A 144179-nucleotide genomic window follows, 5' to 3' on the forward strand; every position below is an offset into this window, starting at 1 on the left:
GGCCATTCTGACCTCAGCTGTTAGGAGCTGTTGAGAGCAGTGGTTACATGAGGGTATGGCTATCCAGACACAAGTGGTACTTTTATTACATAACCCTGTCTGCCTGGACTATTTTCAGACACTTAGTAGAAGGAATTTTGGTGTCACAGCATTGACGTCTACGGAGTGGAACCTTATTGTCTTTAGTGACAAATCTAGGTTCTGTTTAGGACCCGACAACAGTCCTGTTCGAGAATGGAGGCCATGTGGTGAGCATGGTGACACACTTCATCAACTACTTTTTTGATGATTTGGAAAGCCATCACATGCAAGCCTGCATGAAGAGCCAGCTTTGGTAGACTACCAGTGTACAGAATTTACAGGCCCAGCTGCAACATCTATGGAACCTGTATGCTTCCATGACCAACCATATCTCATCTTGTATCTGTAATGTCCCAGTACAGGACATGGTCCTACACTACGCTTAGGCCTTGTCAGGTTGAGTCTCTCAGTGACCTGGGGGCTCTCCTGCAGTGTCTCCCCTGATGTTATTATAAGTCTAATTTATGGTCATAGGATTATAGTCAGTGCCCTAATGTATAGCTAGTCTAAAGGACCTGTGAGACGTCTGAAGGACCTGTGGAATGTCACGTTATGTTGTCACATGATGTTACCCACAGAACACCAGCTTAACCTATGACCCGCAGCTTGATCAATTGGCCCTAGTACACTATAAAAAGGGGCGGCCATTACAATTCTCTCTCTTCCACCACTTTACAGAGACCAGCAAACACCAGAGATCTCAGTGCTAGTGACCAGCATCTGGAAGGCCGCAAAGCTACAGTCATTCCAGTAAGTCAAAAGTCTATGTCTGCTGTCACTACAAATAGTCAAGTCCAGCCTATAGTCAAGCCTGAAGTCAAATCTCTAAAGTCTATTACAAGTTTAATCGGTCCCAGCAAGCTGCAAGGTCCTTCTGGGTTCCTGGCCACCTCTCTGGGAATCTGGCCTAGCTGTGAAGATAATTTCATCTGTCTTAACTCAGTAAAGCCTCTGTTAAACCATAACTGGTTGTGGACTCTCCTTTTATTAATTAGCCATTGGAATAGTGGAGATACCGTTCGTGTTCTTCCGGTACCCAAAAACCACTCTGGCGTCATGAACACTAGGGGTTAATAACACCTTTCCCCAGGTGCTAATACCATCTTACCCCACCAACTTCACCGCTACACCCCGTGGTCCCGCCATGCACCGTGGGTCACCACATATCCAAGCTAGAGGTGATATAAAAAGGGTACTAGAGCTTCCTTTGAATTGTAAACTTAGTTTTTCCTTCTAATATTGTATTCACTTATATATATTATTACATTCACACATATAAACTTCAGTTTGATTCTAACATGTACAGTACTCTTTATGATAAAAGGTCATTATAGTTATATTAGAATATGTTGGATTATGTCATAAAATCACTATGCAGAATTAATTAATGCATAGAGTATTGTAAACACAGCCTGCATAGCACAGCCTTAATAAACCTCCCACGGTAAACAGAGCTCAATGTTCGGCACTTGCTTTAATTGTGTTTAAGTGGTGCTCAGCAATCAAAGTAGTTAAATCAGTATGCATTCACCAGTAGCCCTCTAAGAAATGTTATAATCATGGCTGTCGTCATGTCGAACACTGGCTCTTCTTTTTTAAAACACTGGTCACAGATACAAACATACAGGCCCTGTATGTTTGAGACCGAGGAAAGGATTTTAATGAAGAGCCTATGTGGCGGCCACTGGGTGTTAGTAGGACATACCTTGAACACCTTGTGACACCAGGGCACCGTTTATCCAAACCACGGTCCGAAGGTGGGAAGCAGTCTTCCTGGGCCAGACACAGTGAGTCAAGAAACACACCAATGTAAAGTTACGGTTAACTGCTTTTACTGAGCTTGTGGAGTTGGTAAAACACAAACAGCTGGCCTTAGTGTGAGAGTGCAGCGTACCCCTTGCGAGCCTTGTTGCCGTTCTGAGACTTGTGATGCTTTTCACCGGATGGAATTGTAGGATTTGAGGTCCTGGTCCAAGGCACTGTAACTGATTCAGCAGGGAACTTTAGTTCTCCCGTGAGTGACATTTGTAGACTGACTACTCCTCCCCTGAACCTCACTATACCGAAGGAGCTTTTGGGGTTTCATTGGCTCACATGGTCAGAAGGGGGTTGCTGCTCAAAATTTATAAATGCACAGTCATACATAAAATTTACATACATAGAACAATAATCAAATTAATTTGGCCCAACACTATATGCTGCCAGTCTGCCCGAGTCAGTCCTCAACCACAGGACAGCCACCTGTGCTGGGACACCACACACAAATCAAAATTTGTACTAAAAAACCAAATGTTTAATCCCTTCCCGCTCTGCTTCAAGTATAGCAGAGTGGGAAGGTAGATAACTAGCAACGCTGTGTATACATAGCGGTCACGTGGCATGGGCTCAAAGGCGGAACCCATGTGATCCGATATGGGAGGATTCCAGTTACAACTGTCGAGATTGGAGCTAGCTTAGATCCTGTCATTTTAACCCCTAAGATGCTGTGGTCAATAGTAATCACAGCGTGTACTGTAGGTGGTTGACTAGGAGGGGGTTTCCCCTCTACCCCTTCAACTCTTCCTAGATATGATTGCAAATTGCTGATGATTGCTATGGCAGCTCTAGACTGAATTAAGGCCTCCAGGTCTACAATGTACAGATGACAACCAATAGCCATATCTAACATATCTTCCTGTCGGTGTAAAATTGACAGGTATAGTTCACTATAGTACAGAAGTACTGTAGTGTGTTATACCAGTGATCATATGGTTGTATTTTCAAGGGGGGGTAATATTTGGGAAAAAAACTTTTCCCTATAATGTGCTATAGTTAAGGCAGTCGGCTGACATTTCAGAGATTTATAGTAAAAGTATTGATCAAACAGTATTCAGATGATGCACCTTAGCATCCAGCCATAGCTGCAACAAGCCCTTACCCAGTCCTTTGAAGTGGATAACATAATCAGTCTGAAGGTGAAGGGTTCAGATCAGGGTTATGACTCCTAGACATGTAATAGGCTTCAATAGAGCACCTCATTTGTCACATACACCATCCCTGAACATTACTTTATCATGAAACCTATACATCAGCTTTGCCCACAAAAAATGTTGTCAGTCATGATTGAACACTATTTATATGCTGTATAATAGCATATTGCTAAAAAATAGTCATACACCTATCAAATAACATAATTATGCAAATGCAAAAAAAAATTCTATCTGGCCCAACAACCTTGATGACTTCTTTAAGATATGACTAATCTCTGCATAGTTTGCTACCACCCTCAGGGTATGTTCATAAGGGCAAAAAGGCCTCCAAATACGGAAATGGAAAATGTTAAAAACTTTGTCTCAAAAAAACAGTGCCAGATAAAACAGTTTAAAATATTAGTAGTAACACTATTCTGCTTGGATATCACATTGAAATTATTGGGAACTTTAAAAAACACATGAAAAACCATTGCAAATCCGCATCAAAAACAGCCTAGCAGATTAAATGCTGATTTTAAGGTGTTTTAAGAGTAGTTTTTCCCATGTGAACATACCCTTATTGCTTTGAACAGGACATAAGTTACGTGATGTGATGACAGAGTATGCCTTCTTCTGACAAACCACTGCCTTTAAATGCTAAGGGGTGAAATGATTAGGACTACATTTATCTGTGTAAAATATGGCTTGCGAGTGACAGTGCAAACAGCTCTTGTCCCAGCACCAACCATACATTTACATCAGTTTGCAGGAATTACCTACCAGCTATGGTCCTGTCTTTACAACAACTGGAGCTCTCATACATAGCTGAGAAAAATCTACATAAACATTGACTTCAAGGGGCTCTCCAGGACTTTAGAACTGATGGACTATCTTCTGGGATACTGCCAATAAGCACAGTGGAAATTACAGTAATGTGATCAGCCACAGTATCACAAAATGTGGTGATGGATACAGATAGCAGCACAAATATACAGTGAAGCACAAACTGGGTTTTAGGTTTCAGCTCACAGTCAGAGAAAATACTGCTACTGTAGTGATACAGGGAAACACCGTTCTTACCATTAGAAATACAGGTCAAGGGAATGAAGAAAGGAAGGCTCCAGCATTTTTATCCATTTGATGTAAGTATAGAAATGTTTTTTACTTCCCCCATGATGTACAGTACACACCATGTATGGTTACCTGCCTGATATAAAGATGTATTGTTTTCACCTTTCTTCCCTTACCTGACAGGGATATCGATACTGAAGCCTTCCCTTCTTCATTTTCCTCACAAGTAAACACAATTTTTTTTAATTAGTTTTAGGAACAGAACTTTCTTAATTCTGTTTGAATGCAATTACATTATTGTCTTAACTGATTTAGTAATGGCCACACTACTAGACTACAAGTTGTTTTCTTTTATTTCAGAGCGTTGTCCTTACCTGGCCTCTCGCCTCTAAGTTTTGGAAAGTTTCATTTGTTTATAATGTTGATATAATCCCCTATTAAAGCTAGAGTCAATGTTCTATTACCATATATATTTTATCTGCAGCATTTCCAGTGTTGTAAAGTGCAGTCCTACAGCACACTCAATTACCAAAGTTTAATGGTTCCTTTGGCTTTCATCTTCCTTCACACTACGTTTTACTCATATCTGAAAAACATATCTAGAGACCAGTCAAATATATATTCAAACGTTTAGTTCATTTTAGAAAACATGTTTGCATACTAATCCATTCTGAGGTAAGCCAGACATCTTTATTTATATTATGATGTTTCAGATAAATCCTAACGAATAACATTGTAGATAGAGATTTAAATCCTTAAAGTGAACCTGTCAGGTGAATTATACTACCCTATTTGAAAGCAGCATATGATTGATGGAGAGAAGCTGAGCTCTGTGATAATCACAATAACACACTTACAGTTAAATGCAAAGGGCCAACCAGCAGGCAACATAATGCATGGTGGAGTCACAAGAGGCCAAGCATCTCTTACACATGATGATGCCATTGTGTGCCTATAGCAGGAGAGGAAAAAGAAGTGTGGTAGACTGCACACGAGCAGGGGAAGATGAATATGGGTGTTTTGTTTATTTGTTTTTTAGTATTGTCAAGGTAGCAACTATCTACATTGGGGGGTGGGGGGGGGAAGGTATCTACCTACAGGGAGAAAACTATCTACAGTGGAGATCACCTACAGGGAGACCAATCCACAGGGGGAAGTTGCCTACAGTGGGTGGTACCTACAGGGGGAAGATTACATACATACCTACTAGAAAAAACTATGTACAGTGAGAGGGCAGGTTAGATGGGGGCCTACCCACAGCACCTACCTACAGGGAGACCTAGCTACAGGGGAGGAAATACCTAAAGTGGAAACCTAACTTAAGGGGAAAATAATTATTGGAGGATGCTACCTACTATAGACCCACAGCAACAGAAACTACATACCTGGGACACCTACTTATTGGGATGAACAATCTACTGGGGAAGCTACATATTGGAATGATCTACCAACCAAGTGGAGTGACCTGTCTACCTAATGAAGAGACCTGACCAGAGACAGTGCTGGAGCAGATATGGCAGGAGTTACGGGCATAAAGGCATCCAATCAAGATGAGATGTTCTTAAGTATCAGGAACAGCTGATTTTTGTGGCTACACCGCTAAGAATATTCATCAGCCATTATCAGTAGACTAAGAACATCAGTGGGGTCTCTGGCAAATTGTCATTTGGCTTCTTGCAATACAGACTCACTGGATTCCTATGGATTTGGGTTTAGGGATAAATTACAGAGAATAGGCTAATGAATTGTAATTCATCTTTTATAATGCTGGGTTAACACTGCCTTTTGTGTTTACCTTGTAACTGTTTCATCAACTGTTTCATCCATTTCATCAAGTTTAATTTTGCTATAAACAGTAGCACTGTCGACTATGCTATTGTATGTTGCAATACAGTTTTTTGTTTTTTTCATTAAGTAAGTAAATGGAATCCTATTCTGTCTTATTGCATAAAGCAGCATCCATTTTTAGCATATGTTTAATGTAAAAGTTTTATGGTGTTTCAAGAGTATAAAACAAAGATGTTAAACATAAACACAAATGCTGTGTGAACTCAGCCTAACTCCTCTTGGGAGATGTGGACCTTACCTCAGGGTATTTTCAAGTGGCTGCCCTCTAATGTGTAGACCTCAAGCAGTCTAGGTGGGCAGCAGACTAAAGGACATGGTCAGACACGTAGATAATACTATTTTATGTATATTTATAATATACTTTAGTTAAAAAATATATATGTTTTTGGGTGTTTCTGCAGTTTTGGCCCTTGTGTCTCTGTGAGGAAACCCAATAGGGGAAGTGTGGGCGGGACAAGCAGGGTTCTGTGCAAGCTCCTGGCTTGTCAATCAGCCTGCTGTGTGAGCCGGGAGCGTGTCATAGAGCCTATGCGCAGAGCTCTGCTTGTTTCGTCCACACTTTCTGTATTTGGTCTCTTTACAGAGACACACAGTCAATAGCTGCAGGGACAAAAATATATGCATTTTTAGCCAATGTATATTACAGATATACATATCATGGTATTATCTACATTATATAAAATACATTTTTTTGCTAATGACAGATACACTTTAAGGGCGATTACTACTGAAAATTTCAAATAGCTGTAACAACAGCATAGCAAAAAAATGACTACATAAAAACTTACAACAAAACCAAAGAAAACAACATCTATGCCACCACCCCCTAATCCCTTTCACTATACTAAGACTTTGAGGCCACACAAAAAAAGGGCAGTTTTAACCCCTTAAGGACTCAGGGTTTTTCCGTTTTTGCACTTTCGTTTTTTCCTCCTAACCTTTTAAAAATCATAACCCTTTCAATTTTCCACCTAAAAATCCATATTATGGCTTATTTTTTGCGTCGCCAATTCTACTTTGCAGTGACATTAGTCATTTTACCCAAAAATGCACGGCGAAACGAAAAAAAAAATCGAAAAAAAAACGCCATTTTGTAACTTTTGGGGGCTTCCGTTTCTACGCAGTGCATATTTCGGTAAAAATTACACCTTATAAAAATTCTGTAGGTCCATACGGTTAAAATGATACCCTACTTATATAGGTTTGATTTTGTCGCACTTCTGGAAAAAATCATAACTACATGCAGGAAAATTTATACGTTTAAAAATGTCATCTTCTGACCCCTATAACTTTTTTATTTTTCCACGTACGGGGCGGTATGAGGACTCATTTTTTGCGCCGTGATCTCAAGTTTTTATTGGTATGATTTTTGTTTTGATCTGACTTTTTGATCACTTTTTATTCATTTTTTAATGTTATAAAAAGTTACCAAAATACGCTTTTTTGGACTTTGGAATTTTTTTGCGCGTACGCCATTGACCGTACGGCTTAATTAATGATATATTTTTATAGTTCGGACATTTACGCACGCGGCGATACCACATATGTTTATTTATTTTTTTTTTTACACTGTTTTATTTTTCTTATGGGAAAAGGGGGGTGATTCAAACTTTTATTAGGGAAGGGGTTAAATGACCTTTATTAACACTTTTTTTTTACTTTTTTTTTGCAGTGTTATAGGTCCCATAGGGACCTATAACACTGCACACACTGATCGCTCATCCTGATCACAGGCGTGTATTAACACGCCTGTGATCAGCATTATCGGCGCTGGACTGCTCCTGCCTGGATCTCAGGCACGGAGCAGTCATTCGCCGATCGGACACCGAGGAGGCAGGTAAGAGCCCTCCCGGTGTCCGATCAGCTGTTCGGGACGCCGCGATTTCACCGCGGCGGTCCGGAACAGCCCGACTGAGCAGCCGGGATACTTTCAGTTTCACTTTAGAAGCGGCGGTCAGCTTTGACCGCCGCTTCTAAAGGGTTAATACCGCACATCGCCGCGATCGGCGATGTGTGGTATTAGCCGCGGGTCCCGGCCGTTGATTAGCGCCGGGACCCAAGCGATATGATGCGGGATCGCGGCGCGATCCCGCTTCATATCGCGGGAGCCGGCGCAGGACGTAAATATACGTCCTGCGTCGTTAAGGGTTAACTTAGAGGATACAGAGTTAATACTCATCCCATGATATTTAATCCATTCACCGCAAATTTTATAGAATTTAGTCAAGGTATTTCTACAATTGTAGATTCCATATTCTAACTTTTAAACTCTTTCATAATCACTTGGTGCAATGTTAGGGCATTGGACTGCCACTGCATTGTTCCAATTAGTTTACACGCTTAATACAAAACATGCTGAATAGCCAATAGTTTTTCCCTATGCCTCAAGATGCCCTCTACACAACAAGCACACACAACAATGGATTATAATTTAATTGTGGTCTACAGTTGTCTTTCAGAACTGCCGCAGTCTGAGACATCGCCAGAACATATAAATGTGATCGGCCACCTTGGCCCAGATTTATCAAACTGTGTGAGAGAAAAAGTGGATGATCATTCCACAGCAACCAATCAGCGGATCAGCTGCTAAAGGACCGCTGCATGGTGGCTTTACATGTGCCTGCTCGGAGCGGCATTACGCCGCTACAAGCAGACACACTGAAGCGATGTGCAAGTCGCCGCGCATGCAGCCGCTACCCCTGCTCCATGAACTAGGCCACTGTGACTCGCACATCACAGTATGTCTGCTTGTAGATGCGTATTGCCGCTCCGAGCAGGCACATGTAAAGCCACCATGCAGCGGTCCTTCAGCGGCAGATCCTCAGTGTAAAATACGCTGTGGGTCCGCTTGTGTGAACGTACCCTTAAAGTGAAAGCTGAACTGTGATTGGTTGCTGTGGGAAAATCTCTCCACTTTTACTCTCACATAGTTTGATAAGTCTGGACCAAGTTGTCCCCACATCTGATACATTTTGCATCTAAGTTATATAATATTTTTCATAAAAGCAGGAGTTCTATATTCCTTATGTATTAGAAACACTTGTGATGCACTGTGAGATTCATTAGTTCCCAATTTGGGAACACTCACCAGCACTTCTTCCCACTGCTCAGTTGTTAATAAACCAGTATCCTGTTAACACTTTTCTTTACTTACCACTCTATACTTGTCCAGATATCTAGTTAGTACGAATTTGTGTATATGCAAGATGGTACCTGACCTACTCCCTTTGTTTGAAATATAATAGATAAATATTGATCTACAACATTCATGTTTAATACCTGGACTTATGCATTCCTAGCATGTCATAGCTGTAGGTATTGAAAGAGCGTCCAGCAGGTAATCACACATTGAATGGACAGCTGTGGAATTTTTTTTTTAATTGCATTTGTAGAATCTTAATTAAAAGACCCGATCCCCCGCTTTTTCCATCTGTCAAAACCTTGAAGTTTATATAATTCAGTCCAAGGTGTACACACATCTAACCCAGATAGCTGATTTACTTTTGACCAGACTTTCAGAATCAAACCTAAGGTTGGACATTAGTTCACATCCAATCCTACATACAAAAAACAACTTATCCCATATCCCAAACAGGGCCCCGCGTAGCCACTCTATGTTAGCAGCTAATGCGCGTAGCGTCGACCTCTCTGAGGTCGACGATACACCCTTCCCCATACAGTTCTATGGGAGAAGCGGGGAGGCACAAATTCTCCCATAGAACTACATGGAGGAGCATGTTGGCCACGACATGCTGCAACCGGCACGCCTCCTGCATGGGAGAGCTGGGGCAGAGCCATGGCCCCGTGTAGGAGATTTCGGTGCGTTCCAGCGCTCGGACCCCCTGTGATCAAACATCCCCTATCCTGTGGATAGAGGATAAGTTGTTTTTTGCTGCAAAGGACCAAGCCCATTTTGACCTTAAGGACCGGGCCAATTTTATTTTTGTAAAGATGAGTGAACCTGCCCGGGCTGCTTCAACTGCTATCCGGCAGGAGCTTAAGCATTATGCGCTGCCGAATAGCAGTTGATGCATGGTCCCGACATTCGGTATACTGAAAACGAATGCATTCGTTGTTCGTTAACATGCATATTCGTTATGCGTTAGTTAGCGAATGCATTCGTTAACTGTATATTCGTATTCGTATGCTTTTTCGGGATTTTGTGATTTTTTTTTTTTGTGCATTCTTTTCGTAACGAACATCCGAAAACGGGAAAATTTGTTTTGTTCCGTGTTCGTTACGAAACGAATTGCACATGTCTAGTCACTATATGGTCTCCTCTAGCTGCCACCAACTCCAGGCTGTGTCATTCAGCCACTATATGGCCTCCTCTTGCTGCTGCCAACTCCAGGCTGTGCCATTCAGCCACTATATGGTCTTCTCATGATTCCGCCACCTAAAGGCTGTGTCATTCAGCCACTATATGGTCTCCTCTTGCTGCCGCCAACTCCAGGCTGTGCCATTCAGCCACTATATATATGGTCTACTCTTGCTGCTGCCAACTCCAGAAGGTGCCATTCACCACTATATGGTCTACTCATGCTTCCGCCAGCTCCAGGCTGTGTCATTCAGCCACTATATGGTCCCTTCTTGCTGCCATCTACTCCAGGCCATGTCATTCAGCCATTATATGGTCTCCTCATGCTTCTGTCACCTCCAGGCTTTGTCACTTTACCGCCATGTGTTCTGCTCATGCTGCTGGCACAATAAAACTTTTTAGGTTCATGCATGTGAAATCTTCAATTTAAATGTTAAAAAATATCTTTAATCTTTTCAATTGTGAGGCCCTATGGTCTTGTAAGGTTTTTGCCACCTCCAGGCTGGGTCATTCAGCCACTATATGGTCTCCTCATGCTGCCACCTCTCTAATGCTGTGTCTTTCAGGCACTATATGGTCTCCTCATACTGATACCACCTCCAGGCTCATTGTGCTACTCTGCGACAGTGATTCTAATAGCGACGCCTCTAATCTGCATGTCATACTGAATAACAGTATTATTTCACTGACCCAGCACACACCCTATGCGTGTTACAGCAAGGCAAAGTGTTCAACACCCCTCTCTGAAGGCCAGAAATCGCTTTTTTTAATAGAGATTCTCCGCAAATAAATTCGGACCAAACCAAATTTTTCGGGAAATTCGGCAAATCGGCTGAATCAAATTTTTCAAATATTTGCTCATCACTAATGGCAGCCTAATTAATTTTGCAATTGGCTTCATTTAGCAAACTTCTCTGGTTCTGTAGATATCTCTTGTTATCCCTCCTCTTGTTGACAGTCATGGCCTCCGTCCACCAGCTTTGCTTTAAAAGCAGTGGTGATGTCAATGTCTAAGGTGGCTGAATAAACTCCTGAATGCACATGAGAGTCCCTGTTTGGGCTTATCTTAGCTCAGTCATCATGTCATTTGCAGGCATAGTGCTTTAGCTTGAAAGTTGTCAGTCGCAGAAACAAAAAACCTGCTTTTGACCCCAACCTGTCCAATAGCAATCCCGGGAGTGTAAGCTGACAGCAGCAGAGAAAGAGAGGTAGTCAGGAGATATAAGAAAACAAGAAGTCTAAGAAAATATTCTTAAATTATATAAATAGCAAGAAACTTAAAATTTAAAGTATTGGCCCCCTCAAAAATTACCTGAGGATATTGATAGAGGTGGAGGGGGAAAGTGCCAATTAAATGCCTTCTTTATTGTATTTACAAAGGAAAATCTATTGACAGATGACGTTATTGGGAATGATTTTCATTAAACTTTCATAAAATCTCATTTGTATTATCTAGCAAAAATTGCAATGCCCCTTAAAGGGGTACTCCGTCCCTAGACATCTTATCCCCTATCCAAATGATAGGGGATAAGATGTCAGATCGCCGATAAGATGTCAGATTGCCGCTGCTGGGGAGCCCCGGGATTCCCGCTGCGGCACTGTGCTATCATTACAGCACAGAGCGAGTTCACTGTGCACGTAGTGACGCGCAATACAGGGGCCGGAGCATCGTTACGTCATGGCCCCGCCCCTCGTGACGTCACGGCCCGCCCCTTTCAATACAAGTCTATGGGAGGGGGCGCGGCGGTCGTCACGCCTCCTGCCATAGACTTGCATTAAGGGGACGGGCCGTGATGTCACAAGGGGCGGAGCCATGATGTCACGTGGCTCCGTCCCCTGTATTGCTCGTCATTACGCACAGAGCGAACTCGCTCTGTGCTGTAATGATAGCGCAGTGCCGCAGCGGGGATCCCGGGGCTCCCCAGCAGCGGCACCGCGGCGATCTGACATCTTATCCCCTATCCTTTGGATAGGGGATAAGATGTCTAGGGGTGGAGTACCCCTTTAACAACTCATCCTGTTTAGGCTTGAGGACACAGCCAATTTTTTATTTTTCAATTTAGTTTTTTCCTACTTGCCTTCTTAGAACAATAACTCTTTTTCTTCCATCTTTCAGAAAAAGACAAAAAAATGCTAAAAGTACTAATCTAAACTGCGTTTTTAAAGAGGTTAATGGAAATATATTACTTAGAGTGCATTCACACCACATTTTGCCAAAAAGGCAGCCAGTTCTGGCAGGAGAATTTAAAAACCGATTGCTACCATAACCCCACCGGACCTGCACTGCATCCCATTCACCTCAATGAGCCAGACAGAGTCAGCAAGTGACTCTGGTTGACTCATTTTTGGACTGTATCCAGTTTTGTTGCCAGACTGAGAACCGTGGTCTGCCACGGTTTTTAGTCTGGCAACAAAAGTGATATGGATCAAAAATGAGCCAGCCGGAGTCACTTGCTGACTCCGTCTGGCCAAAAACATTGTATGAATGTACCCTTTGATTTTTTTTTATCCTAATCAGAATCAGATAGTGATAGTTTTAGTTATAAATAGATATAAAAAATAAATGAAAAACTGTACCTTATCAATCCACAGTCACTGATTTTTTTATATTCACTTTGAGGGGCATTTACTAATCTTTTACTATGTAGTCTGGTTTTTACCCTGTTTTTTTCTACTTCATTTTTGACTATGTGCGACAAATTTACTAAATTGTTGCACGGCATTAATAAATTTGGCACACATAGACAAAAGTGGGAAATTTACTTCATGTAGTAGAAAAAATAGTCTGTTCCTTCTTCCTGCTGTCTGAAGAGGTTTGGCTGCTAGGTTTCCTTCTGGATCTTTTGTTTTTGAGTTTTTTTTTTTAGCTTTTTCACCACATCTAAATAATTCAATAACTACAGTGGTCCCTCAAGTTACAATATTAATTGGTTCCAGCATGACCATTGTAAGTTGAAACCATTGTATGTTGAGACCATAACTCTATGGAAACGTGGTAATTGGTTCTAAAGGCACCAAAATGTCATCCAAAATAGGAAAAAGTGACAAAGAAAAATAAGTAGATAACTACGGTAACATAGATAAAGCAAATCCTTACATATAAAAGTAATAAAGATCTGCTGGGAGCTGTAAATCACTGTCTATGTCAGTGTTTCCCAAGCAGGGAGCCTCCAGCTGTTGCAAAACTATAACTCCCAGCATGCCTGGACAGCCAAAGGCTGTCCAGGCATGCTGGAAGTTGTAGTTTTGCAAAGGATGGGGCCACTCTGCTTGGGAAACACTTGTCTATGTAGAGGACAGCAGCGTCTTCAGGGGTCCTGTACAGTACAGGCAATGTCCCAAACAAGTAATGGAGTCGCCCTCACCTGGTGTCCAAAAGAGCAGCTAACCCTGATACAGGTAAAGTGTACAGAACATGTAATACCAGACACCAGTCAGTGCATACACTTCAGTAATACAGGGGTTTTACCAGTGAATGCCCATTTTGATTGGTTGGTTCTTCCAGCCATTGACACGTTTCACAGATCTGGACTGTCTGTACATTGTATGTTGAGTCTGGTTTCAACTTACGATGGTCCAGAAAAGACCATTGTATGTTGAAACTATTGTATGTTGAGGCCATTGTAAGTTGAGGGATCATTGTAAATTGTAGTCATGGCTCAGAAGTGGTAAACAGCGTTTAGTGTGTTTGTGTTTATTAAATTTTTTTTAACACAGTTTTTTTCTCCCTAAATGTACTTACACTTTTTTTTTTTTGGTTACTGCTTCTACAGATCTGTGTATCCTGTGGACTCCTTCAGATTCGGTGGACTACTTCGACGACCAGCGTTTTTCTTTGCTTGATGTTAATAAAATGGTTAACGAGGGCTTGTGGGGGGAGTGTTTTTTTGTAATAAATTTTTTTTTTAAACCTGTTGTGTTTTTTTTTATTTTACTTTACTAGACAGGCTTAGTAGTGGAAGCTGTCTTATAGACGGAGTCCATTACTAAGCCGGGCCTAGCGTTAGCCACAAAAACAGCTAGCGCTAACCCCCAATTATTACCCCGGTACCCAACACCACAGGGGTGCCGGGAAGAGCCGGTACCAACAGGCCCGGAGCGTCAGAAATGGCGCTCCTGGGCCTAGGCGGTAACAGGATGGCGTTATTTATGTTGGGGAGGGCCAGTAACAATGGTCCTCGCCCACCCTGGCAACGTCAGGCTGTTACTGTTTGGTTGGTAACCATAGGCTGAGAATAAAAATAGGGGGACCCCATGCGTTTTTTAAATATATTTAATTATTTATTTAAAAAAAAAAAACGCATAGAGTCCCCTCTATTTTCATTCTCAGCCAAATACCAACCAAACAGTAACAGCCTGACGTTCCCAGGGCGGGCGAGGACCATTGTTACTGGCCCTCCCCAGCCTAAATAACGCCAGCCTGTTACCGCCTAGGCCCAGGAGCGCCGTTTTTGACGCTCCAGGCCTGTTGGTACCGGCTCTTCCCGGCACCCCTGTGGCGTTGGGTACCGGGGTAATAATAGGGGGTTAGCGCTAGCTGTTTTTGTGGCTAACGCTAAGCCCAGCTTAGTAATGGACTCCGTCTATAAGACAGCTTCCACTACTAAGCCTGTCTAGTAAAGTAAGGAAAAACACAACAGGTTGGAGTTGTAGTCTTGCAACATCTGGAGGCACCCTGGTTGGGAAACACTGGCCTAAAACAGTGTTTCCCAACCCGGGTGCCTCAAGATGTTGCAAAACTACAACTCCCAGCATGCCTGGACAGCCAAAGGCTGTCCAGGCTTGCTGGGAGTTGTAGTCTTGCAATATCTGGAGGCACCCTGGTTGGGAAGCTTGGGCAACTTACCGGCTTCCGTAGGATCCAGCGCTGCACGACACTGCCGCGCGACGATCTCCGACAGCGATCGTCGCTGGAGCCTCGGAAGGGTAAGTGAACGTCTTCGCCGGTCCCCTTCAGCTGTTTAGTTTTGCAACAGCTGGAGGACTACAGTTTACAGACCACAAACCAGTGGTCTGCAAACTGTGGCCCTCCAGCTGTTGCAAAACTACAACTCTCAGCATGCCTGGACAGCCAATGGCTGTCCAGGTATGCTGGGAGTTGTAGTCTTGCAACATCTGGAGGCACCCTGGTTGGGAAACACTGTTTTACGCCAGTGTTTCCCAACAAGGGTGCCTCCAGCTGTTGCAAAACTACAACTCCCAGCATGCCTGGACAGCCAAAGGGTGTCCAGGCATGCTGGGAGTTGTAGTCTTGCAACATTTGGAGGCACCCTGGTTGGGAAGCTTGGGCAACTTACCGGCTTCCGTAGGATCCAGCGCTGCACGACACTGCCGCGCGACGATCTCCGTCAGCGATCGTCGCTGGAGCCTCGGAAGGGTAAGTGAACGTTTTCGACAATTACCTTCAGCTGTTTAGTTTTGCAACAGCTGGAGGACTACAGTTTACAGACCACACACCAGTGGTCTTCAAACTGTGGCCCTCCAGCTGTTGCATAACAGCAAAACCCAGCATGCCCTGACAGCCAAAGCCTTTGGCTCTCAGGGCAGGAGCCCGGGCTGAGATTACATTGCAGCTGCCCGGGCTCCTCATACGGCCTCCCCGCTACCCCCCCCTTGTCTCCCGCCCAGGCTCCTCATACGGCCTCCCCGTTACCCCCCCCCCTTGTCTCCCGCCCGGGCTCCTCATACGGCTTCAACGCTACCCCCCCTTGTCTCCCGCCCGCGCCGCTCAGCTCCCGCTGCTACAAGACTACAACTCCCAGCGTGTCCTCACTGTAAGGGCATGCTGGGACTTGTAGTCTTGCAACAGCAGACAGATGGGAGTTGTGTGGCGCTGGCAGGTGAGAGGGGTGGGATGTAAATCACTGTAGTGTCCCGGAGCGCAGTGAGGGTAGCGGGGAGAAAGTATGTCGGAGCCCGGGCGGCAGTAGCTTTTCCTACTCCATGTTGGAGCTGGAGTAAATTTAGTCAATTTTTACGGCTGTTGCGACAGTTTATTGCGCAACTGCGACTGTCTCAGTTAATAAATTCCTGACCACTGCAAGTAAAAACTGAAAACTTGCGTAAATTAAGCGGGGAAAAAAATTTGACTTTCTAGTTCTTGCTAGAGAAAGTCGCACAAAAAATAGGGTAGGCGCAATTGCGACAATTTTGCGCCAAAAATAGTCGGTAAAAAATGATTAAACCCCTTAGTAAATGCCCCTCTTAGTCCACACTTATTATCAATTCCTGGTCCTGTTTCAACACACACAAAGTTCCTGGTCACAGCAGTAGTATACTTTTTTGATAGTTCATGTAGTTTTACTATTTGTTAAACCATTTGAAAATGTTGCAACTTTTTAATACGTTCAACAAACAAGTAGCTGTGACCATTCAGAGAAGCATTTATTTTCTAAGTGACTCCTCTGATGACATCTACAAGGATGCCTGGAGCTGGCTAACATTATTTATTTATTTATTTATATAGCGCCTACAGATTCCGCAGCGCTCACAATTATGGGGTACAAACAATTATCACTGAGGAATCTGTGAGACTCATTATTGGGGAAGAGATACATACTCTCTCGGACACCTCTGTTACAAGTTTCACAGTCCTCTCCATTGCCACTGTATAGCATAAGTACTTAGTGAAAGACCACCCTGACACCGTTATCAGGCAGGGGAAGCTGTCTATGAGTTGTGTGTTTGACACATGTTGCAACACAGGAAGGACTGTGATGCTGACAATTGGGTTATAATTTCAGTATAATCCTTTGCTTCAAAATTGAGAGTAGGCCCAATTCAAGGCATATTAATAAAACATGAAGCTTGTAGTGGAGACATAAGGTAGTGGAGACAGGAGATTGTCCTTACGGGTGGGCAACTTTTGCTGGGTATAAGGATTTGATAAAAGAAAAAAGTGGACAAAAATGGGCCAACCTATTTGGAAGCTGGATAAAAGCTGTCCACTCACAGCAGCTTTCATTTTGTTTTATGTGATTGGTTGCCATGGGCAAGAAAGACATGTTATCTTTTAGAAAGATTTTCATGAATCTCCATAATTATGTCAGATTTTCATTTGTGCCACCAGAACACATCTCTACCAGGTTAGTGCCACCCCTATGTGTGAGTGTGAAGGCAGTTCTTTTTTTTTAGAAATGTGCTTATTTTTGCCTTTCCCATTTTTCCCTGTTACTTCTGCATGTTTCAATTCATTTCCCACTATTAGCATCTTTCCTTCTTCATCTGAACATGCGACCACTACACCCATCCTTAGGAATATTTTCCTCAACTCATCCTTCCTGTTTAGATATTATCCCATTTTATTGCTCTCTTTTGCTTCTAAGTCACCAATGACCTAAGTCCCAAAACTGTACAACACTACTCTGTCCTCCACCCCCATTTGATACATTGACCTCCTCTTATTATAAGTTTTCTTATCTCTTGCCATTACACATTTGACCCTCTCCTGGATCTCTTTATACTAGTGGTCTCCAACTAATGGACCTTCAGATGTTGTAAAACTAAAACTCCCAGCATGTTGGCTGTCCAGGCTGCGAAGTACAGTGGGGCAAAAGAGTATTAGTCGGCCACCAATTGTGCAAGTTCTCCGACTTAAAAAGATGAGAGAGGCCTGTCATTTTCATCATAGGTATACCTCAACTATGAAAGACATAATGAGAAAAAAAAAGGCAATGACAGAGGTCAAACATTTTCTGTAAGTCTTCACAAGGTTTTCACACACTGTTGCTGATATTTTAGCCCATTCCTCCATGCAGATCTCCTCTAGAGCAGTGATGTTTTGGGGCTGCCGCTGGGCAACACGACCTTTCAACTCCCTCTAAAGGTTTTCTATGGGGTTGAGATCTGGAGACTGGCTAGGTCACTCCAGGACCTTAAAATACTTCTTACAAAGCCATTCCTTCATTGCTCGAGCGGTGTGTTTGGGATCATTGTCATGCTGAAAGACCCAGCCACGTTTCATCTTCAATGCCCGCACCATGAGGCCGCGGCCAAAACGTCTCCTCCATGTAGTTCTATTAGAGAGGCGGGGATGCAGCATTCGTGTATCCCAACCTCTCCCATAGAACTGTATGGGGGTGGGGATGGAGGGGGCCTACCGTCGATCCTCTGCGATCAAACATTTATACCCTAACCTGTGGATAAGGGATAAGTGTATTTAGGCTGCAGATATCCTTTAAGCAGGGGGACACGTCTGGCACTGCATGATTTGAGTCCCTGGTGGTGTAGTGTGTTACTAATGGTAGCCATTGTTTCTTTGGTCCCAGCTCTCTGCAGGTCATTCACTAGGTCCCCTTATGTGGTTCTGCGATTTGTGCTCACTGTTCTTGTGATCATTTTGACACCACAGGGTGAGATCTTGGAGCCCCAGATCGAGGGAGATTATCCGTGGTCTTGTGTGTTTTCCATTTTCTAATAATTGCTCCCACAGTTGATTTCTTCACACCAAGCTGCTTGCCTATTGCATATTCAGTCTTTCCAGCCTGGCGCAGGTCTACAATTTTGTTTCTGGTATCGTTCGACAGCTCTTTGGTCTTGGCCAAGATGGAGTTTGGAGTGTGACTGTTTGAGGTTGTAGACAGGTGTCATTTACACTGATAACAGTTTCAAACAGGTGCCAAATCCTACAAAGTGATTTCCTGTATTATTTCCCCCAATTCTGTCTCTCATAGTTGAAGTGTAACTATGATGAAAATTACAGGCCTCTCTCATCTTTTAAAGGGGTACTCCGGTTTAAAACTTTTTTTTTTTAATCGAGTGGTGCCAGAAAGTTAAACAGATTTGTAAATTACTTCTATTAAAAAATCTTAATCCTTCTAGTACTTATTAGCTGCTGAATACTACAGAGGAAATTATTTTCTTTTTGGAACACAGAGCTCTCTGCTGACATCATGACCACAGTGCTCTCTGCTGACACCTCTGTCCATTTTAGGAACTGTCCAGAGCAGCATATGTTTGCTATGGGGATTTTCTTCTACTCTGGACAGTTCTCAAGCCCATTTTCACCTTAAAGGGGTACTCCGGTGCTTACACATCTTATCCCCTATCCAAAGGAGGGGATAAGATGCCTGATCACGGGAGTCCTGCAGCTGAGGATGCCCGTGATTATGCACGTGGCACCCCGTTTGTAATCAGTCCCCGGAGCGTGTTCACTCCGAGTCTGATTACGGTCAACCGCAGGGCCCCTGCCCCTCAATGCAAGCCTATGGGAGGGGGCGTGATAGCTATCACGCCCCCTCCCGTAGGCTTGCATTGAGGGGCAGAGCGTGACGTCACACGGGGGCGGGGGCATGATGTCACACGCCTCCGGCCCTGCGGTCGACCGTAATCAGACCCGGAGCAAACACGCTCCGGGGACTGATTACAAACGGGGTGCTGCGTGCATGATCACGGGCGTCCCCAGCTGCGGGACTCCCGCGATCAGGCAACTTATCCCCTATCCTTTGGATGGGGATAAGATGTGTAAGCACCGGAGTACCCCTTTAAGGACCAGGCCAATTTTATTTTTGCGTTTTCGTTTTTTCCTCCTCGCATTCTAAAATCCATAACTCCTTTATATTTCCATCTACAGACCCATATAAGGGCTTGTTTTTTGTGTGACAAATTGTACTTTGTAATGAAACCTCTCATTTTACCTCGCATTTTGGAGGGTATTGTTTTCACACTATACACTTTACAGTAAAAATGTCATGTGTTGTTTATTCTGTGGGTCAATACAATTAAAATGATACCCATGGCTAGATACTTTTATATTTTTGTACCGCTTAAAAAAATCTAAAACTTTTTGTACAAAATCAGTAATCTAAAATCGCCCTATTTTGACCACCTATAACTTTTTCATTTTTCCATATATAGGGCGGTATGAGGGCACATTTTTTTGCGCCGTCATCTGTACTTTTTATCGATACCACATTTGCATATATAAAACTTTTAGATATTTTTTTATTAATTTTATTTTTATTAAATGTGACAAAAAAGCAGCATTTTTGGAATTTAATTTTTTTTAACGTTTACACCATTCACCGTACGGGATAATTAACATTATATTTTGATAGTATGGACATTAACACATGCAGCGATACTTAATATGTTTATTTAAAAAAAATTAAGCTTTTTGGGGGTAAAATGGGAAAAACTGACAATTTTCATTTTTATTGGGAGAGGGGATTTTTCATTTTTTTTTTTACTTTTTATTTTTACATATTTTTACTTTTATTATAAACTTTTTATGTCCCCATAGGGGACTATCTATAGCAATCCTTTGATTGCTAATACTGTTCAGTGCTATGTATAGGACACAGCACCGATCAGTATTATCGGTGATCTTCTGCTCGATCTCAGACCAGAGCAGAAGACCCCGGGAGACGCCCGGAGCCAGGTTAGGGGAACTCTGGCCATCATGCTGGATAATCGGATCACCGCGGCAGGCCTGCGGGCGATCTGATCATCCATTCAAAGTACCGCACTGCCGCAGATGCCGTGATCTGTATTGATCATGGCATCTGAGGGGTTAATGGCGGTTAATGGCGATCGCGGATGTCGGCTATTACTGGCGGGTCCCCGGCGGGTTCCGATGCTCGCGGTCATACACAGGACGTAAATGTACGTCTTGGTGCGTGAAGTCCCGCCAAACCTGGACGTACATTTACGTCTGTGGTGGTTAAGGGGTTAAACTGGACAGAGATGTCAGCAGAGAGCACTGTGGTCATAATGTCAGCAGAGAGCTGTGTATTCCAAAAAGAAACAAATTTCCTCTGTAGTATTTAGCAGCTAATAAGTACTGGAAGGATTAAGATTTTTTAATAGAAGTAATTTAGAAATCTGTTTAACTTTCTGGCATCAGTTGATTTAAAAAAAAAAAAATTAATTCCACCGGAGCACCCCTTTAAAGTGGGAGAACTTGCACAATTGGTGGCTGACTAAATACTTTTTTGCCCCACTATAGTTGTGCAACATCTGGAGATTAATATTTTGGTCACCGCTTTATACCTTACCAACTGCAGACTGTCTCCTACTCCCACATTTACTTGTCCTCTCAATCTCTCTCTGTATATATCCTTAAAGGGGTACTCCGGTGGAAAACTTTTTCTTTTTAAATCAACTGATGCCAGAAAGTTAAACAGATTTCTAAATTACTTCTAGTACTTATTAGCTGCTGAATACTACAGAGGAAATTATTTTCTTTTTGGAACACAGAGCTCTCTGCTGACATCATGACCACAGTGCTCTCTGCTGACACCTCTGTCCATTTTAAGAACTGTCCAGAGTAGAAGAAAATCCCCATAGCAAACATGCTGCTCTGGACAGTTCCTAAAATGGACAGAAATGTCAGCAGAGAGCACTGTGTTCCAAAAAGAAAAGAATTTCCTCTGTAATATTCTGCACATAATAAGTACTAGAAGGATTAAGATTTTTTAATAGAAGTAATTTACAAATATGTTTAACTTTCTGGTAACAGTTGATTTAAAACAAAAAAAAAAAAAAAAAGTTTTACACCGGAGTACCCCTTTAAAGGCTCTATCCTGAGACCCCTGTTCTTCTGTAATTATAATTTTGCCCCTGAGAAACTTATAAAATAACATGGCGTTAAAAACAACTTTTAGAGTATCTTCATGTGGGAAAAAAATGGCTTTTATGGAAAATTAGTTGAGTACCCGACGTTGCCCGGTTTTTCCCTCCTAATCCTTGTTAGGGAGGAAAATAAACAAAGGAGGAAGTTTTTGACTTCATATCCCGTCCTCATATATTGTTGTGATATGCCAACCCCATATCCCATCCTCCTATCCCGACCTCCTATACTGACCTCCTATCCCAACCTCCTATGCCGTCCTCCTATCTTGACCTCCTATCTTGACCTCCTATCTTGACCTCCTATCTCGACCTCCTATACCATCATCCTATCTCAACCTCCTATCTAGACCTCCTATCCTGACCTCCTATCCCATCCTCCTATCCTGTCCTCCTATCCTGTCCTCCTATCCCGTCCTCCTATCTTGACCTCCTATCTCGACCTCCTATCTCGACCTCCTATCCCGTCCTCCTATCTCGACCTCCTATCTCGACCTCCTATCCCGACCTCCTATCCCGACCTCCTATCTCGACCTCCTATCCCGTCCTCCGATCTCAACTTCCTATCTCAACCTCCTATCCCATCCTCCTATCCCATCCTCATTTCTAGACCTCCTATCTCGACCTCCTATCTCGACCTCCTATCCAGACCTCCTATCCCGTCCACCTTTCCCGTCCTCCTATCTCGACCTCCTATCTAGACCTCCTATCCTGACCTCCTATTTCGACCTTCTATCTCGACCTCCTATCTCGACCTCCTATCCCGTCCTCCTATCCCGTCCTCCTACCCCATCCTCCTATCCCGTCCTCCTATCCCGTCCTCCTATCCCGACCTCCTATCTTGACCTCCTATCTCGATCTCCTATCTTGACCCCCTATCTCGACCTCCTATCCCGTCATCCTATCTCAACCTCCTATCTAGACCTCCTATCCCGTCCTCCTATCTCGACCTCCCATCTCGACCTCCTATCTCGACCTCCTATCCCGTCCTCCTATCTCGACCTCCTATCCCGACCTCCTATCTCGACCTCCTATCCCGTCCTCCTATCCTGTCCTCCTATCTCAACTTCCTATCTCAACCTCCTATCCCATCCTCCTATCCTATCCTCATTTCTCGACCTCCTATCTCGACTTCCTATCCCGACCTCCTATCCCGTCCACCTTTCCCATCCTCTTATCTCGACCTCCTATCTAGACCTCCTATCCCGACCTCCTATCTCGATCTCCTATCTCGACCTCCTATCTCGACCTCCTATCCCGTTCTCCTATCTCGACCTCCTATCCCGACCTCCTATCCCGTCCTCCTATCTTGACCTCCTATCCCGATCTCCTATCCTGACCTCCTATCCCTTCATCCTATCTGAACCTCCTATCCAGACCTCCTATCCCATCCTCCTATCCCGTCCTCCTATCCCGACCTCCTATCCTGGCCTCCTATCCCGACCTCCTATCCCGTCCTCCTATCCCATCCTCCTATCTTGGCTTCCTATCTTGACCTCCTATCCTGTCCTCCTATCCCGTCCTCATATCCTGTCCTCATATCTCGACCTATCTCGACCTCCTATCCCGATCTCCTATCCCGTCCACCTATCTCAACCTCCTATCTCGACCTCCTATCCCGACCTCCTCTTCTGACCTCCTATCCCGACCTCCTATCCCATCCTCCTATCTCGACCTCCTATCATGACCTCCTATCCCGACCTCCTATCTCGACCTCCTATCCTGACCTCCAATCCTGTCCTCCTTTTCCCGTCCTCCTATCTCGACCTCCTATCTCGACCTTCTATCCCGACCTCCTATCCCGACCTCCTATCCCTTCCTCCTTTCCCGTCCTCATATCTCGACCTCCTATCTCGACCTTCTATCTTGACCTCCTATCTCGACCTCCTATCCCGACATCCAATCTCGACCTGCTATCCCGACCTCCTATCCCGACCTCCTATCCTGTCCTTCTATTCCGACCTCCTATCCTGACCTGCTATCCCATCCTCCTATCCCGTCCTCCTATCTTGACTTCCTATCCCGACCTCCTATCTTGACCTCCTATCCCGTCCTCATATCCCGTCCTCCTATCCTGACCTCCTATCTCGACCTCCTATCTCGACCTCCTATCCCGACCTCCTGTCCCGACCTCCCATCCCGTCCTCATATCCTGACCTGTAATATGTGTACCAGGTATTGAAATATCTCCAGCTGTACTGAAGTTATGTGGGAACATACATTTCCCATTGATTTGCATGGCACTTTAAACAAAAAGCCCGACCCTCACAAATGGGGGTAGTTAAGGGTTAAATTAAGTATCCTATATTTTAAGTGGACATATAAGTAAGATGTGATCAAGTATTATCGAAATATCTCCAGCCGTTTGGAAGTTATGCAGTAAAATATCATTCCCATTGACTTGTATGGGACTTTAAACAAAAACCCCGACCCTGGCAAATAGGGGTGAGTAAGGGTTAACTCACCTATCCTATGTTTGTTGTTGACATATGAGTATTTAACCCCTTCAGGACCAAGCCCATTTTGGCCTTAAGGACCAGAGCGTTTTTTGCACATCTGACCACTGTCACTTTAAACATTAATAACTCTGGAATGCTTTTAGTTATCATTCTGATTCCGAGATAGTTTTTTCGTGACATATTCTACTTTATGTTAGTGGTAAATTTTATGGTAACTTTCATCCTTTCCTTGTGAAAAATCCTAAAATTTGATGAAAAATTTGAAAATTTTGCATTTTTCTAACTTTGAAACTCTCTGCTTGTAAGGAAAATGTATATTACAAATAAAAAAAAAAATTTATTCACATATACAATATGTCTACTTTATATTTGCATCATAAAAGTGACGAGTTTTTACTTTTGAAAGACACCAGAGGGCTTCAAAGTTCAGCAGCAATTTTCCAATTTTTCACAAAATTTTCAAACTAACTATTTTTCAGGGACCAGTTCAGGTTTGAAGTGGATTTGAAGGGTCTTCATATTAGAAATACCCCACAAAAGACCCCATTATAAAAACTGCACCCCCCAAAGTATTCAAAATGACATTCAGTCAGCGTTTTAACCCTTTAGGGGTTTCACAGGAATAGAAGCAAAGTGAAGGAGAAAATTCACAATCTTCATTTTTTACACTCGCATGTTCTTGTAGACCCAATTTTTGAATTTTTACAAGGGGTAAAAGGAGAAAATGTATATTTATATTTGTAGCCCAATTTCTCTCGAGTAAGCACATACTTCATATGTCTATGTAAAGTGTTCGGCGGGCGCAGTAGAGGGCTCAGAAGGGAAAGAGCGATAAGGGGATTTTGGAGAGTACGTTTTTCTGAAATGGTTTTTGGGGGGCATGTTGCATTTAGGAAGCCCCTATGGTGCCAGAACAGCAAAAAACCCTCACATGGCATACCATTTTGGAAACTAGACCCCTTGAGCCCTTGAGGAACATAACAAGGAATAAAGTGAGCCTTAATACCCCACAGGTGTTTCACGACTTTTGCATATGTAAAAAAAAAAATTTTTTTTCACTAAAATGTGTGTTTCCCCCCAAATTTCACATTTTTCCAAGAGTTAATAGCAGGAAATACCCCCCAATATTTGTAACCCCTTCTCTTCTGAGTATGGAGGTACCCCATAAGTTGACCTGAAGTGCACTATGGGCGAACTACAATGCTCAGAAGAGAAGGAGTCATATTTGGCTTTTTGAGAGCAAATTTTGCTCGGGGGGCATGTCGCATTTAGGAAGCCCCTATGGTGCCAGAACAGCAAAAAAAAAACACATGGCATACCATTTTGGAAACTAAACCCCTTGAGGAATGTAATAAGGAATAAAGTGAGCCTTATTACCCCACAGGTGTTTCACGACTTTTGCATATGTAAAAAAAAATAAAAATTTCCACTAAAATGTTTTTTTCCCCCCAAATTTCACATTTTTGCAAGGGTTAATAGCAGAAAATACCCCCCAAAATTTGTAACCCCATCTCTTCTGAGTATGGAGGTACCCCATAAGTTGACCTGAAGTGCACTATGGGCAAACTACAATGCTCAGAAGAGAAGGAGTCATATTTGGCTTTTTGAGAGCAAATTTTGCTCGGGGAGCATGTCGCATTTAGGAAGCCCCTAAGGTGCCAGAACAGCAAAAAAAAAAAAAAACACATGGCATACCATTTTGGAAACTAGACCCCTTGTGGAACGTAACAAGGTGTACAGTGAGCATTTGCCCCCCACTGGTGTCTGACAGATCTTTGGAACAGTGGGCTGTACAAGTTTTCATTTTCACGGACCACTGTTCCAAAGATCCGTCAAACACCTGTGGGGGGTAAATTCTCACTGCACCCCTCATTACATTCCGTGAGGGGTGTCGTTTCCGAAATGGGGTCACATGTGGTTTTTTTTTTTTTTTTTGCGTTTGTCAAAACCGCTGTAACAATCAGCCACCCCTGTGCAAATCACCTCAAATGTACATGGTGCGCTCTCCCTTCTGGGCCTTGTTGTGCGCCCCCAGAGCTTTTTGCGCTCACATATGGGGTATCTCCGTAGTCGGGAGAAATTGCGTTACAAATTTTGGGGGGCTTTTTTCCCTTTTACCTCTTGTGAAAATGTAAAGTATAGGGCAACACCAGCATGTTAGTGTAAAAATTTTTATTTTTTTACACTAACATTCTGGTGTAGACCCCAACTTTTCCTTTTCATGAAGGGTTAAAGAAGAAAAAGCCCCCCAAACCTTGTAACACAATTTCTCCAGAGTACAGCGATACCCCATATGTGGCCCTAAACTGTTGCCCTGAAATACGACAGGGCTCCAAAGTGAGAGCGCCATGTGCATTTGAGGCCTAAATTAGGGATTTGCATAGGGGTGGACATAGGGGTATTCTACGCCAGTGATTCCCAAACAGGGTGCCTCCAGCTGTTGCAAAACTCCCAGCATGCGTGGACAGTCAACGGCTGTCCGGCAATACTGGGAGTTGTTGTTTTTCAACAGCTGGAGGCTCTGCTTTGGAAACAGTGGTGTACCGGACGTTCTTATTGGGGGAGGGGGGCTGTGTAGGGGTATGTGTATATGTAGTGTTTTTAACTTTTTATTTTATTTTGTGTTAGTGTAGTGTAGTGTAGTGTAGTGTTTTTAGGGTACAGTCACATGGGCAGGGGATTACAGCGAGTTTCCCAACGCAAAATTTGCTGCATCTCAAGATGCGAGAAACCCACTGTAAAAGGCTCGCCCATGTGAATGTACCCTGTACATTCACAGGGGGGGGGGGGGGGGGGGGTTGCACCAGCTGTTGCAAAACCACAACTCCGAGCATGCATGGTCTGTTAGTGCATGCTGGGAGTTATAGTTTTGCAACAGCTGGAGGCACACAGGTTAGGAAACACTGAGTTAGAAACAGACAATGTTTCCCAACCAGTGTGTCTCCAGTTGTTTCAAAACTACAACTCCCAGCATGCCCAGACAGCTGAAGGGCATGCTGGGGCCAGATGTTGCTGAACTAAAACTCCCAGCATGCCTGGACAGTCAGTGCATACTGGGAGTTGTAGTTTTGCAACAGCTGGAAGAGCACAGATTGGAGACCATTATACAATGGTCTCCAAACTGGGGCCCTCCAGATGTTGCAAAACTACAACTCCCAGCATGCATGGTCTGTTAGTGCATGCTGGGAGTTATAGTTTTGCAACAGCTGGAGGCACACAGGTTAGGAAACACTGAGTTAGAAACAATGTTTCCCAACCAGTGTGTCTCCAGTTGTTGCAAAACTACAACTCCCAGCATGCCCAGACAGCCAAAGGCTGTCTAGGCATGCTGGGAGTTGTAGTTTTCAGACTTCTAGAAGCAGCAGTGAAGATCTTCACTGCTGCCTCTGAGGACCACATACTTACCTGCCGGTCCCGTCGCTGCTCGTCCACGTGGCCGGTCCTGCCGCTGCTCCAGGTAAGGCTGCCGGTCCCCTCGTGTTCCCCCCGTGTTCCCCCCCTATGCCGCAGGTCCCTGCGAGCCCCTGCAGCCATCGTCCCCCGTTCTGCCCGACTTCCAGGGGCGGGCAGTGCGGGGGATCTGAACTTTCACCCCAGATCACTGTGATTGGTCCACAGGGACCAATCACAGTGATCGCTGACCAGGACCATCAATGGATGGTCCTGGGGGGTGAAGCAGAAGTTGTCCCCTGCTGGAAACAGCGGGACTTCTGCTGGTTAACCTGTGCGATGCTGCGCATCGCCGGGTTAACTGAATGCCATTTATAAACGCCGGGATGCGCGAACGCACTGCACAACCCGGCGTTTATATTTGCCATTCTGCGGGAAGGGGTTAAACAAGTTTCATGTTAATATCTTTAGCCATTTGGACATGATGCTGGAACATATACACATACATACATACACACACACATTCGCCCTCCTTTACTATTGCAAACGCGGGTTGTATGCCAAATTCTGTCGCAATGTGCCAGAAATTCTGTCTGCGCCAGATTTTGCACCAGAATTTGTGCCAGAATTGAAAAAACCCAACTAACTCTCCATTTTGCTAAGAAAACCCCAAAATGGGGTGTGGCAGCTGGGAAAAGGGGGCGTGGTCTCAGAAAAGTTGCGTGTTCCCGACATTTTCACAAAAAAACAACATATTTACTAAGGTTTCCACATAAAATGTGGTGGATTTGAGCTGAGGAAAACCAGACAGATCAGAGCATGTGTAAAAAAAGCAAAGTGTAGGGAAAGTGGAAAATGTAGGGAAACTTTAGTAAATACCTTGGAAAATAAATACACTCCACTCTTAGTAAATAAGGGCCATTGAGTTTTATATATATATATATATATGTATATATATATATATATATGTATATATATATATAGCAACATTATATATATATATGTATGGGATATATAATATAATATATATGTATGGGATCAGTATTTTCCTCAGGGAGAGGACGCCACTTCTGGCATAGGACGGAGATTTAAGTAGGCCATTTAGCACTCCGCAGGCTCCTGGGTAGAGGGGTGTAGAGCCGAGGTACTTTTGTGCCTCGGGGAGTGGTGACCCTGAGGTGCCGAAACTCACTGGGTGTTAACTCACTGAGTGAACACACTGCACCATACTCTTCACCTTTGGCACTCACCCTTGGTATCCCGGCCTTCTGGCTAGGATCAGGGCAATTTTTATAGATCCGGGCAGTGTATCTGCACTCGTCCACTTATTTATTATTTTTATGTCTTGTCACTGTGCCACGTTTGTGTCCATATTTGTACACAGGATTGTCAGGATGCGGTAGCTCTTCTGGGTGTCCCTCCTGGACATTAGGTTCCTCACCTCCCTGCAACCCCTGGGCATCTTGGCTTTGGTCAAGATGCCACCAGTATACGGCTCCTCGGCTGATACCTTGGCTAACGCCTAGGTTGAAGCCAGGAGCATTTTCGGCCCCTTAGTAGCTTCGGCGAAAAGGGGCATCGTACCTGGATCCTTGCAGGTGCCTTTTGGCCCGGAGGTGAAGGGTAGTTTTGTTGGGGGGCCTCTCTCCTGTTGGAGAAGGGCTTAGCGATAGACTGCATCCTTTGTGCACATTTTTTTAGTGTGACACGTTTGCACTTTTTCATGCACTTTGGGTGATAGAGAGCACTTGCCTAGGCTCTTAAAAAAACAGCTGTCTGCAGATGGGTCCTCTTTCCTTCTGGAGAGAGTTCTGGCTTGGCATAAATCCCAATCAGTTGTGAGACTTCGTAATTGGAGCCTGAGCTGTTTTGCAGGACACACTTCCTGTGCAGGTGGTGTGGTGAGCTAATTTGCAATTTGCATATATATATATATATATATATATATATATATATATATATATATATATATAAAGTTTCAAAGCCCATGTTAAAAACAACATCATAATCACCACCAAATGTTGTGTGTTTTTTTTCATAGAGGTTTTTGCCTGTGTGAACGTAACCCTATGTTTTTGACACTTACATTTACCTTTCTGTCCCTAATACTAGCACCCTACCAAGGGCATAATACTATAGAGGAAGATAATGCAAGTGTAAAAATCGTGGGGAAATACATCTCACTCTATTAATTAATGGCATGCTCCAAACATGTACCCAATTTTCCCTTCCCTTAACCAATCTTACATTTTCTGCTTATTTTCTAAAATATTGGGCAAGATTTCTTAATATTTTTTTTTCACAATCTGGGTCATTAATGATTTTTCTTTACTCTGTGGCATATTTTCAGGTTGTGATTTTTCGCTTTCAACAGAGAGGTAAAAAAAACTTTTTGGCACACTTTAGAAACGTTAATAAAAATTCATTATGAAAAAGGGGAATCATAGTACGTGAGGTTCATAATTTTTAGTTTTCCCAAGATCTTATGCCGTCTGGACCTTCCATTTGCACCAAGATCTTGTTCTTTTATGTAACTCCAGACTTTCTACCACCATTACAACCTGTAAAATCACCCTGATAACCCTGCTCTAAAGGCTTACAACCTACAATAACCCAGTCTCCATTAGAAAAGTGTACGCATCAAATATTGACCAAAATACTGTGTGTAATACCAGCCTCAGATTGTAAATCCTCACAGACAGGAGCCTCTTTCCTTCTGTACCAGTCTATAACTCTCCTCTACTGGTACATGTATAGGTAAACCCCTTATTTATATATTTCATATATGCAGTACTCTGGAAGTAAATAACTAATAATTATATTTTTTATGGTGGCAAGATGCATAAATATGATCTTTTTCTTATTTTACACTGCCCAATTATTATGATAGCCCAGAAATAAGCGAATAGAATTTTATATATGAATTTAACACATCAGGGCTTTTTTGTAAAGAATAATACCCTTCTTCCCTCAGCTCTTGTTCTTTAGAAAAAAACAAATGGACTCTGATTATGGTATGCTGAGGCCATCTTGTGGACATTCTATATAAAGACAAACAATTTGTACTTTTTGTTTTATTCAATTATTATTTAATGATTTTATCTTGTGGATTTTTGAGGTTGACAGTAGCTGATTTTACCTATAAATAAATGTTTTTGTATTCCAGTGTTCCAAAATAAAATCCAGAATCTTTATGGATTATAAAATGTGAATTTAAAAGTATAAGTATTTACCTTTAAATACAACCTGACTGCATAAAACTGGTTTAACACAATGTTAGTGTTCTTCATTGCAACCAAGCTTTAATTTTACAGTTCTATATTGTTGATAACTTTTTGATGGCTAACTAAAGAGATAACAAATACCAAGCTTTCAAGACTGCCTAATTCTCTTCATTGTGCATCAACACCATCTTTTCAGTTAGTCTATCTACTGTCTAACATGGTAGAAAGTTAATTTACTGAAAAAGGAAAAAGCTTATTTGGTAGAAAAATACACACTATCACCAAATATTTCTTAAAGGGATACTCCGATGGATTTTTTTTTTCACATGAAATGGAGCCAGAAAGTTAAACAGATTTGTAAATTACTTCTATTTAAAAATCTTAATCCTACCAGTACTTATAAGCTGCTGTATTCTCCACAGGAAGTAGTATTTTTTTTTAAGAATTCCTTTTAGTCTGACCACAATGCTCTCTGCTGACACCTCAGTTCATGTCAGGAACTGTCCAGAATACAAGCAAATCCCCATAGCAAACCTCTCCTTCTCTTGACAGTTCCTGATACGGACAGAGGTGTCAGCAGAAAGCACTGTGGTCAGACTGAAAATACCCCTTAACGACGCAGGACGTATATTTACGTCCTCCGCAGGCTCCCGTGATAGTCCGTGGGGTCACGCGGTGTCCCTGCGTCATATCGGGTCGGTCCCGGCGGCTATCAAAGCTGACCGCCGCAAATGAAGTGAAAGTATCCCGGCTTCTCAGTCGGGCTGTTCGGGACCGCCGCAGTGAAATCGCGGTGTCCCGAACAGCTTACAGGACACTGGGAGGGCCCTTACCTGCCTCCTCGGTGTCCGATCGACGAATGACTGCTCCGTGCCTGAGATCCAGGCAGGAGCAGTCAAGTGCCGATAACACTGATCACAGGCATGTTAATACACGCCAGTGATCAGCAAGAGAGATCATTGTGTGCAGTGTTAAAGGTCCCTATGGGAGGTATAACACTGCAAAAAAAAGTGTTAATAAAGGTCATTTAACCCCTTCCCTAATAACATTTTGAATCACCCCCCTTTTCCCATAAAAAAAATAAAACAGCGTAAATAAAAAAAAAATTGCCGCGTGCGTAAATGTCCGAACTATAAAAATATATCATTAATTAAACTGCACAAGAAATGGCGTACGTGCAAAAAAATTACAAAGTCCAAAAAAGCGTATTTTTGGTCACTTTTTATTCCATTAAAAAATGAATAAAAAGTGATCAAAAAGTTCGACCAAAACAAAAATCATACCGATAAAAACTTCAGATCACGGCGCAAAAAATGAGTCCTCATACCGCCCTGTACGTGGAAAAATAAAAAAGTTATAGGGGTCAGAAGATGACATTTTTAAACGTATAAATTTTCCTGCATGTAGTTATGATTTTTTCCGGAAGTACAACAAAATCAAACCTATATAAGTAGGGTATCATTTTAACCGTATGGACCTACAGAATAATGATTTGATTTTGTTGCACAATGATTTTTTTTTTCGTCGTGAATTTTTGGGTAAAATGACTAATGTCACTGCAAAGTAGAATTGGTGACGCAAAAAATAAGCCATAATATTGATTTTTAGGTGGAAAATTGAAAGGGTTATGATTTTTTAAAAGGTAAGGAGGAAAAAACAAAAGTGCAAAAACTGAAAAACCCCGAGTCCTTAAGGAGTTAAATTATTAATCGCATCGGTGAATAATTAATTTGGTTTATATTACGTAATTATTAAGATTGTAATTTTTAAACTTAACTACTTAGTAAATTGGGGATTTTGGTTGTGTTTCTCAGCCTACTATTATATTCTGTTATAATGTTTTGTATTTTCTCATAAAGCAGATATTGTTAGAATTAAAGGAGATGTTTCTACAAAGTAAAGAAAGGTATGTCAATAAGAGGTTGTCCCATTAACACGTTTTTAATTTACTCAGAATATGTTCATATTTAGAGCGATCACTCATAGCAAGACCTATTATGATCCTCTCATTAAACAAAATTATACTGTATAGATAGTAATAACTATTTTCAGTGCAGTTGCTTGACTGGCTGACCAGTAAATAAAAGTTAAGAGATATTTGACTTAATTTTTTTGCCCTATCTTCCCCCGACCCCCCACCCCCCCGTGGCCCTGTGGGGTGGCATGGGAAGGATTGGGTTGGTCGATAATTTGTACTTTGTGTATTTCTGGTACAATTGGAACAAGGATAGGATGACCGTAGAATCAGGAGTTTGTCCGACGCATATATGAACCGTCAGGAAGCAGAGTAAAATCAAGGGATTTATTGAATGCAACGCGTTTCGCTGCGCATGCTGTCAATACATATCCATAGTAAAATAGTATTAAAGGGGTACTCCGCCCCTAGACATCTTATCCCCTATCCAAAGGATAGGGGATAAGATGTCAGATCCCCGGCGTCCATCTGCTGGGGACCCCGGGGATCGCCGCTGCGGCACCCCGCTATCATTACTACGCAGAGCGAGTTCGCTCTGCACGTAATGACGGGCAATACCGGGGCCGGAGCAGCGTTACTTGACGGCTCCGCCCCTCGTGACGTCACGGCCCGCCCCAGTCAATACAAGTCTATGGGAGGGGGCGTGACGCCCTCTGCCATAGACTTGCATTAAGGGGACGGGCCGTGATGTCATGAGAGGCGGAGCCATGACGTCACGCTGCTCCGTCCCCTGTATCGCCCGTCATTACGCACAGAGCGAACTCGCTCTGTGCAGCAATGACAGCGGGGTGCTGCAGCGGCGATCCCCGGGGTCCCCAGCAGCGGGACCATGGCGATCTGACATCTTATCCCCTATCCTTTGGATAGGTGATAAGATGCCAGGGGCGGAGTACCCCTTTAACCCCTTGAGGACCCAGGACGTCCTGTGACGTCCTGGCGTATTCCGGTCCCTGCCACTCGCCGGGCAGAGATCGGAAGCGGATGCCTGCTGAAATGCTTCAGCAGGCATCCCGGGGCAAACGCTGAGGAGGGCCATGTAGGCCCCCCATGTCGGCGATCGTCGCAAATCGCGAGGGAAATTGCCCCTGCGATCTGCGGGGATACCGGGCTGATCGGGTCTCTGGGACCGGACCGCCCGGTAATTTTGCATGATCCCCCGGTTGTCACAGACAGCCAGGACCATGCTGGAGGCTAGGAGCGAGGTGGCAAGCCTGCCACCTCCTCCTATCCCCTGCGATCCGTCGGTTAGCTAACCGACCAATTGCAGGGGGGGGGGGGCGGTTACTTCCTCCCGCCCGGCCCCTGGAAGTCCGGAGAGGATGGGAGGAAGACTGGAGGACGCGGCGGGGGACGGGGGAGTGCTGGGGCCTGGCCTCGTCCCTGAAGACCCGGATCCCGGCGATGAAGACAGCGGCGGCGGCGACAGGTGAGTTCCTCTTCAGCCGCGGTCGGGCCCTTTACAGCAATGCACGTTGCCGTAAAGTGACATGCATTGCTGTATTGGGACCCTGTATACTACAACTCCCAGCATGCCCAGACAGCCCTTGGTGTCTGAGCATGCTGGGAGTTGCAGTTTTGCAACATCTGGAGGTCCACAGTTTTGGGACCACTGTGCCCTTCCAGATGTTGCAAAACTGCACATCCTCAGCATGCCCTTACTGTCCAGGAATGCTGGGAGTTTTAGTTCTGTAACATCTGGCCCTTCAGATGTTGCAGAACTACAACTCCCAGCATGCCTGGACAGTTTTGGCATACTGGGAGTTGTAGTTTTGCAACATCTGGAAGGGCACAGATTGGGAACCACTGTATTAGTGGTCTGCAAACCGTAGTCCTCCAGATGTTGCAAAACTACAACTCCAAGCATGCTGGGAGTTGTAGTTCAGCAACATCTGGCTCTAAAGATGTTGCCAAACTACTACTTTCAGCATGCCTGAGAATGTTTGGGAGTAGTGGTTTTGCAACAACTGGAGGCACACTGGTTGGGAAACATTGTCTGTTTTCTAACTCAGTGTTTCCCAACCTGTGTGCATCCAGCTGTTGCAAAACTATAACTACAAGCATGCACTGATAGACTGTGCATGCTGGGAGTTGTAGTTTTGCAACAGCAGGAGATTTCCCCCTGTGAATGTACAGGGTACATTCACATGGGCAGGGGCTTACAGTGAGTATCAGGCTGCAAGTTTGCGATGCAGCAAATTTTGCGCGGCAGCTCAAACTCGCCGCGGGAAACTCGCTGTAATCCTCCGCCCGTGTGACTGTACCCTAAAAACACTACACTACACTAACACAAAATAAAATAAAAAGTAAAAAACACTACATATACACATACCCCTACACAGCCCCCCCTCCCCTCCCCAATAAAAATGAAAAACGTCTGGTACGCCACTGTTTTCAAAATGGAGCCTCCAGCTGTTGCAAAACAACAACTCCCAGTATTGCCGGACAGCCGTTGACTGTCCAAGCATGCTGGGAGTTGTGCAACAGCTGGAGGCACCCTGTTTGGGAATCACTGGCGTAGAATACCCCTATGTCCACCCCTATGCAAATCCCTAATTCAGGCCTCAAATGCACATGGCGCTCTCACTTCGGAGCCCTGTCGTATTTCAAGGCAACAGTTTAGGGCCACATATGGGGTATCGCCGTACTCAGGAGAAATTACCTAACAAATTTTGGGGGGCTTTTTCTCCTTTCACCCCTAATGAAAAGGTGAAGTTGGGGTCTACACCAGCATGTTAGTGTAAAAAAATAAATTTTTTACACCAACATGCTGGTGTTGCCCTATACTTTTCATTTTGACAAGAGGTGAAAGGGAAAAAAAAAATTATTTGTAATGCAATTTCTCCCGACTACAGAGATACCCCATATGTGGGCGCAAAGTGCTCTGGGGGCGCACAACAAGGCCCAGAAGGGAGAGTGCACCATGTACATTGAGGTGATTTGCACAGGGGTGGCTGATTGTTACAGCGGTTTTGACAAACGCAAAAAAAAAAAAAAAAACACATGTGACCCCATTTCGGAAACTACACCCCTCACGGAATGTAATGAGAGGTGCAGTGAGAATTTACACCCCACTGGTGTCTGACAGATCTTTGGAACAGTGGACTGTGCAAATAAAACATTTTGTACAGCCCACTGTTCCAAAGATCTGACAGACACCAGTGTGGCTAAATGCTCACTGTACCCCTTGTTACGTTCCTCAAGGGGTCTAGTTTCCAAAATGGTATGCCATGTGGGGGTTATTTTGCTGTCCTGGCACCATAGGGGCTTCCTAAATGCGACATGCCCCCCGAGCAAAATTGCTCTCAAAAAGCCAAATATGACTCCTTCTCTTCTGTGCATTGTAGTTCGCCCGTAGTGCACTTCAGGTCAACTTATGGGGTACCTCCATACTCAGAAGAGATGGGGGTTACAAATTTGGTTTTTTTTTTTCTGCTATTAACCCTTGCAAAAATGAGAAATTTGGGGGGGAAACACACATTTTAGTGAAAAATGTTACGTATGCAAAAGTTGTGAAACCCCTGTGGGGTATTAAGGCTCACTTTATTCCTTGTTACGTTCCTCAAGGGGTCTAGTTTCCAAAATGGTATGTCATGTGTTTTTTTTTTTTTTGCTGTTCTGGCACCATAGGGGCTTCCTAAATGCAACATGCCCCCCCAAAAACCATTTCAGAAAAATGTACTCTCCAAAATCCCCTTGTTGCTCCTTCCTTTCTGAGCCCTCTACTGTGCCCGCCGAACACTTTACATAGACATATGAGGTATGTGCTTACTCGAGAGAAATTGGGCTACAAATATAAGTATACATTTTCTCCTTTTACCCCTTCAAATTCAAAAATTGGGTCTACAAGAACATGCGAGTGTAAAAAATGAAGATTGTGAATTTTCTCCTTCACTTTGCTGCTATTCCTGTGAAACACCTAAAGGGTTAAAACGCTGACTGAATGTCATTTTGAATACTTTGGGGGGTGCAGTTTTTATAATGGGGTCATTTGCGTGGTATTTCTAAGATGAAGACCCTTCAAATCCACTTCAAACCTGAACTTGTCCTTGAAAAATTGTGATTTTGGAAATTTTGTGAAAAATTGGAAAATTGCTGCTGAACTTTGAAGTCCTCTGGTGTCTTCCAAAAGTAAAAACACGTCAATTGTGGACATATTGTATATGTGAATAAAATTTTTTTGGGGGGGAATATCCATTTTCCTTACAAGCAGAGAGCTTCAAAGTTAGAAAAATGCAAAATTTTCAAATTATTCTACAAATTTTGGGATTTTTCACCAAGAAAGGATGCAAGTTACTAAAAAAATTAACCACTATGTTAAAGTAGAATATGTCACAAAAAAACAATCTCGGAATCGGAATGATAACTAAAAGCATTCCAGAGTTATTAATGTTTAAAATGACAGTGGTCAGAGGAGCAAAAAATGGCCAGGTCCTAAGGTGTAAAATGACTGGATCCTTAAGGGGTTAAATAAAAAATTGCCATTTTACATGTAAGAAAAAGCATTGTATGTAAGATACAGAAAAATACTAAACAAATTGTAAAAAAATAAATACATCACTCAACAAAAACAATATTTGGTGTGCATACAGTCCCATGGCAGTGTAACTATGAGATACTGTATTCATTGGAGGGAGGGAAACAATCACCAAAAGTCACACAGACGTGAACTTTTCCATGAATATTATAATAATATAAATAAACATCAAACAATTAATATCTCCCTGCAAGGAATAGTACAACATAGAAAAATGTACATACAGAGTTTCCAATGAATAAAAATCACATTATATATACTATACACATCTTTAAAGGGAAGCCCTAGTTCCGAATCACTGGATAGTATAAGTGCAACATTAGACGGAAGAACAGATATAAGGACATACCAATAATATATTATGACATCTTATCTTCTATTAAGTCCTTTCAGAAAACGATTACCAAGCTCAAGTATCCAGAAGACTTCTCTGTCCAAATTCTTCTGTTTATAGTTGCCGCCTCTGATCGGGGGAATAACCCTTTCAATACCCTGTAAAAACATCTGATTTTCCGACATGAGTTACTCCACAAGTACATGCAAACCCCCATCTCTGCACTAGTCAGTGATGGCACAGTTCTGGTGCCCTCGCTGGCATTGTGAGGCTGCATGGCAACGCCAGATGTTGGCATATTGGAGGGTGAGGTAGAGGGAGAACCTGGTCTGTGACAAACTGCAAAAGAATTGGGCTGGCAGTCTCTTTTGAGACACATTACATTCACTACATTGTTATTTTGTATGTATATTGTGCACATAACAGCATTAATATGCAATCATGAACTTCAGAGCTACTTTGAACAGGGATTATGCACATGACTGTATTTGTGTCAGGACTGAATTGTTCAGCTATTTTGCACATATATGAATTCATAGGTTGTTTGTACATACATGCAATAAATACATCTAGTTATATTATTGAATTGTGCACTGTGTCGCAGTATAGTTATTTTTCATTAAAAAAATTATTAAAATCCTGGATGTACAGTTCAGGTGGAGAACAGAGTACACTGTGTGGTACTTGAGAAATTGTTTGGTCCTGAAAGGAGGTCTAGCTGGGTAAGGAAAGGCAGCAGAGATCAGCACATATCGGAAGGTTGGCTTGGCCTGTTAGATCCAATCCTGTAATGTTGGTGGATTGTGGGAGCTAGAGGGAGAAGTTAGCCAAAGGGCTTTTACAGGTAAAGCCAAGTGAATATTGAATATCTCTTAGTATAAGAAAATGCCTTCAAGTGTTGAATGTTAAGCTGCAAGTGAAATCTAACCTGTATCAAACTAAAGTTGTCTTTGGGAAGATAAAATTGAAGCATCTCTCTTATCCTAAACAAATAAACCCAAAAGAGGGTAAGGGGTCATTAATTAGAATATCCCCAACTCCTGGAGAAACTCACACCCCTATATAATGTGCCCCCCATATAACTTTTATTATTTCCAAATAAAATCCTTTAACCAATATTTAAAATCAATCTGTGACAGTGCTGTAATGCAGATAGGATGTATATCCAGGGATAATTCCCTTTCTCAGTATTATAAATTGTGCTGCAGACACCTTTCTATAGCACCATCACAGTGTGCAGTTAACACTTTGCCACCCTCGACACTCAAAGGTGTCTGCAGCATGATTTATAACACTGAGAAAGGGAATTATCCTGGGATATACATCCTATCTGCATTACAGCACTGTCACAGACTGATTTAAATATTGGTTAAAGGGTTTTATTTGGAAATAATACAAGTTATATTTTCTAGGGGGGGGGGGACACACATTATATAGGGGTGGGAGTTTCTCTGGGCTTCGGCCCAGGAGTTGGCATCTCTCTTATGACACATTTTCCAGATAGCTATTTCTAAAGCCACCTAGGAGTCTTAGAAACCTAAATGGGTAATGTATGCCAAGCCAGAAATGTCTCCAGAAGGAAAAAATAACCCATCTGTGGACAGTTTTGTGGTGACTGCAATCAGTACAGAGCAGGGTGCTGGTTTAGCTGGTTAGAGGCCTTTTACACATTGTGTGTTATACATTTATTGAGACGCCTGTTATACAGTATGGAATATATTTACTGCTGTATTGTTATAGCTGTTGAAGAGTCAGCAGTTCTTAAGAGACGTTAACTATTTAACAACATTGACTTGGACTGAGACCTTAAAGGGGTTATCCAGGACAAACTTTTTTTCATATATCAACTGGCTCCAGAAAGTTAAACAGATTTGTAAATTACTTCTATTAAAAAATCTTAATCCTTTCAGTACTTATGAGCTTCTGAAGTTAAGGTTCTTCTTTTCTGTCCAAGTGCTCTCTGATGACACCTGTCTCAGGAACTGCCCAGTTTAGAAGAGGTTTGCTATGGGGATTTGCTTCTAAACTGGGTGGTTCCCGAGACATTAGAGAGCACTTAGACAGAAAAGAACAACCTTAACTTCAGAAGCTCATAAGTACTGAAAGGATTAAGATTTTGTAATAGAAGTAATTTACAAATCTGTTTAACTTTCTGGAGCCAGTTGATATATAAAAAAAAGTTTTTCCCTGAATAACCCCTTTAATTGTAAATAAACAAAAGACCAAAAGGGCAGTGCCTCGTATAATTCCGTGAGGTTTTATAATAAGACTGTATAGTCTTAGTCTCTCACATGAAATGAGACTTGGATTCATGCATATCACCCCAAGATGTCTGGGGTACAAGATGATCCTGGGTTGCAAGGCAGCAGGATTGCACTTGGTATCGAGAAGCCAGTGGAGCCAGTAGTAAAATTAAATAAATATTAGGAAAAAACTGCACTGCTCCGGCGCTACCACTATGGATCAGAAGTCAAACTGAGGATAGCATCAATGTATTTTATAGACACATCTATAAAAAACAATAAAAGACATGTTTTGGGAGTATATTCTCCCTTTATCAATTGCTAGAAGGTACTTCTTGCAATTGATAAAGGGAGAATATACTCCCCAAATGCGTCTTGCTCCTATTTTATTGTTTTTTATAGATGTGTCAATAAAATACATTGATGCTATCCTCAGTTTGACTTCTGATCCATAGTGGTAGCGCCGGAGCAGTGCAGTTTTTTCCTAATATTTATTTCATTGGACTGAGACCGTCCTGGGGTTTTGGACTATACATCTGGTGCGCATGTGCCTGTTTGTGTATTCATGACCATAGATGGTTGAAGCGTGTGTCAGGTAGTGATTTTGTGGTCAATAAGATCTCCAAATGCACTCCAAATGCACTTGGAGTGCCAATACTGAGTGCCTTGCGTACCCACTTATGTGGGCATGCCGAGTGTAGGGCTAGCCTCTCTAAAGACTCATAGCAGCACTGAAAGATGGTAAAAAGCCAACAGCCACTCCAGGTGCAACCTGATGTACAGTAAACCAGTATTGCACAGTTTCCATCCCAAATGACGATGCAAGAACTGCAGAATTAAGTTCAGCAATATTCAAGCACTGTTCAAAGATCATTCTGTAACCAAGGACATCTGCAGCGATAACAGCTTATCCACATATCCACAGGATAGTGGATAAGTGTTTGATCATGGAGGGTCTGACCACTGGGACCCCCGAGATCTCCCAAATGGGCCCCGGCATTGCCGCTCTGTGAGAGTGGCTATTGGTCACAGTTTCGACCTCAGTGAGGTCGACAGTATGCCCCCTCCATGCCCCCTCCCCATACAGCTCTATGGGAGAGGCGGGGATGCACGAATGCTGCATCCCCCCTCTGCCATAGAACTACATGGAGGAGGTGTGTCGGCCGTGGCATCATGCTGCGGCCGACATGCCTCCTGCATGGGAGAACAGCAGAGCCGTGGCCCCATGCAGTAGATCGCAGGGGTCCCAGCGCTCGGACCCCCCGCGATCAAACACTTATCCCCTATCCTGTGAATAGGGGATAAGTTGTTTTTACTACAGATTTCCTTTGAGCTCACTATGCCACTGTGAGAAACACTATAAGCACTACGTAAATTATAACTAGTACTCCTTTTAAATTAAAAGCATCAACTTTATTTCATGAACCAGAGAAATCATATATTGAATGCTTCCATATTTCATACCTCCTTTACATCTCATCACTTACTGTACACCTTATATCGCTGCCTTAGATAAAATTGACTACTGGATAAGCACCCTATTAAACCAAAATATATTGATCCTTTAGGGTAGTGGTCTCCATACAGTGGCAGATGTTGCAAAACAACAACTCCCAGCATGCTCAGACAGTGATAATGTTTGTCTATTTTCTGAGTCTGGTGGACTAGTAAGACCAACATCCAGCATTGACATGATTTTTTATTTGTAAAACTACTCAACTTTGCATTTTTCTTTTTAGTTTTCATAAAAATTTAAATTTTTTCCCAGGAGAATGTTTTCCCCCCAAGGTTTAAAACCTTGGGGGGAAAAAATTCTCCTGGGAAAAAAATGTAATTTAAATTTACAAATAAAAAATCCTCCTTTTTATTGTTTTACTGCTGCTGTTTCTTTCCTTTCTGCTAATAGCACCGTGCAGTCAGTGCATCAGTAACCTCTTTTCCCAATGCATGCAGCCTATAGTAGTGTACTATATAAATCATCTCCATTGCAGTACTAACCTGTTCTGTGGTAATGGTAACCGTTTCCTTGCTGGCCTGCTGTTTCTTTCATGTCTGCTCTTATAGTACCTGTAGTGTACTGTGTAAATCATCAGCCCAGTAATATGCAATCCTGTTCAGTGAACTTTTACATGCATTGTGTCATGGATGTATTGTGCTGTGCTGTGGTTGGCTAGAGAAGTAAGGAAGGAATTAACTGTGTGTACTGCTTCCATAAATGAAGAAAATGTGAAATAGCTGTTCACCATAGAGGGGACTTAATAACAAGGATTTAGTAACAGTAGGAAGAACACTAATATAACCATGTCCCTACTCTGAAGAATCATTCTAAAAGAGCAATGCAAAAAAACATCCTGTTTGGCCCTATGACATAACAGTAATATGCAGTAATTCAATGTCTAACCTATATTTGTATTCTGTTATTGGTTTCTTGGTTCTTGGTTTTATCTGCTCCCATGAAGGCCATTGAGGAAAACATCAGTCAGGTTACTGGGTATGAATTTATAAATTCTCCGCCACTTAACTGTGTCACAGCAAATCATCTATGGGGGACAGAAGATGACACAGGTATCTCCAAGTGAGAGACCATATAACCACCCCGAAAAGATGAATGCCCAGCTCTTAATTAGGCGTTCAAAAGCAGCATGCCTCAATGGGACCAGACATGCAGATGCTTTCCCAAAGTTGAAAACAGTTCCAGGAATCAATAGACCCTAGCAGTGCATTGCATATGCTCTAGATGATGGCCGCACATCACCTGGCACATGATCTGTACACACTCCCTGAGACTCGCCCTTTGTCATAGCAGAGCTTCACATGCTCCAGACAGTGGTTGCACATCACCCAACATGCCCCCTCAAACTGGCCCCTAATCTTAGAAAATCTGTGCCTGTGCTGCTCTTTAAAGGGGTACTCCGGTGGAAAATATTTTTTCTTTTTTTTTAATCAACTGGTGCGTGAAAGTTAAACAGATTTGTAAATTACTTCTATTAAAAAAAAATCTTAATCCTTCCAGTACTTATTAGCTGCTGAATACTACAGAGGAAATTATTTTCTTTTTGGAACTCAGTGCTCTGTGCTGGAGGTCGAGATAGGAGGTCAAGATAGGAGGTCAAGATAGGAGGACGGCATAGGAGGTTGGGATAGGAGGATGGGATATGGGGTTGGCATATCACAACAATATATGAGGACGGGATATGAAGTCAAAAACTTCCTCCTTTGTTTATTTTCCTCCCTAACAAGGATTAGGAGGGAAAAACCGGGCAACGTCGGGTACTCAACTAATTTTCCATAAAAGCCATTTTTTTCCCACATGAAGATACTCTAAAAGTTGTTTTTAACGCCATGTTATTTTATAAGTTTCTCAGGGGCAAAATTATAATTACAGAAGAACAGGGGTCTCAGGATAGAGCCTTTAAAGGGGTACTCCGGTGTAAAACTTGTTTTTTTTTTTGTTTTAAATCAACTGTTACCAGAAAGTTAAACATATTTGTAAATTACTTCTATTAAAAAATCTTAATCCTTCTAGTACTTATTATGTGCAGAATATTACAGAGGAAATTCTTTTCTTTTTTGACCACAGTGCTCTCTGCTGACATCTCTGTCCATTTTAGGAACTGTCCAGAGCAGCATATGTTTTCTATGGGGATTTTCTCCTACTCTGGACAGTTCTTAAAATGGACAGAGGTGTCAGCAGAGAGCACTGTGGTCATGATGTCAGCAGAGAGCTCTGTGTTCCAAAAAGAAAATAATTTCCTCGGTAGTATTCAGCAGCTAATAAGTACTGGAAGGAATAAGATTTTTAAATAGAAGAAAATTACAAATCTGTTTACATTTCTGGCACCAGTTGATTGAATAAAAAAGTTTTCCACCGGAGTACCCCTTTAACCCCTTAAGGACCAGGCCATTTTACACCTTAGGACTGGAGCGCTTTTTGAACATCTGACCACTGTCACTTTAAGCATTAATAACTCTAAGACGCTTTTACCTATCATTCTGATTCCAAGATTGTTTTTTCGTAACATATTCTACTTTATGTTATTGGTAAAATTTTGTCGATACTTGCATCGTTTCTTGCATCGTTTCTGAAAAAATTGAACATTTTGCATTTTTCTAACTTTGAAGCTCTCTGCTTGTAAGGAAAATGGATATCCCAAATTAAAAAAAAAATTATTCACAAATACAATATGTCTACTTTATGTTTGCATCATAAAATTGACGTGTTTTTACTTTTGGAAGACACCAGAGGGCTTCAAAGTTCCGCAGCAATTTTCCAATTTTTCACAAAATTTTCAAACCCACTATTTTTCAGGGACCAGTTCAGGTTTGAAGTGGATTTGCAGGGTCTTCATATTAGAAATACCCCACAAATGACCCCATTATAAAAACTGCACCCCCCAAAGTATTCAAAATGACATTCAGTCATCGTTTTAACCCTTTAGGTGTTTCACAGGAATAGCAGCAAAGTGAAGGAGAAAATTCACCATCTTCATTTTTTACACTCGCATGTTCTTGTAGACCCAATTTTTGAATTTTTACAAGGGGTAAAAGGAGAAAATTTATACTTATATTTGTAGCCCAATTTCTCTCGAGTAAGGACATACCTCATATGTCCATGAAAAGAGTTCGGCGGGCGCAGTAGAGGGCTCAGAAGCGAAGGAGCGACAAGGGGATTTTGGAGAGTATGTTTTTCTGAAATGGTTTTTGAGGGGCATGTTGCATTTAGGAAGCCCCTATGGTACCAGAACAGCAAAAAATCCCCACATGGCATACCACTTTGGAAACTAGACCCCTTGGGGAACGTCACAAGGGGTAAAGTGAACCTTAATACCCCACAGGTGTTTCACGACTTTTGCATATGTAAAAAAAAAAATATATTTTTTCACTAAAATGTGTTTCCCCCCAAATTTCACATTTTTGCAAGGGTTAATAGCAGAAAATACCCCCGAAAATTGTAACCCCATCTCTTCTGAGTATGAAGGTACCCCATAAGTGGACCTGAAGTGCACTACGGGCGAACTACAATGCTCAGAAGAGAAGGAGTCATATTTGGCTTTTGGAGAGCAAATTTTGGTCGGGGGGCATGTCGCATTTAGGAAGCCCCTTTGGTGCCACAACAGCAAAAAACCCTCACATGGCATACCATTTTGGAAACTAGACCCCTTGAGGAACGTAACAAGGAATAAAGTGAGCCTTAATACCCCACAGGGGTTTTACGACTTTTGCATATGTAAAAAAAATATATATTTTTTCACTAAAATGTGTGTTTCCCCCCAAATTTCACATTTTTGCAAGGGTTAATAGCAGAAAATACCCCCCAAAATTTGTAACCCCATCTCTTCTGAGTATGAAGGTACGCCATAAGTTGACCTGAAGTGCACTACGGGCAAACTACAATACTCAGAAGAGAAGGAGTCATATTTGGCTTTTGGAGAGCAAATTTTGCTCGGGGGGCATGTCGCATTTAGGAAGCCCCTATGGTGCCAGGACAGCAAAATAACCCCCACATGGCATACCATTTTGGAAACTAGACCCCTTTAGGAATGTAACAAGGGGTACAGTGAGCATTTACCCCCCACTGGTGTCTGTCAGAACTTTGGAACAGTGGGCTGTACAAATTATTTTTTATTTGCACAGCCCACTGTTCCAAAGATCTGTCAGACACCAGTGGGGTGTAAATTCTCACTGCACCCCTCATTACATTCCGTGAGGGGAGTAGTTTCTGAAATGGGGTCACATGTGTTTTTTTTTTTTTTTTTTGCGTTTGTCAAAACCGCTGTAACAATCAGCTACCCCTGTGCAAATCACCTCAAATGTACATGGTGCACTCTCCCTTCTGGGCCTTGTTGTGCGCCCCCAGAGCACTTTGCGCCCACTTATGGGGTATCTCCGTAGTCGGGAGAAATTGCATTACAAATTTTGGGTGGCTTTTTTCCCCTTTACCTCTTGTCAAGATGAAAAGTATAGGGCAACACCAGCGTGTTAGTGTAAAACATTTATTTTTTTACACTAACATGCTGTTGTAGACCCCAACTTCACCTTTTCATAAGGGGTTAAAGGAGAAAAAGCCCCCCAAAATTTGTAACACAATTTCTCCCGAGTACGGCGATACCCCATATGTGACCCTAAACTGTTGCCTTGAAATACTACAGGGCTCCAAAGTGAGAGCGCCATGCGCATTTGAGGCCTGAATTAGGGATTTGCATAGGGGTGGACATAGGGGTATTCTACGCCAGTGATTCCCAAACAGGGTGCCTCCAGCTGTTGCAAAACTCCCAGCATGCTTGGACAGTCAACGGCTGTCCGGCAATACTGGGAGTTGTTGTTTTGCAACAGCTGGAGGCTCCATTTTGGAAACAGTGGCATACCGGACGTTTTTCATTTTTATTGGGGAGGGGAGGGGGGCTGTGTAGGGGTATGGGTATATGTAGTGTTTTTTTTACTTATTTTATTTTGTGTTAGTGTTGTGTAGTGTTTTTAGGGTACAGTCACACGGGCGGGGGATTACAGCGAGTTCCCGCTGCGAGTTTGAGCTGCCGCGCAAAATTTGCTGCATCGCAAACTTGCAGCCTGATACTCACTGTAAGCCCCCTGCCCATGTGAATGTACCCTGTACATTCACAGGGGGGAGGGGACCTCCAGCTGTTACAAAACTACAACTCCCAGCATGCACAGTTTATCAGTGCATGCTGGTAGTTATAGTTTTGCAACAGCTGGAGGCACACGGTTGGGAAACACTGAGTTAGGAAACAGACAATGTTTCCCAACCAGTGTGCCTCCTGTTGTTCCAAAACCACAACTCCCAGCATTCTCAGGCATGCTGGGAGTAGTAGTTGGCAACATCTTTAGAGCCAGATGTTGCCGAACTACAACTCCCAGCATGCTGGGAGTTGTAGTTTTGCAACATCTGGAGGACTAGTTTGCAGACCACTAATACAGTGGTTCCCAATCTGTGCCCTTCCAGATGTTGCAAAACTACAACTCCCAGTATGCCAAAACTGTCCAGGCATGCTGGGAGTTGTAGTTCTGCAACATCTGAAGGGCCAGATGTTACAGAACTACAACTCCCAGCATGCCTGGACAGTAAGGACATGCTGAGGATGTGTAGTTTTGCAACATCTGGAAGGGCACAGTGGTCTCCAAACTGTGGACCTCCAGATGTTGCAAAACTGCAACTCCCAGCATGCCCAGACGCCAAGGGCTCTCTGGGCATGCTGGGAGTTGTAGTATACAGGGTGCCATTACAGCAATGCATGTCGCTTTACGGCGACGTGCATTGCTGTAAAGGGCCCGACCGCGGCTGAAGATCTACTCACCTGTCGCCGCGGCCGCCATCTTCCTCGCCGGGATCTGGGTCTTCAGGGACGAGGTAAGTATCGGGGCCGGTCCCCAGCACTCCCCCGTCCCCCGCCGCGTCCTCCTGTCTTCCTCCCGTCCTCTCCGGACTTCCAGGGGCCGGGCAGGACGGGAGGAAGTAACCGCCCCCCCTCCTATGATTGGTCGGTTAGTAAACCGACGGATCGCAGGGGATCGGAGGAGGTGGCAGGCTTGCCACCTCGCTCCGATACTTCAGCATGGTCCTGGCTGTCTGTGACAGCCGGGATCATGCAAAATTACCGGGCGGTCGGGTCCCAGAGACCCGATCAGCCCGGTATCGCCGCAGATCGCAAGGGCGATTTCCCTTGCGATTTGCGGCGATCGCCGACATTGGGGGCCTACATGGCCCGGCGAGCGGCAGAGATCGGAAATACAACAGGACGTTCTCTAACATCCTTTGGCATTAAAGCCCAGGTAGTGAGGACGTTAGAGAACGTCCTATGTCCTTAACAGGTTAAATGTGCATTTTCTGGCACTGCATGAGAGATGACATATCCTGATCTGGCCATTGGGATTATTTCCTTTCAATAAAAAAAAAAAATTCCAACTTATTTTTTTGCCTAAGTTATTATTGTCATAATGATTTTTGCAGTAGTTATTTTCTTATTGTCTGTATCATGGCCCCTTTTAATTCACCCCATGGTTTCATATAAGAAAACGGTCCCCCAAAATGTAAGATTGTACCGCTATACAAATCACCACACATAGTATACTGTGTACAGTACTGGGCACCAGTGTACAAGAAAGATGTAGTGGAGCTCAAAGATGGGCAACCAGAGTAATAAGGAAAATGGGAAGACTACAGTACCCAGAAAAATTATCAAAATTAGGGTTATTTAGGCTTGGTTCACATTATGTTTTGGACATACGGGGACTGGATCCGGCTAAGGGGAGTGAAAACCGGGCGCTCCCGTATCCCAGTCGGACCCGGACCCCATCTCATACATTTGAATGAGCCGACTGGAGTCCGATAGTGACTCCGGTCAGCTCATTTTTGCCCTGTATCCAGTTTTCTGACTGGAGCTAAAATAGCGGTACAGTATACCACGGTTTTAGTTCCGATCACAAAACCGGATACAGGGCAAAAAAGAGCTGACCGGAGCCACTATCTAACTCCAATAGGCTCATTCAAATGAATTAGATATAGATCAGGTCAAAACGTAGTGTGAACCCAGCCTTAGTTAAGACAAAAAATGCTTTAGGGATGACCCAATAACTATATATAAATATATCAGTGGGCAGTACAGAGATCTCTCCCATGATCTATTTATACCCAGGACTGCATCTGTAACAAGGCGACATCCTCTACATTTAGAGGAAAGAAGGTTTTAATAAATCTTCCCCATTAATCCAGGGAATTATTTGGAATTTAAAATGATTCTTTTCCCCTGGTTTGGAGCAATTGGCATCAGCCTCATAAGGGTTTTTGGCTTCTTCTGTATTAATACAGTATGGACACAATGGGGGGCATTTACTAATCTTTTACTATGTAGTCTGGTTTTTACCCTGTTTTTTTCTACTTCATTTTTGACTATGTGCGACAAATTTACTAAATTGCTGCACGGCATTAATAAATTTGGCACACATAGGCAAAAGTGGGAAATTTACTTCATGTAGTAGAAAAAATAGTCTGTTCCTTTTTCCTGCTGTCTGAATAGGTTTGGCTGCTAGGTTTCCTTCTGGATCTTTTGTTTTTGAGATTTTTTTTAGCTTTTTCACCACATCTAAATAATTCAATAACTACAGTGGTCCCTCAAGTTGCAATATTAATTGGTTCCAGGAAAACCATTGTAAGTTGAAACCATTGTATGTTGAGACCATAACTCTATGGAAACAGGGTAATTGGTTCTAAAGGCACCAAAATGTCATCCAAAAATAGGAAAAAGTGACAAAGAAAAATAAGTAGATAACTGATATAGATAAAGCAAATCCTTACATATAAAAGTAATAAAGATCTGCTGGGAGCTGTAAATCACTGTCTATGTCAGTGTTTCCCAAGCAGGGAGCCTCCAGCTGTTGCAAAACTATAACTCCCAGCATGCCTGGACAGCCAAAGGCTGTCCGGGCATGCTGGGAGTTGTAGTTTTGCAAAAAATGGGGCCACCCTGCTTGGCAAACACTGGTCTATGTAGAGGACAGGAGCTTCTTCAGGGGTCCTGTACAGTACAGGCAATGTCCAAAACAAGTAATGGAGTTGCCCTCACCTGGTGTCCAAAAGAGCAGCTAACCCTGATACAGGTAAAGTGTACAGAACATGTAATACCAGACACCAGTCAGTGCATACACTTCAGTAATACAGGGGTTTTACCAGTGAATGCCCATTTTGATTGGTTGGTTCTTCCAGCCATTGACACGTTTTACAGATCTGGACTGTCTGTAGCATTGTATGTTGAGTCTGGTTTCAACTTACGATGGTCCAGAAAAGACCATTGTTTGTTGAAACTATTGTATGTTGAGGCCATTGTAAGTTGAGGGATCACTGTAAATTGTAGTCATGGCTCAGAAGTGGTAAACGGCGTTTAGTGTGTGTGTGTGTGTGTGTTTATTACATTTTTTTAACACAGTTTTTTTCTCCCTAAATGTACTTACACTTTTTTTTTTTTGGTTACTTCTTCTACAGATATGTGTATCCTGTGGACTCCTTCGGATTCGGTGGACTACTTCGATGGCCAGCGTTTTTCTTTGCTTGATGTTAATAAAATGGTTAACGAGGGCTTGTGGGGGAGTGTTTTTTGTAATAAATTTTTTTTAAAACCTGTTGTGTTTTATTTTTATTTTACTTTACTAGACAGGCTTAGTAGTGGAAGCTGTCTTATAGACTGAGTCCATTACTAAGCCGGGCTTAGCGTTAGCCACAAAAACAGCTAGCGCTAACCCCCAATTATTACCCCGGTACCCAACACCACAGGGGTGCCGGGAAGAGCCGGTACCAACAGGCCCGGAGCGTCAAAAATGGCGCTCCTGGGCCTAGGCGGTAACAGGCTGGCGTTATTTAGGTTGGGGAGGGCCAGTAACAATGGTCCTCGCCCACCCTGGTAACGTCAGGCTGTTACTGTTTGGTTGGTATTTGGTTGAGAATAAAAATAGGGGGACCCTATGCGTTTTTTTAATATATTTAATTATTTATTTAAAAAAAAAAAACGCATAGGGTCCCCCCTATTTTCATTCTCAGCCAAATACCAACCAAACAGTAACAGCCTGACGTTCCCAGGGTGGGCGAGGACCATTGTTACTGGCCCTCCCCAGCCTAAATAACGCCAGCCTGTTACCGCCTAGGCCCAGGAGCGCCATTTTTGACGCTCCAGGCCTGTTGGTACCGGCTCTTCCCGGCACCCCTGTGGCGTTGGGTACCGGGGTAATAATAGGGGGTTAGCACTAGCTGTTTTTGTGGCTAGCGCTAAGCCCAGGTTAGTAATGGACTCTGTCTATAAGACAGCTTCCACTACTAAGCCTGTCTAGTAAAGTAAGAAAAAAACACAACAGGTTTTAAAAAATTTTTATTACAAAAAACACTCCCCCACAAGCCCTCGTTAACCATTTTATTAAAATCAAACAAAGAAAAACGCTGGTCATCGAAGTAGTCCACCGAATCCGAAGGAGTCCACAGGATAAACGGATCTGAAATGAGAAGAAAACAAAAAAATGGGTTAGTACATTTATTATCACCTGCTCACACATCTCCCGCCCCGCACGACTACAACTGCCAGCATGCCCTTACAGTAAGGACATGCTGGGAGTTATAGTTGTGTGGTGCAGGAGATGTGTGAGCAGGTGATAATAAATGTGACAAGCTTGTCCCCTGCCCCCAGCTGCAGGACTACAACTCCCAGCATGCCCTTACAGTAAGGTGGGGCGGAGGCCGGGCACAGTGTTTCCCAACCTGGGACTTGTAGTTTTGCAACATCTGGAGGCACCCTGGTTGGGAAACACTGTTTTAGGCCAGTGTTTCCCAACCAGGGTGCCTCCAGATGTTGCAAAACTACAAGCCCCAGCATGCCTGGACAGTCAAAGGCTGTCTAGGCATGCTGGGAGTTGTAGTTTTGCAACATCTGGAGGCAACCTGGCTGGGAAACACTGGCCTAAAACAGTGTTTCCCAACCAGGGTGCCTCCAGATGTTGCAAAACTACAAGCCCCAGCATGCCTGGACAGTCAAAGGCTGTCCAGGCATGCTGGGAGTTGTAGTCTTGCAACATCTGGAGGCACCCTGGCTGGGAAACACTGGCCTAAAACAGTGTTTCCCAACCAGGGTGACTGTTTTAGGCCAGTGTTTCCCAACATCTGGAGGCACCCTGGTTGGGAAACACTGTTTTAGGCCAGTGTTTCCCAACCAGGGTGCCTCCAGATGTTGCAAAACTACAAGCCCCAGCATGCCTGGACAGTCAAAGGCTGTCTAGGCATGCTGGGAGTTGTAGTTTTGCAACATCTGGAGGCAACCTGGCTGGGAAACACTGGAATAAAACAGTGTTTCCCAACCAAGGTGCCTCCAAATGTTGCAAAACTACAAGTCCCAGCATGCCTGGACAGTCAAAGGCTGTCTAGGCATGCTGGGAGTTGTAGTTTTGCAACATCTGGAGGCAACCTGGCTGGGAAACACTGGCCTAAAACAGTGTTTCCCAACCAGGGTGCCTCCAGATGTTGCAAAACTACAAGTCCCAGCATGCCTGGACAGTCAAAGGCTGTCTAGGCATGCTGGGAGTTGTAGTTTTGCAACATCTGGAGGCAACCTGGCTGGGAAACACTGGCCTAAAACAGTGTTTCCCAACCAGGGTGCCTCCAGATGTTGCAAAACTACAAGCCCCAGCATGCCTGGACAGTCAAAGGCTGTCCAGGCATGCTGGGAGTTGTAGTCTTGCAACAACTGGAGGCACCCTGGTTGGGAAGCCTGCGCAACTTACCGGCTTCCGTAGGATCCAGCGCTGCACGACACTGCCGCGCGACACTGCCACGCGACAGTGCCGCGCGACGATCTCCGACAGCGATCGTCGCTGGAGCCTCGGAAGGGTAAGTGAACCTCTTCGCCGGTCCCCTTCAGCTGTTTAGTTTTGCAACAGCTGGAGGACTACAGTTTACAGACCACAAACCAGGGATCTGCAAACTGTGGCCCTCCAGCTGTTGCAAAACTACAACTCCCAGCATGCCTGGACAGCCAATGGCTGTCCAGGCATGCTGGGAGTTGTAGTCTTGCAACATCTGGAGGCACCCTGGTTGGGAAACACTGTTTTAGGCCAGTGTTTCCCAACAAGGGTGCCTCCAGCTGTTGCAAAACTACAACTCCCAGCATGCCCGGACAGCCAATGGCTGTCCAGGCATGCTGGGAGTTGTAGTCTTGCAACATCTGGAGGCACCCTGGTTGGGAAACACTGTTTTAGGCCAGTGTTTCCCAGCAAGGGTGCCTCCAGCTGTTGCAAAACTACAACTCCCAGCATGCCCGGACAGCCAAAGGGTGTCCAGGCATGCTGGGAGTTGTAGTCTTGCAACATTTGGAGGCACCCTGGTTGGGAAGCTTGCGCAACTTACCGGCTTCCGTAGGATCCAGCGCTGCACGACACTGCCGCGCGACACTGCCGCGCGACAGTGCCGCGCGACGATCTCCGTCAGCGATCGTCGCTGGAGCCTCGGAAGGGTAAGTGAACTTCTTCGCCGGTCCCCTTCAGCTGTTTAGTTTTGCAACAGCTGGAGGACTACAGTTTACAGACCACACACCAGTGGTCTGCAAACTGTGGCCCTCCAGCTGTTGCAAAACTACAACACCCAGCATGCACTGACAGCCAAAGCCTATGGCTCTCAGGGCAGGAGCCCGGGCTGACATTACAGTGCAGCCGCCCGGGCTCCTCATACGGTCTCCCCGCTACCCCCCTTGTCTCCCGCCCGGGCTCCTCATACGGCCTCCCCGCTACCCCCCCCCCCCCTTGTCTCCCGCCCGTGCCGCTCAGCTCCCGCTGCTACAAGACTACAACTCCCAGCGTGTCGTCACTGTAAGGCCATGCTGGGACTTGTAGTCTTGCAACAGCAGACAGATGGGAGACGTGTGGCGCTGGCAGGTGAGAGGGGGGGATATAAATCACTGCCGTGTCCCAGTAGCGCAGTGAGGGCAGCGGGGAGAAAGTATGTCGGAGCCCGGGCGGCAGCAGCTTTTCCTGCTCCATGTTGGAGCTGGTGTAAATTTAGTCAATTTTTATGGCCGTTGCGACAGTTTATTGCGCAACTGCGACTGTCTCAGTTAATAAATTCCTGACCACTGCAAGTCAAAACTGAAAACTTGCGTAAATTAAGCGGGAAATTTTTTTTTGACTTTCTAGCTCTTGCTAGGGAAAGTCGCACAATTTATAGGGTAGGCGCAATTGCGACAATTTTGCGCCAAAAATAGTCCGAAAAAACTGACTAAACCCCTTAGTAAATGCCCCCCAATAGGAATATAGATTGAACTTGATGGACTTTTGTCTTTTTTCAACCTAAATTATGTAACTAGGTTTCATAATCAACTTGCATATTACTATTTTAGGCTATTATCTTAATCATACAATAGGCATAGGTATAGGTGAGTGGGAGTCTACTGCACCTATACTGCTTCCCAGATTTGTCCAGAGGCTCATGCACAGTTGCTTTGCCTGGCATTCCAGTTTGAATATGTATGTGTCCATGTATGTGCCTACACTGACTTCTGAGAATCATTTTGGGTACAGCACAGGGTCAGCATTGGTAAAATGAGGGGACGGTCTGAGGGGGCATGCCAAGATGATGGGCCGGGAGAAATGCAGCCACCCTCTAGAGCATGAGCAGCTCTGCTATGACAAAAGAGTAATCTGAGGGGTGATCTGAATAACATTCTTGCTGACACGCAGCCGCCATCTGGTGCATGCTCTATTGATTATTCCACTTAGGAAGCTGGGTTTGTCCCAGTGGAAACAAATGTCTGGTTTTGTACCAGGTAGCATTTGTCTGCTTTACATGCTGGTGTCACCAGGGCCTTAACATTGCGAGTGTAGGGACAAGATTTATGGGGTCACCTTTTTTAGTGTGAGTTTCCTGTAGAGGGCACAGTGTAGTGGTTTATTAGAGATAGACTATGTTCACACTTGTTCTTTTGCTTCATACAGCCAGAATTCCATATGGCATTGGGAACACCCTTGCACCTAGTTACTTAGCAAGAGAAATTGGATGATGTTTAGATGCTGCACTCTCCCCGTGGTAGCCTGTTTGAATCTACCTCACCCATCTGATGTGACACAGGAACTAGAGATGAGCGAATTTTTGAAAAATTTGATTCGGACGATTTGCCAAATTGTTCCCCCAAAATCGATTTGATCCGAATAAATTCTCGGCAAATTTTTATTAGCAATGTATTTTAATGATGTGTTTTTTTTCTCAATTTTTTTTTAGGTAGTACTACTTCTCCCAGCATGGGACAGACTGTTCCATGATGGGAGTAGTAGTACCTGTGCTAATAGACAGATCGCCCCGGGTGTCACTCCTGACACACGCTGTGATCGTCCTGTATAATGTATAGATGCGGGCGGCTTTCTCGCATCTCTGCAATAGATAGGATGATCGCATCGGGTGTCAGGAGTGACACCTGCTGTGATCTGTCCTTAACTGCACACTTTGCTCCATGCTGGGAGTTGTAGTAACTGCATTAATAGCCAGATCGCAGCGGGTATTACTTCTGACACCCGATGCGATCGTCCTGTATAATGTATCGATGCGGGCGGCCAGTCGCTCTTCTCTAGTCCCGCTGTAGTATGAGTATATGCCGTATCCCGTATATATACCTATTATTTATATTTCCCGCAGAGAGCTGTGAGTGGCTGGAACCATCTGGCCAATCACCGCTATCTGCGGGAAATATGGATAAGGGATGTGAATTCTATTCACATCACTGGCCGGCCAGAGTATAGTGCAGAGATGCGAGCGCAGGAGAAAGCAGCTCCATCTCTGCAATAGAAAGGACAATTGCATCGGGTGTCAGGAGTGACACCTGCTGTGATCTGTCTATTAGTAAAGTTACTACAGCTCCCATCATGGAACAGTCTGTTCCATGCTGGGAGTAGTAGTACTACCTAAAAAAAAATTAAAAATAGAGAAAAAAGTTAAACACACTTTATAAAACACAATATTAAAATATATTACTAATAAAAAATGTAAAAAAGTAATTAGAAAAAATATAATATTCTTACTTATAAATGGCCCCTTTCTACATTTTTATTATTGTCGGCTACATTTTTAGGTCCCTGCCCGCCACATAAATTGATCCCTGTTTAAAAATTAACATTGACATTTTTTTTTTGGTGGCTTTATAATTTTTTTATACACCCAAGAATGTAGTCTACCTTTTAGGCTGCGTTCACACTATGAGTATTCATCCGTTATTAAACATCCGTTTTCTGTATTTTATAATAAAAAAATGGATGTATAATAACGGATTAAATAACGGGTGCTAATGACGGAATAATGTCCGTCAAAATAACGGGCATATTCATCCATTAAGACCCGTTATAGCATCCATCATGTACTGCTATTTATATGGCCGTTTTAACACCTCTGCCTACAGACTCCCGCAGCCAGGACTACTACTACTCCCATCATGGAACAGACTTTTTTCCATGATGCAAGTAGTAGTTTCCTGGCTGCGGGAGTCTGGGGAGGCTACATTAGTGTTTGTACTGCTACCCCCATTATACAAAACAAATGTCCAGCACTAGGTGATTAGATAGAAATTGCCAATAAAGAGCCAATAATTTCTATCTGATCACCTAGTGCTGGACATTTGTTTTGTATTTGGATTTGCCTTGAAGCCGGGGAGGCACAGGTGTATTCAGTGGGCTAGCAGTGGAGCTGTGCAACTTCCAGTATTGCTATTCATGTGCAACGTGAGACGTGCTCCTCCAGCCATTCCACAAATGGAGAAAATGGCCACTACAGAGGATCGGGATACTAATGCACATGGAGCAACAGGTAGAACCCCAAGAAAGAAAAGTCTTATGATGGAACCTGACAGAGACACCAATGCCAGGTCAGTCTTTGTATGCCAAGAAAGGGGGGACAATGCACCTGCTCCAACTGACATGTTTTTAATGCGACAGCTGGAGAAATACATGATAAAAGAGTTAAAGATATGGTGGGACCATAAAGAGTTATTTACTTGTTTGGCAGAGATAGTACCAAGAGGCGTTCGTTTGAAAAAGAGACCTGTGAAAGTATGCTCATCTCAATTTGAAACTAAATGGGACAATGCACTCCTTGAATGCTCTAGAAAATGTATGTCATATATAATAGAGGAGGAGGAAATGGAATTGTGCTCTTTGCAAAAAGAATTGGAGGAGATCAAACAGTTACCCCATTTCAAGATCATAAAGATTTCAAGGATTTGGAAGAAAAAATACTTGATAAACTCGATATTGTTGAGAAAGAAATAATGGAGCTAAAAAAGAATAAATTTTATCGGGACACTGTGGATTATAAAAAAGTTCAAATTTTCACGTGGTTTATGGAGAAAAACAACAAAGAGTATACCCCTCATTGTATTTTACGTAAACCTTATAAATCCAAAAATAAGAGTAAAAAGTACAAAAATCAACCACAAAGAGATGCTGCAAGACGAGTGAGTTTTTCAGACACAGATACCACCCAGGAAGATTTTCACCATGGACTGTCTTGTGCGTCTTCCATGGAATCTGTTCATTCAACTCGTGGGGCAACAGGAACAAAGCAAAAGGCATACCCAAATGAGGAAGGAAGAGAACGGGATGTAAACATAAAAGGAGAGGTGAGATATCCCCTGCATTCGCTTTTCACACCATGACGTACTTAATTTATCTGAGTGTACTCTAACAGACTTCCAGTTGTCATTATTGAGCAAAGGCTTAAATTTTGATCCAACTTGTAGATTTCAGTTATTTAAAATGATTTTGGATGTCAATAAATTTGCAAGAGATTCAACATTACGTAAAAATTTTTCTCAGAGGAAAATGTAGGAGATATAGGTGATAATGACGATAGAACCGACATTGATATATTGTCTTGTACCAATTTTGTTGATCAAAATAATTTACTATTGTTGAGGGGTTTGGAGAAAGAGTCGGCAGAGAGGGATATTGACACTTTAGAACGTCGATTCCACACCGCCAATCCTGGTTTCTATCCTGTGGTCTCTCGCACGGAGGCTCTGGATACATACCAGGAGTTGGTGGAGCGTGATTTGATTGAATTGTATGAGAACAGTGTCTAGAACAACACATTAGGCAATTTGAATAAAGCAGGAAAACTTGCCTTTAAACAACTAAACAACAACCCTTATATAGTATGCCGATAAAGGCAGTAACATCGTTGTGCTGGACTCTGATCGATACTCCAAATTAAATCAGGACATGCTCAAAGACATAAAAGTATATAAACCATTGAAAGAGAATCCCACGGAATGGGTTAAAGTCAAATTTAAAAAGACATTGAGAGAAGGAGTAATCCTGGGAGTGTTAAATGAAAAATTGGAGAAATACCTGTTTGTTGAGAATCCAGTAATGTCAGTCTTCAATTAATTACCAAAACTCCACAAGGGACCCTTCCCACCACCAGTACGACCTATAGTGGCAGGGATAAGGTACCTTGTGGAGAGACTGGGGGAATGGGTAGACTTTTACTTGCAACCCCTCACAAAAATGACCCCAACATACATTAGAGTCACTAGCCATACTATCTCCATGCTAGAAAATTTTGAATGGAATGACAATTATTCTTGGGTCACCTGAAACGTGGTTGCCTTGTACCCTTCCATGCCTTGGAATAACGGAATGGATGCCTTATTCTTTTGTTTAAATAACTACAATACTTACTCCCCTGGTCTGAAGGAATACCTCATGCTAACAGTAGAATTTTTGTTGAATCATAATTTTTTTAAATTTTTGATGAGAGATTTTTCCTTCAGACCAGGGAGCTCCGATGGGGGCAAAGTACTCACCATCATTGGCAAATATCTTTATGATATTCTGGGAAACACAATATATTTTTTCATCTTTTTTTTTAGTGCATCCAATGGACGGGTCGTTTCATAGATGACCTGCTCATAATATGGAAGGGTACTAGGCAACAGTATAATGCATTTGTGGATTACATCAATAATAACAATCTAAATTTAAAATTCACTTTACATATTGATAAAGAAAAAATTAACTTTTTGGATTGGAAGAACCTAGACAGTGCCACACAGAAAGCTAAAGAGAGGGATAGAAACACCTTAATAAAAGTTCAAAGTAATGCAGATAAAAATACAAACAAATTGAGTAAGAAACCAGCATTTGTTACAGGATATAGCACGCAATTTGCAGCTATAAAATGCATCATCTCCAAATACTTACCTGTGTTGGAGGGGGATGAGGTTTTGAGGGAAGTTATCGCACCAGGTGTGAACATAGTCCCTAGAAGAGGACCGACATGCTAGGTTCGGTACTCTCGCCTAGCATGTACAAAAGGAAAATAGTTCTGCTCAGGAAAATACACAATGGTTGAGGTACATTGGTAATATAGGATGTGGACATATGAGATGTGTTACCTGTGGATATGTGGAGAAATCCAACCAGTTCACATCATATGTTACCAATGTAACGTACCCTATAAAAAGCTACATTAATTGCAACACGGAATATGTGGTGTACTTGGCTTCATACACTGCATGCCGAGTGCAGTATGTGGGATCTACAAGTAACCATTTGAAGGTCCGTTTCAGAAGACATCTTTCGGATATGAAAGGTGTAAAAGTAGGGGTTTCAGCTTTAACAAGACATTTCTGCGAAGTCCACAAAGGTAATACAAATTCACTCAGAGTAAAAGGTATAGAAAAAATTTATAGAAAACCCCGGGGTGGAGATCTGCGAAGGCTCCTATTAAATAGAGAAACATTTTGGATGTTTTCACTTAAAACGATCCATCCACAGGGATTAAACAAAAGATTGGATTTGATTACTGTATATTGAAATTATGGGCCTCATTTACTAAGCTAAAAGCCAACCAGTTTTTGTCTGGTTATTTTGGCACAGAGTGTCTGAGACATGTCTGCACCAGTGTGCGACAGTGTGCGCCTGGAAAATCTGACAAACCCGACAATGCACTGTGAAAAAACGAAAAGGGGAGTGGTCTGTCGCAAAGCGTGCGTGGCCGGCCCAAAAAGGGGCGTGGTTTCATAACCCGACCGATTTACTATTGAATTCAAAGAAAATCCTGTGGGTAAATGGCTGGAAATATCCACCTAGAAAAAGCTGGTTAGAAAATGTTCCTGACTTTTCCCAATAGTAAATAGAGAGGAATCCTACAAGTCTGAAACAACTTTTCCCACTAGTAAAAACCTGACACTCTTAGTAAATGAGGCCCTAAGTGTACCTTTTCTGTATACCTGTTCAAATGGTTTTTGTTCAAATGTATATATGTATATGATTAAAGTGCCGGTATAGAGTCCGGACCATGTTTTCCAGCTGTCGATTTTTAAAATGTGTCTTCTCACTATCGTCATTATCACCAGAGTTTGACGTGCGGAAAATCCACCGTTGCTCTAACTTGTAGTTTTACAACAGCTGGGGGCACCCTGTTTAGCAAACACTGCCATAGGGTATGCAAATCTTTCATTTAGTCCTCAAAAGCACACGGAGCTCTCTCACTTTCGAGCCCTGTCCTATTTCAAGGCAACAGTTTAGGGCTACATATGGGGTATTTCCGTACTCAGGAGAAATTGTGTTTCAAATCTTGGGGGGCTTTTTCTCCTTTTAACCCTTATGGAGAAAAAAGTTGGGGGCTACACCAGCATGTTAGTGTAACAAAATAACATTTTGTACACTAACATGCTGGTGTAGCCCCATAATTTCAATTTTCACAAGAGGTAAAAGGAGAGTTCAGAAAAAGAGAGCACCATGTATATTTGAGGCCTAAATTGGTGATTTGCAAAGAGGTGTCATAGTTGCAGCAGTTCTGACATAAACAAAACAAAAACTAAAAAACACCCACACATGACCCCATTTTGGAAACTACGCCCCTCAAGGAATGTAACAAAGGGTGCAGTGAGCATTTACACCCCACAGGTGTCTAAAAAACCACCCACTGTTCTAAAAACCGGTCACTGAACCTCTTGTTACATTCTGAGAGAGGTGTAGTTTCCAAAATGAGGTCACATGTGGGGGGGGGGTCCACTGTTTTGGCACCATGGGGGCTTTGTAAACGCACATGGCCCCCAACTTCAATTCCAGCCAAATTCTCTCTCCAAAAGCCCAGTGGCGCGCCGTCTCTTCCCAGCCCTGTTGTGCAACCGCAGAGCACTTTACGTTCACATATCGGGTATTTTTATACTCAGGAGAAATGGGGTTACAAATGTTTGGGGGCTTTTCATATTACCCCTTGTGAAAATGAAGATGTTTCATTTCACATCCAACTTTAATGTAAATTCGTCAAACACCTGTGGGGTGTTAAAGCTCTCTGTACCCCTGGTTACGTTCCTTGGGGGGGGGGGGGTAGTTTCCAAAATAGTATGTCATGTTGGGGGTTTAATGCTGTTCTGGCACCGTGGGGGCTTCCATAATGCGACATGCCCCCCAAAAACCATTTCAGCAAAATTCTTTCTCCAAAAGCCAAATTTTGCTCCTTCTCTTCTGAGCCCTGTAGTGTGCTTGCAGAGATTTTTACGTCCACATATGTGGTATTTCTATACTCAGAAGAAATAGGGTTACAAATTTTGGGGGCTTTTTCTTCTATCACCCCTTCTGAAAAAAAATTGGGGTAACGCCAGCATTTTAGTGAGAAAAATCACATTTTTCATTTTCACGTCCAAATTTAACAAAAATTTGTCAATCACCTGTGGGGTGTTAAGGCTCAGTATACTGCTTGTTACATTCCTTAAGAGGTGTATTTTCCCAAACAGTGTGCTATATGTGCTAAATGCGACATGCCACCCAGAAACCTTTTCAGCATAATTCGCTCTTCAAAAGCACATTGTCGCTCCTTCCCTATAGTGCACCCACAGAGCACTTTACGTCCACCTATGAGGTATTTCCATACTCGAGAGAAATTGGGTTACAAATGTGGGGGGTCTTTTTCTCCTTATTCTTCTTGTAAAACATGATAAAATGGGGCTACAAGAACATGTTAGTGTAAAAAAATCTAAATTTTGAGTTTTCTCAAACTTAAACTTTTTGAATGTCATTTTGAATACTTTGAGGGGTGCAATTTCTATAATGTGGTCATTTATGGGGGATTTTTTTTACAGAAAGGCTTCTCAAATCCAATTCAAACTGAACTGCTCCCTGAAATATTTAAATTTTGAATTCTTTGTGAAAATTTGGAAAATTGCTGCTATACTTTGAACCCCTCTAATGTCTTCAAAAAGTAAAAAACATTTCAACTTTATGATGCAAACATGAAGTAGACATATTGTATATGTATATCAATATATAATTTATTTGGCATGCCCATTTTTCTTACAAGTAGAGAATTTCAAAGTTAGAAAAATGCTAAATTTTCCAAATTTTCATAAACTTTTGGAATTTTTCATAAAGAAATTATGCAAGTATCGAGGAGAAAAATCTCGGTCTCCTTAAGGTCAAAATGGGCTATGTACTTAAAGGGGTACTCCAGTGAAAACCTTTTTTCTTTTAAATCAACTGGTGCCAGAAAGTTAAACAGATTTGTAAATTACTTCTATTAAAAAATCTTAATCCTTCCTGTACTTATTAGCTGCTGAATATTACAGAGGAAATTATTTTCTTTTTGGAATTCTCTCTGATGACATCACGAGCACAGTGCTCTTTGCTGATGTCATTATAATAATAATAATAATAACTCTTTATTTATTGTTGGGATTTGAACCCAAGGCCCCAGCACTGCAAGGCAGCAGTGCTAACCACTGAGCCACCATGCTGCCCTTAGCATACATCAGCTATGCATGGTTTCTAAAATGGACAGAGATGTCGGTAGAGAGCACTGTGCTCGTGATGTCATTAGTGTTCCAAAAAGAAAGGAATTTCCTCTGTAGCATTCAGCAGCTAATAAGCACTGGAAGGATTAAGATTTTTTGATAGAAGTAATTTACAAATATGCAGTATTGTAGATATGTAATTACCAGTCCTGTAAAGTACTAAAAGTAATGAAAAATAGAGAAAAAGATGATGATGTAAGTATAAATGTTTAATATATGTAATCTGCCTTCACCTCAGCAGGGCCCTTGCATAAGGTGAACGGCAATTTGATAACACTTTGTAAAATTGTGTCGTTAAAATAATATATAGAAAATATAAAAGGATATATATATAAAAAATAATACATAAAAAATATGCTAGTTGCACTTAATCCGTTGGTGATATAGTTCGGATATGTAAGACTTGTAATTGTCCGTAGGTGATATAGGTGCACTTATAACATTTAGATTATTTGCAGAAATAATTGCAAAAACAGTTCTTTGACTTGTATGAATAAGTCTTAGTATTGGAAGAGCGCTGTACTGGTTATCGGTGCACAGCACCACTCACCACCCGCAGGATACACTTGTGTTCGGGGCTAGTGTGGCTGTCACGGCTTGGTCCTGCGCTGTCAGCGGCCGCGTCCTGAGTTGTAGTGGGTGCCCGTCTGTGTTGGGGGTGAGTGGCACTCCGGCAGTCTGTGGGTCCCAAACTGGCACGGCAGGCGTCCGGCCTTTAGTAGTTATGTCCGGGGCTCACGCAGAGAAGCCGGGGCTGTGGATGGTGGATGCAGCTGGATCGGAGAAGGCGTTCCTCGTGTCTGACCTAGGCGCTATGCGCGCGCGTGTTGCGGTGGTCTCCAAACGAGGGGCATCCAGCAGTTTCAAATGAAAGTTTTGGATTATTGTGCAAACTGCATTGTTACGCCGAGCGCTCCGGGTCCCCGCTCCTCCCCGGAGCGCTTGCTACACTCTCGCTCCCGCAGCGCCCCGGTCAGATCCACTGACCGGGTGCGCTGCGATACCGCCTCCAGCCGGGATGCGATTCGCGATGCGGGTGGCGCCCGCTCGCGATGCGCACCCCGGCTCCCGTACCTGACTCGCTCTCCGTCGGTCCTGTCCCGGCGCGCGCGGCCCCGCTCCCTAGGGCGCGCGCGCGCCGGGTCTCTGCGATTTAAAGGGCCACTGCGCCGCTGCGGCGCAGTGGTTCTAATCAGTGTGTTCACCTGTGCACTCCCTATGTATACCTCACTTCCCCTGCACTCCCTCGCCGGATCTTGTTGCCATTGTGCCAGTGAAAGCGTTCCTTGTGTGTTCCTAGCCTGTGTTCCAGACCTCCTGCCGTTGCCCCTGACTACGATCCTTGCTGCCTGCCCCGACCTTCTGCTACGTCCGACCTTGCTTCTGTCTACTCCCTTGTACCGCGCCTATCTTCAGCAGTCAGAGAGGTTGAGCCGTTGCTAGTGGATACGACCTGGTCACTACCGCCGCAGCAAGACCATCCCGCTTTGCGGCGGGCTCTGGTGAACACCAGTAGTGACTTAGAACCGGTCCACTAGCACGGTCCACGCCAATCCCTCTCTGGCACAGAGGATCCACCTCCTGCCAGCCGGCATCGTGACAGTAGATCCGGCCATGGATCCCGCTGAAGTTCCTCTGCCAGTTGTCGCCGACCTCACCACGGTGGTCGCCCAGCAGTCACAACAGATAGCGCAACAAGGCCACCAGCTGTCTCAACTGACCGTGATGCTACAGCAGCTACTACCACAGCTTCAGCAATCATCTCCTCCGCCAGCTCCTGCACCTCCTCCGCAGCGAGTGGCCGCCTCAGGCCTACGACTATCCTTGCCGGATAAATTTGATGGGGACTCTAAGTTTTGCCGTGGCTTTCTTTCACAATGTTCCCTGCACTTGGAGATGATGTCGGACCAGTTTCCTACTGAAAGGTCTAAGGTGGCTTTCGTAGTCAGCCTTCTGTCTGGAAAAGCTCTGTCATGGGCCACACCGCTCTGGGACCGCAATGACCCCGTCACTGCCTCTGTACACTCCTTCTTCTCGGAAATTCGAAGTGTCTTTGAGGAACCTGCCCGAGCCTCTTCTGCTGAGACTGCCCTGCTGAACCTGGTCCAGGGTAATTCTTCCGTTGGCGAGTACGCCGTGCAATTCCGTACTCTTGCTTCAGAACTATCCTGGAATAATGAGGCCCTCTGCGCGACCTTTAAAAAACATTAAAGATGTTCTGGCCGCACGAGAAATTCCTGCTAACCTACACGAACTCATTCATCTAGCCACTCGCATTGACATGCGTTTTTTCGAAAGGCGTCAGGAGCTCCGCCAGGATATGGACTTTGTTCGCACGAGGCGTTTTTTCTCCCCGGCTCCTCTCTCCTCTGGTCCTCTGCAATCCGTTCCTGTGCCTCCCGCCGTGGAGGCTATGCAAGTTGACCGGTCTCGCCTGACACCTCAAGAGAGGACACGACGCCGCATGGAGAATCTCTGCCTGTACTGTGCCGGTACCGAACACTTCCTGAAGGATTGTCCTATCCGTCCTCCCCGCCTGGAAAGACGTACGCTGACTCCGCACAAAGGTGAAACAGTCCTTGATGTCAACTCTGCTTCTCCACGTCTTACTGTGCCTGTGCGGATATCTGCCTCTACCTTCTCCTTCTCCACTAAGGCCTTCTTGGATTCCGGATCTGCAGGAAACTTTATTTTGGCCTCTCTCATCAACAGGTTCAACATCCCAGTGACCAGTCTCGCCAGACCTCTCTACATCAATTGCGTTAACAATGAAAGATTGGACTGTGCCGTGCGTTACCGCACGGAACCCCTCCTAATGTGCATCGGACCTCATCACGAAAAAATTGAGTTTTTGGTCCTCTCCAATTGCACTTCCGAAATTCTCCTTGGACTACCTGGCTTCAACACCATTCCCCAACCCTGGATTGGTCCACAGGGGAGATCAGGAGTTGGGGTACCTCTTGTTTCAAGGACTGCCTTAAACTGGTTACCAGTACTCCCTGCCCTGACCCTGTGGTTCCCCCTGTAACCGGTCTCCCTAAGGTCTATATGGACTTTGCTGATGTGTTTTGCAAAAAACAAGCTGAGACTCTTCCTCCTCACAGGCCTTATGACTGTCCTATTGACCTCCTCCCGGGCACTACTCCACCCCGGGGCAGAATTTATCCTCTGTCCGCCCCAGAGACTCTTGCTATGTCTGAGTACATCCAGGAAAATTTAAAAAAAGGCTTTATCCGCAAATCCTCCTCTCCTGCCGGAGCTGGATTTTTCTTTGTGTCCAAAAAAGATGGCTCCCTACGTCCTTGCATTGACTACCACGGTCTTAATAAAATCACGGTAAAGAACCGCTACCCTCTACCTCTTATCTCTGAACTCTTTGATCGCCTCCAAGGTGCCCACATCTTTACCAAACTGGACTTAAGAGGTGCTTATAATCTCATCCGCATCAGGGAGGGGGATGAATGGAAAACGGCATTTAACACTAGAGATGGACACTTTGAGTATCTGGTCATGCCCTTTGGCCTGTGCAACGCCCCTGCCGTCTTCCAAGACTTTGTTAATGAAATTTTTCGTGATCTCTTATATTCCTGTGTTGTTGTGTATATGGACGATATTCTGATTTTTTCTGCCAACCTAGAAGAACACCGCCAGCATGTCCGCATGGTTCTTCAGAGACTTCGTGACAATCAACTTTATGCCAAAATGGAGAAATGTCTGTTTGAATGTCAATCTCTTCCTTTCCTAGGATACTTGGTCTCTGGCCAGGGACTACAAATGGATCCAGACAAACTCTCTGCCGTCTTAGATTGGCCACGCCCCTCCGGACTCCGTGCTATCCAACGTTTTTTGGGGTTCGCCAATTATTACAGACAATTTATTCCACATTTTTCCACCATTGTGGCTCCTATCGTGGCTTTAACCAAGAAGAATGCCAATCCTAAGTCATGGCCTCCTCAAGCGGAAGACGCCTTTAAACGGCTCAAGTCTGCCTTTTCTTCTGCTCCCGTGCTCTCCAGACCTGACCCATCTAAACCCTTCCTATTGGAGGTTGATGCCTCCTCAGTAGGAGCTGGAGCGGTCCTTCTACAAAAAAATTCTTCCGGGCATGCTGTTACTTGTGGTTTTTTTTCTAGGACCTTCTCTCCGGCGGAGAGGAACTACTCCATCGGGGATCGAGAGCTTCTGGCCATTAAATTAGCACTTGAGGAATGGAGGCATCTGCTGGAGGGATCAAAATTTCCAATTATTATTTACACCGATCACAAGAATCTCTCCTATCTCCAGTCTGCCCAACGGCTGAATCCTCGCCAGGCCAGGTGGTCTCTGTTCTTTGCCCGGTTTAATTTTGAAATTCACTTTCGCCCTGCCGATAAGAACATTAGGGCCGATGCTCTCTCTCGTTCCTCGGAGGCCTCGGAAGTAGAGCTCTCTCCGCAACACATTATTCCTCCGGATTGCCTGATCTCCACTTCTCCAGCCTCCATCAGGCAAACTCCTCCAGGGAAGACCTTCGTCTCTCCACGCCAACGCCTCGGAATCCTCAAATGGGGTCACTCCTCCCATCTCGCAGGCCATGCGGGCATCAAGAAATCCGTGCAACTCATCTCTCGTTTCTATTGGTGGCCGACTCTGGAGACGGATGTTGTTGATTTTGTGCGGGCCTGCACTGTCTGTGCCCGGGATAAGACTCCTCGCCAGAAGCCTGCTGGTCTTCTTCATCCTCTGCCTGTCCCCGAACAGCCTTGGTCTCTGATTGGTATGGACTTTATTACAGACTTACCCCCATCCCGTGGCAACACTGTTGTTTGGGTGGTCGTTGATCGATTTTCCAAGATGGCACATTTTTATCCCCTTCCTGGTCTTCCTTCTGCGCCTCAGTTGGCTAAACAATTTTTTGTACACATTTTTCGTCTTCACGGGTTGCCCACGCAGATCGTCTCGGATAGAGGCGTCCAATTCGTGTCAAAATTCTGGAGGGCTCTCTGTAAACAACTCAAGATTAAATTGAACTTTTCTTTTGCTTATCATCCTCAATCCAATGGGCAAGTAGAAAGAATTAACCAAGTCCTGGGTGATTATTTACGACATTTTGTTTCTTCCCGCCAGGATGACTGGGCAGATCTTCTACCATGGGCCGAATTCTCGTACAACTTCAGAGTCTCTGAATCTTCTTCCAAATCCCCATTTTTCGTGGTGTACGGCCGTCACCCTCTTCCCCCCCTCCCTACTCCCTTGCCCTCTGGTTTGCCCGCTGTGGATGAAATAACTCGTGATCTTTCCACCATATGGAAAGAGACCCAAAATTCTCTCTTACAGGCTTCATCACGCATGAAGAAGTTTGCTGATAAGAAAAGAAGAGCTCCCCCCATTTTTTCTCCCGGAGACAAGGTATGGCTCTCCGCTAAATATGTCCGCTTCCGTGTTCCCAGCTACAAATTGGGACCACGCTATCTTGGTCCTTTCAAAATTTTGTGCCAGATTAATCCTGTCTCTTATAAACTTCTTCTTCCTCCTTCTCTTCGTATTCCTAATGCCTTTCACGTTTCTCTTCTTAAACCACTCATCATCAACCGTTTCTCTCCTAAACTTATCTCTCCCACTCCTGTCTCCGGTTCTTCGGACATCTTTCCTGTAAAGGAGATACTGGCCTCCAAAAAGGTCAGAGGGAAAACCTTTTTTTTGGTTGACTGGGAGGGCTGTGGCCCTGAAGAGAGATCCTGGGAACCTGAGGACAATATCCTAGATAAAAGTCTGGTCCTCAGGTTCTCAGGCTCCAAGAAGAGGGGGAGACCCAAGGGGGGGGGGTACTGTTACGCCGAGCGCTCCGGGTCCCCGCTCCTCCCCGGAGCGCTCGCTACACTCTCGCTCCCGCAGCGCCCCGGTCAGATCCACTGACCGGGTGCGCTGCGATACCGCCTCCAGCCGGGATGCGATTCGCGATGCGGGTGGCGCCCGCTCACGATGCGCACCCCGGCTCCCGTACCTGACTCGCTCTCCGTCGGTCCTGTCCCGGCACGCGCGGCCCCGCTCCCTAGGGCGTGCACGCGCCGGGTCTCTGCGATTTAAAGGGCCACTGCGCCGCTGATTGGCGCAGTGGTTCTAATCAGTGTGTTCACCTGTGCACTCCCTATGTATACCTCACTTCCCCTGCACTCCCTCGCCGGATCTTGTTGCCATTGTGCCAGTGAAAGCGTTCCTTGTGTGTTCCTAGCCTGTGTTCCAGACCTCCTGCCGTTGCCCCTGACTACGATCCTTGCTGCCTGCCCCAACCTTCTGCTACGTCCGACCTTGCTTCTGTCTACTCCCTTGTACCGCGCCTATCTTCAGCAGTCAGAGAGGTTGAGCCGTTGCTAGTGGATACGACCTGGTCACTACCGCCGCAGCAAGACCATCCCACTTTGCGGCGGGCTCTGGTGAACACCAGTAGTGACTTAGAACCGGTCCACAAGCACGGTCCACGCCAATCCCTCTCTGGCACAGAGGATCCACCTCCTGCCAGCCGGCATCGTGACATGCATGGAATATTACATAAATGCTAAACGCGTTTCAATGCCTCGGGCATTTTCTTCAGTAGCGATAATATATCGCTACTGAAGAAAATGCCCGAGGCATTGAAACACGTTTAGCATTTATGTAATATTCCATGCAGTTTGCACAATAATCCAAAACTTTCATTTGAAACTGCTGGATGCCCCTCGTTTGGAGACCACCGCAACACGCGCGCGCATAGCGCCTAGGTCAGACACGAGGAACGCCTTCTCCGATCCAGCTCCATCCACCATCCACAGCCCCGGCTTCTCTGCGTGAGCCCCGGACATAACTACTAAAGGCCGGACGCCTGCCGTGCCAGTTTGGGACCCACAGACTGCCGGAGTGCCACTCACCCCCAACACAGACGGGCACCCACTACAACTCAGGACGTGGCCGCTGACAGCGCAGGACCAAGCCGTGACAGCCACACTAGCCCCGAACACAAGTGTATCCTGCGGGTGGTGAGTGGTGCTGTGCACCGATAACCAATACAGCGCTCTTCCAATACTAAGACTTATTCATACAAGTCAAAGAACTGTTTTTGCAATTATTTCTGCAAATAATCTAAATGTTATAAGTGCACCTATATCACCTACGGACAATTACAAGTCTTACATATCCGAACTATATCACCAACGGATTAAGTGCAACTAGCATATTTTTTTATGTATTATTTTTTATATATATATCCTTTTATATTTTCTATATATTATTTTAACAACACAATTTTACAAAGTGTTATCAAATTGCCGTTCACCTTATGCAAGGGCCATGCTGAGGTGAAGGCAGATTACATATATTAAACATTTATACTTACATCATCATCTTTTTCTCTATTTTTCATTACTTTTAGTACTTTAGAGGACTGGTAATTACATATCTACAATACTGCATAGCTTTAGGCCTTTTAGGGTGAAGGCAACACCGTTACCCTCGAGTACTATATCTCATATCATAGGTGAGCTACATAATTTTCTTAATTTACAAATATGTTTAACTTTCTGGCACCAGTTGATTTAAAAGAAAAAAGTTTTTCACCGGAGTACCCCTTTAAACTGTTGGGGACGAAGGGCGTATGCATACGCCCTTGCACCCTGGTATTCATACGCCCGTGGGAATTTCGGTCCCCGCCGCGCGCCGGGCGGGACCGGACCGGGGTGACTGCTGATATCTATCAGCAGGCACCCCGTGCAAATGCCCAGGGGGGTCATTAGACCCCCCGATGTCGGCGATCGGCACAAATCGCAAGTGAATTCACACTTGCGATTTGCGCCGATTCCGGGTCATTACGGGTCTATAGTGACCCGGAATATAAGGGGGATCGCGGTTGTCTAAGACACCCACAATCCCCCTGAAGCGATAGGAGTGAGGTGGCAGGGTTGCCACCCCTCCTATCCCTGCTATTGGTGGTCTAGATGTGACCACCAATATCAGATCGGGGCGGGGGGGCTTTACTTTCGTTTTCCCCGTCCTGCCCACCCACAATAGGTGGGGCAGAACAGGGAAAACGAAGAGGACCGAACCCCGACGTCCACTTACCGATCCGGAGGCTGCGGAGCGATGGTGATTGGCAGACGGCGACGGAGATCTGCGTGCGGCGTGCAGCAGAAGTGGAAGGCTCCCTGGATGCGATGGAAGCTGGTGAGTTGCCTAGCAACATCTAGAGGGCTACAGTCTGAGACCACTATAGTGGTCTCTAGACTGTAGCCCTCCAGATGTTGCAAAACTACAACTCCCAGCATGCCGAGACAGCTGTTTGCTGTGTAGGCATGCTGGGATTTGTAGTTTTGCAACAGCTGGAGGTCTACAGTTTAGAGACCACTGCACAGTGATCTCTATACTGCCCTCTAGATGTTGCAAAACTACAACTCCTAGCATGCTCACACAGCTATTTGCTGTCTGGGCATGCTGGGAGTTGTAGTTTTGCAACATCTGGAGGTCCACAGTTTGGAGATCACTGTTCAGTGGTCTCTAAATTGTAGGACTCCAGATGTTGCAAAACTGCAAATTGCAGCATGCCCAAACAGCAAACAGCTGTCTCGGCATGCTGGGAGTTGTAGTTGCGTACCTCCAACTGTTGCATAACTACATCTCCCAGCATGCCCTTCTGTGATCAGTACATGCTGGGAATTGTAGTTTTGCAACAGCTGGAGGCACACTGGTTGGAAAATACTGAGTTAGGAAACAGAACCTAACTGAAGATTTTCCAACCAGTGTGCCTCCAGCTGTTGCAAAACTACAACTCCCAGCATGCACGGTCTGTCAGTACATGCTGGGAGTTGTAGTTTTGCAAAAGCTGGAGGCACACTGGTTGGAAAATACTGAGTTAGGTAACAGAACCTAACTGAAGATTTTTCAACCAGTGTGCCTCCAGCTGTTGCAAAACTACAACTCCCAGCATGCACAGTCTGTCAGTACATGCTGGGAGTTGTAGTTTTGAAACAGCTGGAGGTTTGCCCCCCATGTGAACGTACAGGGTACATTCACACAGGCAGGTTTACAGTAAGTTTCCTGCTTCAAGTATGAGCTGCGGCAAATTTTTCACTGCAGCGCAAATTCCTAGCGGGAAACTCACCGTAACCTGCCAGTGTGAATGTACCCTAAAAACACTACACTACACTAACACATAATAAAGGGTAAAACACTACATAAACACCCCCTTACACTGCCCCCCCCCCAATAAAAATTAAAAACGTATTGTACGGCAGTGTTTCCAAAACGGAGCCTCCAGCTGTTGCAAAACAACAACTCCACGCATTTCTGGACAGCCACTGACTGTCCAGGCATGCTGGGAGTTTAGCAATAGCTGGAGGCACCCTGTTTGGAAATCACTGCCGTAGAATACCCCTATGTCCACCCCTATGCAATCCCTAATTTAATCCTCAAATGCGCATGGCGCTCTCTCACTTCGGAGCCCTGTCGAATTTCAAGGAAACAGTTTAGGGCCACCTGTGGGGTATTTCTGTAATTGGGAGAAATTGCACTACAAATTTTGGGGGGCTTTTTCTTTTACCCCTTATGAAAAGGAAAAGTTGGGGTCTACACCAGCCTGTTAGTGTAAAAAAAATATTTGTTTTACACTAATATGCTGGTGTTGCCCTTTACTTTTTATTTTCACAAGAAGTAAAAGGAAAAAAAGACCCCCAAAATTTGTACTGCAATTTCTCCTGAGTACGGAAATACCCCATATGTGGGCGTAAAATGATCTGCGGATGCACAACAAGGCTCAGGAGTGAGAGCGCACTCTGTACATTTGAGGCCTAAATTGGTGATTTTCACAGTGGTGGACGATTTTACAGCAGTTCTGACATAAACCCAAAAAAATAAATACCCCATGTGACCCCATTTTGGAAACTATACCCCTCACGGAATGTAACAAGGGGTACAGTGAGCATTTACGCCCCACAGGTGTCTGACAGATTTTTGGAACAGTGGTCCATGAAACGCCAGTAGGGTGTAAATGCTCACTGTACCCCTTATTACATTCCGTGAGGGGTGTAATTTCCAAAATGGGGTCACATGTGGGGGTCCACTGTTCTGGCACCACGGGGGGCTTTGTTAATGCACATCGCCCCCGACTTCCATTCCAAACAAATTATCTCTCTAAAAGCTCAATGGCGCTCCTTCTCTTCTGAGCATTGTAGTTCGCTCGCAGTGCACTTGACGTCCAAACAAGGGGTATTTCCATACTGAAAAGAAATGGGGTTACAAATTTTGGGGGGTATTTTCTCCTATTACCCCTTGTCAAAAAGTTTAATTTTGGGAAAAACCAGCATTTTAGTGAAAACATTTTTTTTTTCATTTACACATCCGACTTTAACAAAATGTTGTCAAACCCCTGTGGGGTGTTAAGGCTCACCGTACCCCTTTTTACGTTCCTTGAGGGGTGTAGTTTCCATAATAGTGTGCGATGTGAGGGGGGGGTTTGCTGTCCTGGCACCATAGGGGCTTCCTAAATGGGACATGCCCCCCAAAAACCATTTCAGAAAAACTAACTCTCCAAAATCCCACTGTCGCTCCTTCCCTTCTGAGCCCTCTATTGCGCCCGCCGAACACTTCACATACACATATGAGGTATTTCCTTACTCGAGAGAAATTGGGTTACAAATTTTGAGAGGATTTGTTTCCTTTTACCCCTTGTAAAAATTCAAAAACTGGGTCTACAAGAACATGCGAGTGTAAAAAATGAAGATTTTGAATTTTCTCCTTCACTTTGCTGCTATTCCTGTGAAACACCTAAAGGGTTAACACACTTATTGAATGTCATTTAGAATACTTTGAGGGTGCAGTTTTTATAATGGGGTCATGTATGGGGTATTTCTAACCAGAAGACCCTTCAAATCAACTTCAAACCTGAACTGGTCCTGAAAAATTCCGATTTTGAAAACTTTGCGAAAAATTGGAGAATTGCTGCTGAACTTTGAAGCCCTCTGATGTCTTCCAAAAGTAAAAACATGTCAACTTTATGATGGAAACATAAAGTAGACATATTGTATATGTGAATCAATATATAATTTATTTGGAATGTCTATTTTCCTTACAAGCAGAGAGCTTCAAAGTTAGAAAAATGCTAAATTTTCAAATTTTTCATACATTTTTTACATTTTTCCCCAAGAAATGATGCAAGTATCGACGAAAATTTACCACTAACATAAAGTAGAATATGTCACGAAAAAACTATCTCTGAATCAAATTTATAAGTGAAAGCATCCCAGAGTTATTAATGCTTAGAGTGACAGTGGTCAGATTTGCAAAAAATGCTCCCGTCCTTAGGGTCATGATGGGCTCCGTCCCCAAGGGGTTAAGGGGATACTGCACTCCCCAGCATCCGGAACACATCATGAGAGGGCGGGGTGACCACGGAAGCCCGCACCCCTCGTTCGGAACTAAATGTTCCGGACGCTGGGGAGTGGAGTACCCCTTTAAGGGGTTAAAAAAAAGTAAATGCACTTTTCTATTTCAGTATAAATGGTGACCACATTTTTTCACCTACATCCTCAGTTATTCGACAAGATTTGTTTAGATTCACCTTTTTTCTTCATTTCATCATTTTTTGTTCTTAATATGATTTTAGGGCCATGATCAGAACATTGATGACATTTATGTTATTGTAGTTATTTCCTGGCAAATAAATGTACATCCATTACTCACGTACCATTGTCAATGTGTGGAGTTGGTGTAATGGACAGACCCTTCTTCAACAAAGATATTTTGTACATTTGTATATTAATGAGGATAAGTAACAAACCTGAATATCATTATTCTTCTTCTGTGCAGAAGCATTCTTTGCTTCTTCCTTATTTCCCTTGTGTCCCCTGTGTTGAGGTCACCTGAGAATGGAAAAAGTTGGAGAAAAAGAAGAGGTGCTCAACTGATATATACAGTGGGAATAAAAAGTTTGGGCACCCCAGGTAAAAATGTGTATTAATGTGCATAAAGAAGCCAATGAAAGATGGAAAAATCTCCAAAAGGCATCAAATTACAGATTCGACATTCTTATATGTCAACAAAAGTAAGATTTTATTTCCATCATTTACACTTTCAAAATAACAGAAAACAAAAAAATGGCATCTGCAAAAGTTTGGGCACCCTGCAGAGTTAATATCTTGTACTGCCCCCTTTGGCAAGTATCACAGCTTGTAAACTCTTTTTGTAGCCAGCCAAGAGTCTTTCAATTCTTGTTTGACGTATCTTTGCCCATTCTTCCTTACAAAAGTCTTACAGTTCTTTGAGATATCTGGGCTGTCTGTCACGCACTGCTCTTTTAAGGTCTATCCATAGATTTTCAATTATGTTGAGGCCAGGAGATTGTGAAGGCCATGGCAAAACCTTCAGTTTACGCCTCTTGATGTAATCCCCCGTGGATTTCGAGGTGTGTTTAGGATCATTAGCCATTTGTAGAAGCCATCCTCTCTTTAACTTCAGCTTTTTCACAGATGGCATCAAGTTAGCATCCAAAATTTGCTGAAATTTTATTGAATCCATTTTTCCTTCCACTGGCTGCAATACAACCCCAAAGCATGATTGATCCACTCCCATGCTTAACAGTTGGACAGAGGTTCTTTTCATTAAATTCTGTTCCCCGTCTTCCCCAAACGTACCTTTGCTCATTCCTGCCAAAAAGTTCAATTTTAACCTCATCGGTCCACATAACTTGTTTCCAAAATGCATCAGGCTTGTCTATATGTTCATTTGCAAAGTTCAAACGCTGATTTTTGTGGTGAGGACATAGAGGAGATTTTCTTCTGATGACTCTTCCATGAAGACCATATTTGTACAAGTATCTCTTTATAGTGGAATAGTGTACCACAACTCCAGTGTCCAGTGATTTACAAATCTGTTTAACTTTCTGGCACCAGTTGATTTAAAAAAAAAAAAAAAAAAATAAGGTTTCCACGGGAGTAATTATAACTCAACAATAGAAAACTCTGGAACTGTGGCAAAACACTGAATATCTGCTTTTCTGTTAATTCTAGGAAATATTTTCTTCTTTTAGTCCAAAAGATAATTCCGAGGGAAACAGCACAATCCCAATAAAGTGCACACACATGTGCAAGCAGCTCATTGCCCTAATCACAGGCTTCTGGCTAATAGAAAACAGCAGCAGCACTCAAAAATATGTGAAAAATATGTAGCTTCTTTATTTCATCCAAAATATCTAAAAATGTAAGGTTTTGACTCCCTGCATGTCACTTCTGAAAAATGGCTGCATCCTGGCAATTTAGGATCTTCCTGGAGGGAATTAAAGGGGTTATCCACCATAAGGGGATTTTAGTACGTACCTGGCAGGCAGTAATGGACATGCTTAGGAAGCATCTGCGCTTGTCTTGGGGCTAAATGGCTATGTTGTGAGATTACCATAACACTGTGGCTAGCTTTCTGCGAACTTGTATTTCCTGTTTGACTTTTCTTTTTTTGACTACAAATCCCACGATTCCATTTCCCTCCCTCCCACACATCAGCCACCCCACCCATTGAAACATTAACGAGCTGCATCCATTCAAAGACCTGTGGTTTTCAATCAGGGTGTCTACAGCTGTTGCATTAGTTGCAGATTGAACTCTCTCCCACAAAGCGATCCCTCCACCCATTGATGCAGACAGGCTCCCTGTCATCAGCTGAATAGTGAGTCAGGTCTCGGGTGCATTTCAAACTGGGAAAAATCTGAGACAACCGTCATTTTATATGCTGGTAAAAATGAATATTGGCGTGAAAGGTACATAAAAATTGTGAGAAAACCGTCACATACAGGTACAGACACTATATTATGAACTACACTAACTTTACAGCCCCTGTAGCATAGTCAAATAAAAAAAAATCCTGGAATACCCCTTTAAGATAGGAATCTTCAACCCCCTATACATGATTTGCTACTGCAAGCAACCCAGAAAGCAACACCTGATTTAAAAAGATATTTGTATTGGAAAAGACATACCAAGTCTCAGCTGTAAATGTGTCAAGATTTATTACCTGTGTGTGTAAAACTTGCCATAACTTTGAGTATACATACATTTAAAAAAAATGTTTATAATTAATTTAAACTTGCAGATATGGCCCCATGACCTCTGAATATGCCATGCTATCAACAAAACATCCAGAAGGTACTATATGAAACATTTGTTTTTCGTTCAGTGAATTTCAGTAATTTGAAATCACTGTTTGAGTTAATTTACATGTTTTAGTTATTAAATATTAAACATAAGTTAAGTTTGCAATCATAGAGGCAAGTAGGATATTTGTTAACTACTGTTGAGTGCCCTTCATTAGCTTAAAGCAGTTGCCTCAGCTCGCTCCTTCTGGCTTTTCCCCCTACTCCGATTGGTTTGTAGTGCCGAAGGTGGTAGAAGACATTAGTTCATAGAGAGATTATAGCATCAAGGATAGAAAAATTGTGAACAACAACAGCCAAACCACCAATAAAAAATTTGATTTCCATATACCTGCCACCCATATCCACAGGCAAATTAGCCTAAACCAGATTAAGGCTGAAGGAGGTCCCACCCATAATATTGTTTTTTATTAAAGACAACCGTAGTGCACATATAGGCAATTATTGTATGGGTTTTTGCTATCAGACCTGATAATGAATTTAAACCCCTTCATCATAACCCAAAATGATTACCGATCCATTTGTTAAAAAGTTTTTAGGACCCTAGACACTTTCAAAGGTTTATCCATCCTTGTCAGTATTAATTATTTCTGTGCATGGCCGGATAAGTGTAGGGCTGCCCAGAAATTTGGAGGTACGAAATGTGGTGAGACGTTAAATTGGTTGTCCAATAGGACTCAAGCAACAGAAAATGTTAGATGGTAACATAGTTTGTAAGTCCATCAAGTTCAAACCCTACTGTATTGATCCAGAGGAAGGCAAAAAAAACCATGAGGCTGATGCCAGTTGCCCAATGACAGAGGAAAAATTCCTTCCGACCCCAATATTGTGATCAGAATAAATCCCTGGATCAACGTTCTATCCCAATAAATCTAGTATCCATAACCTGTAATGTTATTTTTTTCCATAAAAACATCCAGGCACCCCTTGAACTTTTTTATCGAGTCAGACATCACAACATCATGTGGCAGAGAGTTCCATAGTCTCACTGCTCTAACAGTAAAAAATCTCTGTCTGTAATTCTGGTGAAACCTTCTTTCCTCTAGACGAAGAGGATGCCCCCTTGTCATGATTAACAACCTAGGTATAAAAAGATCATGACAAAGATCTCTATACTGTCCATTCATATATTTGTACATTGTAATCAGATCGCCCCTAAGATGTCTTTTATCTAAACTAAATAACTCCAACCTTGATAACCTGTCTTGGTACTGTAATCCTCCAATACCATTATCTTTGTTGGCCTTCTCTGCACCCTCTCCAGTTGATCCATGTCCTTTTTATATACAGGAGCCCAGAATTGGATACAATACTCCATAAGTGGTCTGACTAGTGATTTATACAGTGGCAAAACTATGGGGGAGATATATCAAAACCTTTCCAGAGGAAAAGTTGCCCATAGCAACCAATCAGGTTGCTTCTTTCATTTTGCAGAGGCCTTGTTAAAAATGAAAGAAGAAATGTGATTGGTTGCTATGGGCAACTGGGAAACTCTTCCTTTGACCAGGTTTTGATAAATCTCCCCCTATGTCCTTGTCACAAGCCTCTATGCCTCTCTTGATACATTCCATGACTTTGTTAGCCTTGGCAGCCATTGCCTGGCACTGATTTCTAAAGTCGTGTTTACAGTCCACCAGTACCCCCAAGACTTTTTCAGTAGAAGTTTTACCTAATGTCTTATTATTTAGCACATAATTGTACATTTTGTTTTTAGTGCATTACATTACATTTATCCACATTAAATTTCATTTGCCATGTCTGTGCCCAAGCCTCCAGCTTCCCAAGATCCCTCTGTAATATTATGATATCATCCTCTGTGGTAATCATCCTACCCAAAAAAAAAAAAAAAACTCACTAGTGTCACTATTAAATTCCCTACTGCTCTAGCAATGATCTGATGCTCTGGTAGTCACCACCAGACTTTGTATTTGTTCTTGGGCAATGATGTTTTGCACCAGCAAATGACTAAGGGGGGCAGTCAGCTTAGCAATGAAATCAGTGTGTACTGGTTTTGATTGTTAAGGTCATTGATTGGCTGTAATGGTCACATTTTGATGAAGTATTATTGCTAATGGACTGTAAACATAGACCGCCAATAATCATTAGCGCATTGGCTCTGCAGTGGCAAGGACATTAACAGGTACGTTGTTATTTCTCTTAAAGAGTACCTCAGATGATGGCTCCATATACAGGATATCTGTTTAAATTTCCCAACAACTTCAGAGCCCGAGACTTGCCCGAGAACAAAGTGAACAGGAGATGGACTTACTGGATGTCCCATAGACTTTCATGAGACTTCTGGCAAATATGTTTCCTGATCGCTTTAGTCTCTGGCAAATTTCCAGCTCTGAAATTGCCAGGAAATTTACAGATATCCTGCCGCTGGAGCCATCATCGGAGGTTCACTTTAAATATTTGCCAATTCTAGTTTTATTCAGCATATTTCTCAGATAACACCTTCTAACTATTGGATCTGATTGGCATCAATATTATATATCATAGTTAATAGATGACAGGGAGCAACAGGCTTCTTGGGTCCACATTCCCTGCAGCAGTCACTATAGTTTTTATGGCAGTAGTGAGGAGGGATTGTTTTGTCACTGGCCAGTTCCCTGATGCAAACTTTTTAGGTTTATATAATACCAGCCATCGTTCCAAACCTTTATACCTATTTTTATACCTTTTTTATGTGTTTTTTTTATTTTTTTTATTCCATTTTCCAAACCCTTACATAACCTTTATACATATTTTTTACCTTATTAGGGGTCGCCTTGTGGGGATACCACTGGTTATGGCAGGCCCGGAGTCAGGCTGGTAAGCACCCGTGCATTACCGTGCAACCCTACCAGCCACGCCCCTCCCCCTTTTTTGACCCAACCAGCTATTGTACACACACCTCACCACACTGTCGGACCTACTCTTCTACGAACCTGTAGGAACCCAACTGTCTTATCCCAAAATCCTCTTTTTAACTCTAATCCCTTTACCACAATAAGTCCCACACTCCCCTACATGAATACTCTTAGTGTAATATCAATATTGACCTAATTTTTATTCTTAGCATGCATTATTTTTATATCTTTTAGTCCTTATCTTGATTTATTATATCTTTATTATGTATTATTCTTTAAATTAATTTTTCTTTCATTTTCATTATTTGTTCTATTTTTTATAATTTGACATTTTATTTTTTTATTATTTTAATTTTTTTATCTATTTTTTATTTATTTATTTTTATATTATATATACTGTATATATATATATATATTTTTTTTTTTTTTATTATTATTATTTTTCATTTCACTCTTTACAGTCTTATACGCATATGTATTGCACACACCAATTATCCACTAACACATATTTTATCAAATTTTATTATATTTATTAGTACTCACAAAGCCCCCCACACAATTAATTTTACATTTAATTCACATATCACCACATCCTTACACTATCTATTTTTCTATATATTCTATATTTATTTAATGGAAAAACTAAAGGAGATACTTATCCCAAGAACACCCTATGTGATCCAGCAACCTTTTAACCAATTCCTCAATATTCCCCACCGCTTCTTTCTTCCCAGCCCCATTCTTTCCTTTCTTCCCTCCAAATCCTATACTCTGTTCCCACCTTTTCCTTGATCAAACCTATTCTAACTATGCTATAAAAGAGAGCACTACTCCTTCTAGAATACAGCTACTGAAGAAAAGAGTGGAGCTCCTGAAACGCGTATAGCCTCATATCAGACTGCTATCCCCACCATCCACATCATTACTAAGTACGGAGGGATACGTGGCTCATTTGTCACCTACACACAGCATCGGCACTCTCATTCAAGAGCGCATGCTCCAGCACGAGGAGGACGGCAGCATAGATAAGCCTGCACCATTTGACTGAGAGCTCGCTGCTGGAGAGCCGTCCACAGCTGTGTCCCGCAAATAGAAGCTCCCGAACAAACCATTAGACCGGGAAAGCAGGACATAGTCCCCACTGTACTTGTGTACCTCCATAGGATTTGAGTCACTGGCCAGAGACCAGCATCGCCGATTTTCCCCTCAGCATTTCTTTTCACAGGAGGGCCCAGTGACAGCCGCGCTCTGCCTGTCTTATGTCACAGAACAATATATTGCTTTTTCCCTCAACAGGAGAGCATATGTGGGCATTTGGAAATATAACAAGTTGCCACTGACTGCCACTGACTGCATAGCAGTCCCATTGACTATTGCTGATTTTTGCTTTTTTCCAGGGAGCACAGTTCTCTAATCATTGGTTACATTACCTGTATATTATATAATGACTGCATAGCAGCTATTGTTTGTTTCTTTCTTTCTCTTTGTAGGTTCAGAAAAAAAATTCAGATAGTTCTGCCTGGTTGAGATATAAAGGGTCAGTATAATGTTGTAAGACAAGATGTTGTACCTGTACATGTATGGTCAAAACAACATCTGTTAAGACAGAGTCAAATGGTCACTTCTTCAACATCAATTCCTATATTACGTGTTCCATATGTAAACTACAATATATAGGTTCCACATCACGTAAACTCAAGCATAGAATTTCCGAACACAATACTGGTGCAAGACCTACTGACCTTGTTCAAACGAGAGCCCTTTCGGGAGCTTCCAAGCATTTTCAGGATGCACATAATGGAAGTGTCTCCTCTATCTGTGTGACTCCAATAGAAAGAGTTACTAAACCTCCTCATCGGGGAGACAGATGGAGGAAGTTACTTACACATGAAGCCTTTTGGATTGTAAAAATGGGGTCTCATTCTCCTCAAGGTATGAATTGCACAACAGATATCATTCTTTTTTAATGATTTTTCATACGTTATAGAAGTGACCTCATGGCTCATTCACACTTTGCGTTTTTGAGCAATATTGGTTGTTAAGATTTGAGTGCAGTTATAGGTTGATTGATGTCCATTATTTTCTCCATTCTCAACGTAAATATGGATTCATACATGGCACTGAAATATTTAAGAAGTGTGAGAATTTTTCTATTTTTGTAAATACTATTTTTCCCTTGTATTAAATGAAGTAAGAGTTAATTGAATTTTCATGAGAACAGGATGTGATCACGATCAGGAGCAAGGGGAAGGGAGCTGTATGGCTATAGTTGTATTAATTTAGAGAAACTTAATGTGAAGATTAGACCTTGATAAAGGGTAAACCTGAAACGTGTTGGTCACTATGGGATTTTATGGATTCCCCCATGCTATGCTATTTCATAGAATGAAATAAAGCTGTATGTTTTATGGAGTGCTGGGATACTTCACCGCATCTGGGGTTTACTTAGTATTGTTTCTTTCTGTTTGTTTGCTGAAATATCTTTTACATACAGTCATGGCCGTAAATGTTGGAACCCCTGAAATTTTTCAAGAAAATAAAGTATTTCTCACAGAAAAGGATTGCAGTAACACGTTTTGCTATACACATGTTTATTCCCTTTGTGTGTATTGGAACTAAACCAAAAAAGGGAGGAAACTAAGCAAATTGAACATTATGTCACACCAAACTACAAAAATGGTCTGGACAAAATTATTGGTTGCACACCCTTTGGAAAAAATAACTGAAATCAGTTGCACCCTATAACCATCAATAAGCTTCTTACACCTCTCAGCCGGACCACTCTTCCTTTGCAAACTGCTCCAGGTCTCTCTTATTGGAAGGGTGCCTCTTCCCAACAGCAATTTCAAGATCTCTCCACAGGTTTTTAATGGGATTTAGATCTGGACTCATTGCTGGCCACTTCAGAACCCTCCAGCACTTTGTTGCCATCCATTTCTGGGTGCATTTTGACGTATGTTTGGGGTCATTGTCCTGCTGGAAAATCCAAGATCTTGGACGCAAACCAAGCTTTCTGACATTTGGCTGTACAGTGCGACCCAAAATCCATTGGTAATCTTCAGATTTCATGATGCCTTGCATACATTGAAGGCACCCAGTGCCAGAGGCAGCAAAACAACCCCAAAACATCATTGAACCTCAACCATATTTCACTGTAGGTACTGTGCTCTTTTCTTTGTAGGTCTCATTCCGTTTTCGGTAAACAGTAGAATGATGTGCTTTACCAAAAAGCTCTATCTTGGTTTCATCTGTCCCTCAGACGGGTTTTGGCTTACTCAAGTTCATTTGGACAAAATGTAATCTTGCTTTTTTATGTCTCTGTGTCAGCAGTGGGGTTTCCTGCCATAGCGTTTCATTTCATTTAAATGTTGACGGATAGTTTGCGCTGACACTGATGCTCCCTGAGCCTGCAGGACAGCTTGGATATCTTTGGAACTTGTTTGGGGCTGCTTATCCACCATCCGGACTATCCTGCGTTGACACCTTTCATCAATTTTTCTCTTCCGTCCACGCCCAGGGAGATAAGCTACAGTGCCATGGGTTGCACATTTCTTGATAATGTTGCGCACTATGGACAAAGGCAAATCTAGATCTCTGGAGGTGGACTTGTAACCTTGAGATTGTTGACATTTTTCCACAATTTTGGTTCTCAAGTCCTCAGATGGTTCTCTTCTCCTCTTTCTGTTGTCCATGCTTAGTGTGGTGCACACAGACACACAATACAAAGACTAAGTGAACTTTTCTCCTTTTTATCTGCTTTCAAGTGTGATTTTATATTGCCCACACATGTTACTTGCCCAAGGTGAGTTTAAAGGAGCATCACATGCTTGAAACAATCTTTTTTTTTCACAATTTAGAAAGGGTGCCAATAATTCTGTCCAGCCCATTTTTTGCTTTTTTCCCCTCCCTTTTTTGGTTTATTTCCAATACACACAAAGGGGATAAACATGTTGTTACGCCGAGCGCTCCGGGTCCCTGCTCCTCCCCGGAGCGCTCGCGGCGTTTCCCTCTCTGCAGCGCCCCGGTCAGACCCGCTGACTGGGAGCGCTGCACTGACACTGCCGGCGGGGATGCGATTCACATAGCGGGATGCGCCCGCTCGCGAATCGCATCCCAAGCTACTCACCTGTCCCAGTCCCCGGCTGTCACGTCCTGACGCCAGCTCTCTAAGATTTAAAGGGCCAGCGCACCAATGATTGGTGCCTGGCCCATTCAGTCTAATTAGCTTCCACCTGCTCCACGTCCATATAACCTCACTTCCCCTCCCCTGCTTTGCCGGATCTTGTTGCCCTTGTGCCTAGAGAAAGCATTTACTGTGTTTGCCATACCAGTGTTCCAGACCTCTTGCTATCACCATTGACTACGAACCTTGCCGTCTGCCCTGACCTTCTGCTACGTCTCACCTCGCCCCTGTCTAGTCCTTCTGTCCCCCGCCTTCTCAGCAGTCAGCGAGGTTGAGCCGTTGCCGGTGGATACGACCTGGTTGCTACCGCCGCAGCAAGACCATCCCGCTTTGCGGCGGGCTCTGGTGAATACCAGTAGCAACCTAGAACCGATCAACCGGTACGGTCCACGCCAATCCCTCGCTAACACAGAGGATCCACATCCAGCCTGCTGAATCGTAACACCCCCTCTTACCATACCATATTAGTATGATATCACAAAAGGCTCATGCTACCTCCTTATACCAAGCAACAGCACTTACAAAATATAATTTTTTTACCATGATGAGAGAAAATCATAGCATACCTTTTTTTTTTTATAACTTTGCATTGAAATAAGCCCAAGCACAAGGAAATCCAGGAAAAATAAATTGCAAATAGTATTAGAAAATTAAAAATTGGACAATATTGCTACAGGGTAAGGAATTCTTGTCCACACAAAGTTTTGTAAAACAATGAGAAAAAAAAAAAGTGTCAAGCCAAAATAAATTTTAAGAATTTATATTGAAAAAATAATATGTTCTATGTACATGGATAAAATATTATAATGCTGTTTAAGACACAGAAAGTGGAAATACAGAGTGCAAATGAAATATCATCATAGGATTCATAGTCCTAGTAATGTTAATGACCATTCACTGTAATTCAATAATGCAGTTTCTTCTGTAACTCATTCTGTGGAAGAAAAACCTTTCACAAAATTCAAAATGTCACATAATGCTGATCTACCCTTCCTATTTGACAAGTCAATGCCTTAAGCAGTAAAGCCAAATGGCCATACTGCATGTCTGTACATTGTAAGCCTTGGCTCTCACAACTGTGTAAGAACATTATGTATAACAACTTAATTTCAAAGAAAGTTACCCTAAAATAATAAAATAAAATAGACTTTAACTTAAGAAATAGGTGGATAGATTTATTTCATGTAATGTGTTGTAGGAATTTATAGCAAAACTATGCTAAAAGCTGGACGTCATGATGTCTTTCATGTTGTATCATGTTAGTAGTAATACATAATGTTTCATCTCTGTGGAAGATTGCTAATATTTGAACACTGCTGGATCAAAATTACAAATTCAAATCTAGTATGTAACCATTTTCTTTATTTTGCTGTCTTCGTTTTTATGGTAATGGCTCTTTTCGAATGTAAGCATATGGAGAAAAGAAACATTGAGGATTTTTAACTAGCAGCATTGCAGGGGGGCTAAAAGGAGCAAAGAAGATTTAGTGGTGAAAAGAGCAAATAAATAGGTGCTCCAAGATTAAAAAGAGGGTAGAAGTACATGCTGAGCTGTTGAAAGACCTCTCCCTGTTTAAAGAAAAATATTGTTTGGTGCTTTCACCACTGCATGATCAAAATAAGAGGTACAAATTAGTTCATGGCTGCTGAAGATACAAAACATCATGCAGAGAGCTGTCTTTGGGAACGTTTTAATGAGGAGAAGAGGTCATCAGACTGTGACATTGCTTTTCAGAATTCTTCAAGAACAACACAGACTTCCTGTTCCAAATGTGGTAAAGAATAAAACAACCTTAGTAGTAATCTTACAACTTTTGAACCGTGTACCTTCGAAATACAGTGCTCATTTGGCAGCTTTAGTTAGTCATCTCAAAAGAACTGTGCCATATTTTCCATGTTCCCTTATTTCAAAAAGTGGAGTATAATAATATAACTTCATATTTATATAATAAAAGTTTTCATTCACATGTCAAAAGGGATGAGATGTTATTTTGTTCTGCATAGATCAACAAATTACTCCAATGGGAATCATGGAAAGAAACATGTATTGTGTTTGATCATTGTTCTTCTGGATGACTCTCATCTATGAAGAACTCATACATCTCAATTCTGAACACTCCGATCTAATGGACTTTCATCACACTTTAGATGTGTTATCTACCATCTAATTGAGAAACATTGACAATTCTAATGGTAAAAACATATTCTGTCTGTAAAGATCCTCTTCTCATCAATTGTTAATGTGAGTACATGTTCTGGGGAGTCAATAAACTGTATATTTTTCACTGTCTTAGAAGAATAATATTATTGGCTTGAATCTTTGTCTCTGCCATATAACTTATATATTCATTCCAATAACTAAAATGACAGTTACCACTACACAACCATGACAGATACAAAACTAACTCCCTACTACAGTATTTGGTTGGTACCTTATTTTTGTTTGGTTTAGTTGCTAAGTTTAACTATTTATATAGTTACATATATACATGTGATACAAATGCAGGTAAATATAAAGCGGGGAAAGACCACCAAAGTATGAATTCAATTGTTGTTATGATATTAGAAGTAGGTAGTAGGTAGGAATGCACTTCTCCATATGTTATAAATGGTGCATATACCAACATCCAATGATTTCAGCTATTGACATGTAGTTATAGTTGTAGGTGATTGGCATTGGCTATGTCTTCTGATTACAAATCAGATCCATTTCTATTTTTTTTTTAAAGCTTTATTCTTCTTACATAATTTTGACAAAATATTACACTAAAAACAAAAAACTATAACATCAAATACTTTCCTAACGCACAGTCTATATTTCTAACATAACACAAAAAAACTAAAAGTTAGCCACAAAAAAAAAAAAAAAAAAAAAAAAAAGGAATAGGAATAGGAAAGGGAAAACCCACCTCCCCCAATACTCCACCCAAAGACACCAATTCAACTTCTATTTAACCACTTAAAGATCCATTTCTAGTAAACTTGTATACATAACTTGTTATATTATATATATATATATATATATATATATATATATATATATATTCCTTTCTTTTTTTTTTTTTAAGTAACAATATAATGTTAAAGGCAGTGATAGTAGTCTATGATTTGTTCATAATGTTGGTTTACCAATTTTCACTTGCCATGTGCCACTGTGTCACTTAGTGACTGGACCATAAAAATAACATTTCAAATATAAATTACTGTGAAAAAACAATCTTTGATAATAATAAGAAATTAAAACATTTTAACATTTTTTAAATGTTGTTTCTTGAGCAACATGATACAGTATTAAAATATCATAAAAAATATCTAATCTAAACATATATACACAATATATACATTACTGATATGTATTTAAAAAATAAAATAAAGATGTTGCAATATCATGTATGTAGCTAAGTGTGTTGTAAAATATTTTTCTGATATACTTTCAACCCTCATGGAGTAACACGTTAAACATACTGACAAGATTTCTTTCTGTCAGTGTCTACACTGTGTGTCATCATCTAAGACAACGCAAGTCTGATCATTGTGTTACTGTAATGCAAGTAGGAACAGTTTTGCATACATATCTTTTTGTGTGATTTCAGCTGTTAATGGTGTCATGCTCTCAAGGACCTTCTGTCTGTACAATAATCCTTAAAAATACTCCCAGAGGCATATGTCAAGAGGAGTCCCAGTATCTGCCCCCTTACATTTTTTGTTATTTTTCTTTCAAAGTGAGGCTTATAAAAGATAAAAAAAAGACTTCATTTATTACTATTCTTTTGAAAAATATTCCTTTATAATGACAATATTTGATCGTAAGAAAAAAAATAAACCCAAGCTATTTTCATTGATATGGTTCACTTTTACCAAAGAAAAGAGCTCATTACTAGTAAGAGGGTTTGACATGTTTTCTTGGATTTTAATTCATGAAAGGTGTACTGGTTAATAGGTTTATGAGAAACTTGACATCGAAATAACAAGAATGTGTTCCTAACCACAGTACTCTGGGAAAAAAAAAAGCCATACAAGCCCTTTCTATTTTTGGGAAAGAATTCATTATCAATTGTAGTTAGCAAAACGCAATATTAAGCTACTACATACTTGGCTACACTAGTTGATCATCACTGCTTCAGTTTTCAGGTTAAACTTAAAAATATACATAAAACCTTTGTAGACATCTTATGTACATATACTGTCATCTCGAAATATCTGGATTCTACACACATCTATCCACAAATCTAACACTGGCCATTAGCAGTAAATTCCGATTATAAGACTTGGGCAATGTTTCAGTTCTTATACAACATCTGTCTAAATTTACTACAGAGAGAGATACAAGGTAAAGGTTTGCCCAACTCCATTGTTACACACTGCGCTCCGGCCACAAGCACCGTCCGTGAGCGCAGTGTCCCCGACCGCTGGCGGGGCTGGTATTCACATCGCGGGACGCGCCCGCATGCGAATCCTGGCGCGTCACTCATCTTGTCCCGCTCCTGCAGCGCTCTCACTCTCTCAGCTCCAGCGCGCGCGTCCCCGTTCCTTAGGGTACGCGCGCGCCGTAGCTTTGAAACTTAAAGGGCCAGTACGCCCATAATTAGTAAAAGCACCTGACAGCACATTATGAGTTGTTGAACCTCCCACCCCCCCTGCTGCATATTCAGTGTCTATTGCCTGAGAGAAAGCGGTCCCTATATCCTGTTTTGCCATACCCGTGTATCCAGACCTTCCTGCTATGTTTTTTGACTATGAACTTTTGCCGCCGGCCTTGACCTTCTGCAACATTGACTACGCTACAGCCTCCTCCTTCAGGACCTCACAAGTAACTTGTGTGATCGAGCCGTGTCAGGGGTTGCGACCTGGGTGTCGCCTGCCGCAGCAAGCCCATCCTGCCTTGTGGCAGGCTCTGGTGAAGACCAGCAGAACCTTAAACTCTGCTCCCTGATATGGTTCTAGTCATCAGCAACGCAGGTAGAGGATCCACATCCAGCTCCGTTACAGTAAGATCCGGCCATGGAATCCCATTGCCTGACAACACAGATCTTGCTTCAATCGTGGCGCTTCAGTCACAGCAGTTGGCTCAGGAAGCACAGCAGCTTAACCAGCTATCTGCCATGATGCAGCAGTTGCTATCTGCCCAGCAGCACCAGCCACAGCCTCCTCCTGCTCCAGTACAGCCTCCCGCTGCTGCAGTCTCCTCCGGAACCAAACTCAGTTTGTCGCTTCCAGAGAAGTTTGTGGGGGATCCCAAGACCTGTCGTGGTTTCGTGACGCAGTGCTCCATGCACATTGAACTCATGTTGGACCAGTTCTCCATGGAACGAGCAAAGGTAGCCTTCGTCATCAGTCTCCTATCTGGTAGGGCCATGGCCTGGGCAACTCCGCTGTGGGATTGCAGTGATGCTATCACTACCAATCTCCAGGCATTCCTGATGGAATTTTGCACTGTCTTTGAAGAACCTGCTCGAGCTTCCTCCGCTGAGACGGCTTTGCTGAGTCTTTCCCAGGGCAACTCCACCATCTGATTCCGGACCCTGGCGTCAGAGTTGTCTTGGAATAATGAAGCTCTCTGCGCTACTTTCAAGAGAGAATTATCAAGTCAAATTAAGGATGTCCTCGCTGCCCAGGAATTGCCATCTAACCTGAATGAAGTAATACAATTGGCGTCCCGTATTGATATCCGTTTCTCTGAGCGATGATAGGAACTGCGACAAGAAAGGGAATCTGCACGACCTCGTCGCTTTCCTCGTCTGGCACCAGTTTTCCAGCAACCACCGCAACCTTCTATGTTGCCTCCCGCAGTGGAGGCTATGCAAGTGGATCGTTCTTGCCTGACCCAGCAGGAAAGAACTCGCCGATGAACCAAAAATCTATGCCTATACTGCGCCAGTGCAGATCACTTCCTTAAGGATTGCCCTCTGCGTCCACAGCCACAGGGAAACGCTCGCACCTAGGGTTCGTGGGAGAGGCCTTCCTAGGTGTGAGTTCCACCTCTCCATGCTTAAATATGGCGGTCCAGTTTCTTCTTCCTTCTTAAGAGATCATCTCTGTTCTGGCTTTCCTTGAGTCTGGCTCAGTGGGAAACTTTATTGATGCCTCCTTAGTCCATAGGTATCATCTGCCGGTGTCCCGCCTCTTAAAACCACTGTATATCTCTATGGTCAATGGAGAAAGACTGGACTGTACCATGCTATATCGCACAGAACCATTACCTATGCAAGTCAGAGTATCCCATAGGGAGAACTTGTCTTTCTACGTTCTCCCACATTGTACTTCTCCTCTATTGCTTGGCCTGCCGTGGTTGCAACTTCTGCTTGGCCTGCCGTGGTTGCAACTTCATGCTCCGCAGCTTGATTGGAAAAACTGGTGAAGTTCTTCACTGGGGTCCGTATTGTAACCACCACTGTATACATATACTTGTGACCAAGTTGAAATCTTCATCTAGTCCTATGCCAGGTTTACCTTCGTTCCTCCAGGACTTTGCTGATGTCTTCAGTGAAAAGCAAGCTGAGGTCCTGCCTCCACATCGTCCTTACGATTGTCCCATTGATTTACTGCCTGGCACCACACCTACCAGGGGCTGAATCTACCCCTTGTCAGTTCCTGAAACCCAGGCCATGTCAACTTACATCCAGGAGAATCTTCAGAAGGGATTCATCAGGAAATCCTCTTCTTCTTCCGGAGCCGGGTTCTTCTTCGTTGAAAAAAAAGATGGGTCATTGCGTCCTTGCATCGACTACCGAGGACTGAATAAAATTACAGTAAAAAATTGTTATCCCCTTCCTTTAATCTCGGAGTTGTTTGATCAGCTGCGAGGTGCCAGGATTTTCTCCAAACTGGATCTTCATCATGCCTATAATTTTATTTGTATAAGAGAAGGGGATGAGTGGAGGATTGCGTTTAATACTTGAAACTGACATTTTGAGTACCTTGTAATGCCATTTGCACTATTTAATGCTCCAGCAGTCTTCCAGGAGTTTGTCAATGACATTTTTCGGGACCTTCTCTACTCCTGTGTTGTTGTCAGTACGCCCAAAATTAGTAAAAGCACCTGACAGCACATTATAAGTTGTTGCACCTCCCACACACCCCTGCCGGATCTTCAGTGCCTATTGCCTGAGAGAAAGCGTTCCCTATTGCCTGTTTTACCATACCCGTGTATCCAGACCTTCCTGCTGCGTTTTTTGACTATGATCCTTTGCCACTTGCCTTGACCTTCTGCTACATTGACTACGCTACAGCCTCCTCCTTCGGTACCTTGCCTTGTCCAGTTACCTGTGTGGTCGAGCCGTGTCAGGGGTAGCAACCTGGGTGTCGCCTACCGCAGCAAGCCCATCCTGTCTTTCAGCGGGCTCTGGGGAAGACCAGCAGCACCTTAGACTCCGCTCTCTGAAACGGTCCGAGTCAACAGCCACACAGGTAGAGGATCCACATCCAGCTCCGTTACATCCATGTGGAATACAGTGTATGGTTGAGATTTATTTAACAATCCTCCTGTAGTCTAAAACTTTCTTATTAAGCAATTTGAAAAACCCTGTTCATGTTGATGTTTTTGCCAGTCTATTAGGGCTTCCAGCAATTGTGATGACAAGAAAAACAGTTGTTGTAATAAGTAGGATGTGGTCCTGACTGTGGATGTGGTTTTCCTGTGTTGAGTTAAAGAATCATGCATAGCTGTGATGATGCCCGGGCTTATTGAACATAGAGCCAATTACATCTGGTGTCAGCATCTATGCCTTTCTCAACTGCACATAAATACCCAGTCAATTTGTATCTCAAGTTGATTGTGTTCTGTTCCTCTGCACTAGCTCTTGTATACTCCTTGCTTGTTTTATTCTGTGTATTCAGACCTTGGCTTGTGACATTACTATTCTTAGCTTATTAAATTGATACCTTTGCTGTCATCTTGGTGTGGACCCAGCTTGTTTGACCACTCTCTATCTGTTGGTGTGTTTATTCCCTGTGTTTTGTTTCTTGCACTTTGCCTGTTAACTCTTTGTACCCCAACCTGCTTCCCTGATGTTGTCTGTTATATTTGGACCTTGTTCTCTTCTGTACTTATTGAGAACAGGGACTGCCGTCCAGTTGAAGATCCATAGTTTAGGGCAAATAATCAAGCTGGCAGAAAAAGTGTCAGCAGAGAGCACTGTGGTCAGACAAAAAAAAAATTTAAAAGAAAAGAACTTCCTGTGGAGCATAGAGCAGCTGATAAGTACTGAAAGGATTAAGATTTTTAAATAGAAGCAATTTACAAATTCTTGTTTTGAAAAATCTGTCTGTCAATTTCATTTTGGTGGATTGACCAAATAGGGTTCCCGTTGCATGGTTAATTGTGTTCCTGCATATATAATATTTCTCGGTGTTGGTTTAAAGTATTCTGCTTGAGTTTTTTCTGAATGTTGGAGGTGTTCTGACATAGGGGACTCTTTCATACACCCCCCTTTAGCCCTGTGCCTTCTTTTCTCAAACAAATTCTAATGCTGAAAGTTATTATGCTGTTGGTAATAGAGAATTTATGTCTATCAAGTGAGCTTTAGAGAAATGGAAACACTTCCTGAAAGGTGCTGATCACAAGATTTTGACCTTCCTCATCGATCTCGATGGGCCTTTTTCTTAACCAGGTCTAACTTTGGGATTACCTATAATCCAGGTCATAAAAATGTGAAAGCTGACTCTTTGTCTCTGAGATTTTGTGCTAGTCACCTCCGAGACTCACATCCCCAGGGCCATTCTACCTGTGGTAAAGTGGGTTGTGGTCTCAGCAGTCCAGTCTTCCCTGATTTTTTCTCAGATATTAAAGCTAATCAAGATTTAGGTTCCCCAGATGTTCCTTGTGATAAAACTTTTGTACCCAGTCAATTCCACCTACATGTTCAAGAGGGATGTCAAACCTCTTCATTGGCAGTTCATCCCTGTGTATCGGGCACAAAGAGGTTGTTTTAAGTAAGGTATTGGTTGGCCACCCTAAAGAGAGATGTGAGGGCCTTTGCGTGTGCCTGTGAGACCAGGGCTCAGGCCAAAACCTCCTAAATTGACCTGCTGGTGAAATATGTCCTCTACCCATTCCTGAGAGACCCTGGACTAATTTGTCCATGGAATTTTTGGCCGATCTACTACTTCAGAAGGTAAAACTGTCTTGTGCCACTTGGTTCTTTTGAAAACATTTCCGTCTATCAAAATCTTTGCCAATCTCTTTGTTAAGTAGATTGTATGGCACCATGGTCTTTCTGAGAATATTGTTTCTGATAGGGGGTTGCTTTTTGAAAGTAAATGTGGGTCAGCGTGTCTTTCTGCTCTGCCCCAGATTCGGATATGCAGACGGAGAGAATTAATCAAAATGTGGAACAGTATCTCAGATGCTATATGTGGAAATCTTTTCAAATGCGTGGAAATCTTTTCTACCATTAGCTGAGTATGCATTGAACAATCTGAGTCTGATAATCCCTTCTTATCAAAAACTGTGCACAGTTTGGGCCCAGGTTCAAAACAACCCGAGGAAAGCCCAAGATATACAGAGAAAAAAACGCCAACAAGGGATGTACTTGTGGCTCCAGTTTTGAGATAGGAAATAAGGTTTGTCTCTCTCCCACAGAGATATATGATGGGGGCATGTCGCCTGCAAGTTTTGTGCGGGGGTCTACACACCCTGTTCTCAGGGAGAGCTGGGGCCCCATACAGGAGATCGTGGGGAATTCCAGTGGTCGATCTAAAATGTTTCCCCTATCCTGCTGATAATTTTTATGAATGATATATCTTCTTAAAAGCGATCAAATATCATGTGATCTACATCCTTCTCTTCTGAAGTCTTTCTAACACAGAACTGCCAGTGCAATACTCTGAGGATTCCTTCTCCTAAAGTATATTCTTTTACATTTGAAATCATTGGACTGTAGTTTCCATTGTTTTAACCACTTATCTTGTAAAGCTTAAAGAGAAATTGACAGCTATTCACCCTCACTAAACCCAGTATACTAAGTTTCAGTGGTGGTGAAGGGCTTTAAAATGAAGGGTTTTTATGTGGTGTATATCCATATTTCTGCCGGTTCCACAGTCTTTGAACAATGCACTCCAGAGCGCATTAGAGGTGGGGAGCAGGTACTCACAGCTCCCCTACCTCATCAGTATTCCACCCCCGGTCTGTCCCCTTCAGTGAGAGCCGGGGAAGATAAGTGCTCTGCTCCTTGCCACCCCCGGTCACGTTACTGAAGGGGGCAGGCTGGGGGCGGAATACTGATGAGGAAGGGGAGCTGTGAGCACAGCTAATGTGCTCTAGAGGGCCTTGTTAAAAGGCTGTGGAACGGGCAGAAATATAGACATACACCACGTAAAACTGTTAGTTACCCCTCATTTAAAAGCTCTTCACCCGCTCTATAACCCAATATACTGGGGTTAGTGTGGGTGAACAGCTGTCAGTTTCTCTTTAATCATATTACAGACACTTTCAGGAACATCACACCTGTTGCACACTTTTTGTAATCTTCAAACAAGCAAACCTTACCTAACAAACCTCATACTCTTTACTGTGCAGATGGATCATGTGGGATGCCATAATGTTTTTTTTAGCACTTCTCCTGCATAAATAGAGATTGTAAATGCAAATGTCCAATCAGTAGGATAGGTTTTGTGCATTTTCCATTTAAAAGGGATAGATCATGAGCAAATATTTGTATAGTTATGAGCTTCAATGTAAGAAATTGCTCTTCAGTTAGATGTTTATATATGGCTTTAGGAATCAAACTGTCTACAATAAAAATGTGATAACTTTCAAATGGTTTAACCCCTTAAGGACACATGACGTTCTCATACGTCTCCATTTCTGAGTCCTTAAGGACACATGACGTATGAGAACGTCATGTGTTTTACCGGCCCCCCGCAGCCAGCTGGAGCGGAGCCGGTGCCCGATGCCTGCGGAAATCGTTCAGCAGGCATCGGCGCATATCGCCCAGGGGGGTCATGATGACCCCCCATGTCGGCGATGGCCGCAGATCGCTGGACAATTCAGTCCAGCGATCTGCGGCGGATTCCGGGTCAATTGGGTCTCCAGTGACCCGGTGACCCGGAATTATTGGCTAATCGGGGCCGTCAGAGACGGCTCCGAACAGCCATAGCCAGCAGGGGTGAGGTGGCACTGGTGCCACCTCACGATCGCCCTGATTCGTCGGCCGGTTTCCCGGCCGACCAATCAGGGCGCCTGCTGCAGTTGTCACTCCCGCAACCCGCTCCGCCCCTCTTCCGGAGGACGTGAGCGGGTGCGGGACGTGCACCCCCGATGCTGGGGACCGGCGGCGGGACTGACCTGCGCGGCGTGGAGCAGCAGCAGCAGTAGGAGGTGAGTGACAGCCTCCTGCTGTTGCTTAGCAACAGCTCCCAGCATGCAAAAAGGGCATGCTGGGAGCTGTAGTTATGCAACAGCAGGAGGTAGACCACCACAACTCCCAGCATTCCCTTATGGGCATGCTGGGACTTATAGTTTTGCAACAGTTGGAGGCACATTTTTTCTATGGAAAAGTGTACCTTCAGCTGTTGTATAACTACAACTCCCAGCTTGCACAATCAGCAAAAGTGCATGCTGGGAGTTGTAGTGGTGCATCTGCTGGTTGCATAACTACAACTCCCAGCATGCCCGTTGGCTGTCGGTGACTGCTGAGAGTTGTAGTTTTGCAACAGCTGAAGGCACACTGAGTTAAGTAGCAAACCAGTGTGTCTCCAGCTGTTGCATAACTGCAATCCCCAGCATACCCAGCCAAAGTAGTATGCCTCCAGCTGTTGCATAACTACAAGACCCAGCATGCCCTTCCGCTGTCCGTACATGCTGGGGGTTGTAGCTTTTGCAACAGCTGAAGGCACTCTGGTTGCAAAACACTGAGTTTGTTACCAAACTCGGTGTTTCACAACCAGTGTGCCTCCAGCTGTTGCAAAACTACAACTCTCAGCATGCACTGATAGACTGTACATGCTGGGAGTTGTAGTTTTGCAACAGCTGTATGTTCCCCCCCCCCCCCCCAATGTGAACGTACAGGGTACACTCACATGGGCGGAGGATTACAGTAAGTATTCGGCTGCAAGCCTGAGCTGCGGCAAATTTTCTGCCGCAGCTCAAACTGCCAGCGAGAAACAACTGTGAACCCCCGCCCGTGCGACTGTACCCTAAAAACACTACACTACACTAACAAAAAATAAAGTAAAAAACACTACATATACACATACCCCTACACAGCCCCCCTCTCCTCCCCAATAAAAATGAAAAACGTCTGGTACGCTACTGTTTCCAAAATGGAGCCTCCAGCTGTTGCAAAACAGTACTCCCAGTATTGCCAGATAGCCACTGACTGTCTAAGCATGCTGGGAGTTTTACAACAGCTGGAGGCACCCTGTTTGGGTATCACTGGCGTAGAATACCCCTATGTCCACCCCTATGCAAGTCCCTAATTTAGGCCTCAAATGCGCTTGGCGCTCTCACTTTGGAGCCCTGTCGTATTTCAAGGCAACAGTTTAGGGTCACATATGGGGTATCACCGTACTCGGGAGAAATTGTGTTTCAAATTTTGGGGGGTATTTTCTGCTATTACCCTTTTTAAAAATGTAACATTTTTGGGAAAACAAGCATTTTAGGTAAAAAAATAAAAAAATGTTTACATATACAAAAGTCGTGAAACACCTGTAGGGTATTTAGGTTCACTTAACCCCTTGTTACGTTCCCCCAGGGGTCTAGTTTCCAAAATGGTATGCCATGTGTTTTTTTTTGCTGTTCTGGCACCATAGGGGCTTCCTAAATGCGGCATGCCCCCAGAGCAAAATTTGCTTTCAAAAAGCCAAATGTGACTCCTTCTCTTCTGAGACCTGTAGTACGCCAGCAGAGCACTTTTCACCCCGATATGGGGTGTTTTCTGAATCAGGAGAAATTGGGCTTCAAATTTTGGGGGGTATTTTCTGCTATTACCCTTTTTAAAAATGTAAAAATTTTGGGAAACCAAGCATTTCAGGTAAAATTTATTTTTTTTTTTTTACATATGCAAAAGTCGTGAAACACCTGTAGGGTATTAAGGTTCACATTACGCCTTGTTACGTTCCCCGAGGGGTCTAGTTTCCAAAATGGTATGCCATGTGTTTTTTTTTGCTGTCCTGGCACCATAGGGGCTTCCTAAAGGTGACATGCCCCCCAAAAATCATTTGTCGCTCATTCCCTTCTGAGCCCTCTACTGCGCCCGCCGAACACTTTACATAGACATATGAGGTATGTGTTTACTCGAGAGAAATTGGGTTTCAAATACAAGTAAACATTTTCTCCTTTTTACACCTTGCAAAAATTCAAAAATTGGGTCTACAAGAACATGCGAGTGGAAAAAATGAAGATTTTGAATTTTCTCCTTCACTTTGCTGCTATTCCTGTGAAACACCTAAAGGGTTAATACACTTACTGAATGTCATTTTGAATACTTTGGGGGGGGTGTAGTTTTTATAATGGGGTCTTTTATGGGGTATTTCTAATATGAAGACCCTTCAAATCCACTTCAAAACTGAACTGGTCCCTGAAAAATAGTGAGTTTGAAAATTTTGTGAAAAATTTCAAAATTGCTGCTGAACTTTGAAACCCTTTGATGTCTTCCAAAAGTAAAAACTCATAAATTTTATGATGCAAACATAAAGTAGACATATTGTAAATGTGAACCCCAAAAAAATATATTTTGAATATCCATTTTCCTTACAAGCAGAGAGCTTCAAAGTTAAAAAAAATTCCAAATTTTCATTTTTTTCACAAAATTTTGGAATTTTTCACCAAGAAAGGATGCAAGTTACCATAAAATTGTACCACTAAGTTAAAGTAGAATATGTCACGAAAAAAAAATCCCGGAATCAGAATGATAACTAAAAGCATTCCAGAGTTATTAATGTTTAAAGTGACAGTGGTCAGATTTGCAAACAACGCTCTGGTCCTTAAGGTGTAAAATGTCCTGGTACTTAAGGGGTTAAACATGTATCCCCAAAATGTTGCTGAAACCTTTTCTATAATGTAAAAAAAGCTTGCCAAAGTATGTTTTCCCAGAATAGGTTACTAAGGAATGTCTCTTTAAAAGGGCACTGTCAGATATAAAAACTTTTTATATGTTGTACATATTGGCAAAACAATAATTATTCTAATATTCTTCTTTAAATTCCCATTTTTTGTTTGTGTTTTTTTTCTTCTCATTTCAGATCCATGTATCCTGTGGACCACTTCGGATTTGGTGGAGTACGTTGACCTGCGTTTTTTGGTTTAATATTAATAAAATGGTTAACGAGGGCTTGTGGAGGAGCGTGTTTTTAAATAAAGGTTTTTTAAATGTGTTGTGTTTTTTTATTTACTTTACAGACTTAGTAGTCGAAGCCATTATTAAGCTGGGGCTTAGCGTTATCCCCAAAAACAGCTAGAACTACCCCCAATCATTACCCAGGTACTCACCTCCACAGGGGTGCTGGAAAGAGCCCGTGCCAACAGGCTCTGAGCATCAAAAATGGAGCTCCTTGCTGGGCCTAGGAGGTATTTAGGCTGGGGACAGTAAATAACAATGGTCATAAATTTATATATATATATATATATATATATATATATATATATAGCGCATAGGGTTCCCCCTATTTTCATTCTCAGACAGATACCAACCAAAAAAACACATTTAAAAACTTTTATTCCAAAAAACAATCCCCCACAAGCCCTCGTTAACCTTTTTTTTTTTAACATTAAACAAAAACAAAAAAACACTGGTCATTGACGTAGTTCACCGAATCTGAAGTAGTCCACAGAATATACGGATCTGAAATAAGAAGAAAAAAACCACTGAGAATAGGTTAGTACATTTATTGTCACCCGCTGACACATCTTCCACTTGCACCTCACGACTAAAACTCCCAGCATGTCCTCACTGTAAGGGTATGCTGGAAGTTGTAGTCATGTGACGCGGGCTGGTCGAAGATGTGCAGGCAGGTGACAAGCAAGCCAGAGAAGCTTTTCACCTGCTCGCTCATCTCCTGCTACCTGCGCTGCACGAACACAACTCCCAGCATGTCCTTGCAGCAAGGACATGCTGGGAGTTGTCATGCTGCGCAGGCGGGAAATGTGCGGGCGGGTGACAAGCTTGTCACCCGCCCGCACATCTTCTGGCCACATCAAGCCACTACAGCTCCCAGCATGTCCTTACTTTTGCTGGGAGTTGTAGTAGTGGGGTTCGGGTGGGTGACAGGGAAGCAAGGGAAGTGGGCGGCTTGTGCTCCGCTCCCTGGCTTCCCAGTGGGGAAAATTAAGTTATGGCACTGTAACTTCATATTTTCCTCTGTCAGCTGTGATTGGCCATGAGATCTGGACCAATTATAGGTCTGCCTGGGAAATATGAAATTACAGAGCTCTCATTTCATATTCCTGGCGGCCGGCTTTGCTCCCTGACCACCAGCCATATCCATCACCTGCCCACTAGGTATTGCAGAACTACAACTCCCAGCATGTCCTCACTGTAAGGGCGTGCTGGAGAGTTGTAGTTCTGCAATACCTAGCGAACGGGTGATAGATGTGGGCGGGTGGCCAGGGAGCGGAGCTGCGGACAAAAGTCACATCAAGGTCTCAGTTGCGACTTTTTGAGCGACTTTTTAAAAATTGCTGTCAATTGCAAGTTTGTAAGCCAGGTCTGACCTGGCTTACACTTTTTTAATCCCTTAAGGACCGAGCATTTTTCCATTTTTGCACTTTCGTTTTTTCCTCCCTACTTATATATATGATGGCTTATTTTTTGCACCACCAATTCTACTTTGTAATGACATCAGTCATTTTACCCAAAAATATACGGCGAAACGGAAAAAAAATCATTGTGCGACAAAATTGTTGAAAAAAACGCCATTTTGGAACTTTTGGGAGCTTCCGTTTCTACGCAGTACATTTTTCAGTAAAAAGGACACCTTCTCTTTATTCTGTAGGTCCATACGATTAAAATGATACCCTACTTATATAGGTTTGATTTTGTCGTACTTCTGGAAAAAATCATAACTACATGCAGGAAAATGTATACGTTTAAAATTGTCATCTTCTGACACCTATAACTTTGTTATTTTTCCGCGTATGGGGCGATATCAGGGCAAATTTTTAGTGCTGTGATCTGAAGTTTTTAGCGGTACCATTTTTGCATTGATAAGACTTATTGATCGCTATTTATTCAATTTTTAATTATATAAAAAGTGACCAAAAATACGCTATTTGGACGTTGGAATTTTTTGGCGCGTACGCCATTGACCGTGCGGTTTAATTAACCATATATTTTATAATTTGGACATTTCCGCACGTGGCGTTATCATATATGTTTATTTTTATTTTTATTTACACAGTTTTTTAAATGGGAAAAGGGGGGTGATTCAAACTTTTTTTTTTTTTTTTGCAGTGTTATAGCTTCCATAGGGGGCTATAACACTGCACATACTGATCTTTTACATTTAAATTTATTATCCCATAGGATAACATAGATCAATGATTATGCTGCATTCGGTGATCGGACACCAGGAGGCAGGTGAGGGGATCCTCCTTGTGTCCTACAGCTGTTCAAGATGCCACAATTTTGCCACAGCAATCCCGAACAGCCCCCTGAGCTAACTGGCAGCAGTTTAGTTTCACTTTCAACTTTGAACGCCATGTCTAAAGGGTTAACAGCGTGTGGCACCGCGATCAGTGCCGTGCGCTATTAGCCACGATTCCCGGCCGTGGCCCCTGCCCCTGCGTTACTGGTACATCCTTGGTACTTAAGGGGTTAAGGGATTTAGCGACTTTCATTTGCCTACATGCGGCTTTCGCAATGATAAATTCCCGACCACTGCAAAGTGAAAATTGCTTAGGTAGGGCTGATACCTGAAAATTTTTATTTTGGTACATCAGCCCTGTAAAGGTCTAGGATAAGCCTCAAAACATACAGTATGTATAACACTTCATAGGAGCTCTAAAGCCCTGTATAACACTGCTAGATCACATAGGAATGTATTCAAGTAGTTTTAAAGGGGTTTTAAGGCTAAGTTAATGTCAAAGTTACATTGACATGCGGTAACCCATGGAAACTAACAGCGTGTTTTAAAACATACTGAGCTAGCGGATTTTGTATACTTTTCAACACTAAAATAAAAGTACATAAAGTATCCCTGGTTGTCAACAGATGCCTGCTAGTATATAAATGTATGGTGTCCATTTTAGGACATCGTCAGTCGTCAGCCATAACTCCGTCCTGCGTCAGGCCAAACAGCACCCCCCCTCCTCCCTCAGACCAATCTCCGTCTGGCGTCAGCTGCAACTCCCTTCTCCATCATCCAAAACTCCCTCATTCGAAACTCCATCATCCCTCAGACTAAAAACCTTCCTGCCATGTTGCAGAGCCAAGTCAGTGTCGGCTCTCTGCTATACAGGTTCTGCTGTACATTCTATTCAGTGTTGGCCCTGCTATACAGACTCTGTAGAACATGCAGTGTCTGTAGTACACGTGAAAGTTTCATAGTTTTGACTCTGCTATACATGCTGTACAATGGCGGCCCTGGTATGTGGCAGGAAGTTGCATCTGAGGGAGAATCGTCTGAGGCTTGACGGCGTTTTGGATGAATGAGTTTCGGATGAGGGAGGAGGGAGTAGTGGCTGAAGGATGAAGGTGATTGGTGGGAGGGAGGAGGCAGGACACTGTTTTGCCTCATGGGGGGCGAAGTTGCGCCTGACGACTGACGGCGATTGGTCCGAGGGAGGAGGCGGGATGCTGTTTCGCCTCATGCAGGACAGAGTTACGGCTGACGACTGACGATGTCCTAAAATGGACGCCGTATTAATAGACACAGAGGTACAATGGCTTTTTCCAGGCCTCCCAAAAAAAAAAATATAACTTTTTGGAAAATAGCAACAGGTTTTAAATCTTGCAAGTGAAGACACCATGGATTTTTCCAAGCTTTCCATATATTCTCCCTTTTGGGAATTTCAAAAGGATAGTTGTTCTAAGCTGAAAAATTATCTCTTTTTTGGCTGGTAGTAGTAGCAACAGTGGTGGGAGTTGTAGTAGCCAGCGGAATGGACAGTAGGCAGTAGTGGGTTGGTGGGAGTTGTAGTAGCCAGTGCACAGCAGGCAGTGTCAGACTGATGTGAGTTGTAGTAGACAGCAGACAGGGCAGCAGGCAGTGGTGGACTTGTGGGAATTGTAGTATCCAGCATACAGTGTTGAACCGGAAGTCCATGTGGTCTGGGCTCATGGTGTCTCTCAGAAAAAAATGCACAGCTTTGGTATGCCTCAATCTAACCGAGTAGTGGGGGTTCAGGAGATGGTTTACATCCCTTTGGGGACAATTCATATCAGGGTGGTATATCGGAAGTAAAAGCTATGTCGACAGCTGCTGCTTCTGTTCCTAAGCTGGCAGAAGGAGTGAAGTGTTGACTCAGCATGGAGCAGAGGTGCACCCCCATTCCCCCATTTTGGACTTATAAAGAGGGTCTAAGAGGGTGTGGCTATCCATTACTCATCTCTCCCCTTTAAGTGTACAATATGCCTGTTACTGCTCAAGCAAAAAATCATACAGCTCACCATCCTCACCAGCTTTTCTGATGGCCAAGCTTGTTCCGCCCATACTGCCAAGGTTGGTAATCATGGTCTTTGTCAACATCATCATCACTGTCACCGTGTAAATTCCTCATCAACCAATCCTTTTGAAAAATTCTATCTCCAAAACCTCCTCCTCCTCAGGTCCCACTTTCTCTTCCTCCTCATCCAACTCCTCCTTAAGAAGAACATCCATACTGCTGCCAGCCAAATATCATGACTATGAGCATTGGCTCCAGAGGGATTATCAGCAAGGTAACATTACTAATTCCGCTGTTGTATAAATATATACAGCAAACATCATCTGGCCAATAGCAGAGCGGCAGAGGAGGGGTTAACGGCTCCTTCCCGCTGCTGCACCCGCTCTTTTCATTCAGTCAGCGGGTGCAGCAGTGAGAAGAAGCCTCCTCTTCTGAGACCTGTAGTGCACCAGCAGAGCACTTTTCACCCCCACATGGGGTGTTTTCTGAATCGGGCCTGAAGAAGTGCTCCCAGCGCATGAAATAGCTATAGCTCTCTTGGCGTCCCTCTCCCCGATGCTGTAACCCTGCTGGTGTTCGAATAAACCACACAGCTTTTCCACAAGTGGTGAGTGCCATCGTGCTTTTCTCTTATTTGATAAAGTAGATATATTGTATATGTGATCAAAAAAAAAATGTATTTTGAATATCCATTTTCCTTACAAGCAGAGAGCTTCAATGTTAGAAAAATGCAAATTTTTCATTTTTTTCATCAAATTTTGGAATTTTTCACAAAATTTTACCACTATGTTAAAGTAGAATAGGTCACGAAAAAACAATCTCGGAATCAGAATGATAACTAAAAGCATTCCAGAGTTATTAATGTTTAAAGTGACAGTGGTCAGATGTTCAAAAAACACTCTGGTCCTAAGGTGTAAAATGGCCTGGTCCTTAAGGGGTTAAATATGTGACTCTGGGGAACCCTTATACTTCTTTGTGGGTGTGGTGATATGTTTTTGTCTTTTTTTTAATGGACCTATGGATAGAATAAATGTCCATATGTACTGTCTTATGAAAAAAAATCTATAAAAAAAATTCTACTGTTGTACTTCGAGAGGCCTGAGCATGTGACAGGTGTCTCTGATTAGCTGCCAATGTAGAGACATAGGGGGAGATTTTTTCCAGAGGAAAAGTTGCCCATAGCAACCAATCAGCTTGCTTCTTTCATTTTTAACAATGCCTCAGCAAAATGAAAGAAGCAATCTGATGAATTGCTATGGGCAACTGGGCAACTTTTCTTTTGCATAGGTTTTGATAAATCTCCCCCATAGTACAATAACCACAGCTGTTGTCTGTTTGCAGAGATGGCACAGTGCCATGTTTTCTGCATCAGGTAAGGTAGAAAAGAATTTCCACACTGCAAAAGAAGAGACAGGTACTCTACCTACTGACTGTGCCCCTCCTATGAAAGTTTGTTTTCTCGAGCCTACAGTTGCAGCAGCATTGCTGTTACCTGAGCTGCATAGATAAGTAGGCCTACATCAGTTACATTTGACAGGTGGTCTGGCTCTACCTTGGCTAAGCTCTTCTTCCCTGACACTACTGCTACACTCCTGCTCTGAATATGCCACCTTCTTACCTGATTCCCATGTCAGGTCCAACACTACATTGTCATCATCTAACTTCCCCTCATCATTCCTTACTCCTCTTTGCATTAACTTCTGATGTCTGTTCATGGGCTTCTTGCTCCCCCCCAGTGCATATTGACCATAGTTGAACAATTTAACCAGTCTACAAGGACTATACTATCATCCAAAACCACACAGTTCCTGGAAGATAGTCAGAACTTTTGTTTGCTGAGGCTGCATCTACTAAAACCAAGCACTTCACTGGTGCTGCTACCTGTACTGGTGCTGATACTCTACCCTGTCCAACAATTTCTTTATCAAACATTTTATTTATTGGAAAAGATTTCGAGGCTATTTTTAAATGTTTAAAGTGATTTGTCACCTACTAGTGAATTTTTACTCTCAACACATTTAACTTTGTGGTTAACTTAAACTGAGGTAGAAATTCTATATGTTTGATTAAATCTCAAAAATACACGTAACTGAGCCTTAGATGGCTATACCGCATTCACTTTCAATGTGTTTAACTGCATAGTTATGTTAAATGCAGGTGAAAATATTATTTGTTTGATTAAAACCATAAACATAACTGAGCCTTAAAATGCTACTCCGCATTCAATCTCAACGCTTTTAACTGCCTAGTTATGCTAAACCCAGGTAGAAACACCAAGTTTGATAAAGCCCAGAAGAACATATAGCTGAGACTTAGATGGCTATTCCACATTTAATCTCAATGCTTTTAACTGCATAGTTATTTTAAACCCATGTAGAAATACTATATGTTTTGTTAAACCCAGAAAATACACATAATTGTGCCTTAGATGGCTATTCCACTTTCAGTCTCAATGCTTTTAACTGTGAAGTTATGTTGAACCCAGGTAGAAATACCATATGTTCCATTTAACCCAAACAATACACATAGTGAAACCATAGATGGCTATTTCATGTTCACAACACACTTTTAGTACATACTAATACAGGTTAGCCTACTTCTTTGCTCATTTTGCTAGGTATTTGCAATGTGATAGCTTTTATGGGCTTATTCACTGCTGGCTGGAACTTATAGTTCACCAACTGTACACAGTAGTTTAGGTGACAGAAGGTCACAGACTGAGGTCAGCCAACGGAACTGTTACGTCGAGCGCTCCGGCTCCTCCTCCTCCTCCAGAGCGCTCGCTGCGTCTTCTGCCCTGCAGCGCTCCGGTCGGCAGCGCTGACCGGTGATGCTGCTCTGTTGTGCCCCGCGGGGATGCGATCCACCTAGTGGGATGTGCCCGCTCACGGGTCGCATCCTGTCCCACTCACTTGTCCCGATCTCCTGCTGGGTCCCGGTGCGCGCGGCCCCGCTCTCTAGGGCGCGCGCGCCGGGGCTCTCAGATTTAAAGGGCCAGCGCACCGCTAATTGTGCCTGGCCCAATCACCCTAATTAGCTTTCATCTGCCCCTTGTGTATATAAACCCACTTCCCCTTCCTGTCCTTGCCGGATCTTGTTGCCTTAGTGCCCTGTGAAAGCGTTTAGTGTGTTCCCAAGCCTGTGTACCCAGACCTTCTGCTGTTGCCCCTGACTACGACTCTTGCTGCCTGCCCTGACCTTCTGCTACGTCCGACCTTGCTCTTGCCTTATCCCTGTGTACTGCGCCTGTCTCAGCTGTCAGTTGGGGTTGAGTCGCTATCGGGTGGAACGACCTGGGGGTTACCTGCCGCTGCAAGTCCATCCCGCTTTGCGGCGGGCTCTGGTGAAAACCAGTAACCCCTTAGATTCCGTTCCCCTGGTACGGCCCACGCCATCACCCCACTGACACAGAGGATCCACCTCCAGTGTCCTCGATGCATACCAGTCCGGACCCTGACAGGAACAATGCTTTGCTCTGCTTGTAATGTATTAGCTTTTATCAGCTTCTTCACTGCTGACTGGGATTTGTAGTGCACCGAGTGGACACAATACTGCAAGTGATAGGATGTCCCTGTCTGAAGTCAGCCCACTGACGAATGCTTTGCTCTGCTTGTAATGTGATAGCTTTAATGGGCCTGTTCACTTCTGGGATTTGAAGTGCACCAACTGGACACAGCACTTCAAGTGACACTGAATAATGCTTGGCTCTGCTTGCTTTTGAATTCTAAGATCAGTAATCCTTGCCCTTTCTCTCTCAGTTTTCTCTGTCTAAAATGACAGCCACAATGCAGTGAATGGGGCTTTATTAGCATCTTAAACCCACCTCTTTCCTGTGTCCTATTGGACTTGTAGCTGTATGACACATAAATGCATGGAATGATTGGATAACCATGTTATTTTACTGATAGCTGCAAGCTATGCTGGGTTACCAAGACGTCATCTCAGTATATATATGTTCAGACATATGGTGCACAAAGTTGGGCATAACTCCCCTTCCCTGTTTTCTAGATGTTTCTAGAATCCTACTTAACAAACTATAACTGTAAGAAATAGAGTAAGCCAAGTGATGAGCTCATTCACAAAAGTTTGCAAGTTGTCTGGAATCAAAGACTTCTTTCAGCTCTTATATTATGGAGATATTCTTTTCTAAACGCATTGCGACAATATCTATTTGTATTCTTCTCTATACAGGAGCACCAAACAGTGGCACTCTGATGTGTGCATGAGGACATAGGCTGTAGAAAAATTAATATTTTCATATTGCCAATTGTCTCTGAAGAGGACAAATGTTTTCCTGAATTTGGATGTGACATATGTATTTCTGGAGTTCTATAATCTCACTGATCTTACTTTAAATTATAAAGTATATTCCCTTTCGTTGGTAGAATCTTTGTTACTTTAGATTGTTAATTATGATTACTAAGCCATGTTAATGTAGGTCATGTAACTATTGATATATCTGAATATTTCCATTGACCATTGATAAAAATACAGCATTTTTCCCAGTTTACAATCATTTGTAAGTAAGTTTATGTCTTTGTACTATGATCATATTATTCAGAAACTCTACAATTTTTCACCCAAAATGATAATATATATATATATATATATATATATATATATATATATATATATATATATATTAGGATTCTTCTAGACCTGATAGTTCAAATAAAACTAACTTTTTTTTTTTTTTTGCTACGTGCTACAGCGTCCTACATAACATTTCCATGATTTATGGATTTCCAAAAGCTAAGTAACTTTTCATTTATTAGGCTTTATGTGGGCAAGAAGATATGTTACTTCGCATCATTACAGGAACATTTCATGGAAGTTGGTTCTATTATTATTTTTTATTTTTCGTCACATTGTTCTTTCAGATTCATGTTTTGTCTCTGATGATAAAGCAAACTAAGCTATTATAGTTCATTGTTTGCTTGTAAGTAATGTTTCTAACAGCTAGACAGACATTTCAGAGAATGTTCTATCATTATTTAAAACTGTGCATCTGATTCAGAAAGATGCAACAACCTATAACAGAGAGTCCTTTAAAGTCTTTACTGTAATGTTTCTATTTTGTCTGTGTATTTTTTGTTGGTTTTTATCTTTCATCAAACATGAAGTTTCTCAGAATATGTAATTGAGGTTTTGCAAAAGAACATCAACTGTTTGATTTATTTTGAACAATTGGAACTATTATTCTTAAGGTTCTTTTAATAAAAAAAATATAGTGTATTGCAGATGCATACATTTCATATCATTATGTTTTGTTCATTACTGTTTGAGAGCCTGCTTACTATGTACTCAATTTCTGTTAAGCTGCTTTTGAGGGTCATAAACTGAATAGAGTGCATTTTTCTAGCTGTCGCTTGTTCCTATTTTGAGTGTTTGTTTCTACTTTAATGAGAATCTGAACTTTTATCCATATAGAAACATGGTACACTTTGTTAGTGAGATTACATTCTCTTTGGCGCCAAAGCAGCTGGAAATTTTGACTTTTAACTGAAACATATTTGACAGCAATTGTCTTTCTTTTTGACATATTTTAATGTACCGTACATGCACACTGAGAAGAAGAGTGGGTGAGCAGAAAACATAAACCCAGCAGTCACCTTTTGAGGATCAAAAATGTCTACATTCTTCTTGTCTTTGTACTTAATACCAGCAGACTAGTAAATGTCTTACCTTATGATAACAAAGTAAGCGAAACCTCCACCCCCAAAAAACATGATTGTTAACTGAATGCCAACTGTTTCGTCTCCTGTGATTTTGTACTTTTAGTTTGTGTTCTCATATGTGTTTTACAACAACTATAGATGGCTGAAATATAATGTTTTTCACATCTGATGCTAAAGGATATTTTATGCTGTAATCTCTAATGAGTTTTTTGTGTTCCTGAAATGGCTTGTGCTGTGCTATTCACTTATATTTGTTTATATTACAAATGCATTTAAACACTAACAAACTAGATATTAGAAATATATAGGTAAAATGTGGACAGGGCTATAAAAAATCATCAGGGAGGATTGTTAGACTTCCCAACAGTACAAACAGTTTTCTTATTGGAGCAATTATGTATTTTATAAGGTCTAGAGAAAATACATGTACAGTACTTTATGATAGCTTTATTTACGTATGAGGTTTTAAGCTGCTACTTTATAAAAATATTGATATATTGCTGTGCAGTCCACCCAAATGTAGGGATACTTATGGGGATGTTTGAAAGATAAATGCATGCTCAAAACACCTCCTAGTCTGGTTGGTCCCAAGGCTAGTAGATCACTTACCATGCTAGCTGAGCTCTCGGGGACACGCTTTGCTTTTACCTTAGAATTTTAGAACATTCATGTTTTTAACCTCTGCTCAGCAATTTTTATTGATGCTGTTTTTGTTTTTTCAGCCTTGTCATCCAAAAATTATAAATATTTCATTCTTCCATAAACATAGGCATACAAGGACTTGATTTCTTGAGGTGCGTTGTATTTTTTTACGTATTGAAATTCTTTGTAAAAAAAAAATGAAAATGTTGCTGTTTTTTGTTTTGTTTACACATTGAGGTATAAATGGCGTGATGACTTTATTCTGCAGGTAAATGCAATTATAACAATATCAAATTTATAGAGTAATATTCTGGCTGCTTCTTTTTACTAGGGGACCCTATCTATGACTGATGCCAGTAAGTGGCATCTGTCATATGCATATGGCAGATGTACATATCGGACACTCCCCTGATATGGATGTCAAATGGACACTGCTTAAAGGGAAGCTGTCACCTGTGCAGAAGGAAAGCTGACCAGTTTCCCCTAGCAACCAATTAGATGCTTCTTTTATTTTTCAGAGTCCTTTAAAAATTTGAAAGAAGTTATCTGATTGGATTTTAAGATTTAAAGTTTTTTCTCTGCACAGGTTTTAATAAACCTGTCCCGGTTCTAGTAAGAGAAAGTGGAGAAAACAAGTTAGAAAAATCTCCCGCACTGTTTGTAATTTAGTCATTGGGGCATGTAGTTTTCCTAAATAGGCATTGTACCTCTGGCTGTAATTGTTACATTATGTGCTCCGTCCGCACACGCTGGCCATGAGCGCATGGTCCCATTACTTGCTGCTGCTGGTGGGGCTGGGATTCGCATCGCGAGATGCGCCCACATGCAAATCCCAGCCCGTCACTCACCTGGTGCTTCTCCTGCCCCCGCCTCTCCGCTCAGGCATGCGTGTCCCCATCCCCTAGGGCTTTAAGATTTAAAAGGCCAGTTTGCCCATTAGTGAAGTAACACCTGTGGCTCATTCATAAATTCCTCCACCTTCCACACTTCTCTGCTGGATCTTTGATGCTCTAGTGCCTGAGAGAAAGCATTCCTGAGAGTTGCCTTGCCATGTATCATACCCTTTGCTCTGAGACCTGACCTTGCTTCTTTGCTGCCTGCCTACTGACCACTTGCTACGTTCCTGACTCCGCTACTGTGCCACCAGCCCTGACCTTCTGCTATCCTGACCACGAGTTGCGTTATCCCACCTGTGCCTCGAATCTCCTCAGCTGCCTGTGTGGTCGAACCATGCCAGGGGTAGCAACCTGGGTGCCGCCTGCCGCAGCAAGTCCATCCCGCTTTGCGGCGGGCTCTTGTGAAAACCAGCGGCACTATAGACTCCGCTCCCTGGTATGGTTCGAGTCATCTACCACACAGGTCCAGCGGATCCACTATCATCAGTGTTCCTGTCTACTGAAATGTGAGTGTTACAATAATCACACCTAGGCATCTCCCACTGAGGTGTATGGAACGCAGGCCCAGAGACTGAAGAGCAGTTATGTTTGCCTTGTCTGAGCTGTCAGTCCCTATTAAAGGATAACTCGGCGTAGGAGGTATTTCCAACTTGTTTTCTCTACTTTCTCTGCCTGGAACTTGGACTTTCAGGCATGGTAGGGACTAAGGAACATGATCTCCCATATAAAATGTTGCAAAATTAGCTTTTTCGTGTTGCAATTTTCTTTTTTTATTCCATTGGAACTGAGGAGCTGTTTTTTTTGGGGGCAAGCTGTAGATGTTATTAGTGAGCTTCATATAACTTTTTTGACCACTTTTTATGCTATTCTTTGTATGGAAGGGGAGGTGAACAAAATCAGTAATTCTGGCATTGTTTTGTTTTTTTTTCTCTATAATTTACACTGTTAGCGATAAATATGATTTAAATTGTTAGGACTGTACACATACAGTAATACTATTATGCTTTTTTATATTGGGGAAGGGAGTGTTGAATATTTAACATTTGAAGTAATAACATGTTAGACCTGGAAGCCATTACTAATCCCATTCTGCCATGTTAACCACTCCAGCACCAATGGTCACATTAATACATGGCAAATATTAGCCATGACTTCTAAGAAATAAATACCGTATTTATCGGGGTATACCACGCACCGGCCTATAAACACGCACCCTCATTTTACCAAGGATATTTGGGTAAAAAAAGCTTGTGTGCGCGTGTATACCCCGATATACCCCCAGGAAAGGCAGGGGGTCTCTCTGCCTTTCGGGTCCGCGCTGCTTCAGGCCTCCGGCGTGCGTCCCCTGCGTCGTTGCTATGCGCTGCACGGCGCGGCGCACTGACGTCATGCGCCGCGCCGTGCAGCGCATAGCAACGACGCAGGGGACGTCTGAAGCAGCGCGGACCCGACCCTGGCAACAGGTAATTATGCCACCGGGGATGGGGGGAGGCAACGGGGCAGCGGCGCTGGCAATGGGTGCCGCTGCCCCTTCTCTCCCCCTGGCTGTCGGCGCCGCTTCTCTCCCCGTGGCTATCGGCGCCGGCAATGGGGTGCCGGCACGGATAGTCAGGGGGACAGAACGGGCAGCGGCGCCGATAGCCAGGGGGAGAGAAAGGCCGGCAGCATGGCTCTAGACCCCAGGAAAGGCAGGGGGAGAGAAGCGGGCAGCGACGGCCTCTTTCCCCCCTGCCTTTCCTGGGGGTGTATCGGCGTATAACACGCACATAGACTTTAGGCTAAAAATTTTAGCCTAAAAAGTGCGTGTTATACGCCGATAAATACAGTAACTGGAATCAGTGTTAAATCTGATCCCACTCTCTGCAGGCAGATGTAAACATTAGAAAGACAACATGCACATGCAGTGCATGGGTGGGCTTACCTCCCACACTTAAACCCTAAACCCCACCAAACAGATGAGCATTAGGATGAACTTAAGCATGCTCTGTATACACATGGATTAGAGATGATTATGTGTTATATTTTATTGCAGGATCCTAATGTTATATTGTCTTACAATATTTATTTTGTAATTTACTCTATTTGTAATACTAGATATGGGCCTATACAATACCAAAGTATGTCTCAAATTTCATACAGAGACACACAGATCATTTTTTTCCATAGGTTCTTTAGGAATCTGAAAGAGAAAATATTATGCCATGTTCTCATAAATTACATGTTACTGATATATTCTCTGTCCACATGGCTCTGCCATAAGAATAATGCTTTAGTCCTTTCAGAAGCTGACCTTTTTCAGAACTAGCACCAACCAGTGTTAGCCTGGTGTTCCTTGGGAACACATTAATGTTACCAGTAGGTATAATGAACTATTTAGGAATCAATGTTAAGGTTCATTCACACCACGATTCTTTCATACGGTGACCTGATCCGGGGGGATGTGAAAACGCTCCCGTACCCCTGCCGCATCTGTCCCACATCTCTTTCATTTCAATAAGCCGACTGGAGTTAGATTGTTACTCAGATCAGCTCATTTTTGCCCCGTATCTGGTATTGTGACTGGAATCAAAACTGTAGTATGCCATACTTGAATACTGCGTAGTGTGGTTGATGTTACTAGTTGTTAATGCTAGTGAACCTATTTTCTGATGTGATGATCACATAATCTTGGTCTTAATCCTGATCTCTTTACCTCTCTTTGTTTTTGTAGCATTCAGATTGTATCCACACAATCTATTCCCTTTACCTCCAGATTTGCCAGTGTTTTGTTTTTTGGGTATACAGTGTTTTTGTTCTGTATCTGTTATAGTCACGGCAGGAGGTGTATCCTCTGGGCCTGTGTGGATGATGATGTGAACCATGCCAGGGGGCGGAGTCTAAGGTGTCGCTGCACAGCGGGGTGCCGCTTGCTGGGGCACGCAGGTTGCTACCCCTGGCATGGCTTGTCCACACAGGTAGCTGGGAGGTGGTGAGGCACAGAAGGAGACTGGCAGGACGTGGCAAGATGACAGTAGGTCAGGGCAGGAACAGAGGTGCAATGTAGGAAGGTAGCAAGGAACAGGTACGCAGTAACAGAGACACAGAACTTTCACCATGGCAATAGACAACCAAAGATCCAGCAGGGAACCAAGGGAGGAGCTGATATTTAAGGACCAGGGTGCAGGTGTAGACACTTGACAAAATGAGCACTGCCCCTTTAAGAGTGAGAGCTCCGGCGAGCGCTTTCCCTAGGAGGCAGGAGGGCACGCACATCGGGGCTGCAAGGACAAGGAGGTGAGTGACCAGCTGGGATTCGCATGTGGGCGCGTCCCGCGATGCGAATCCCAGCCTCGCCGGCAGTGGGGACATGACAGAGCGCGCACGGCCAGCGTGTCTGGCCGGAGCGCGGATGTTACAATATCATTCTGGATGTATTTTAAAATTAAGGCATTCATTCGTTCATTCATTCATTCAGCCAGCCATTGAATTGAATACACTTGAAAAAAAAAAAGGAAAACAGAAATACCTATACAGCATATCACAAAAGTGAGTACCCCCTTTCACATTTCTGGAAATATTTTATTATATATTTTCATGTGGGACAACACTGAAAAAGGGACAGTTGCAATTTAAAATAGTGAGTACACAGCCTGTATAACAGTGTTTAATGTTGTTGTCCCCTCAAAATTACTTAACACACAACCAATAATATCTAAACCTTGGCAACTAATTGCAAATGAGAGCTTCACAGGTTGCCACTCGAGTCCTCTTTTGTAGTGTTGAGCGGCATAGGCCATATTCGAATTCGCGAATATTCGCGAATATATGGACGAATATTCGTCATATATTCGCGAATATTCGCATATCCGTTATATTCTTGTTTTATTTTCGTATATGCGAATATTCGCGTATGCGAAAATTAACATATGTGAATATTCGCATATGCGAAAAATAGCATATGCGAATTTTCGCACGCCAGTCTCACACAGTAGTATTACAGCCTTCTTTACACCACACAAGCTGGAAGCAGAGAGGGGTGATCACTGTGAGGTGTACTGTGAAAAAAAAACAAAAAAAAAACGAATATTCGTAATTACGAATGTATAGCGCTATATTCGCGAAATTCGCGAATTCGCGAATATGCGATATTCGCGAATGATATTCGAATTGCGAATATTCGTGAGCAACACTACTCTTTTGTTGGTCCATGAATGACTAAGTCAAAGAGCTGGTGGATGTTATAGACCTTACGCTCCACCACCTTCCATTTGAGGATACCCCAAAGTTGCTCAATAAGGTTGAGGTCTGAAGACATGCTTTACCCTTTACCCTCAGCTTGTTTAGCAAGGCAGTGGTCATCTTGGAGGTGTGGTTCGGTTAGTTATCGTGTTGGAAAACTGCCCTGTGGCCCAGTCTTCAAAGGGAGTGGATCATGCTCTGCTTCGGTAGTGTCACGATGCCGGCTGGCAGGTAGTGGATCCTCTGTGCCAGAGAGGGATTGGCGTGGACCGTGCTAGTGGACCGGTTCTAAGCCACTACTGGTTTTCACCAGAGCCCGCCGCAAAGCGGGATGGTCTTGCTGCGGCGGTAGTGACCAGGTCGTATCCACTAGCAACGGCTCACCTCTCTGGCTGCTGAAGATAGGCGCGGTACAAGGGAGTAGGCAGAAGCAAGGTCGGACGTAGCAGAAGGTCGGGGCAGGCAGCAAGGATCGTAGTCAGGGGCAACGGCAGAAGGTCTGGAACACAGGCTAGGAACACACAAGGAACGCTTTCACTGGCACAATGGCAACAAGATCCGGCAAGGGAGTGCAGGGGAAGTGAGGTGATATAGGGAAGTGCACAGGTGAACACACTAATTGGAACCACTGCGCCAATCAGCGGCGCAGTGGCCCTTTAAATCGCAGAGACCCGGCGCGCGCGCGCCCTAGGGAGCGGGGCCGCGCGCGCCGGGACAGAACAGACGGAGAGCGAGTCAGGTAGGGGAGCCGGGGTGCGCATCGCGAGCGGGCGCTACCCGCATCGCGAATCGCATCCCGGCTGGCAGCGGAATCGCAGCGCCCCGGGTCAGAGGACGTGACCGGAGCGCTGCAGCGGGGAGAGTGAAGCGAGCGCTCCGGGGAGGAGCGGGGACCCGGAGCGCTCGGCGTAACAGTACCCCCCCCCTTGGGTCTCCCCCTCTTCTTAGAGCCTGAGAACCTGAGGAGCAGACTTTTGTCTAGGATGTTGTCCTCAGGTTCCCAGGATCTCTCTTCAGGACCACAACCCTCCCAGTCCACTAAAAAAAAATTTTTCCCTCTGACCTTTTTGGCAGCTAAGATTTCTTTGACCGAGAAGATGTCCGAGGAGCCGGAAACAGGAGTGGGAGGAACAGATTTGGGAGAAAAACGGTTGAGGATGAGTGGTTTGAGAAGAGAGACGTGAAAGGCATTAGGGATACGAAGAGAAGGAGGAAGAAGAAGTTTATAAGAGACAGGATTAATTTGACACAAAATTTTGAAAGGACCAAGATAGCGTGGTCCCAACTTGTAGCTAGGGACACGGAAGCGGACATATTTAGCGGAGAGCCATACCTTGTCTCCAGGGGAAAAAACGGGAGGAGCTCTTCTTTTCTTATCCGCGAATTTCTTCATGCGTGATGAAGCCTGTAAGAGAGAATTTTGGGTCTCTCTCCATATGATGGAAAGGTCACGAGAAATTTCATCCACAGCGGGCAGACCAGAGGGCAAGGGAGTAGGGAGGGGGGGAAGAGGGTGACGGCCGTACACCACGAAAAATGGGGATTTGGAGGAAGACTCAGAGACCCTGAAGTTATACGAGAATTCGGCCCATGGGAGGAGATCTGCCCAGTCATCCTGGCGGGAGGAAACAAAATGTCGCAAATAATCACCCAAGATCTGGTTAATTCTTTCTACTTGTCCATTGGACTGGGGATGATATGCAGAAGAAAAATTTAATTTAATCTTGAGTTGTTTACAGAGAGCTCTCCAGAATTTAGACACGAATTGGACGCCTCTATCCGAGACAATCTGCGTAGGCAACCCGTGAAGACGAAAAATGTGTACAAAAAATTGTTTAGCCAACTGAGGCGCAGAAGGAAGACCAGGAAGAGGGATGAAATGTGCCATTTTGGAGAATCGATCAACGACCACCCAAATAACAGTGTTGCCACGGGAAGGGGGTAAATCAGTAATAAAATCCATACCAATCAGAGACCAAGGCTGTTCGGGGACAGGCAGAGGATGAAGAAAACCAGCGGGCTTCTGGCGAGGAGTCTTATCCCGGGCACAGATAGTGCAGGCTCGCACAAAGTCCACAACATCCGTCTCCAGAGTCGGCCACCAATAGAAGCGGGAGATGAGTTGCACAGATTTCTTGATACCCGCATGACCTGCGAGATGGGAGGAGTGACCCCACTTGAGGATTCCGAGACGTTGGCGAGGAGAAACAAAGGTCTTTCCTGGAGGAGTCTGCCTGATGGAGGCAGGAGAAGTGGAGATCAGGCAGTCAGGTGGAATGATGTGTTGCGGAGAGAGTTCAACTTCTGAGGCATCCGAGGAACGAGAGAGAGCATCGGCCCTAATGTTCTTATCGGCAGGACGAAAGTGAATCTCAAAATTAAATCGGGCAAAGAACAGAGACCACCGGGCCTGGCGAGGATTCAGCCGTTGGGCAGACTGGAGGTAGGAGAGGTTCTTGTGGTCGGTGTAGATAATAACAGGGGAACTTGATCCCTCCAGCAGATGCCTCCATTCCTCAAGTGCTAATTTAATGGCTAGAAGCTCTCGATCCCCGATGGAGTAGTTCCTCTCCGCTGGAGAGAAGGTCCTAGAGAAAAAACCACAAGTGACAGCATGCCCGGAAGAATTTTTTTGTAGAAGAACAGCTCCAGCTCCCACTGAGGAGGCATCAACCTCCAATAGGAAGGGTTTGGAAGGGTCAGGTCTGGAGAGGACGGGAGCCGAAGAAAAGGCAGACTTGAGTCGTTTAAAGGCGTCTTCTGCTTGAGGAGGCCAGGACTTGGGATCAGCATTTTTTTTGGTTAAAGCCACGATAGGAGCCACAATGGTAGAAAAATGTGGAATAAATTGCCTGTAATAATTGGCGAACCCCAAAAAGCGTTGGATAGCACGGAGTCCGGAGGGGCGTGGCCAATCTAAGACGGCAGAGAGTTTGTCTGGATCCATCTGTAGTCCCTGGCCAGAGACCAAATATCCTAGAAAAGGAAGAGATTGGCATTCAAACAGACATTTCTCAATTTTGGCATAGAGTTGGTTGTCACGAAGTCTCTGAAGAACCATACGGACATGCTGGCGGTGTTCTTCTAGATTGGCAGAAAAAATTAGGATATCGTCCAGATATACAACAACACAGGAGTATAACAGATCACGAAAAATTTCATTGACAAAGTCTTGGAAGACGGCAGGGGCGTTGCACAGGCCAAAGGGCATGACCAGATACTCAAAGTGTCCATCTCTGGTGTTAAATGCCGTTTTCCACTCGTCCCCCTCTCTGATGCGGATGAGGTTATAGGCGCCTCTTAAGTCCAATTTAGTAAAGATGTGGGCACCTTGGAGGCGATCAAAGAGTTCAGAGATGAGGGGTAAGGGGTAGCGGTTCTTAACCGTGATTTTATTAAGACCGCGGTAGTCAATGCAAGGACGTAGGGAGCCATCTTTTTTGGACACAAAGAAAAATCCGGCTCCGGCAGGAGAGGAGGATTTACGGATAAAGCCCTTTTTTAGATTCTCCTGGACGTATTCGGACATGGCAAGAGTCTCTGGGGCAGAGAGAGGATAAATTCTGCCCCGGGGTGGGGTAGTGCCCGGGAGGAGGTCGATAGGGCAATCATAAGGCCTGTGAGGAGGTAGAGTCTCAGCTTGTTTTTTGCAGAAAACATCCGCGAAGTCCATATAGGCCTTAGGGAGACCGGTTACTGGAGGAACCACAGAGTTACGGCAAGGGTTACTGGGAACCGGTTTTAGACAGTTCTTGGAACAAGAGGACCCCCAACTCTTGATCTCCCCAGTGGACCAATCCAGGGTTGGGGAATGAAGTTGAAGCCAGGGAAGTCCAAGGAGAATTTCCGAGGTGCAATTGGGGAGGACCAAAAGTTCAATCCTCTCATGATGAGATCCGATGCTCATAAGAAGGGGCTCCGTGCGGAAACGTATGGTACAGTCCAATCTTTCATTATTTACACAATTGATGTAGAGGGGTCTGGCGAGACTGGTCACGGGGATGTTGAACCTTTTGACGAGAGAGGCCAAAATAAAATTTCCTGCAGATCCAGAGTCCAAGAAGGCCACTGTAGAGAAGGAGAAGGCAGAGGCAGACATCCGCACAGGCACAGTAAGACGTGGAGAAGCAGAGTAGACATCAAGGACTGTCTCACCTTTGTGCGGAGTCAGCGTACGTCTTTCCAGGCGGGGAGGACGGATAGGACAATCCCTCAGGAAGTGTTCGGTACTAGCACAGTACAGGCAGAGGTTCTCCATACGGCGTCGTGTCCTCTCTTGAGGTGTCAGGCGAGACCGGTCGACCTGCATAGCCTCCACGGCGGGAGGCACAGGAACAGATTGCAGGGGACCAGAGGAGAGAGGAGCCGAGGAGAAGAAACGCCTCGTGCGAACAGAGTCCATATCTTGGCGGAGTTCCTGACGCCTTTCGGAAAAACGCATGTCAATGCGAGTGGCTAGGTGAATAAGTTCATGTAGATTAGCAGGAATTTCTCGTGCGGCCAGAACATCTTTAATGTTGCTGGATAGGCCTTTTTTGAAGGTCGCGCAGAGGGCCTCATTATTCCAGGACAATTCTGAAGCAAGAGTACGGAATTGTACGGCATACTCGCCAACGGAAGAATTACCCTGGACCAGGTTCAACAGGGCAGTCTCAGCAGAAGAGGCTCGGGCAGGTTCCTCAAAGACACTTCGGATTTCCGAGAAGAAGGAGTGTACAGAGGCAGTGACGGGGTCATTGCGGTCCCAGAGCGGTGTGGCCCATGACAGGGCTTTTCCGGACAGAAGGCTGACTACGAAAGCCACCTTAGACCTTTCAGTGGGAAACAGGTCCGACATCATCTCCAGATGCAGGGAACATTGGGAAAGAAAGCCACGGCAAAACTTAGAGTCCCCATCAAATTTATCCGGCAAGGATAAGCGTATCCCAGGAGCGGCCACTCGCTGCGGAGGAGGTGCAGGAGCTGGCGGAGGAGATGACTGCTGAAGCTGTGGTAGTAACTGTTGTAGCATAACGGTCAGTTGAGACAGCTGTTGGCCTTGTTGCGCTATCTGTTGTGACTGCTGGGCGACCACCGTGGTGAGGTCAGCGACAACTGGCAGAGGAACTTTAGCGGGATCCATGGCCGGATCTACTGTCACGATGCCGGCTGGCAGGTAGTGGATCCTCTGTGCCAGAGAGGGATTGGCGTGGACCGTGCTAGTGGACCGGTTCTAAGCCACTACTGGTTTTCACCAGAGCCCGCCGCAAAGCGGGATGGTCTTGCTGCGGCGGTAGTGACCAGGTCGTATCCACTAGCAACGGCTCACCTCTCTGGCTGCTGAAGATAGGCGCGGTACAAGGGAGTAGGCAGAAGCAAGGTCGGACGTAGCAGAAGGTCGGGGCAGGCAGCAAGGATCGTAGTCAGGGGCAACGGCAGAAGGTCTGGAACACAGGCTAGGAACACACAAGGAACGCTTTCACTGGCACAATGGCAACAAGATCCGGCAAGGGAGTGCAGGGGAAGTGAGGTGATATAGGGAAGTGCACAGGTGAACACACTAATTGGAACCACTGCGCCAATCAGCGGCGCAGTGGCCCTTTAAATCGCAGAGACCCGGCGCGCGCGCGCCCTAGGGAGCGGGGCCGCGCGCGCCGGGACAGAACAGACGGAGAGCGAGTCAGGTAGGGGAGCCGGGGTGCGCATCGCGAGCGGGCGCTACCCGCATCGCGAATCGCATCCCGGCTGGCAGCGGAATCGCAGCGCCCCGGGTCAGAGGACGTGACCGGAGCGCTGCAGCGGGGAGAGTGAAGCGAGCGCTCCGGGGAGGAGCGGGGACCCGGAGCGCTCGGCGTAACAGGTAGATCTTTTTATTTTTATTATATAAATTTTATTATTTCAATTACACATATAAATACACATATTACAATACTCAAACATTACATTCCCATAGCACCCTCCCTCTGCCCCCCCCCACCCCTGCCAGAAGAGAGAGGGGAAAAAAATGAATCTTATCTCACTCTTCCCACTCTGTCCAGATTGATCTGAAATTATTTAATCTTCTCCTAGATCTACCAGCTCTCCATTCTTCATACTTTCAATTTTTTTTTCATTAACCTCTCCCATTCTAGTGCATTGGGACGGCTATTGCCAAAAAGGCCTCTCAAGACTACCACCTTAGCTAGCATCAAAATACGATTGAGTAACTCTTTGCCCTTCCTAACCTTACTAAAGTCTCCAAGGATGACCTCTGTCACCGTCCAATCTTTCTCCAGATTCTATTTATTTTCAATAGCCTGAAATACCTTAGACCAAAATACTTTAACCTTTGGGCATGCCCATAACAAATGGATTAGGTCAGCATCCACTATATCACACTTAGGACACTCTGCATTCCTCCAACTCCCTATCTTTTTTAACTGTAACAGTGAATAATACAAATTATAGATTATTCTTATTTGCATAATTTGGTGTCTTTTATTAATAGAACACTTTTTAGCGTTCATCAATATGCCTTTCCATACATACCAAGAAATCGGACTGAGTACTTCCTCCCGCCTCCTCTTTTATTCTCCTGGAAATTAGCAGGGACAGTTTTAAGGACTAACCTATATATATATATATATTTTAACTTCCCACCTCCTTCTAAATTCATATAATCTATCACCATGTGTGTACATATCTTAAATTTCTCCTTCTTTTCAGTGCATCTATGTGCTTCACACAGTTGAATATACCAAAGTTTATGTTCATTCCGCAATTCAAACTCACTCTTTAGGGTTTCAAATGTTTTAATCTCTACATTTTAAAAAATCCTTGCAACATATATAACCCCTTTACCTTTCCAAAAATCACTCCCTACCCCTTTGAATTGCACCAAGTCTATATTATCCCATATCACCCTATTTCTTATACTTCCCTCTATATCACATCTTTTTTTAACTTCTTGCCAAGTTCTCCTAAATAACCCTAACATTGAATTGTGCCCCAATTCCTTCCTCACAGGTAGACCTACTTCAACAAATTCAAAAAAAACTCTTGTAGTGCCCTCTATAATCCTTAAATAACTCCCCCCAAAGTGCTTCACTCCACCCCCGTTTAATATTCTGGAGGGTTTTTGCCAGAAAATATAACCAGGATTCACTTTGTGTATTCTATCCCCTCCTTTTTTTTGTTCCACTTGGCCTGCACTCCTCCCCACCCCCTCAGTCCAATCCTATATAAGTAGCAGGTAGCTACATCTGGGCCCTTTCATTTTCTAGCAGTCTCCCAGTCTGACTGGGAGCATATGGTAAGTGTTCTGTTACACCTTGTTCACACTGGTGTGGTGCTGTGGGGAGTCCGTTGCTGCTGCAGCGCCGTGTCTGCGTGGGGGGTGGGGTGCGGCCCGGAGACTGGTTTGGGTGGCACTGGGGCCGCTCTGCCAGTGGGTCGTTCCCCATGTGGGCACTGGTGTCTCGGCGGTGGTGGGCGCCGCCCAGTGCTACACCATTTTATGTTAGGGACCCACTCTCATTAGGTGGCCTTGATGTGGCGAGTGGACTTTGTACCTTTTGATCAATACGTATATACAGTGGTCCCTCAACATATGATATTAATTGGTTCCAGGAGAACCATCATATGTTGAAACCATCATATGTCGAGTACATATGTCTATGTAAAAATGGTAATTGGTTCTGGGGCCTCGGAACCATTGTATGTTGAATACATATCTCTATGGGAAACTGCTAATTGGTTCTGGGATGACCATTGTATGTGGAGTGTATGGGGAGTGTTTAACAAACCAGGGTGCCTCCAGCTGTTGCACAACTACAACTCCCAGCATGCATGTACAGCCATTGACTGTCTAGGCATGCTGGGAGTTATAGTTTTGCAACAGCTGGAGGCACACTGATAGGGAAACATTGATGTATGGGGTGTATAGTGTGTATATGTATTGCATGTGATGTGTGACATCGCAAACAGTACTGTACAGTTCTATAAATACCTTCAGGGGGACAGAATGTCCTCCATTACCATCCTGCCGACTACAGCTCTATAGGAAAGGAAGGGGAGCAGCTCATTGGATGCCTGCAGCAAGATGCTGCAGGCTATTGGCTATGGCTGCACTGGGGGGCGGGGCTTACACAGAGCTCACAGTGGAAGCCTGCGTGAGTTAGCAGGACAGCATGTGAGTAACAGGAGGCAGAATGGGGCACATTAAACAACTATCTGTCAGTTGTTGAAGTTGTCAGCGCTGTCAGATAGCTGTTTGTATGATGGCCCCGACACACAGCAGCATCATATGTCGAGGCTGCCTTCAACATACGATGGGCTCTGAGAGGCCATCATATGTTGAAATGATCATATGTCGGGGCCATCATAAGTCGGGGGGTCACTGTACTAACAACCTGTTAGTTTTTTAAATTATGCTGAGAAGCAATTTGATGATAATACAAAATTGTGGATGTGCGGCCATGTCTGTTTTTTCTACCAGGATTCACATAGCCTAAATTCCGGTAACCGCCCTCCACCTTCTCCTTCTAAGTGAACCCATCTTACATATTTCATACGCATCCCTACCTCTCCCCCATATAAGTCTGCCCATTAGAGCTTCCAGTCCCCGGAACCACTTCCCAGGAATCCAGCAAGGGGCTGCCCCCAAAACATATAATACCTGAGGGAGCACCACCATTTTAATTAAACCGATCCTATCTGCAATTAAAAGGGGCAACTTAATCCAAGCATCTACTTTTTTCTTAAGTTTGGTCAAGAAGGTTAAGCTGAATAAGGTTAAGTTTAAGGTCGTAAGGTTAAGCTGAATAAAAAAATCTTTTGACGGGCCAGTTTAATTTTCTTACAAAACCTTCACCCCCCATAGAACCATTAACATTACCTGGGACCAGTGGCATTAGAGACGATTTACCCCAGTTAATTTTCAGATCAGATACCCTCCCAAATTCCTCAACTACCTTAATTGCTTCTGGGACCCCCTATCGATGCATTTTCTAGGAACAAAAGAATATCATCAGCATACACTAGGAATTTCTCTTCTACTCCTTTGATCCCAAATCCCCTCAAATCTCCCGCTTTTTTTTAACTTCATCTCCAGTGGTTCCAAAAAAAGAATGAATAGCATAGGTGAAAGTGGGCAGCCCTGCCTGGTACCCCATCCGATGGTCAAATGTGGTGCCAGAGATCCGTTTACTGCGACCCTGGCCCTAGGATGTTTATATAACAGCTTAAACCATTCTACCATCTCCCCCTCACTACCAAATTTTCTAAGGACCCTTCATAGAAACCTCCATTCCACCCTGTCAAATGCCTTCATAGCATCGAGTGACAGGGCGGAGCGGAAGGGAGCAGAACCCAACTGTAGATTAACCAATGACGGAACAAGATTACTATGTATTGACTGCCCCGGAAGGAATCCGGTTTTCTCAACTCCTACTATGCTGGGGAGGAGAGGGGACAATCTTCTGGCCAAAAGTTTCGTCAGAATCTTGGCATCTGAATTTATCAAGGATATGGGACAATAGGATTCCATTCTCGCACAGTCTTTCCCTTTCTTAAGAATTAGAACTATTTTAGTTTCAAGCATTGAGGGAGGGAGTTCTCCCCCCTCAAGGCCTCCTCCAAGACTGAACGGAAAATAGGCAATAAAGCCTCCTTATATTCTCTATATATTGAGTAGGTTAATCCATCCAACCCTAGGGCTGATGAAACCGAACATCCCTCTAGGGCTTTCTCCAATTCTTCTACTGTAATCTGCTTATTAAGACTTTCGAGGCTTACCTTATCTACAACTGGTAATTCAATCTCCTCTAAGTATTCCTCTATCACTATACAATGCGAACTCCTCTGAACTATATAGTTGTTAATAAAACTGTCGGGCGATCTTCTGTAGCTCCTCCTGCGATGTTTGAATTTCCCCGTTTTCGTCATGTACTGCTAAAATATCACTTCTTTCCCTTTGAGCTCTAACTAAATTTGCTAGTAGTTTCCCTGGCCGAGCCCCTTCTACAAAATCCCTCTGTCCCGAGGATCTATCCTGAGTGGGACTCAACACACAATTATAATACCCTAGTAAATACAGAGGGAGATGTTCTTTCCCTTTACAAAAAACTATTAAATCAAATAAAGGCTCAGTGGAGAATGGCGGAGGGACATAGAAAAAGACCATCAATCCTTCCCAATAAAAAAAGTTAGCATGTAAAAAAAAACATACTGTCCCCTTTGATCTACTTTCCTACAAAAGATTTTAACTGGGATGGCCCTATGTATATACACAGAGACCCCTGCTGAATAGCTGGATGCCGAGGAGTGAAACTCCAATTGGTCCAATCTTCTGTAAATTTTCTCCTAGTAACATGGGATTCCCTAGTAACATGGGATTCCACCAGGCAAACAATTGCTGGCAGATAGTTTTGTACCCTGTCAAAAATAGCCACTCTCTTCCATCACTCCGCCATTCCCCTCACATTCCAGAAAAATATCTTTAGTTTATCACTGATTAATGTAAATATTTAGGAGAAGGAAAAAAATAAAACCCTTACCCCATTCTGGCAGTCCCAATTCCCCTCCCTCCACCCCTCCCTTCTCATGACCCGCTGGCATTAGCTGGTCTCTATCCTACGTCACCTAGCTCCTCCTCCTCCCTCCCCTCCTCCCCTCTACTATCCAAAAAGATTACAAAAATTATAGATCCTTAATGACATCCGGTGAGAGATACCAACTCATAAAGCAAATACATCAACAACGGATGCCATAAAAACAATTCTTACTGGAAATAATCATTTTATCCCCTCCTGGTCCAACCAATTCCCTGCTTCAGTACTCTCTGTAAAAAAAAAATAAACCTTTTCATTATACATCACACGCAACTTAGCAGGAAATATTAATGAAAACTGTACTGTTGCCTCGGCCAGCCGCCTCTTTATATCTCTTTTAACTTGAGTAGCACTAGCGTAATCTGGATATATTGCAACTTTTACCCCACTACAAAAAAGCTGGCTCTTCTATCGTGCTTTACTTATAATAACGTCCCGATCATTAGAGCTAAAGAGCTTGGCTATGACAGTCCTTGGGGGGAAGCCAGGCGGTGGTCTCCTAGTGGAGACCCGGTGGACACGCTCTATGCCAAATAATGAAGTCAGGTCCTGCTGTCCAACCATTTCTTGTAGCCAAGTGGAACAGAAAGATCTAATATCACAATTTTCCACTTCCTCTGGAAATCCCACAATCCTAACGTTTGATCTTCTAGATCTGTCCTCCAAATCAATAACTTTCGTCTTTAACTCCCCCACTTCTTTCCTAAGAGGTTTTGTCTCCTCTGTAAGGACAGAAATGTCTTTCTCCACTACTGGGAGTGCCTTCTCTGTTGCTTTAATTCGGTCTCAGATTTTATTAGTCTCTTCCCTTATTATGGAGAGGTCTGATACTAGGGAGCCGGCCTGAGTGTGAAGATCTGCCAATGATTGATTGCATCTCTGGACTTCCTTCAAGATTCTCTCTATTTTTGTTTTTTGGCACCTGCCACCTCCTCCTCCCCCTCATCAGAAACATCCTGCAACACTGCATAATGGGAGCCCACATTCTCCATTCTGCTTTTAGGGGGTGAAGATTTATTACTTCTCGTTTTGGTCGAGCCTGGAGAGGCCTTCACAAACTTATCAATCTTGCCAGCTCCAGTAGCCCCTTTAGGACAGACAGATCTTCTTACTTTGGGCTTGGGCGGCATATTCTCTCTTTCATCCCCTCTCACCTAGTGAGAATATTACCAAGAACCTGAAGGGGGAGAGGGAGATCCAGGAGGGAGGGCTTAGTCTGCTCATGGCTCAGAAATGGCTTACATCCAACTCCATCCGCCCACGACATACCTCCAACAGTCCCAACCGTACTTGCACAGCCCAGGTATATTTCGTCAGGAGCTCAGACTCATCACATGCAGCACCACAGTCTCTGTCATCAGAAGAAGTGGGGGAGTATAATTTCAGAGGAATTTAGTTATGTAGGGCTCCCAGCAGAACTCATAGGCCCTCTTGGCCAACCGTATCATCCCAACCGCCCCTCCCCAGAAAGCGTACTACCATCACCAACCCACCACCCCCCACCCAACATCTGCAGCAATACTGGCAGCACCCATACATCTTTTTCCAAAAGCCAACCTCTGGATATGATGCTGAGCATGTGCACTGAACTTCTTTGGTTGACCATGAGAAGGTCTGTTCTTAGTTGAACCTGTCCTGTGAAACCGCTGTATAGTCTTGCCTACCATGCTGCAGCTCAGTTTCAGGGTCTTGGCAATCTGTGTATAGCCTAGGACATCTTTATGGAGAGCAACAATTCTTTTTTTCTTTGCCATTAGGTGCCATGTTGAACTTCCAGTGACCAGTATTAGAGCATGTGAGAGCAACAGAACCAAATTTAGGACACCTGCTCCCCATCCACACCTGAGACCTTGTAACACTATTGAGTCACATGACATCAGGGAGTTAAAATAAGTAATTGAGCCCAATTAGGACATTTCCACTTAGGGGTGTACTCACTTTTGTTGCCAAGGTTTAGACATTAAAGGCTGTGTGTTAAGTTATTTTAAGAGGACACGATATTAAATATTGTTATACAGGATGTGCACTTGTTATCTTATATAGCAGCAGAGGGTCATTTCTTCAGTAAAAATATATAAGATAAAAAGATATAAGGAATGTATAATATATTTACAAGAATGGAAGGGATGTACTCACTTATGTGAGGTACTGTACGTGCAAAAAATTAGTGCAAGTGTATAAATGTACAAAATAAAAAAAAGGTTTGCAAAAACGGTAAATAAATATTTAGGTAATTTATCTAAACAAATGACAATAATAAATTCTTTGCAATAGTTTATTAGTCAATAAATTCACAGCCTTGATATTTACTGTCTCTTAATTTTAAATATATTACTGTTTTATTCTATTATACTGTTTAAAGAGGTTGTCCCATCATTAAGACTTATTTCCTATCCACAGGATAGAGGCTAAGGGGGAGATTTATCAAAAGCTGTGTAAAGAAAAAGTTGCCCAGTTGCCTATAGCAACCAATCCGATTGCTTCTTTCATTTTGCAGAGACCTTGTTAACATTGAAAGAAGGGAGCTGATTGGTTGCTATGGGCAACTTGGCAAATTTTCCTCTGAACAGGTTTTGATAAATCTCCCCCTAAGTGTATGATTATGGGCTGGGTCCATCTGCTCTTGAGACAGGTGATCACATGTGCGTACTGCCTCTTCTTCAGGGGTGGACTGACAACACTCAGGGACCCCGGACCAAAAAAAGTAAGGTCCCCCTGCGATGCTCTGCAGCTGGTCACACTTTTGCCCCTATTCTACCCAAATTCCTCCATCAGCCCTACACACAAAATAAACTAAATTTTATGTATAAGAAACACTTTAAGGTAGGTAAAATAATTTTGCATGACCAATAATACCAGTATACAAGGAGGAAATATATACCACCACACAATAACTGGATAATACTGCCATACTGTACTAAATAAAACCACTGGAGATGAGCGAATCGAATCAGACAGTGTCAAATTCCAAATTTCATGAAAAATTCTATTGGGACCGAATCCGAACTTTAACTCGATTCGAAATAACGAATTTCTTCATTAGCTACACCCGCTGCGATCGTCCTGTATATTGTATAGATGCGAGTGGCTTTCTCCTGTGCTCGCATCTCTGCAATAGATAGGATGATTGCAGCGGATGTCAGGAGTAACACCCGCTGTGATCTATTCTTAACTGCAGCACACTTTGCTCCATATTGGCAGCTTCTGACACCTGTTGTGAATTGTCTATTAATGCAGGTACTACTTCTCCCAGAATGGTGCAGAGTGTGCTCCATGTTGGAAGCAGTAGTACCTGCAGGTAAGGAAAGATAACAGTGGGTGTCACTCCTGACACTTGCTGCGATCGTCCTGTATAATGTATAGATGTGGGGCGGCCGGCTCTTCTCTGGTTCCACTGTAGTTCGAGTATTTGCCGTATATATACCTATTATTCATATTCATAGAGAGCTGTGATTGGCTGGAACCATCTGGCCAATCACAGCTCTCTGCTGGAAATATGAATAAGTGATGTGAATTCTATTCACATCACTGGAGTATAGTGCAGAGATGCGAATGCAGGAGAAAGCCGCTCCATCTCTCTAATTGGTAGGATGATCGCATCAGGTGTCAGGAGTGACACCCAGGGCGATCTGTCTATTAGTACAGGAACTACAGCTCCCATCATGGAACAGTCTGCTCCATGCTGGGAATAGTAGTATTACCTAAAAAGTTTTAAAACATTTAGAAAAAAAAGTGAAACACACACTTTATTAAACACAATATTAAAATACATTACTAATAAAAAATAAAAAAATTAATTGTAAAGAATATATTATTTTTACATTTAAATGGCCCCTTTCTACATTTTAAGGTCCCTGTTTAAAAATTAACATTAACAATTTTTTTTTGTCTTTCAATTTTGGTGAGCGGGCAGGGACCAGAAAATTGAGCACTCAATATTAAATATGAATGATGAGTGCATTTCATAATTAATTTTTCTAGTTTTTGTTCTAAATCTTTTTTTTTTTCAATTGACTTTTTTAGCCCCATTTATTTTATTTTATTTTTTGGGGGCATTTAGATGTGCTGCCATGAATAATTGCAGGGGTGAGAGACGAGCCGAGGACAGGGACATCAGTAATATGAATAATACAGTAGGCAAAAAAAGGTTTCCCTGATTTACCAAAAATCCATAAATTTACAGAGGTCTTATGTTACACACTGCGCTCCGGCCGCAAGCAGCGGCCATGAGCGCAGTGTCCCCGTGTCCCCGACCATCGGCGGGACCGGGATTCGCATTGTGGGACGCGCCTACATGCGAATCCTTGCCCGTCACTCACCTCGTCCCACTCTTGCAGCTCTCTCACTCTCTCAGCTCTAGCGCGCGTGTCCCCTTCTCTTAGGGTGACAAAATAAATAATATATACACAGATATATGACTCATATATCTATATCTATTTCCATATATATATGTATATATATATGTATATATATATATATATATATATATATATATATATATATAATCCAAAAAGGAAGCGGCAATCCAGATTGCAAAAAGCAGTGTGTTTAGTCACCCATCAGGTCAATGCGACATTTCGGCCTCACAATGAGGCCTTTCTCAAGCTTGAGAAAGGCCTCATTGTGAGGCTGAAACGTCGCATTGACCTGATGGGTGAATAAACACACTGCTTTTTGCAATCTGGAGTGCCACTTCCTATTTGGATTTTACTTTAGAAGGTTTGGACTTTGAACCTGTTGAAGCTGAGCACCCATTTAGGACTTGAAGTCCATTTATACAGTGCCGGCTCCCTACCATGTTTTTGACTATATATATATATATATATATATATATATATATATATATATATATATACATACAGAGAGAGAGAGACACACACACATATATATATATATATATATATATATATATGGATAGCTATGACAAATACAGTCATGGACGTAAAGGTTGGCTCCTCTGAAATTTTTAGTGAAAAGGAATTATTTCTCACAGAAAAGGATTGCAGTAACACTTGTTTTGCTATACACATGTTTATTCCCTTTTTGTGTATTGGAACTAAACCAAAAAAAAGGAGGAAAAAAGCAAGTTGGACATAATATCACACCAAACTCCAAAAATGGTCTGGACACATTAATTGGCACCCTTTCAAAATTGTGGATAAATAAGATTGTTTCAAGCATGTGATGCTCCTTTAAACTAACCTGGGGCAAGTAACAGGAGTGCGCAATATAAAAATCACCTCTGAAATCAGATTAAAGTTGAGAAGTTTGCTTTGTCTTTGCATTGTGTGCCTGTGTGTTCCCCACTAAGCATGGACAACAGAAAGAGGAGAAGAGAACTGTCTGAGGATTTGAGAACCAAAATTGTGGAAAAATATCAACAATCTCAAGATTACAAGTCCATCGCCAGAGATCTAGATTTGCCTTTGTCCACAGTGAGCAACATTATCAAGATGTTCTTGTATGGTAGAAAAAATGAATGCACTCACCACACTGGAATTGGAGCTTGTCAGAAATGGCTCTGTTCTTTATTCAAGAAATGTCTGCAAGCTGGTAGACAGACAGGATAACGGGTGCTTGTGCAGGGGAGGTTTCAGACAACAGACTGTTTCTCATCGCTTGGACGCTTCTTCTGGTCAGGATTTCAAAATCCTCAATTTCAAGTAAAAAATCTTAAATTTCGATTTAAAAATCTAAAATTTCAATGGTCTCCTCATGCTTCAGCCAACTCCAGGCTGTGTCATTCAGCCAATATATGGTTTACTGATGCTGCTGGGTCTGGGCCTAAAATGTTTTATGGTAGCACTAGCTAGTAGTGTTGCTCGCGAATATCCGCAATTCGAATTTTATTCGCGAATATTGCATATTCGCGAATTCGCGAATATTCGCGAATATAGCGCTATATATTCGTAATTATGAATATTCGTTTTTTTTTTTTTTCACAGTACACATCACAGTGATCACCCCTCTCTGCTTCCAGCTTGTGTGGTGTAAAGAAGGCTCTAATACTACTGTATGAGACTGGTGTGCGAATTTCCGCATATGCGAACATTTACATATGCTAATTTTCGCATATGCGAATTTCCGTTTATGTTAATTTTTGTATATGCTAATTTTGGCATATGTAAATTTTCGCATAAGCTAATGTTCGCATATGCGAAAATGAAATGAGAATATTACGAATATGCGAATATTCGCGAATATATGACGAATATTCGTCCATATATTCGCGAATATTCGCGAATTCGAATAAGGTCTATGCCGCTCAACACTACTAGCTAGTACCCTAAATCTTGAATTAAAATGTCAAAATTCATCTTTTAATCTTCGGGATTGTGAAGCCCTAGTGTCTACTCATACTGCTTCCAGCTCTAGGCTGTGTCATTCATCAACTATATGGTCTCTTCATGCTTCAGCCAACTCCAGGCTGTGCCATTCAGACGCTATGTGGTCTCCTCATGCGTCAGCCACCTCCAGGCTGTGTCATTCAGCACCTATATGGTCTCCATATATTGATTGTGTATTGTAGGAAACATGTGGATATCCTTGAGTTACTCTCCCAGCATTATTGCCACGTCGATACCAGTAATAAAAGGAATATTGCCAAGAACTAGCAGAAACAGGGAACTGTGGATACTGACCACCGGCTGATGGAATTGACTGACTATCCCAGGTCGTAGATTTACCATTTTTAAGTTCCTCAGTTCCAGTAGGTTTTAAGTCATTCATTCTTTATTGTGGTTCTTCAGTTGCAGAATTAAGTTGTATCATGTTTTCCTGTACCTCCGATGAGCTAATGTCACTGGAACACACAATACTCATATTGTCATCTAATGAAGGATCCTTTTCTTCAGAGAACGTATGTATCATTTTATTATTTTGAATGTCAGGTGGTATTCTGACCTTTTCTGATTATAAAGGAATTTTGGAATCTAGGACACAGGTAAAAATAAGTATTTTTAAGTACTGTAGCACATTTTTCTGCCCTCATAAGTGCATACCACATACCTACATCTAAGCAGTGTACTATTTTGTACCTGTTAATCTGTCAAGGGCCTATATACTGTGAAAAGACAGGCAATACCACACACCTGCTGCTGTTCTAGACAAATATTGTTTTAAGTGTAGTGAAGCGTATTGTACTCCCCTCATGTACGCAATAAGTATGTCAGGCAGAGTAGTGAAATTTAAATTTCAAAATCTTAAATTTCAATGGTCTCCTCATGCTTTTGCCAACTCCAGGTTGTGCCATTAAAACACTATATGGTCTTCTGATGCTTCAGCCAACTCCAGGCTGTGTCATTCAGACAACATATGGTTTACTGATGCTGCTGGGCCTTGGTCTGGGCCTAAAAATTTTTTTATGGTAGCACTAGCTACCCTAAATCTTCAATTTAAAGCGTACCTGTCATAGTGCAGAAAAAAAAAAAAGTGATATGTTACTCAGGACCCAATCTTGATCATGTGCATATTATTTTTATGTGTCTCGGACCTATATATCCAGAGATATAAACATTTATCTTCTGGTGAGTTACTTTTTCATTGTGCAGGCTGGAGGGGGCGTATCAGTCTGTCTCCCTCACAGGAGCAAGCCTGGGCAGTCAGCCAATCAGTACTCTCTACTCCGTAACCCTTTCCTCTCTGGTTTTATGCTGTGTCATGTGCCAGAGGAAGATACTTGGAGCTTGCCTGCAGTAATCAGAAGACATTATGGTGAATTCATAACAGGATAAATTGTATAAATATAAGAATAGATCTTTATAAAATTAGTGCAAGGATTTTTTAGATAAAAGTACAGCATTTTTATGAATACATGTTCTATCTGTTTTATCTTCTCCTAGTATGTCTGATCAACTTCTTTGTCATTCAGGAGTCCGAGAAAGCTTTGACTATTTCAGCATGCTGGTAGTTGTAGTTTAATAACAACTGAAGCTGCAATGTTCGCATGCAGTGTTGCCTCCAGCTGTTGTAAAACTACAGCTCCCAGCATGTCCACACATCCTTATCTGTAGTTTTCCATACACTCAATAGAAAGCTCCTATACTGGATACCGGTATACTTTACGGCCAGTATCCAGTATTCTGTAAAATCTAGACTAGTATGTCTGGCTAAAAGACAGGCAACCCCTAGTGGCGGCTATTTTGAGCTTGAATTTCAGGTGAAAATGAAAATTTTTTTTAACAGGTGTATATTGTGAAATGTCATAGCATAATGAGTCCTGTAATATATGAAAAGTTTTGAACAATGACAGTGCCTCTTTAAATTTCAAAATTCGTCTTTTAATCTTAGGTATTGTGAAGCTCTAGTGTCTCCTCATGCTCATGCCATTCAGACACTATATGGCCTCCTGATGCTTCAGCCAACTCCAGGCTGTGTCATTCAGCCAATATATGGGCCTGGGCCTACATTTTTTTTTATGGTGGCACTAGTTACCCTAAATCTTCAATTTAAATGTAAAAATTCCTCTTTTAATCTTAGGTATTGTGAAGCCCTAGTGTCTGCTCATGCTGCTGCCAATTACAGGCTGTGCCATTCAGACACTATATGGTCTCCTCATGCTTCAGCCACATCCAAGCTTTTTCATTCAGCCACTATATGGTCTCCTCATACGGCCAACACCTCCACACTGGGTCATTTAGCCACAGTATGGTCTCCTCATGCTGCCAAGACCTCCACGCTGTGTCATTCAGCCACTATATGGTCTCCTCATGCGGCCAACACCTCCACGCTGTTTCATTTAGCCACTATATGATCTCATACTGATGCCACATCCAGGCTCTGTCATTGTGCTGCTTTGCGGCAGTGATTCTAAAAGCGATGCCTGTAATCTGCATGTAATTCTGAATAACAGTATTATTTCACTACCCCAGCACACTCCATATGCGTGTTAGAACAAAGCAAAGTGTTCTACACCCCTATTGAGGCTCTCTGTAGTCCAGAAATAGCCATTATTAATCTAGATTTGTCGCGAATACATTTGGATCGAATGAAATTTTTGCAAAAAATTCGGCGAATCAGCCAAATCAAATTTTTCAAAAGTTCGCTCAGCTCTAGTTTCACACACACACACACACACACACACACACACACACACATATATGTGTGTGTGTGTGTGTGTGTATTTGTCATATATATATATATATATATATATATATATATATATATATATATAGTAGAGTGAGGTCGTGCTTACTACTGGCCGAGGTCTGCCACAAAAAAATTCAAAAGTAGGAAAAATACTTGGGACTTTTTAAACTTTACTTTTATTACATCCTAATAAGATATTAAACAACTATTAAAAAAATACATTAGACCGCCACCAGTGTCAGTGAGCTAATTCTCTTCCAATGCTGTAATATTGATAAACCATCACACTGGGTCACTTGAAACCAAGTCCTTTGATTCTTCCCATTCACTTCTTGCTGTTCTTGGACCGCTCCTTCCTCGCGTTTCCTTATGAGGGTGCCGTAAGCTTGGCCTTATTGATCATTATTTTCTGCACTATTCACAGTAATTGTTACTTGAGTTAGAAGTCGGTCCATTGTTTCCAAATTCCAGGCGCTAGTTCACACTATGCTTTGATGTTTCAATATGTTTGAATCACTTCCAATACAGGCCGTACTTTCAGGACATCTGTCTAATATATCCATGCACCAGGCTCTTATTCACACTTTCGTTCATACTTCAGTGTCCGTTTATCATTTGAACCTGAGTGTACTTGTATATTATGTATGTAGATACCAATGTGCTTATTCAGATATTATGTTATACAGGGTGGGCCATTTATATGAATACACCTTAATAAAATGTGAATGGTTGGATATATTAACTTCCTGTTTGTGGCACATTAGTATATGTGAGGGGGAAACTTTTCAAGATGGGTGGTGACCATGGCGGCCATTTTGAAGTTGGCCATTTTGAATTTAACTTTAGTTTTTTCAATAGGAAGAGGGTCATGTGACATCAAACTTATTGGGAATTTCACAAGAAAAACAATGATGTGCTTGGTTTTAACGTAACTTTATTCTTTCATGAGTTATTTACAAGTTTCTGACCACTTATAAAATGTGTTCAATGTGCTGCCCATTGTGTTGGATTGTCAATGCAACCCTCTTCTCCCACTCTTCACACACTGATAGCAATACCGCAGGAGAAATGCTAGCACAGGCTTCCAGTATCCGTAGTTTCAGGTGCTGCAGAATGGGCTAAACTAAAATTGGAAGAGGACCCTCAGTTTATGCAGAAGATTTTGTTCAGTGATGAGACAAACTTTTATGTGAATGGTGAAGTTAACAAACAAAACCACCGCTATTGGTCGAACACTAACCAACATTGGATAGATCCCTCCAAGACTGTTGGAACACAAAAATTGATAGTATGGTATGGTATGTGGGATACAAAGATAGTTGGGCCAGTCTTCATCAATGGAAACCTCAAGGCCACTGCATATGCAAAATTGCTACATGATGATGTGTTTCCCTCTTTATGCACTGAAGCTGGCACGTTCCCTGAGTTTTTCCAGCAAGATGGTGCACCACCACATTATGGGTGTCAGGTCCGAGCATTCCTAGATGAGCAGTTTCCTGGAAAGTGGATTGATCCTCGTGGGCCAGTTGAATGGCCCCCAAGGTCTCCTGATCTGACCCCATTAGACTTTTATCTTTGGGGTCATCTGAAGGCAACTGTCTATGCTGTGAAGATAGGAGATGTGCAGCACATGAAACTATGAATACTGGAAGTTGGATTCAAAATGGCCGACTTTGGGGGCGGAGCCTAGCCACGGACTGGTATGGACGTGTGAGCCTGCAGCTCTCCCGTCTGCTTCGTGTTTCCTCACTTCTAACTGCCTTATTAGTTCCAAACCATGGTCAAGATATGTCGTGGATCAGCTGGAGAGGCTGTAGAATCCCCAAAACAGGGCAAAAATCACACCGATATGTCCAAATTCTTCAAAAAGAAAGGAGGTGCCTCACCAGTGCGGGCGCTTAAAATGGCGCCGGACGCCTCCTTGCATAACTCCCAAGACGATGGTGAACCGGACAACAACGCTGATGGCGGCTTAATTTTCCTTCCCTTATTCACCACTGACAACGCTAGTCTGGACGCCTGGACCCGTCTTTGCTTTTATTGCTCTTATTGCTGATTTATGAATAATGCCTTATGTTCCTTCCCATGTTTGTATGTAGTTGCTACCATTCATCTTTCTTAGCCATGTATTTCTCAGCTTCTACTCATCGGGGACACCTCCTCAATTCCTCTCCACCATCCTCTCTCCCTCCCCCCTATCCCTCCCCCTTCCTTTTTTCCCAATCACGAATGCCGAAGGCCCTGTCATTATGGGCTCGGACCTTAACGTCACTTTGAATCCATGTATTGACTCCACCGCCTCTGCTTCCAATGTATCTCAATGCTTATTGTCCAGGTTGCATTCTAAACTGTCTGACTTATCTCTCATAGACTCCTGGCCCTCTCTGAACCCCTCTGCCCGAGACTTCACGTACTACTCTCCGGTGCATATCAATGACTGGACTACATGCTGATCCATTCCTCGCTCCTCCCATCTCTCACCTCCACAGGTATTGGCGTGATCACGATCTCAGGCCACGCTCCTATTACTCTTGCACTCTCTCTGTCCTCTTCCTTTGCTTCTACTCCCACCTGGAGACTTAATGAACGACTACTAGAGAACCCCCGCGCTGTGGTGGATTTGATCACCCACCTCGAAATGTTTTTTGAAGTGAACAAGGACTCTGGCCCATCCCCTCCTATAATCTGGGAGACACATAAAGCCTACATAAGTGGCATACTCATCTCTTTGGGCACCAAATTGAAGAGGGAGTCCAGGAAGCAGGTGGATGATCTCTTGGCTGCAATCTCAGCTTTAGAAAGAACCCATAAACACACCCGCTTGGCAGCTACTCTCTCTGAGCTGCAAACCTTGAGAGAAAGGTTGCTTACCCATCTACACTTGCAGTCCTCCAAGACTTATCTCCACCACCGACACCGCATCTATGCTCATGGGGACAAAGGAGGCAGGCTGATCTCTGCACTCCTTAAAAAGTCAAGAGAGAAACAACATATTCACACAATCAAAGAGAAATCGGGCACTCTACTTTCCTCCACCACAGCCATAGCTCGACAATTTCAGCGCTTCTATACAGAACTTTATAACTTACAGGGAACTCAGCGGTTGGACTCGGACACCTCTCGGGCCCACCTTCAGGAGAAATTTTTATCTGGTCTTAATATGCCTTCACTGGACCTTTCGATGTCCCAGACTTTCATGCAACCCGTCTCTCCTGAGGAGGTCCGGGAGGTGCTCGCCTCCTTTCCCCAGGTAGGAGTCCTGGCCCTGATGGCCTCCCACTGGCCTACTATAAGAAATTCTTTAACATGCTCATCCCCCACCTAACAGACTCTTGCTCCTCCTTAATGCAGGAATCCCCCTTCCCACCCAAGCTCTAGAAGTTCACATCACACTGATTGCAAAGGAAGGGAAGCACCCAGCTGAATGTGGGAGTTACAGGCCCATTTCGCTCTTAAACCTTGATTTAAAGGTTTTGGCTAAGCTTCTATCTAATAGAATAAAAAAATTTCTTACCCACCTTACCGCGCCTGAACAGTCTGGTTTTGTTCCGGGCAGGGAGGGCAGAACTAACACACTCAAGCTGTTGTCCTCCATTCACTGGGCCCATTCCGTCCACTCCCCACTGGTCCATCTCGCTGTTGATGCCGAGAAGGCCTTTGACTGAGTAAATTGGTCTTTCATGGAAGCGGTCCTCCACAAATTCGCCTTCCCTGCACAATTTATACGAGCTATTTTCTCTCTTTACTCACATCCCTACGCTTCCCTTCTAATAAATGACACGGTCTCCCCATCATTTCAGATAACCAACGGCACCAGGCAGGGCTGTCCACTCTCTCTGACTCTTTTCGTACGGGTCATGGAGTCCTTGCTCCAACATGTTAGGCAAAACCCCTCCATAAGAGGTGTCCGAGCTCCGTCTGGCGAATTAAAGACCTTGGCCTTTGCGGATGATCTGCTCTTTCTTCCATCTAACCTCGAGGAGGCCTTGCCCTGCCTGGTGTCCATGTTTGTAGAATTCGGTCTCCTCTCTAATTTCAAAGTCAACATAACTAAGTCGGAACTTCTCAATATTGCTCTCCGACATTCAGACTCTCCTCAAGGATTATGGCAACCCTCTCATCTCCTGGATTGGCAGGAGAAATGTCCTTCAAAACTATGTTGTTCCAAAGATTAGCTACAAACTACAGATGCTCCCGATTGCCCTCCCTCTGTCCTTCTTTGTTTCTGTTAGAAAAGCGTTTTCTGCCTAATTGGGTAGACAAAAGAGAGCTTGCATGAGTTACTCATTCTTAACACGCTCTGCCCGACATGGTGGTCTGGGTGTCCCGGACATCCAGTTCCTGTATAAGGCTGTACAGCTTCGTAGGTGGGTGTCCTGCTTCTCCTCTCTCTCCTCTCCTCCCTCCTCTACCTCCTATTTTGAACTCTCTTGGTCTCAGTGGGTGTTTGGTCCTCGATTTTTGACAGAACTTTGGCTATACACATCGAGGCATTACTCCCGCTCTGACTCTTCTATACTGTTCTCAGGTGTGTTCTCAGTTTGGTCCTCTCTGGCTCCTTTACTCTCCCGTTCATTTTTTCCTATAATCCCTTCCTCTCTTATTCCTGAGGTCGTGAATCGCGCCACCCCTACTTACACACACATTTGGTCTAGACTTGCTCATGTTCTGGTCCATCAGTTGCTCTCGGACGGAGGGGTCCCGACGGCAGAGCGTCTACGCTCTCTTATCCCAGATGTTAGTCTGTCATTTCTTCACGTACATCACCTGCAGCGATGCTGTGCCTTGTTTTTACAACATGTGGGTGAGATGAGGAGCCCAACAGTGTTTGAGGATACTCTAGCTTCTCGACCGGGCTCTCTCAGTAAACTATCTCAGGTCAAGAAGCTTTGTTGCCCACCTGTACACCTCTCGAGACTAGGATACATAGACTCCTGGGAGCGCGAGCTGGGAATCAAGCTCTCTGACTCTGAGGTCGCATATATCCTCACCATCTCTCACGCATACTCTAGATGTGTACGGATTTGAGAGTCCCATTTCAAGCTCCTCTCGTGCTGGTACAGAACTCCTGAGTTCTTGTTCACCTATGGTCTATCCTCTTCTAAATCCTGTTGGCGTTGTGGGGCGCCGGTGGGTAGCCTCACTCATATTTGGTGGTCATGCCCCCTTATCAGCAAATTCTGGAGAGACGTCCACCACTACATCCGTTTCAGACTTTGTGTCCTTCTTCCTGGAAGAAGGACACATGTCCGAAATGGACGTAGGGGTGGACGTCTCTCCATTGTACTTTTTGTTTGCACATGTAGGTATCTGTTGCTGTGATCCTATGCTTGTACTTTACCTATGCACTTTGTGATTGTACTCCATGCACTTTATTTGGATACAGTACCTTACTATTGTTATGCTGCTATAAAAATTCTTAGCACTATCCCTCCATGTTGTGCGGGCATTCTATATTACCCCATACTAGCAGTCTCAATATGAGAGATATTTCATGTTTGTCAGACACCATTCTTGTTTTTATTCTAACTGTTAAATAATGAGATTCTTGTTATTTGCATTCACATTGTTGTCTGCCACAGTTCTTTTGCTATATAGGTTGGTTTGTTCGTATTTTCTGTATTGGCAGCATATACATGTCCATATACGTGTAGCCTTAGGAGTATTTTAGGGGGCATATTTACAAGCTCCCCTCCTATACAAGGATTTATACTGTGTTTATTGGTGTATTAATGTGCCACAAAAAGGAAGTTAATATCACCAACCATTCCCATTTTATTAAGGTGTATCCATATAAATGGCCCACCCTGTACTTTCTGAAATTGGTAGAAGCGAGAAGCGGTAGAACCTGCATTAATAGACAGATCGCAACAGGTGTCAGAAGTGATACCCGCTGCGATCTGTCTATTAATGCAGGTACTACAGCTCCCAGCATGGAGCAGCGTGTGCTACATGTTAGGAGCAGTAGTACCTTAAGTTGAAGACAGATCACAGCAAGTGTCACTCCTGACAACCGATGCGATTGTCCTATCTATTGCAGAGATGCGAGAAAGCCGCCTGCATCTACACATTATACAGGACGATCGCAGCGGGTGTCATGAGTGACACCCGGGGCGATCTGTCTATTAGCTGAATAAAATTTAAAAAAAATTTGCTCATCTCTAAAAACCACTATACACAGACCAGTATACTATACAGGATCTGTATACAATATAAGGGATAATATACAGGACCAAACGTAGATATCAGCTGAACACAGGATCTGTACACCATATAAGTGATTACAGTTACATCTAGGGACTCACAATTATGTATTTTCTGATCGGCAGCATCCTCTTTCCTTTTCTTCTCCGTCCAGATTAGATCGCCATGTCGATCTCTAAACATCTGCAGGACAAACATGTTAGACTCAAAATTTTCCAGTGCCATCCCCTCCTCTACACAATCTTTCCATCTATAAGCCCCTAACTGTTATAAAGCGCTCCTTGGTGTCCTGCACAGTAAAAGGGCAGGTAGGTAGGTAGCAAGATAAATAGTTAACTAGGTAGGCAGATCAGGAAGCCATATATGTAGGTAGATGACTAGCCAGGTAGGTAGGTAGGTTGCTAGCTAGGTAGTTAGGCAGCCATGTATGAAGGTCAGGTGTGTACATAGTTAGGTAACCAGATATGTAGGTAGGTAGCAAGATATGTAGGTAGGTAGTTAGGTAGCAAGGTATGTTGGTAGGTAGTTAGATAGCCAGGTATGCAGGTAATTAGTTAGGCATCCAGGCACAAAGTTAGTTAGCCAGGGAGTTAGTCAAGTAGGTAACCAGCACCCCCTCCACCCAGTGGCCGATCCAGAGTCTAGTCTCAGGAGGGGCATTATGAAAATCCCCTATGTAGTTAGTAGGTAGCTCTCCTATTAGTTTAGTAGTTTGTTCCCATAGTAGCTAGGCAGGAACATAGTAAATAGTTCCTCACATTAGGTGTGGGCAGCAGAGTTCCCTCATATTAGGTGTCGGCAGCAGAGTTCCCCCACAGTAGGTGTAGGCAGCAGGGTCCCCCACAGTAGGTGTAGGCAGCAGAGTTAGAGTCCCCCCGAGTAGGTGTACACAGCAGAGTTAGAGTCCCCCCAGGAGGCCAGAAGGTGTATACAGCAGAGTTAGAGTCTCCCCCCCAGTAGGTGCAGGCCACAGAGTTAGAGTCCCCCCCAGTAGGTGTAGGCAGCAGAGTTAGAGTCCCACCCCAGTAGGTGCAGACAGCAGAGATAAAGTTCCCCCCATTAGGTACAGACAGCATAGTTAGAGCACCCCCAGTAGGTGTAGGCCGCATAGTTAGAGTCCCCAACAGTAGGTTTAGGCAGCAGAGATAGAGTTCCCCCCATAGGTGCAGACAGCAGAGTTAGAGTTCTCCCCAGTAGGTGTAGGCAGCAGAGTTAGAGTTCCCCCCACAATAGGTGTAGGCAGCAGAGTTAGAGCCCCCCCAGTAGGTGTAGGTAGCAGAATTAGAGTCCCCCCAGTAGGTGTAGGCAGCAGAGTTAGAGTCCCACCCCAGAAGGTGCAGACAGCAGAGATAGAGTTCCCCCAGTAGGTGCAGACAGCAGAGTTAGAGTTCTTCCCAGTAGGTGTAGACAGCAGAGATAGAGTTCCCCCCAGTAGGTGCAGACAGCAGAGTTAGAGTTCTTCCCAGTAGGTGTAGGCAGCAGAGTTAGAGTTCCCCCCACAGTAGGTGTAGTCAGCAGAGTTAGAGCCCCCCAGTAGGTGTAGGCAGCAGAGTTAGAGTCCCCTCAGTAGGTGTAGGCAGCAGAGTTAGAGTCCCCCAGTATGTGTAGGTAGCAGCGTTAGAGTTCCCCCCCAGTAGGCGTAGGCAGCAGAGTTAGAGTCCCCCCCAGTAGGTGTAGGCAGCCTAGTTAGAATCCCCCAGTAGGTGTAGGCAGCAGAGTTAGAGTCCCACCCCAGTAGGTGTAGGCAGCAGAGATAGAGTTCCCCTGTAGGTGCAGACAGCAGAGTTAGAGTCCCCCCCCCAGTAGGTGGAGGCAGCAGAGTTAGAGTCACCTCAGTAGGTGTAGGCAGCAGCATTAGGGTCCCCCCAGTAGGTGTAGGCTGCAGAGTTAGAGCCCCCCCCAGTAGTTGTAGACAGCATAGTTAGAGTACCCCCAGAAGGTGTAGGCAGCAGAGTTATAGCCCCCCCAGTAGATGTAGGCAGCAGGGTTAGAGTTCCCCCCCAGTAGGTGCAGACAGCAGAGTTAGAGTCCCCCCCAGTAGGTGTAGACCACTGAGTTAGAGTCCACCCTCCCCCAGTAGGTGTAGACAGCAGAGTTAGAGTCCCCCCCCTTCTGGTAGGTGTAGGTAGGTGTAGGCAGCAGAGTTTTGGTGTAGGTGCTTATGAGTGACGTGCTGCGTCGGGGCGGAGGTCACGTCTCCTCTGTGTAAGCTGCAAATGCGGCTCACACAAAGGCGACACCTTCTCCTGTATGCGCGTGTACCGCACGAATGCACATGACAATGAATGCACATGTGACTGCTACTTTGTTCAGATGGGAGACTTGGGACCCTGTTCTCAGGTCTTATGGGGATTCACAGCAGTCTGACATACACCTATACCTTATCCTATATGGGATAAGTCTTAATGGTAGGGCAACCACTTTAACAAAAAAACATTTTTTCAACATATAATAAGTGTATACATGCCATATCAGTACATAAATAAATGAATAGCATGTAGATGAAAAAATGAAAGAACAAAACATTTTTATTGTAAATGACAGATTAAAAGATGGAACCAAGAATATAACCTTATCATGATTTTTATGGGATACATTCTGCAAAATGAACAATCCAGTTAAAATAAAAAAGTAGGAAGTATTTTATATGTGTTATCTAATTGTAGATTAATAAGGAAGACAGCTGTCTCTCTTGTGCCACCTATAGGTCAGTGTTTCCTAACCACGGTCCTCAAGTCCTCCCAACAGGTTATGTTTTCAGGATTCCCTTAGTCTTTAACAGGTGATATAACTGTACTGACCATAATTATGGTATATTCGGAAAGACTAAGGAAATACTGAAAACATGACCTGTTAGGGGTACTTGAGTACCACTCTTGGGAAACACTGTTGTAGATCAATTACCTCCAATAGATGGCACTATTGATACAATTTTCTTCCTTTTGCATGGAGCAAATGTGCATACTTTTTCCTATCGAGAATTGCCTGTAAGACTCCATATAGGTATGTGGTAACCCAGTACAGAATCACGTGTGCTTCTGTACTCCTGCCCATCCTGTGTGGCATATGCTGCTTCAATGTCCATCTTGGGCCCACTGTTCTTAGAACTCTCCATAATGCACTAAATAATGTAATGTTACATAAGGGTTAATGTATTGTATTTTCTAAGCACTTGTTACCTTAAGAAACCTGTTGTCAAGGATCTTGTTGTAAAGGGGAATATGCAGTGGTGAACATGTGACTTATCCGGCCAATGGGATCTCTCTAAATTCCTTCCATATATAATGAGGTCAGAATTCAGCTTTCTTTGCTCATGGAAATTGTTCTGAGGTACAGTTTGGTGAGGAGTGAAGTCTGTCTGTGAGGTGGATCTGAAAGGAGGCCTGAGGCCTAGTCCAGCAACCATGCATCAACTACAAGTTAACCCCACTACCCAGTTGAATGTCAAAGCCTTGTGGTAAGCCTATAGTCTTGGGGATTACTACAGTAAAGTCCAAGTCCCTAAAGTATAGCGTGGGCTGCATACCAGTCGAGTCAGTCATATACAGCACAATCAACTATAAGTCCCAGAAAGCCGATAAGCTTCCCTTAGTTCACCCTGCAACTCCTTCACGCTACTCTGAGCTTTAACGGATTGTACCATCTTTCCAACCTCAGTAAAGCAAGCCAGTTAACCGTGATCTTGCGTTGGAGTGATTATTTGCCCTGTGCCTGGCACAGGTGAAGTTAGCCTACCTTGGGTGATGCATAGGTCAACCAGGCCCTGGCATCAAGATAAGATTAATTATATATTACCCCATCAAACACCACAACTTTTGGCATCACGAACAGTCTGAACTGTGTCCATATTGCAGAAAAAACGCACGTCCGTGCGACAAAAACTGCACCAAAATTGTACGGGACTTTGTCTTGGAAAATGCTTATGCAAAGAGGCGCTTGTGAAATAGAGGCGGAGGAGAAGATTTTATTGTCTGTCGCTGTGAAAAGTACAAGTCTGTGTCCGTCATGTGCAAAGTGTGAACAGAAGCCATGCTGTGTAAAACAAGATGTCTGATACCTGAAAGGGTTAAAGAAGCTGGAGATAAGCCTGCGAAGAATGCCCATGAAAGTCTACATCCCGCCCCTGGGCGTGGAAGCCAGGACTCCGTAGCGAATCCAAGGTGGAACCTAAAGGTCCGGCCCCATGTTGTCCAGGGGCGGCTGAAGAGGGCGCACCGGTCACGAGTATCTGGCCGGCAGCCATCTTGCCGAAGACCAGTATAAAGAGCGGAGCGCAGCAGGACCTCTTCAGACCACCGGAAGTTCGCGAGAGCGATAAGATGGTGGAGCGACATGTGGCGTACAGCGCTAGTGATGTAGCGACAGTGGCCGCAGAAGTTTTCCACACGCTGTCCCTGGATGAGCGATGTCTCCAAACTCCACTGCCAGAGAGCGACGGCAGCTGGCCAGCAACCCCAGTCGGCGGAATGCCGGCAATGTCCTGAGGGGCATCACCAGTGCAACTGTCGCCACATAACCAGACCTAGGGATCCTGGGCGGAGATCCATACCGAGGAATCTGAAGTGAGTACCCCGGTGGAATCCACTTTTTCTACTCCTTCCCCCCCCATCAAGCTCAGAGTCTGCACCCCAGGTCCCACAGCCTGCACCAAGGCCCAAATCACCCCCACTGCCCCAATGGGTGTTTGGCAATGATCCCCGAATTATAAGATATATTCATCAGTACCTCCTGCCCCTGCCGGGAAAGGTGCACCCCCCCAAATCCGGAAGCAGTGTCGGGAAGGGCTGACCAGGAGGCCCGTGTGGCTGCAATAATCGAGGAAATGAGGGAGCAGAGGAGGCATTAATTTGGCCCAA

Source organism: Hyla sarda, chromosome 4 (assembly GCF_029499605.1).
Source record: "Hyla sarda isolate aHylSar1 chromosome 4, aHylSar1.hap1, whole genome shotgun sequence".
Taxonomy (NCBI): Eukaryota; Metazoa; Chordata; class Amphibia; order Anura; family Hylidae; genus Hyla; species Hyla sarda.